The sequence below is a fragment of the Culicoides brevitarsis genome, chromosome 3, assembly GCF_036172545.1.
Source record: "Culicoides brevitarsis isolate CSIRO-B50_1 chromosome 3, AGI_CSIRO_Cbre_v1, whole genome shotgun sequence".
Lineage (NCBI taxonomy): Eukaryota > Metazoa > Arthropoda > Insecta > Diptera > Ceratopogonidae > Culicoides > Culicoides brevitarsis.
Window position 1 is genome coordinate 28,023,832 of NC_087087.1, and position 131,183 is coordinate 28,155,014.

A 131,183-nucleotide genomic window follows, 5' to 3' on the forward strand; every position below is an offset into this window, starting at 1 on the left:
GGAAAAGGGAAGAATAGCTGCACTCTAATAAAAGTCTGATGTCTCTAATGTAAACTCTAGTTTTTTCTTCTTCTAAGAGGATTTATCAATTATTAGTAACTTTTTTTTAAGTATTTCTTTCATTTTATTATTAATATTTATTTATTTATTATTTTTAAAATAGAATTTTATTATTTTCCGAACAAAAAAAAATATCTTAACGACTCTTATTACTTTTTATCATCATATATATATTTTTTATACGCTCAACTAAAAGTAAAATATTGTTTTTTCCAAGAATTAATACATTTATAATATAATATTCAATCATATATTTTTTTCTTTCATGTGTTGTGTCGTGTGTATGTGTGAAAAAGTTTCTCGACTGATTTTTGGCATCATTTGAATTTTTGTGTCAATTTTTTTTTTGTTATTTTGTAGAAATGCTCCTGTGTTAATTGGTTTTAATGATATCCGGATCGAGAGACTGGCCTACATTTGACTCTAGGCGGAAGTGTCCATTGTATTGGCTCTGGTCATAGATTTTCCTTCGATGGCACCCAAATTGTTGGTCCAGATTGGGCCCACACGACATTCTTTACTTTTGTGTAGATTTCCTCGATTGTATCACCTTGAACGACAGCTAAAAAAAATTTTTTTTGAGTAATTTTTTTTTTTTGAGGTGTGAATTTGTGAAAAATTTTACCTGTAAAGTATTCACCGAATTCTTGCTCCATTTTGAGAGCACGTTCATACGTTTTCTTTGCTTGTTCTTCGGTCATGCGGCGATTCATTTCCCTAAAATTAAATTAAATTTTATTTATTTTTTTAATATAAAAAAAATAAAATAAAAAATTTAAGAAAATTAATTAAAAATTTATTTAAATAAAATATTAAAATAAATAATTAATTTTAAATTATAAATTTATTTAAAAAAATTAATTTAAAAATAATTTAATTCAAAATAAAAAAAAAAATATTTAAAAAAAATAATTAAAAATTTATTTAAAAAAAAATTTAAAAAAATTTAATTTAATTATTTAATTTAATTTTTTTAAAATTTATTTAAAAAAAATAATTTAATTTAAATTTTGAAAAATATTTTTAAAAAATTAAAAAATAGTTTAATTTCAAATTAAAAATTTATTTTAAAAAAATTATTTAATTTAAAATTTAATTTTATTAAAATAATAAAATTACTCACATGATAGATTCAACTGATTTTGGCTTAATGAATATTGCGATTGGATACAAAAGAGCTACCTGTAGCCGTTTAATAGCATTGCCCGATACATCAAGTATGCAATGTTTCTTTTGCTAAAAATAAAAAAAAATTAATAACTTTTTTTTAACTTAAAACAAAAAATTTTTACCTTTTCAGCAACTTCACGAACACTCGAAACTGAGGTGCCATACAGATTGTCATTGTACTGCCCTGCCTCAATGAACAAATGATTCTGGATATCTTGTTCCATTTGTTCGCGCGACGCAACAAAATGATAATCGCGACCATCGACTTCGTAATCGCGCTTAGGTCGTGTGGTATCTGTGGAGAAAAAAAATTAAAATTATTAAAAATTTGAATTTTTATCCCAATGCACATTTTGAATTTTTGACCCAATGCACATTTTAAAAATTTTAAATGCGAATTTTAGAGGTAAAAAAAACTTACGTGGCACACATGAGCCAAATTTCTCGGGATATTCCGATATTAAGTCATCATTCACTCGATCCTTCAAGGGACCCAAAATAATTACAGGCCTTGTGTAGTTGATCTGTAATCGCTGAACGGGCTCATAGGAGATTACATTTTCGTCTGATGCTGCAAAAATAATGAAAAAAATTGTAAAAAAAAAATTACGAAACATTATATAAAAAAAGAACAAAAATGAACATTCGACAAGAAATTTTTAACTATAAATCGCTATAGAGAAGAATCAAAATTCTCTTAATGTTAGTAATAATAATAAAAAAGCAGAAATTTTCGCTATTTTTTTAATAATAATATTAAAAAGAGAAATTATCTAAAAAATTGTTAAACATGTTTTATTTTGTGACCAGACCAGTACAAGTGTCAAAAGAACGTTCTACATTATTTCTAAATTTGTATTTTTTTTTTTGTTAAAACTTTAACGCAAATTGATGATAAAACTACCTTTTTGTCAAGAAAAATGTTTTTTTTTATTCAGTCAAAAATTGTAAAAAATTCAATTTTCAGTTTAAAAATTGATTTTTCACAGAAGACCTTTTCAGCCAATTTTTGTACAAAGCATTTTTTCACCACTTTCGAAGATTTTTTTTTTATAAAAATAAATTCGTAAGTAGTGTATAAACTAATCAAGATGCAAAAAAAAAAATAATGAAATTTCATCTAAGATGCGGACAATGATAACATACAATGAGGAAGGAAGGAATCACATTCATCATTCTTTTCGATTAAAATTATTGTTAGAAACATTCACATACAAAAAATATTTAAAAATTAAAAAGAAATGATAAAACAGGAGGAAATTATCGTATTTTGAGTCAGTTTAAATCGATTTTAACGGCGATTTTTTAAAATAATTAAAAATTCGTATGTTTGCTATAGAGTTCTGTACAGAATCTACCGTATGTAGCATACAAAAGTTTCTGTACAGAGCTCTATAGCAAACATACGAGTCAAGAGACCTCAGGGATCCGTATGCTTTCTACAGAGCTCCATACAAAAATTATCATATGCATACAAAAAGCTCTGTACGGAGCTCCATAAAAAACATACGAGCCAAAAGACCTTCAAAAACTCGTATAGTTTGATGAAAATTTCGTATAGAAACTGCCTGAAATGGAGTCCTACTTTTTTCAGGAGGTTTCCATACGAAATTAAGCAATGATACGAGTTTTCAAAGGTCTCTCGGCTCGTATATTTTGTATAAAGCTCCGTACAAAAGCAATCTCATGTATAAAGACACCTCAGTACGGAGCTCTATAGCAAATATACGAGCCGAAGTACCTTAAAAATTCGTATGTTTCCTACAGAGCTTCGTACAAAAAATATCATACACATACAGAATTTTCTGTACGGACCTCTATAGGAAACATACGACAAATTTCACTGTTAAAACAGACCCTAAACTGACAAATGATTCAGGAATTGTTCGTTTTTAGTTGATTTGAATAATTTCAACTCAAAATCTGTATAAAATGTGTATGTATGTTGTGTTTGTATGTCTGTGTCAGTCAGTTCTTTGAGTCTTCGTGTATAGGGAATGGATTTTTTTCGGGATTCTATTCTCTAAAAGGAGCACTAAAGGGTTTCTATATCTAAATATTTATAATTTTAATAAAGTAACGAAACAGTGACGCATTTCAATAATTTTTTTGTGTATAAGACACATTCAGTTTTGTACAAAAAATTATCATAAATGTACAAAAAATGCATTTCCGTGATTTTTATTAAAATAAAACATAAAAAATGCAACTACGATATTCAGAATATCAGAATATTAAATAAATAACATAAAAATAATAAAGAGAACGAGACGATATAATTTTATCGAAATAACATTGACATGAATAATTATACAAAAAAATAATAAATTAAAATAAAATAAATAAATATTTTGAGAGCTATTAATTAAGTATTGCATTGATTGAGAACAATTTTTCATCCTTTTTTTTGTTTGTGTGCGACTTACGATAGTCAGCGTCGTTATTCTCCAGGTAGATAAGAGTAATCTGCTCCATGTCGGGTAACTCCACTCGGTAGATAATCTCACCTAAGTAGCGCGTTTTCAAAGTTTTTATTTTAACCGAGCGGATTTATGTCATTTTTTAAAATTATTTTTAAATTTTTACATATTTTTTGTTTGTTTGTTTGAGAAGAGAAAAAAGAGACAAAGAAATAAATATAATTTAAATTGTTAATTAATTAATCCTTTTTTTAATGTAGAAATTATTGTACAAAAGAAAGTTGATAAATGAGTTTTTTGAATGATGAGAGAATAAGTCGCAACTAAAATGTGTTCAATGTCGTGTATAAATATTATTTTAATAATAATATAATTTATAAAGAAAGAGTGTTTTGTGTTTAAATAAATTTTACATAATTTTTTTCCTTCTCTTTCTAATTATTTTTTTTTTATTTTAATAATTTTTTTTGTTTTTCTAGTCATTTGTATATCTTTTCCAAAGTATATAAAAGTTGTGGATTTTTTTATAATAAAAATAGAAAGAGCAAGGATTTAAACATAATTTTAACAATTAATTAATAATTAAAAAAATATATATATAATTAAGGGGATTATTAATGATTAATGAAAATAAAATAAATATGATAATAATTTTGTCTTAATTTTTTTTTCTATTATTTTTTATCGAATTGGACGAATTTTGACCAAGACTATCATTAGTCGATTAATGATAATGATTTAAAAAAAAAATGTAAAATAAAATAATAAAAGGTTAGGTTAGGATAGAAACAATGAGCATTAACATCGATTATATATAATAATAGATAAATATGTATAATAAATAGAAAGGATAGGAATCTGCCATTTATTTACTAATTGCATATAAATATATATTATATATGTTTATAAGGATATTGCACCTCATGCTATTATTATATATAAATGACAGAACAAAAGAAAACATTTTCACAGGAAAAACAATAATTTTTGTTAAATAATATGGTTTATAAAAGGTACAGCGTTTCCACAAAAAATATTGCACATTACATTACATATTATATTATATGTTATTGTATATTAATTATATATGTATGTATCATAAAATGTTATTTTTTTTACTCTACACATCCATGATTTATTATTTATATGGATTATCACACAAAAAATTGTGACGCGATGAAACATAAAAGAAAATACAACTACATATATTATTTTTTGTAATTATTATTAATTTTTTATATATTATATTGGACAAGTTTAATTTAAAAAAAAATGTTTTATATTTCATCCTTTATGATTTTTAATAAAAAAAAATAATTAAACAAATACTCTTAAAAAATTTAAAAATTTTCTATTTTTTTAATTTTTTATCTAATTAATTTTTATTTTCTATAATTGAAAAATAAATATATATAAATAAAAATATGCAAAAAAATATATATATTAAAAATACATGTTTAAAAAAATTAATTTTGACAAAAAAAAACGTTAAAATAAATTTAATTTATAAAAAATATGCTTACGAAATAATTAATTATTAAATTAAATTTTATTTTATTACGAAATTTTACTAAAAAATAAATTTAGTAATAATAAATTTTTAATATATTTGCTAAGATTGTCAAGAAAAATTAAAATATAAAAAATAGTATTTTAATTAATTTTAAATTATCATATATAAAACAATTTAAATAAAACATTTTTTTAAATTGCCTTTGCCCAATATAATACATTTATAAATAAATAATATTTATATATGATGAGAAGATAAAAGCTTGTTATTTATAGTTTCACAATATTCATTTATTATTATAACAATAATAATTAATAATAATAATGTTGAAAAAGGTAGTTTTTCGAAAAAAAAAGTTTTATTGTGTAAATATTTATTTTCCGAAAAATGTATGTATAATGAAAAAGATATACAAACGTCTAGCGATGTTGTTATTGTTTTTTTGTTCAAGAAGAAGAAGAGGTAGAATTTGTTGACACTTTATAGTTAATATTTTAATATATTAACAATAAAAGCAAAACACAACAAAATATAAATAATTATCACACAAAAATAAAAATTAATATAAATTACAAGTAATGTTCATAATTTTCAACAATTTACAAAATTAAGCTTTTTTTCTGGTCTATTGTATGTATAAATATATTCAATCAAAGTGTAAGAAATAAAAAAATAGTAGAAGTTACGGGTGAAGTAGATTTTTTCTAAATTAGAAGAAGTTGAGGAAGAGTTAGCGTTTCGTTTTTTTTTACTTGAGTATTTTATGATTTTTTTTTTAAATTCAAGGATGAACGAAAACCAAAAATTTCATGAGAAATTGTAGAAAATAAATTTTTTTATGAAATACATACCTTCAGCATTCGCATCGTCTTGAGTATAACAGAGCATGAAAGCTGTAAGAAAAGAAGGGTCGAAAGTTGAAAAGTTTTGGATTTCAGTGGAAAAAAGGTCGATGAAAGCAAAAAACACATAAATGAATGAAAATAAACGAAAAAAAATGCAAAACTTACGTTGTTCTTGTTCAACATGATTTTGATCGAAAATGTGTCCGTTTGTAGCTAATAAATGAAAGAATTTACGAAAACATAAAAATAACGCACAAAATGGGAAATGATAAAAATTGCAACAAAAAAGTGTGACAATAACTCAAAAAATTGAAATAAAACGTGGGACATTTTTTTTTAAATAATTTTTTTTTAGATGACTTACGTTCTTGATCTGAACCATCTTCATTGCGTTCATCTTTGCTCTTCATAAATGGAAAACGTCGTGAAAATGAAAAGTTTTTGTTCTTTTTGCGGTCCAAGGTTGACATCTACGAAAAAAATTTAAAAAATTAATTTTTTATTAATTTTTTTTTTCCAAACTCACTTTTTCCATTGCATTATTTTGAGCATGTCCTTGAAATTTGACGCTGCGATCGCGTGCCCGTTGTTTCCGTTCCCAGCGTCGTTTCGACGGAACAATGCCGATCGAGTCTTCTTCCCCGTCGCCAATTACCCTTCGTGCCTGCCACCATTCGTCATCGGATGCATTTGTGACGTGCAAAATGTCGCCATGTTTGAATGGCAATCCACGCGTTGGCAGTCCATCGTCACGATTGGGATCGTAATCGAAGAGAGCTCTGAAGGAAAAATTTTCCGTGAGATGATTTTCGTTAAAAATCCTCGAAAATTGACTTACCGCACATAAAGCGATCTTTTTTGTGATGTCCTCAGAAGTGTTCCCGTGCCAATGTTGAGACTGCCAGCTTGTTTAATGGCATGAATTCGAGCTTCGAAGTTGTTGTAGTCCTCGGGTCGGTATTGTGTGACAAGAGTGGCGACTTGTCCAGCGTTCTAAAAGATAAAAAATGTGTTTTAATGGAAATTTTGGGATTTTACGAGGGTTTTTCTTACTTTGAGTGCTGCTGCAGCTTCTTCATGTGTTGCTCTCTGAATGGAAACGCCATTGACGCTCAAGAGTTGATCGCCGCGCTTTAATTCGCCGCCTTGATCGGCTGCTCCTCCCGGGAGAATGTAAGATACGAAGATGCCTTGACCGTCTTCGCCGCCGACAATGTTGAATCCGAGTCCGGAACCGCCCTTTTGGATGGTAATTGTTCGTGGTTCTCTGAAAATTTAAAAAAAAATCAAAAATTGTGATTAATTTTAATTTTTTTTTAATTTTCATAAATTTTGTTATTTATTTTAGCTCCAAAAAATATGTAAAAAAAATTAAGAAATTAAAAAAATGAACTTTTAGAGAATTAAATTAAACTTTAGGTAAAAATTAAATTTAAAATTAATTTTAAAGATCTTCAAATATTATTTTTTTTATAAATATTTTTAAATTTTTATTTTTTTCAATTAAAAAAAATTTAATTATTTAAATTTAATTATTTAATTTATTTTATTTAAATTATTAAATTTTTAAATAAAAAATAATTAAAAAAAATAATTAAATTTTTTTAGAAATTAAAAAACAAACGTTTAATTTTTTTTAAATTGAAATAAAAATTTTTAAATTAAAAAAAACCAAGAGCTTAAAAAATTTTAAACTGAAAAATAATTAAAAAAAAAAATTGAAAAATTTAAATTTTTTTATAAAAAAATTTGAAAAATCATTAAAAACCAAATTTTTAATAATGAAAAATTTCTTAAATTTCACAATTTTAATTTTAAAAAATGAAAATTTTGCTTCATTTTTTTTTTAAGTTAGATTTAGATGAATTTTTCTCACCTGGTGATATCTTCATGACTAACGGCGCGTGGCGTGCCTGGCGGAACAGCTGCCAAAACATTCGAAGATGCATAACGCGACGGTGTGCCTTCCGTAGCTGCATGCAAGGGTGATGCTGATCGCTCGATATGGCTGTGATCGACAACAGTTTGCCCGACATTGTTAACGGCAGACAGCGAATTCGCATTGTTCATCGCCGAATGACTCACGACCATGAGTTGCGTCTTTTGCACGACGAGCGTGGCGCGATCCGTAATCGATTTGAGTGTCGCAACGGCCTCCTCGTGCGTTACATTCTCCAAATTTTTGTCGTCGTCGTGATGTCGCACGCCAACGAGCTTATCGCCAACCGCGAGACGTCCATCGGCATGCGCTGCGCCGCCTTCCATCACTTTTGTCACGTAAATTCCGTTGTCGCCTGGGATATGTTGGTTCCCGATGCCGCCGGCAATGGAAAATCCCAAGCCTTTCGTGCCCTTGACTAGTTCGATCTCGATGATTTTTGGCGGAGGCGGACCACGTTTGCGTTTTACGTTCAATTTTACCTTGTCGCCGGCACTTTTGAGCGCTTCGACGGCCGTTGCGTGTGTCACATCGACCACATTGACGTCGTTTACGGCACAAATGATGTCGTTGATCTGCAAACGACCGTCGGCATAGGCAGCGCCGCCCGGAATCACCTTTGTTATGTATATTGAAGTATCTGTGCCGATGTGCGGGTTATCTGTGCCGCCTGCAATCGAGAATCCGAGACCCGTGACGCCACGTACGAGAGCAATTTCCTCATATTGCCACATATCGTCGCCATTGATCTACAAAAAAACCACAAAAATCAACAAAAATCCCTTTTTTACCGGGTAAAAATGTTAAAACTTACGTGTTTAGCATCATTTGACGCCTAAAAGTGTGCATGAAACGAAAAAAAAAGTGAAAAGTGAGATTAGTAAATCCAAAAAAAAATTATTTTTGTTCCCCAACTACACATAAAAGTATTTAGACTACCCTTGAATCGTACGTTCACCACATAAATTAAGCTTATTTGGCTCCGCACTCCATAAAAATGACAAAAATTCAGCACAACAGCCTCATTTGTCGGACTTCATCGAAGAAATCAAACAAAAAATATCAAGCACGTGTCTCGTCTTGTCTTTCAAACGCAACAATTGAGCGATTTTTAAACGATTTACTAATTAAAGTGACTTCGACAGAGATTGTAACACGAGATTAATTGATCATATTGAAGAACAGACCCAATTACTGAACTCACTTCATCTTATGCAATCAACGTTGTTCGCGTAAATTATCACATCGATGCGTAAAAAATGAACGGAAAAAAATTTCATATAATTTTTATGACCTTCTCAACAAAGAATCTTATGACGCAACATCGTGATAGTAGGCCAGTGTTTATCTCGCGAGATGAATTTCGTGATATGATGATAATTAACTTTGTATACAAGTGACATCTTTTATGTCTAGAAGGTGAGATTTTCCATCATCGAGTAAATTGTGTAGTGTATTGGATGTTTGTTTGTGATTGGGATCTTTTGTTTTGATTCACAGGAATTGGCTGAACTGGATTTCTGGGTGAAATGAACGATGTACAAATAAATTTAAGTTGTTTTTTTAGAACAAAATTTTAAAGTTGAGGATTTTCGTCGAAAAATATGAGCAAATATTGATAAAACCGAAGATTTCAGCATTTTTTCAAATAAAAAAAATTTTACATTTAAAATAATCTCCATTTTCTGCTTTTCAAGAAACTTTGATTAAAACTTTGAAATTAAAATTTTAAAGAATCAAAAAAAAAATTCTTTAATTAAATATTTATTTTGAAAGTTTTAAAAAATTTATTTTTTTTAATACTTTTTGTAAAATTTTTAAAACAATTTTTTACTAAAAAATAACAAAAAAAATTAATTTTTATGTTTAATTATCTTAAATTGATAAATTGATAAAAAAATATGAATTTTTTATAATTTTTGTTCAAATAAAATAATTTATTTTTCAGAAATTGTTAAAAAAAATTAAAGTAAAAAAAAATAAATAAATAAATTTTTTTGATTCATTTTTTATATTTTGAGCGAATTAAAAAATTAAAAAAATGATTAATTATTATTTAATAAAAAAAATAATTTTTTTCTCAATTTTTTTTTTAAATAATGTTTAAATATTATTTTCAAAAATTATTTTTTACACTTTATTATTAATTTTTTTCGAGATACATATATTAAAAAAAATATTTTTATAAAATTAGAAATTTCGTTCAAAAATTTCCTTGTGTGAAGAATAATTTTACTAAAAGGACAAATATATAAAAAAAAATTTTTTTTTACAAAAATATGAAGAATTTTTATTTTAAATAAATTTTAAAAGAATTTATATCAAAATTTTTTTATTTTTTTTTTAATAAACTAAAAAAAATTAATTTAATTTAATTTTCAACAATTAAAGCCTTTTTCAAGGAATAAAAATTTAAAAATAATTTTATCTCTCAAAGAATTTTTTTTCTTTTCCCTTAACGTAATTCACAATTCACTAATATGATAAAATTAGAGCGAAAAATGTTTAGTAAGCATGACGAGATGATGCATCGTCGACATAAAAATAAATATTGTCATGTTAGTAAATAATAATAATAAATACAATGTTAGTCACAAGTTTGTTATTAGTACCCGTTACCCATTAAAAATTGCCGATTCTCCATAAAAAAAAAATAAAAAATAAATTTTACCGTGTCTAAATTAAACAACGATGACACCTTTTTCAAGAATCCTCCGCCTTCTTGTTGCTTTTTCTTTTTGCGTGTCGTCATATTTTCGGCTCCTATTTTGCTAGATTTAATCTAATACTTAATTCGTAAGTATTTTATCCTCGGGATATGTTTCTTATTCAATTAGTTTTGATTCAATTATTTTTTTTTTGCTTTCTTGCTTTATCAAGAAATTTCCGACACGATAATTATTTATTTCCTTTCCGGTAATTTTGTTCTTTTTCTTCGATTAATTCAATTTTTGTGTTTTTTTTATTGTTTATTTTTTTTTCTCTTAATTAATTTTTTGTTCGTGGATGAGAAGAGTAAATCATGATTTTTTTTCGGTTAATTTTTAGTTCTAATTTTTTTTTTTGTTAATTTTTTTTAGTAAGGCATTTTTTTTAAGGATAACACTTTTTTTTATGTTGCGTAAGTGACGCGATGTCGCAAGGCACACTTTCGAGGTAAACGCTGAAAATGAAGATTTTGTGTTAAAACAAAAAAAAAAAAAATGAAGGAAATGCGGGATCACATGCGAGAGAATAAATGTAAATTGTCAGATTCAATCCAGAACTCCGAAGTAATTCAACACTTTTATTTATATTTCGTAACTGGAGTGTAAATTATTCGAAATAAAACAGAAGCTCTGTAATTTTGAGTCGTTAAAAACATCAAGTGCCGCTAAATTAACTGTTTACTAAAAGACACTGTGATACATAACAGATGGAAACTATTTTTTTTTCTAGAATTGTGCGGAGAAGAAAGGTCCGAGGTCCTGTGGAAGAGAAGAGAAGAAGAGAAAAAAAGGAAAGGGTTTCAATTTTTGGAAGAATTTTGAAAGGATTTGCCAGGAAAAAGAATTCAGTTGTGAGAATTGTGAAGAGTGAAAGTGAAAAGTGCCAGCAATCGGTGAAGAAGTTGAAAAATTTAATTAATTTAGAGATTTATTTAATTGCGTGAAAAATTTTGTGACGAAAAAAAATTTTTTTAAAGAATAAAATTTAGAAAAATCTTAAAGTTTAAGATTTTTTATAAGAAATTTTAATTTTGAAGTAATAAAATTAAAAAAAAATTGTTAAATTTAATTAATTTTTTTATATTAATTAATTAATTTCAATAAAAAAAAAGAATTTTTTTTGAAATTTAATTTAGAATTTAAAAAAAAAATTGAAAAAAAAATTAAAAATAAAAAATTCATATTTTTTTTTTAAATTAAAATACAATTAAAAAATTTCAAAAAATCTAATATATTTTTTTTTTCAAAATTTAAATAAATTAATTTAATAAAATAATAAATTAAATAATATTTTATAAAAGTTAAAAAACATTTTAAGTTTTTTTTTAGAATTTTTCGAAAATTATTTTCTTTCTGTTTTATTCATATCTTTAAAATTTTTAATTTTTTTTTTGAAAATATTTTTTTTAATTTTTATTAAAAATTTTGACCTCAGCTTGAGACTTCAATTTTTTTTCAATTTAAAAAAAAAATTGTTACAAAATATTCACGCAATTAAAAAAATCCTCATAATAAATTTTTTCAATATATTTACAAGTTTAATTGGTCCGGAAATTAATTGCAAGTGCAAAACTGTGGGGACTTGCAAATGAAATTATTTGTTGTAGCAAACCGCAAATAGACATTAATCCATCACATCAGTCATCATTTAATTATTACGCTTCACTATACGAAATGTTTATTTTGTAGTGAATGAAATGCCATTTAAAGGCGTAGTCACATGTGTTCATTTTAGATTACTATCACTGCTTATTAGGTATTTATGAATGGATGACTAATAAATCCCATTGCGCGTCGTCAATTTTCAAATTTATGAATTCCGATTAAATTGAATAAATTTCTCTTGAGGGAAAATGGAAAATTTGTATTTTTAAAGTAGAAATTTGATCCAATTGTTAACTGGGTTTAATTTTTTAAAGTGTTCACTGGGCTGATAATTACAAAATGTGCAATGGGTCTAAAATTTTAAATGTGCTCTGGGATAAAAATTTAAAATTTACATGAGGAGAGCCTTTTAGAATGTTCAATAGGACAAAAATTTGAAATATGCTCTGGGTCGATAACTCAAAATTTGTATTGGGACAAAAATGGTCAGTATTAAATGCAAACTGGGGCGACGTTTTAAATTATGCATTGGGTAAAAAATTTTAAAACGTAAAGTAAATCAATTTTTTACAGACAGAAAATATTTAAAATGTGAACTGGTATTAAAACTCACAATTTTCATTGGGGTAAAAATTCGAAATATGCACTGGGTCAAAAAAAATTTAAACCTTTTTTACTATTTTACATCAATGAACTGCTTATCGGATTATCTGACCAGGAATGCGGTAAAAACATAGCCGATAAGGAAGGTGTTGTTGACTGATAAGCGCCTCGTCTCGTACACGAAAGTTTTTTTTATTGACGAGAAAATCGCGTCTGATACTGAGCAAAAAAAAACTAATCGCCAATGAAAAATTGTGAGTGATTGTTCATTTAATTCACTCGATTCATTGTCTACTATAGAAAATCACACGCGACACACGAATCAGGTAGCAATCGGTTCTTTAAATAGATTTGCGACAATGATAATGAAATTGTGTCTTCACTTGTTCAAGTACACTTGTTGATATGTTTTTGTGCGTCTCGTATTTTTTTTTTTGTGATTGATGTCGATTTCATCCGCTTAAAAAATTACTGAAATTAAAGTTTAGGTCATGTGCATGTTTTTTCCGCTTTGTGTTCGTGTGCACAATTTACAAATGCAATCAAGTCACGGAAAAATTGTTTTTTTTTTGTTGTTGAAAAATAAAAGTTTAATGTTTGGTTGTTTGAGTCGTCAGTAGCAACTATTTTAGTCTATAATTGACCTTTTTAAATGTTTGAACGGGATTAAGAGGGTCGATATTTGCTGAAACCGCCCACGATGGAAATTGCTTTTGTATTTTTTTTTTACACAAACAACAATTGAGACCAAAACTTTGGCACATATAAATTGAGGAAACGAAACAAAACGTCGTAAAAATTAATAGCGAATCGCGAGTTTTTTTTTTGCTCTTTTGTTTGAAAGAAGGTGAATTTTAACATTTTTTGCACTTTATCTTAAAGCTTTAAAATTAATATTGAAAATTAAAAAAAAATATATTTCAAATTTTTTTCAAAATCTTTTTTTTCTAAAATAAAAAAAAATAAAATAAAAAAATTAAAAAAAAAATATTTTTTTCTAAAATAAAATAAAAAAAATAATAATATTAATAAAAATTAAAATAAGAGAAAAAAAAATAAATAAAAGCTTTTTTAGTTTGTTAAAAAACTAAATTTTGACGTAAAATATATAATTTCTTATAAAAAATTTGTAAATCGCTACTATGCTAATTCAAAAATTTTGAACTTTTGGATAGTTTACTTAAAAAATCTTAAAATTTTAATTTACAATAAATTACAATATAAAATTATAAAATTTATTTTTTTTAAATCTGAAAACTTTAAAATTTTTTGATAAAAATAACTTTTAATAGTAAATTTGAATTTTGCAAAAATTTGAAATTCGCCTTTTCTCTAATTCAATAAATTTATAATTCTTTAGGTATATAACTTTTCTATTTTTTTTTAATTTTTTAATTGAAAATTGGTTAAAAATTAATTAATTTCAGTTCTAAAATTTTTAAAATTCGTAAACGTCAATTCAAAAAATGACAGTTGAAAATTTGTAAATCGCTTCTTGTTAATTCAAAAATATTTCAACTTTAATATTTTACTAAAAATCAAGAAAAAAAAATTTAAAACGATCAAAATTTAATTTTTTTTTAAATTTAAATGAAATTTAATTTTTTTAGAATTTTTTTTTAATTTCATATTTTTTTTAAATATTTCACTTTAAAACACTTAAGCTTTAAATTTACTCCATTTGAATTAAAATTCACCTCCTTTCAAGCCACCCGGCAATTTTGCATAAAAAATTTGCTTCTTCGTCTCAACAGAGAATCGCTAATTGAATTTAATTAATACCTCCGTTCGCAAAAACACTTGAATTTTTCAACGCACAAAATCAACTCCGAAAATAGTTCTTTATTTTCGTCAATAATAAAAGTCAGTCACTGGAGTATGTCGACAAAAATAACCAACTAAATGTCACTCATTAAATATTAACAGCACGCAAGTGCCTCCTAGACAAACTAGCTAAACAGACCATTAAATGCAGTAAGCACCAAAAAAAGCGACAAATTCGCCTTTTTATGAGTCATTCTTTTCGTGAATTATGACGATGGATGATTTTTTTTTATAGACGAGTTTGGTGACAATGAACTTGTTTGTAGGTATTTTTTTTTATCGAAACAAGTTTCTTACATCGATCGCGTTCGAAAGGAGAATTTAATCGTTAATGAGAAAGAAATGTAAATAATTTGCATTCCGCTTACGTAGGTTGGTTCGTCAAAAAAAAAGAACGAATGGAATTTCGATGGGGATCGATAATCGCAAGGAAGTCGCTTATTTTTTTCGCTTAATTGAAGATTTTTTTGCTTTTCTGGGGGAATTTTCACAACAAAACAGACGATGATGAGATCAATTTTTATTTTTAATTCGGCAGCGGCACCTCTTCGTCGAAGTTGCGAAGCAATGGCACTGATCTAGTCGAATATGTTATGCATTAATCTATTAATAGCGAACATTTGTTTGTGTATCGGTGTCTCTCGCACAAGCAAACGCGAAAAATTTTCAGTAATTTATTCGATTTTTGATGATTTTTTCGCTTTTTGGATTAGAATTTCTCGTAAATTGAGGCGTTTTCGTCGGTCGGTGCATAATGAGGCAACTATTTAACATGTAATGTACATGCAAGTTGTATGGGTGTGTGTGTGTTTCAACTAAATAATACAACTAGAGAAACTTGATGTGCTGTCACATATACAAAAAAAAAAAATTCAAACGAGAAGAAGAGTCACTTGGATAATTTTTTTCACTTTTTTTCTCGATTTTTTCACCAAATTTACATTTATTCTCGTGCATTTTCCGCGAATTTCCGTTTCCGTACACTTTTATTCACCATTTCAATTGATCTTTTCCGATTATTTCGCTGTAATTACCCGACTAAAGTTACTTTTTCTACACATCTAGGGACGTTGTCAAGTGTAAACTAGACGTAATCACAACTCGAACTGAGGCGTTGCACGAAGCGAAGTGTCTCTCGGTTCATTTCTCGCAATTCGCGGCACGCGATTTCATGAATGAAAGTGCCCGACTGCCGTTTTTCCGATAATTCAAGTTGCGCGGGTTTCGATGGAAAAGTCGTTTGATGCGGCGTTTCACGATGATTTCAACGGGAAATTTTGAAGAAAAGTCCAAACGAATGACGAGAATGTGAGGAATGGAACGTACGTTTCGAGCTCTGTCGAGTCGGGAGCGGTTTTGTCGGTTTACTTCGTGAATTTCGATACACACACACACACATCTTAAGGTGGAATGAATAATTGTGAGAGGGGACTTGTTGAATGTTTTCTACCTGTGCTGAATAGCGGTAAATGACGACGACGACGAATGAATGCGACTTTTGTTTTGGACATTTGGGTGAATTATTTGACACTCGAACGCCTTTAAAGGAATAAAAATTCATTTTGTTGCAAATTAATTGAATAATTGTTAATTTTTTACTGCGATTTTGTGAGAAAATTGAACAATTTTTTTTTTAACTTCAATTTTTTTGACCAAAGAATTTTATTGATAAAGACAAAAAATTATTTTAATTTTTTTAAAAATAACTTTAAGTTTTAATTTTTCAAAAATTATTCAAATTTTTTTTTTTTTTAATTTCTATTTATTGTAAAATTTTTTTTAAATAAATTTTCCTTAAGTTTTTTTTAATTTTTAATTTTTTTAAATCTTAAAAAGTCAAAAAATTTAAGCTCTTAAATATTTTTTTTTTGGTCTACAAAATTTTCAATTAAGAAAAAGTTTGTTGAGAATTTTGACAAATTTTTAATAAATCGAAGAATATTAAAAAAAAATTTCTAATTTAATATTTTTTTTTTAATTTTTTCATTAAAAATATAAAATGTCACAAGAAAATCAAAAATAAAAAATTGGATAAATTTCTCACAAAATTGCAATTTAATAATTTTGTAATTCTACGATTTTCAGTATTTTTTTTTTTAATCAGAAAATTCTAAAATTTGATTTTTTTTATTATTAAATTGATTATTTAATTATTTTTTTTTATTATATTATTCTTTTAAATTTTTAAATAATTATTTAATCTTGACTAATTTTGGATAGCAATTTTTTTTATAATTTTCAATTAAAAGTTATATTTTTAAGACATGAAACAACATGAAAATTTTAAAATCTTTCATATATCTCATAAATATTATAAAATTTTTATTTAAAAAAACAGATTTTTAATTTTTTTTTTATTATATTTCATCTATAATTTTGAGATTTTAGGTTTTTAAGCTTATGTTTCATTAATGAGAAAAATTTATTAATTTAATGAAATTAAAAATTTTAACGAAAATAAAAGTTAAAAAATTTTTGATCATTAATTTTTGAATAATTTTTTTTATATTTTTTTTTAATTAAAATTAAAAAATTTTTTAAAATTAAAATTATTTTTTTTACGAATAGAAACTTTTGAAAATTTTTAAATTTTTGTTTAAAATTAAAAATTTAATTAATTATTTGTTGATACTACTATAATTTTTTTTAAATTAAAATTTAAAAACTTTTAAAAATTAAAATTAAAAAAATTTTAAAAATTAAAATTATTTTTTTTTTCGATTAGAAACTTTTGAAAATTTTTAAATTTTTGTTGAAAATTAAAAATTTAATTAATTATTTATTGATACTACATCGAACATTGATATAGAACCTCATTAAGAATTTTTAAAAATTTAAAAAATAAAAATTAAATAAAAATGTTTGCTTTTAAAACTCGAACGTTTTCTCTCAAATTCACAAATAAAAAAAAATTTAATTTTTAACTGAAACGTTTTTTTTTTGTTCTACAAATTATTCAAAAATTAGCAAGAAATATTGCATTTAATTCCATTTCAAACATTTTTCCATAATTACAGCATTCGTGACAAACACAATAAACTTTTTTTTTCATTGTTCATAAATTGCCTACCTGTTAAAATTTAAATTTAATCCCTTTTAGAACAATTTTATTTGCATTCAAAAAAAAAAAAAATCAACCTGATATTTTTTTCCAATAATGCAACATTATTCGTCAAAAGGACTCGACAGGTACTAAATTTCACCGTACAGGTAATTAAATGCATAAACTGAAACACGTTCTTATAAATAATCACACTGAACGTGACATTACAATTTTCTCGTCCTACTTAGATAAGGTTCCAAAGTGTAACGGGTAAATTGCGTGACAGGTGTTACGAACCTGGAAATTATGTAATTTTCGTTCTTTCCGAAGAGAAAACAAAAAACGGAAAAATTTCACGCCTGTCTGTCATTTTCGTGCAAAATTTATTTACAAATCGATAAAATTTCGTGGTGTCGATGACTTTTTGCGTGTTTAAGCTTTTTACAACGACCCTTGAAGCCCGTTTTGACTTTTACGTGATGACACTTACCTTTGGCGGTTTCGGGGAAGATGGCTTGCTGACACGAGTTGCCGTTACGGGACCTTCTAGCTTATTGCTTGCTTCGCTCGTGGGACGACTAACATCCGATTTTTCGTCCTCGTGATGGAATCGTTGAGTCTGAAGAAGAAAAAAAAATTTTTATTTTAATTTCGCACAAAAGAAAACTTCTTTTGTCTATTTTTCAAAGGTTTTGATGCTTTTTTTTAAATCTCAAGCAGTAAAAATGGCACAAAAGGAGATACTTTACATGACAATAACAGCACGATAACGCATTAGATTTGTGAGTTTCGCTGTCAGTCGGTGAGTTTGCGGTCGACGAACAATTGTTCTGATGATGATTGTTGTGTTGATGAAATTTGTTGCGGTGCTCTTTGTCGTGCTTTGACGACGAAGGGTTCTTTGGCGGTCTCAGTCGACGCAAATTCGGCGCGTAATTGGAAAATCGTCGTCTCGAATGACGTACGATGGAAACCCAGTCGATCATTAAATTTTATTTTTTTTTTTGTAAATGTAGAAAAATATCAAATTTCTTTTTTTTTTAGGCCTGAAGTTTCATCGATTTTTAAAAATATTTTTTTTTTTCACTAAATGCTTCTACGTAATTTTCTACTTTCTACGGTGGGCTTCAGGACTGTATCAAAAAATTCTACACACTAAAATAGTTTTTTTTCTCAGCTTTGATTTCAAGTGTAAGTCCGCAGCTCGACTTTTGTCATCATCATTTTAAAGTTCCGTCTTTTCTTTTTTCTCCTTCCCTTTGTCAATTCCTTCATTCGTTGCTTCGCGTCGCTAACAAAAACAAGTGTCACTCAAATTTTCTTATCATTTTTCCTTTCAACTGTCACCGACAGGCTTCTTTTGTTGCAAAAAAAAAAAAGAAAATAAATTGACAGACTAAGCTACTTTCGCGCGCGCTTTCAGAATATTAATTGCTTCAATTTGTGAATTGACATTAATTCTTCGGGTTTTCATTTGATTTTCTTTTTTTTTCTGAAGAAAAAAGTTTCATTTCAGGCATGACCGACTTTTCTGAATTAATTTTCATTTCATTTCGTTTCATGACCTCTCCCATTACTTTTTTATTTTATCTCTCTTTTGCTTCCGTAAATAAGCAATCGTCGCACTTTATTTCGTGTTAGCAACCCATAAAAATTACGAGCGAAAATGGCGTTTTATCACGTGATCTTTATGGTTTAATTTAATTAGCACTACAATGTGTCTTTTCCGACTTTTTTAGTTTTTTGTAATTTCTTTAGTTGGGCGACTTGGAAATTAAAAACTTTTTTTCGTTCGTGTCAAATACAGGATTGGATGCGATTAATGATCAAGATTCGTAGAAATTCGTGAAGAAATTGGCTTTTCAAGGGTTTCTTGATACCTACTTGAACTCACTTTTGTTATAGTTCACATGTGAGAAGTTCAACTTGAGCTAATGTTTAAGTGTCATTATGGAAGAAAATCATTGAACAAAAGGTGAAGTATCTACGTGAAAATAGTGTTTGTTGTGAAAAATGTTTATTTTTGTGAGCGTATTTGATTTTTAGGTCGAGCTTTTGAATATGGCAATTTAAATTTAGGCAAATCTTTCAGTTTTTGCTTAGTTCATTAAAAAGTTTTTATTCAGCTCTTGGAAAAGTTTGTCAGTTTTCACTCAGCTCTTGGAAAAGTTTGTCAGTTTTCATTCAGCTCTTGGAAAAGTTTGTCAGTTTTCATTCAGCTCTTGGAAAAGTTTGTCAGTTTTCGTTCAGCTCTTGGAAAAATTTGTCAGTTTTCATTCAGCTCTTGGAAAAGTTTGTCAGTTTTCATTCAGCTCTTGGAAAAATTGGTCAGTTTTCATTCAGCTCTTGGAAAAATTTGTCAGTTTTCATTCAGCTCCTTGAAAAACTTGTCAGTTTTCATTCAGCTCTTGGAAAAGTTTGTCAGTTTTCATTCAGCTCTTGGAAAAGTTTGTCAGTTTTCATTCAGCTCTTGGAAAAGTTTGTCAGTTTTCATTCAGCTCTTGGAAAAGTTTATCAGTTTTCATTCAGCTCTTGGAAAATTTGTCAAATTTTATTCAGCTCTTGAAAAAGTTTGTCAGTTTTCATTCAGCTCTTGGAAAAATTTCTCAGTTTTCATTCAGCTCTTGGAAAAGTTTGTCAGTTTTCATTCAGCTATTGGAAAAGTTAATCAGTTTTCTTTCAGCTCTTGGAAAAATTTGTCAGTTTTCATTCAGCTCTTTAAAAAGTTTGTCAGTTTTCATTCAGCTCTTGGAAAAATTTGTCAGTTTTCATTCAGCTCTTGGAAAAGTTTGTCAGTTTTCATTCAGCTCCTTGAAAATTTTGTCAGTTTTCATTCAGCTCTTGGAAAAGTTTGTCACTTTTCATTCAGTTCTTAGAAAATTTTGTCAGTTTTCATTCAGCTCTTAAAAAAATTTGTTATCTTTCATTCAGCTCTTGGAAAATTTATCAGTTTTCGTTCAGCTCTTGAAAAAATTTTAAGTTTCCGTTTAGCTCTTTGAAAAAATTTTCAGTTTCGAGCTCTGTTAAGAACTTTTGTCAGAGCTTTTCTCGAAAAAGTTTAAAATGAGCCAAGTCATAAAATAATTTTCAGTGAAACGCCATTAAATTACTCCATCATTCATCAAATAATGAACATTTCTTCCGCTGAAAGGATAAGTTGATATCCTCTTACATCACACCACAAGCATTACGAGGAATAGAGAAGCACTTTCATTGACATGATATTCCATCCTCTTTTGATATGAAGCTATTTTGAGTACACATGTCACGTAAAACTTTTCTAATTTACTTTCAATTTTGTCGGCGGCTATGTTTGTTCTTTTTTCCTTTGAAAAACGCGGATAAACACGTTTAAGCTGCCTCGCAAAATTTGTATAGGATTAAAATCCTCGTTATTTTTTAAGTGCTGGTCAAACATTGCTCTGACAGTAACAGAGGCACGCGAGATAACTAGAACAACAATTCATTCATAAACTACTCATCTCGTTGCTCTCTGACATGTAAACAACGTTATCCCAGCAAAAACTGAGGCAAAAAAAAAAAAAACCGAGAGTGACTTTCGTTCTGCTCATGCGCTGGAAGTCTCTTATTAAGTCATCACCCATTCAAAGGCACTCACGGGCGATGTGTGTGGCGAGGCAAGCATATGGACAGACACAACTTGTTGTTCTCTGCGAGAATTTGTATCTTTAAACAACAAATCGTCCCCTTGTTTCGTATTATGTCTGATTTTCAAATGAAAACGAAAATACACTGATGGTACAAAAATACATAACGAGCAACGTACGAAAAAAAAACAATATTGTTTCAAAATATTTTTTTATTTGGGGAAAATTCATGCCAAAAAATTTCGGTTTGTTTTCGGTGCATGAATATTCAAAAGACAAATAAATAAAAATTTGGTAGAAAATTTACAAACGACCGAAAATGTGTGCCATGCCGCACGTTCGTTGATTTGTTTGCAAGATAAATTGCAATTAAATTGTCTCGTTTAAAATTTTTCAGAAGGGACGTAAATCGGTGTCTGTTAATATTTTGTTTACAAAAAAGGGAAAAATGAAGGAAAATTACAGCAAAAAAAAATTTCCTGAATTTTCCGGTTCAATTACACACAAAAAAGCTCCTAGGTGATAAACATCACCTTTTTGTTTGTTTTTCTCCATTTTGTTTGTTTAAAATTATGATTCTTTTTTATCATTCGTTCTCGTCTAATTTTACGTGATAATCTACGTGATTACGGTTTGTCATGAAAAAAAAATTCTTGCATTACCTCAAAAGGGTAGGAACTTTTTTTTCGTTTCGTTCAATCTAAGCTACCTCACTAATGGACCAATTTCGAAAGAATATGAAAATTGTGTATAAAAAGAACAGCTCGTTTTTCTTCTTTTTTTTTATAATGTCGTTGTGATGAATGGCCGGATATAACATTAATGGGTTTCAATTTTGTACCCAACGAACAAAAAAAAAAATTTGTAAAAAGAGCAGACAGAAAAAGAGACAATTCTTTTTAAAAACTTTAAACTTTTATGGAATGAGGTCTTGAAAGTGGTCGTTAAAGAACAAATAGTAACGGATTTTTATTTTGAAAAACGAGACCCAGTGTGAATTTTAAAATTTCTGCAAAGGTAAATTATGAAACTTCAGCCCAGTATACATAAGAAATTGCATTTAAAAGGCATATTTAGAGTTTTTGACCTATTGTACATTTTAATTACTCTTCTATGCACTTTTTCAATTTTTGACCCAGTTTACATTTTAAAATTTTTGTTCAAGTAATATTATTTAATTAAATTCAATACTTTTTTTTTTATCCCAAAACATATTTTGAGTATAAATGCTCTAAACTCTGTTTTTACATCTTTGAGCCCAGTGCACATTATGAACTTTATTTCTATCAAATTTCGTAAAATTTTAACCCAGTATACATTTTTAGTATTACCACAAAGTATATTTTCAGATTTTTTATTGTAATTTTAAATGTTATGAACCTAATGCATATTTTTCATATTTAGACCCAGTGCAAATTTAGAAATTTTTATGCAACAAAAATTGAAAAATTAACTTTAAAAAAAAATAAAAATAAATTTTTAAGTTCTTTAAAAACCCAATTTTGAGTTTACCCGATGCGAAAAATTTTACCCAATGCATATTTTATTTTTTTTAACCCAGTGCACATTTTGTAAATTTTAAAAAGTCCGTTATCAAAATTTTTACTTTGAAATGCCTTTTAAAAATCGTTAATCAAAACTTTGTTTGTAAAGTAACGAATCGTGTCTACTTAAAAGGCAAAGAAAAAAGATAATGTTTTTTGTTTTGAGCAAAATTTCTCCCATAAACGCCTCTCTTGTAAATATTTGTCCGGTACTTTTTTGCCATTAGCGTCTACTTTTGTATCACAGCGATTCACAACACGAGGAATTAAAGCACTTGAAGAGCTTCCTTCACTTTTATATTAGATTTTCCGGCTTCTTCATTCATTCGTTTTATGATGATTTTCAACATGAGACAAAATTGTCAACGAAATTTTCCTTGTTTTTGTCAAGTTGCAACGAAAAAAAAACGATTTATTGCTCAATGTAGTGTGATTTCTCTTTCATTTTCTTCAAGAGTGCAAAAAAAAAATCCTTTGTCAAGAGATATTTATTTACTTTGTTTTCATCACATTTTTTTTCTCGGTATTTTATCATTTCAGATCTTCTTTATTCATTCACAGCACATGTGCTTTCATATTCTCAGAAGTAATTATACTAATTAATTTATTTATTTTTGTATTTTTTTCTCGGTTCAATCGTACGTTTCTTGGCCGAGAAGCACAAAACAGCGTGGAGGTGCCTGGTATATTTTTTATTTTAGCGGAATTTCATACCACTGAATCGAGCAATGTGGCAAACAATTGGAAAGCAATCATTCATGCATGTTCCATAAATTTTACGGTAGAAGAACGGAAACTTGATAAGAATTTGAGAAGACAAAGGAATTGAGACACTAAAAAAATACATTTTTATAAGGGAGGTTGTTTATATCACTTTTTTCGTTTCACTTTCGTTTCCTTTTCTTTTCAAATATTTTTGCCTTATCATTATTTGATCATTTTTCTCCCTCACTTTTACTACCGTTGTTGTCATTAGAAGCAGTAGCAGCTGTAACAGCTGCCGTTATGTTCCTTTTCCGACACATTTAAATTTTTTCTGTCACTTTTTTCTTGAGAAATCTACTTTTTTTTGTTTGATGTCAAAGGAAAAACGCGTAAAAACGGAAGAATTTCGTGTAATTATTAACTTTGTGTGTAAAAACGAGTAAAAAATGTCGCGAAAATGTTACTTGTAGTCCGTATAGACGCGCGATTCATACTGAAGACATATATTTTTGTTCGGTATTGTGCTTGCTCATTTTCCAAGCGCGGCACTCAATGTGAGAATTTTCCATGCGAGAGTTCGCAATTGAGTGACTGACACGAGAGAATTCTAACAAAAATTTTCTTTAAAGCACTTTATTAAAATTTGTTCTGTATTTTCTCAAAGGAATCTAAATAAATGAGGATTTGTATAGTTTATCTTTTCTTCGTTATTTATGATTTTATGGAGATAGACGGAGTTCTCTGTGGCTTTTGGATTAAAATAAAATCACCCGAGACCACAACAAAGACATGAAAAACTCAAATAGAGAAGCAACATGTAGCTACGGAAAATTTTCCATTCAAAAAAAAATAGATTTCAGATTAAGAAATTTTCAGATGGAGACGCCTTGCTTCGAAAAAAAAAAGTTACAAAATCCATTTTTTTGTGTAATCTCATTAGAGACGCCAACCTTGTAAAAAGTATATTTTCGTCTCGACGGAAAATCGACGAAAATACGTACAAAAAGAAGTTGTTTTTCTCCATTATTATTTTTATGTATCCGCATATCGTTAAGCAACAGACAAAAATCACCTCGAGCTATTGATGTTTGTTGCTGAAGCTTGCAATTCCTTGAAAAAAAAAGCAAATCTGCTTTTAGGATAAAAATGAATATTCGGTTTGACTTTTTTTTACTTCTAAGTAGATTATTTCTTATTTTCAATATTGATATAAAAGGATTTTAAGCTGCTTTTAAAATTATTTGATAATGGCGCCATCTATACGATTAAGTAGTTTTTTTCATTAAATTTTAATTTTTATAAAAAAAAAATTTTAAATTCTCTCAATTTTTGTCTTAATACACATTAATTAAATTTTAAGTTAATTAACTCAAAAATGTTTGAAAGAAGAAATTTTTTGAAGCGCCATCTATTGAAAAAAAAATTTTTTAAATATTTCTTTATAATAAAAAATAATATTTTTTATTAACATTTAAAAATATTTAATGAAGGAAATTTTTAAAACGCCATAAAATTAAAAAAAATTTAAGCGCCATCTATTGAATAAAAATTTTAATTAAAATTTATTTAATTAAAGAAAATATTTTGTTAAATATTTTAAAATATTTTGTTAAATATTTTAAAATATTTTTTAAAAATTAGTTTACCTTGAATTTTGTCAGAAAATGTCAAAAAATGATAAAAAAAAATTATAAAGTGCTATCTATGAGTCAAAAAAAGCTCTTAAATATTTTTTTTTAAATTTCTTCAAATTAAATAGAAATTATTTTTTTTTATTTCACAAAAAGGATAAACTTCTCGTAAAACCACTTTTTCCTTTTTAAATTAAATTCACATCGCTCGAAAAAAAAAACATCCGCTATTATGCAGCTATGAAAAATTCACATAAAAATGCAAACCGGGTTCTTGCATAACTAATGGAGTTCTAGAGAGTAAGTTGTAAGTAGTTCACAGTACAAAAACATGTAATTGCCAAGACAGCAAGAAAAAAAGGACTTAATTATGAAAAGTGGACATTTTTGAATAAATTTTCTTCGGCTCTGAAAAATAAAAATAAAAAAATTAAAGGGAAACGAGAAACAAATAAATTTATTTAATCATAATTTATAGATTTGAACAAAAAAAACTTTATTTTAAAGATAAATTAAATTTTGATGATGACTTTCATTGCATTTTTCGACACCTTTTGAAGAAGCCGCGGGAAGAGTGCTTGCGATCACCAAATCTGTGCGACAAAGAAGAAGAAGAAAAAAATGAGATTTTTTTAAGACTTTCAAGGTATGAAAGAAATTTCAAACGACACACAAATTATTATTTATTAGACTGATTATACAAAAAAAAAAAATTAATTAAAACAAACTGAAACTGGGGAAATGCGAGGCAGTCACAAGCACCGTTTTTTTGTACGTACTTCTTCTTCTTCTTCATCGCATCATCTTTCTCTCTACTAAATAATAAAATGATAAAATTTTCCTTTTTTCCTTGTTTTTTTAATAGAAAATAGGTTTCCCGAAGCAATTTTTGCTGTCAATTTTCGATTTATTATTTCCATGTTGGACGTCCCCCTTTTCGAGTCCCCGAACGCCAAACACATTTCGCTTCATAGCTCCGGATTATAATAATCATAAAAAATTCAAGACATGTGTGCGTGTGTGTGTGACAATATATAGGTTAAAAAGTATCAACAATGCAAACGACGACGACGACGAGAGAAAAAGTGGGAAAAATGGGAGAAAATTTACGTGACATACTAATAGGTCGACAGTGAGTTGGTGAGTTAATGTATTTTCAACAAAATAAATACGTTTATGATAATTTTTATAACTTTACGACAGGAAATTTGTCGTTTCTTTAAAAAATTGTGAAAAATAAGAGAGAAAGAGAATTTTGCTGTAAATAGGAACGAAAAATGCCTCAAGGTTGTTTACGTTACGCACGTCACACGAAGAATCTCGAGTCAAGATCTCAAGTAAGAAAATATTTTCTTTACATTTTTTTGAGGAGGGTTTGATTTTGATAACAAATTTTCTAGTGTATCGCATTCCGTTTTTACTCACGTCATAAGTACATCATCGTATTAAAGAACCTTTTTTACGGCATTTGGAAGACAAAATTAACGCCTATCTGGTTTTGAAAGACTTTCATATTGGTCACGTAACTAATATTCATCATTGAAAAGGTAAAATATGCATTGGGGAATTTTTGAAATGTGCACTGGGACAGAAATTAAAAATGTGCATTGGGTTCTTATAACGTTGTTATTAATTTATGTGCTTTAAATTGTTTTAAATCGAATGAAAAATCTTAAAATATCATCAAGAGACATTTTAGAATGTAAACTGGGCTAAAAATTCAAAATTTGTACAGGGATAAAATTTTTGATAACTTCATTGTGCATTGGGACAAAATTCTGTAATGAGCTTTTAATGAGAGCTTTATGAACTAAAAATCAGAAATTTGCATTGCAATCTGGTTAGAGGACATTTTAAAATGTGAACTGGGTCAAAAAATTCAAAATGTGTATAGGGATAAAAATTTACATTTTAAATTTAATTTTGGAAAAAATTTGTTAATGAGTTTGAAATGAAAGCTTAAAATGTTAAATGGGTTAAAAAAAAACTAAAATTTGCATTGGGCAAAAAATTTAAAATTTATAATATGATAAAAAACGTGACTTGTAATCCAAAAGCGATTCCCTTGTCGGTTGTTTTCGTATCGAAAACTTTCCATAAGTATTTTTAAAGTAAAAAAAACGACGATCGTGACGAATGTAAAGTAAAGATGAAACAAATTGAATCAATCATCTCACACTTTTTGTTCTGAATATGTTAAAAAATATGTCGTGAATCATACATTTTTCATCGGGAAACAGATCAATCTTCAAAAGTGCGCCCTCCGTTGCTATTTAACAACACAAATACTTGTAATAAAAAGCAATTTAATGAACTGCGTTATCTACTACGAAATTTTCCATTTGCGGTTTTCTTTACCAGCAGCCTTTACGAGTTTGGTTTGACGAGGATTTTCACGAGAAAATAATCACGCACATGATGCTTAAGAGCTGCGAAATTGTTATTTATCATTTAACAAAAATTCAATTAATTTTCGATTAAATTTTATTTTTTTTTCGATGAAAATGTGTTACACAAGAAGCGATAGAAACGCCCAAAAAAATTTTTCCATCAAATATGGTAATTTATTCATGAAAATCAGGTGAATGGAGTTCGGAACAAATCAAAATACACACCATTTAATATTTCCATTTTCTATGGCAAATAAATAAAATTTCTCCCGTATTGACGACTAGCAAAGTGGGAAAATGTAAAAAGGTAATGTTGTGTGATTTGATTTTGAATTAAAATACAAACAAACAGGCATTGTGATGGAAATTTCGGTGCACGCCAGAGAGAATTTTATGGAAAGCGGTTGTGGTGATGGGTGACCTTGCGTACGTTTAAAAATTCTTTCGTCGTGTAACGCGTTACCAATTGTGTAATAAATTTGATTGTCATCAAGGCAAAAATAAATCACGTGGGCGTCGTTGAACATTTTTAACAAATTTCTTTGAGAAATTATTGAATTTTTTGTGAAAAAGATTTGAAACTAAAATAACTACGTGACATAGCCCAGTACACATTTTCAATTTTTGTCCCAGTAAACATTCTAAAATTTCTTCAATTGGAAATTGTGAGTTTGGAATTGTGCATTAGGTCAGATATTTTAAAAGCTGTACTAAATTGAGCCTAATGCACATTTTAAACTTTCAACCCAATGCGCATTTTGAAAACTTAACCCAGTAAACATTATAAAATTTCTTCAATTGGAAATTGTGAGTTTTTAATTGTGCATTGGGTCAGATATTTGGAAAGGTCAACTAACAATTCTTATTTTAAACTTTTGACCCCATGCATACTTTGAAATTTTGACCCAGTGAACTTTTTAAAATGTCTCCCATTGGATATTATAAGTTTTTAAATGTGCATTGGGTCAGACATTTCAAATGCTCAACTAATTTGAGCCCAATGAACATTTTAAACTTTAGACCTAATACATATTTTGAAATTTTGACCCAGTGCACAATTTAAAATGTCTATTTTCGTTAAATTTTACTACAAAATAGATTTTTCATCCTGATTTACGATTTAATTTCATAATGTAACAAGTCTCATAATTTTTTGCATGAAAAACTTTCGTAATTTCATCAAAAAAATCATCCCTAATTTATTCTCCGTAATTTTTGGAGTGAGTTGTCCTTCATAAACATAAATTGCAACCTACGTCAAAAGATGTCTTCTCCAATTAATTTCAAAAGCGATGCCTCCGGGACGAATATTTGACGTACGAAACTTTCTCATTATGTATTCGACAGAAATTTGCTTATAAACAACATCGTCCAACGCAACAGTTTTCTCAAATATCGAGCTGAAAGATTATCAGGGGGATTAAAAATAATAATCGAATATTGATTTTCTCTAAAATTGATTTTCTTCTGATCAAATCAAAAAATACCAGGCGTCTCCATATCATTATTGCTGCAAAACGTGTTTACCGGAGAGATTACACAAAAGTGACAATGTGCAGAAATTGCATCTCGTTTCACGTTATGTTGCACACATTATTAAGTTCTTCGTTGTCAGGTTTATAATCCCCTGTTTTTCAATAAAAAATGTTATAAAAAAGGGTTTATCTGGTCTTTATTGATTTGTAGCCCCATTATATAAGAGAGGAAAATGCAGCACAATAGCAAACAATATATATTGCAACAAGTTTTCGCAATAATGATAAAATTTAATGGAAAATGTATTTATCATCAACAAAAAGCAGCCAAACAAAACTTTTGTTCATTACTTTTCTTGTCGGGAACACATCTGGAGCCGCAACCGTAAGATTGAAATTTTGTAATTTTCTTGTTACTTTTTTCCCAATGGATTAAATGAATGGAAGACAAGTGCAGACACATGTTTAACATTCTTTTTATGATTGTAATTATCCATTAATTGACTATAAAAACTTGTATTTGCACAGAAAAATGTTGCTTTTGAAGGTCAGATGTGCGCAAATGGTCCAGGGAGAAGCCATATTGACCATGACTTGGTCAAAATGTAACTTTTTTCATTTATTTTCTTTTTTTTTAGGAGGATTAGAATCATTGAAACTTACAAATGAGACAATTTTTTTTGTAAAAATGGATTAAATCCGTTCACTTTGATATTTTGGACTCACTCTTTTTGGATTCAAATTTATTATTTTTTTAATCCAAACCAAGCAAATGAAGTTTTTCACCATAACTACAGAATTTCAAAACATTTTTCATTAAAATTAAGTCAATTTTTTAAAGATACATTCAAAAAATTTTAAAAATTTAAAATAAAAAAAAAGAAAAAAAAAAAACTTAAAATATTTTCAAAATGACAAAATTTTAAAAATTTTTGAAAGTTAATCATTTTTTTTGTTTTTTAATTAAATTTAAATTAATTAATTATTTTTTTAATTAAATAAATTAATTAATTAAATTAAATTAAAAAAATAAATTAAGATTTGGAAATTAAAATTGATTTCAGACCATTTCAAGTCAAAAATAAAAAAAAAACAATTTCATAAAAAAATAATTTTCAAAAAATGTTGAGAAACAACTTCAGTAATTTTAAGAAAATTAATTTTAGAGAAAAAAATCATATAAAAATACGAATTTAAAATTTTTTTTTTTAATTATTAAAAATCGAAAACTTATTAATTTTTTTTTAATATATGAAAATAGAAAAAAAAACAAAATTTTCTTGACATTTTTAATTTTTAAAAATTTATTTTTTTAGATAATAATTTTGAGAAAAATTTAGAAAAAAAAATTAATTTAATTATGAAAAAATTATTAAATTAAAGAATTTAATTTAGAAAAAAAAAAAATTATATGAAATTAAATTTCATAATAAAATTTTAATAAATTTTCAGATTTAAAAAAAAAAATAAATAAATAATTTAAAAATTTAATTTTCAATAATTTATTTTTAAATTTAATTAAAAGAACCTTTAAAATTCTTTTATAGGCTAATTTTTTTAAATTAATTTTTCAATGGAAAACATTCAAAATGGAAAAACATTTTTTCCCACTCCATTAAATTAATTCACAAAAGAGTTGTCGAGCAACGATTCTCGGGAAGAAATCTGTCTGGATTATATCGTTGCCTTAGCAATTGTCTCCTCTTCTCTTTTTTTGTTCCTCGGAAATTGAAATAAAACAAAAGCTGCTCTCAAGACAACGTCACATGAGTATTTTAAAAAACACCTTGGTACAAAATAATAAATTAAGAAAATTAAAATGTTTATAATTGCTTTTGTTTTTATTACATGACTCGCGTATTTATTTCGTGCGAGTGCTTCGCAGGCATTCCCATAGAAACTTTAGACACTGGAAAATCTTCGCTGCCGAAAATTGTACAAAATGGAATTAAAACAAGTCATTAAATTTGTCTACACACAAGACTTGATTGTAAATCAGTTTGAAATTTTTCGTAGGAATTTTTCGCCAGTTTTCTACTTACTTGCTTATACAACAAAAATTAATTGCAAAATTGTAGTGTAAAAATAGAACAATTTTATCTCTCACACAACGTTTTTTTTTTAAACTATTTTCCTCGGCTGCCGTTATTTATCTTTTTATTGTTATTAGAACAACAAAATTCAATTTTGCATTTAATTTAATTAAATTTTGACGAATTTCGTTCGTTATCGTGCTGTTTTTGTCACATTTTTGCGCGCCGGGCGACTTACCTGAGCTTGTTGCACCTCACGAATTAAGGCGTCATGCTGTTGTTGTAGCTGTATTGCTTGTTGTTCTTGCAAATTGTACAATGCTTGGGTCAGTGGTAAGTTACTTGACACTCGGTTATTATCATTAGCCTGAATTTTAATAAAATGGGCAAGGCACACGTGTTAGTCAAAAAAAAATTTTTTGAGGTTAGAAAAAAATGTGCGGAAAATTTGCGCTTTTTTGCGCAGTTTAAATTTTTTTTTAACGGAAAAAATTTTACTTACATCTGTGCACTTGACAGTTTCCTGCTCCCATTTGCTGGCAATCAAAAGTGTCTCTGTTGTCTTCTGCTGAATGGATTTCGAGTCGTCCAAGAGAGTCAATTCATAGAATTCTTGGATGTCTGAAAGAAAAAAATAATATGAAAAATTAATGGGCAAGTTCATTTAAGTGGCGCTCATGAAATTTCGAAAGAATCGTAAAAAATATTAACGTAAATATTATGGGAGATGAAGAGAAAAATAACAACATTTTCATTGGTTTTATCATAAACGAACGTCTGGTTGAGACTCGTGTGGTTTAATGACGCTTCGTAATAATTAGAAAAAAACCCGTAATGACTTTGACTTTGAACTCGTTTCTTTGTTGTTTTTGTTTTTATCGGAACGTTTCACGTAATTTACTGGAAGTTTTCCGAGGAATTTTTTACAAAGAAAAAATTATTTTAAAAAATTAATAAAAAAATTATTTAAAAATTAAATTATATAAAAATTTTTTAGAAAAAAAATAATTAGAATAATTTATTAAAATTTTTAAAACAAATAAAATTAATTTCATTTTAAAATTTAGATAAAAATTTATATTTTTTATTTATATAAATTAATTAATTAAAATTTAAATTAAAAAAATAAAAAAAAAATTTAAATAAAATTTAAATAAATTAATTTTTAATTTAAATTAATATAATGAAAATATTTAAATCAAATAAAATTATTTTTTAATTTAAATTTTTTAATTAAAAATTTTAAATTATATTTAATTAAAAAAATAAATAAAAAAAATCAATTTAAATTTTTAATCCAAATAAAGTTAATTTTATATTTAATTAAAAATTTTAAATTTAAAAATACATTAAATTTAAAATTTTAAAATAAAAAATAAAATAAATAAAATTAAAAATTAAAATAAAATTAAAAAATAAAATTGATTAAAATAAAATTATTTTTTAATTTTAAATAATGAAAAATATTTTTTGAAAATTAAAAAAAATGTATAAAAGTTTAATTTAAATTTTTAAATAAAAAAAACTAATAATTTTTTTTTTAATATATTAAAAAAAATAAAAAATTAATGGAGAAAATTCGAGAAAAATTGTTCATTTTGAAATACTTTTTAGAATTTTTAGTAATTTTTTCATTCGGGCCTTAAAAACAATAATTTTTTCTCAAACGATTTTTTTCCGTAAAGACACAATTTCTCCAAAAATTTTTAACTTTCAAATTTAACAGTGAAAACATGAAAATTTTAATAAAAAACGGGGAATCTTGAATGATATAAACAAAGTTACTCATTTCCCGTTGGTCATCCTCTGCATTTCTCACATTTTACTACAAAAAACAAGAATCACACACGAGAAACCAGTCAGTAGCACTTCATTCATCATCTAAAATGGACACAAACATGCACATCAATCGAACGAATCCGTTCAAAAACTTCAACGCGGAACTCGTGGACATCCAATCGACGTTCATCGCCATTCAAGCCTCCGTTGGAACCATCACGATCGCCATGAGTCTCTTCGTTCTCGCGATTTTTTGTTCAACAAAGCAAAAAACCGAAGGAAACTCCCGAAGATTTTTCATTGCCTTGACATTCGCGGACCTCCAAAGCGGAATTATTTGTACAATTTCCTTCTATCACGTCGATTTGCTCATCACACATCCGTATTGCATGGTTCGCATCGGAATTGTCTACTACACGATGCTCGTGACCTTTTTACTACTCGTTTCGATGACAATTGATCGTTATTTGGCGATTATTCATCCGATTAGCTACAAACGACACTCGACGCCGGCGATGTTTTACACAGCGGTTGCCGTTTCATGGACCACGGGAGCAATTTTTGGCCTTTGCATCTACTTTACGGCTTACGAATCGGCGTTTCCGGGCAATTTGTGCATCGTGAGTGCCGAAAGAACGAGTGAAACGTTACTCAAAGTTTATATTTTCGCGATTTATGTGCCGGGAACGCTCTTTGCCATCTACGCCAACGTCAGAATATTAAAAGTTATCTGGAATTCGGTGAGAAAATTACGATTTTTAAATGAAATTTCACTTAAAAAATCCTTTTTTCATCAGATGTTGACCAAAAAGGACCGTTTTAAGAATCTCCGTCAAGCAATTTTGCAGAGAAATTTCGAGGAAGTCATTTCCGGCATCAATATTCGTGAAGTTCGTGCCTCGCTGATACTATTTTTGTCCATTTCCTTCTTCTTCCTTATCTGGCTGCCATGGGGAATTATTTTTAATCTCATAAGAACGCATCCGGAGAGGGTTTCGTTGAAGGCGTTATTGTCAATTTTCCTGTTGCTGCAGGTAGATTCGATGATTCATCCCTTTTTGTATGTCCGAAGCATCGGAGATGTCCGGGAAATTGTAACGAGATGGATTTCCTGTTGTTCGCAGAGGAAATTATTGAAATCAGCTCCAACTTCTGTCGCTGGATCGCAGTCCCAGACACATTCGACAGCGAAACCATTGACATCCTTCGTCTAAAAAAATATTTTTTTTATTAAAATTCGTTAAAAATACACAAATTACCAGTCGTTTGTTCAGTAAAAATGTTCAAAAAATCCATTTTCAGTCCGTTTCTGACACTTTGACAGCGCGCGCTTGAATTTTTCAAAACAAATCATGAAAATTTTTGCACTGTGAATTTTTTAAATGTTATTTTTTCCTAAATTTTGGCATGAAACATGGAACCCGGCATCATCCGAAAGCTCGACGAGTCAGTTGTGAACAAAATTGCTGCTGGCGAAGTTATAATTCGTCCCTCGAATGCCTTAAAAGAGCTGATTGAGAACTGGTAACTTTCATTTTTGTCATTTTTTCATGCAAAAAATTTAAATTTTCTTTTTTAGCATCGACGCCAAGGCAAGTAGTATCCAGATAACGATTCGCGGCGGCGGCATTCAACTCCTGCAGATACAAGACAACGGCACGGGCATCCGAAAAGACGACTTGCCGATCTTGTGTGAGCGATTTACGACGTCCAAACTGAAAACCTTCGATGATTTGACGTCAATTGCGACTTATGGCTTCCGCGGTGAAGCCTTATCGAGCATCAGTCAGGTCTCGATGTTGACTGTGACGACCAAAACTCGCGATCAGCAAGTCGCGTACAAGGCAACTTATGAATTGGGGCTGCTGAAAGACGAGCCGAAAGCGTGTGCTGGCAATCAAGGGACCACAATAACGATCGAAAATTTGTTTTATAACCTTCCGAGTCGCCTGCGATCGATTACGAAGGACAAAAGTACGGAAGATAAATTGTTGGCGGAAGTCGTGAGCAAGTATGCCGTGCATAATTCGCACATTGGCTTCTCGTTGAAGATCAATAATGCCCAAAATAGCATCAAAACGCAACCGAAAAGTACTCAAGTGGCGGCAATTCGAAATTTATACGGCGTTGAAATTGCCAGAGAGCTTCTGGAAGTCTCCTTAGACGATTCTAACCTCAAATTCACGTGCAAAGGACTCATTTCCAAGCCGAATTTCTCCGTTAAAAAGACCATAATGCTCCTTTTCATCAATAATCGTCTCGTAATGTCAGCCGTTGTGAAGAAAATGATCGACGAATTGTACTCTTCGTACCTCGAACGTGGCGGAAAACCTTTTATCTACCTCTCATTGAACGTGGATCCAGCAAATGTCGATGTGAACATCCATCCTACGAAGAACGAAGTTTGTTTTTTGCACGAAGAAACGATTGTGGCGAAGATTCGGGCGCACTTGCAGCAACTTTTGCAGGGAAAAAGTGAGACAAAAGTCTATTTATCGCAAAGTATTTTGCCGGGAGCGTCAATTCCGGGCGATGAGACCCTCAATTCGAGTCAATTCAACAAAAGTTTGGGCGAAAAAAGTGTAAGTTATCCCAAACAAGTCGTTCGGACCGACACAAATTTGCAAAAACTTGACAAATTTTTCACGCAATCAAGTGTGAGTAATACGCCCGTTAGTCAAGAAATGGAAGAAATTGATGATGAGGAGAATCGGGAGCCGAATTGTACAGCGACAACGATTAAAACAAGAACGAAAGTCGAGTTACGCAGTTTAGAGTTATTGAAAGAAGAAATTTTGGAGAATTCTCTCCCTGAATGGCGGAAAATTTTTGAGGAATTGGTTTTTGTGGGGCATATTGATAGGGGAAAAGTTTTAATTCAGCACAATACGGAGCTCTATCTTTGCAAAACGGAAGCTTTGTGGTAAGTAACCCTTTAAAAAATTCTGAATTTTCTTCAATTTTCTTTTAATTTTGAGAGCAAAATAAAAAAAAAATTTAAATAAAAAAATTCGATGAAAAAAAAAATTATAATTTTTTAAAATTTTCTTTTCAAAATTATTTTTTTTTATTAAGTTCAAATTATCAAAATTTTTAAATGAAAGATCAGAAAAAAAATTTAAAAAATTAAATTAATTTTTTTAATTGAATTTTAATTTATTTAATAATAAATTTAACAATATTTTGATTTAAAAAAATCAAAGAAATTAAAAAAAAAATATTAATTTCAAAGTTTTTTTTTTAATTTTTAATGATCTTCATATCGAAAAAATTTTTTTTCGAAGATAATAATTTATTTTATTTTTTTAAATTTAATATTTTATTTATTTTTTTTTTTGAATAAAAAACAAGAAATAATTTCGCAAAATTTAAAAAATGATAAATTATGACATTTTTTTTAATTTTTTTTATTTTGCTCCACATTTTTGGATTCTTAAAAATATTGGAATATTTGAATTGAAGGCAAATTAAATGAAATTAAAAATAAAAATCAATTGAGGGACAAAAATTTAATTTTGAGGTAATCTAAAAATCTAATTTAAATTAAAAAATTCCCCAAAATATTTTTTTCTTGATCAAAAATTATTTTTTTTTTATTTTTTTAGAAAATTTTTATTTTTTGGGACTGTTTAACCGAAAAATTTATTTTTTTCGTTAAAAAAATTTAAAAAAATTAAAAATTTTAATTAAAATCTGATTTTAAAGCAAAATTTAACTAAAAAAATTTTTAGTTCAGTTAAAGTTGGGTTCAAAACTTAAAAATTCAAGACTTTTTTGCAATTTCATTTTGAAATACTTTTTATTTTTTAATTTTTTATTATCAAATGTTACACAATTAATCACCCCGTCGCTCAATTTCCACTCAACATGGTCAGTTTCTCGTTCAGCTGAAGTTGCGTCTTGATGAGTTGCGATAACGTGACGACCATGAGGAGATCCTTGACATTCGAGTTGAACATTTGGGCGAATTGTTCGGTCGTCATGTTCGGCACGGAATACACGAGGTCCAAAATGGATCGTCCCACGGCGTTATCGGGTTGTTGTTTGCCCGCGAGAACATCTTCGACATACACCAAAATTTGGTCAAGCAACGTCAAGAGTTTCGTGGATGCCTCGCTAACTTGTACAAGATCCTGCATCGGGTGCACTTGTCGCTTGAGACTTGCGGTTTTGTTCAAGCCGATCGTTTTTTGCGCCAAATTGAGACCAACGACTTCGGGATCGTAGCACGTCACTTCGACATTAATTGGCGTGAACATGCAGCCTTGCTTGCCCTCGGGAACGCCCAACGGGACACAAATGTACGCCTTCAAGCCCATTCGACTGCCTTGCAGCGAAGTGTCGAGCGTCAAATGAATCGGATTTTCGCATTCGCGAGCATAGTATTCGTGAATGACGGATGAGTGATTGGTGACTTCGTTGCCTGTGGCCCACCATCCGACGATATTTTCGTTCGCATTGACGCGCCGATTCAGCTCGTACAGGTCCGAAGCGTAACTAAGTTCTGCCTCGACTTGGTCAGCGTGCTCCTTGTGCGGCACACAAAAACAATTTGTCGCCTCGACAACTCCTCTCTCCACGCTGCCGAGCAATGTGCCAATTACGCGATGCGAATCCGCGTTACGGCGCTCATACGCATCCACAATTTGGAATAAAACCACGGGATGTACCTTTAATGTTAAATTTAATGCCATTTTTTTGATGATGATGGCCACTTTTGAACGAGGTTAAGCAGACGTCAAATTGATTTTTTCTCGCATGCAACACAATCTGGCCCAACACAAATTTTAATCTCTGTTCCATTTTCCATTTTTTTTTTCGTTTCAGCGAAGAACTTTTCATCCAACAAGTCATCAACAACATTGAAAATTTCGGAATTCTTCATGTTGATCCAGCTCTAAGTCTCCAAAAACTCTCGTACATCGCCTTGGAAGAACTCGAAGCTTCCGGAACCCAACCACAAACCACATGCCAGAGTTTGCTCGAACAATCTGAAGTCATCGCAAAAACACTTGTCTCAAAATCACAAATTCTCGAAAAATTCTTCAACATTCACATAACGCCATCTGGCGAGTTATTGTCCCTCCCCATAATTTTGGAACAACATACCCCCGTGATGGCTTATTTGCCGAATTTTATCCTGAATTTGGCTTTGTGTGTCGATTGGGATAACGAAAAGCTATGTTTTGACACGTTTTCGAAAGTTACCGCCAAATTTTATGGCAAAATTTGTCACAAAATGGCGTTGAAAGATTGGAATTGGATTGTCGAGCATGTTTTGTATGCAGGATTAAAGCAATATTTGTTGCCAAATCAAGAGTTAATTGATGCTGGAGCTATTATGAAAGTTACAAGCACGCAAGAATTGTACAAAGTTTTTGAAAGATGTTAAATTTAAGTTTTTTTATTGGTCGATTAAAAGTTTAAAAATTAATGACATAATAAAAAAGAGTCTACCAAAAAAGTTTTTTTATTTTTTTTTTTAAGAAAAAATGAGTTTTGATAAAATATTTAAAACTTTTCAAACTTTCAAAATTTTTTTTTCCATAATTTTTAATTTCAAAAATTTTAATCATTAAATATTTAAAATATTTTATTTTACCTTAAAATTGTGGAAAAATTACAAAATAATTTAGTAAAATTTCAAATCATTTTTATAAAAATAAAAACCTTAAAATTTTCAAATTTAAATAAAGATTCATTGAACTTTGGATCAAATTTTTAGAACTTTTTAAAAAAATTTTGAAGATTCAATTTTTTTTTTATTTTTCAATCTTTCAAACATTTTTAACAATATTTTGGCGTTGAAAAAAAAATAAATTTAATTTTTTTTTAAATTTAAAAATTTAATTTCAAAATTTTAAAAATTTTTATTTTTTTTTTTAATTTTAAAAATTTTAATTTTCATTAAAATTTGAAATTTTACTATAATTTTTTGTATTTTTTTTTTTTTTTGTAAATTAATTTTTCCACAATTTTGAGGTAAAATAAAATAACTTACCTAGGTCTAAATATTTAATGATTAAAATTTTTGATAAAAAAATTTAAAAAAAATTTTTTTTTGATGAATAGAAATTTTTAAAATTTTAGAAAAAAATTTCGAAAATCGTTTGTCAAAATGCTTAATAGTTAAAAAATAGTTAAATTTAAAAAAAAATTAAATTATTTTTGTTTTCTACTGTGCATCTTTTAAGAAATTAGAAATTTTTTAATAAAAAACTTTTGAATTTCAAAAAAAAAAAATTTTTTTTTTTTGAAAATAAAATTCAAAAACTGAGACAAAATCGAACTTTGGGCTACCAACTCTTTCATTTCCCATCTGTCAAAACTGTGAAAATGAAATTTCTTCGCCATACGTCTATCGACACTCACACAGGCATGCGCATCGAAATGACGTCAAATCGCTGTTCGCTGTCATCTCTCAAAGTACATCCATTTTTATCGCGTTTGTGTAAAGGAGTGGTCAATAATTTTCGTGGAAAAAGAATAAAAATTGAGCACAAGTAAGTAACATTTTTGCGAAAATCCGCACAAAAGGTCTCCATGGATCGTGGCACGATGAAAACCGGGCGTGATCTGCGGTAAAAAATCCCAAAAACTCGTGAAAAATTTTCAAGAATTTTGCCTCGTCGAAAAAAATGGAGAAATTTTTGTACATACGCTACATACGACGACCGACACAACACTCTAATATCATCAACGACGTCGAAGAAAAAAAAAAGGAAAAGAAAAGATCGGGTGTAGCGGAATTAAATGAACACGTACAGAACGTGTGTGTTGTTGAATTTTCCTCATAACAAAAATTCTAATTTAATTCAGAAAATTTCCAACGCAGAGTGTCGCGTAACTTTGCGAGACCCCAAACAAGTCACCTTGCTTAGAACGATTTAAAATTAGATTTTTCGCGTATTCGTTGAACAATCGCAAAAAAAATAATAAAAAATCGTTGCATTTTAACGTAAGACAATTTAAGCAGTGGGTAGAACATTCGCTCGACGTCGTCGTTCGATGTTGAGACACAAAAAAAAAAGTTGAATGAAGGAACATATGTTGTTATTGTGAGACAAGTAGTCGAATAAATTTCTAAATAACATTTTATCTCGTCGCACACCAAGGTTGATAGATAAAAAAAAATAGCATTTCATTATCAGAGTGTGCGACGAACGAAGAAAGTGTTCGAAAAATAAACGAATTTCTTGCCCATAAAAGCGATTTTCGGGTAAATATTCATGAGTTACGAGTCGTGGGTATGAACTGGCGTGAATGTATGTCACTTGCTTGATAACTCTTTGATATTTCTCTTTATTTATTTTTTATTATTAGTCATTAATTTCTCTCTTTCTGTTTTCTTCCTCATCGTTCCGTGCTGTTCCGTGCCCGTAAAAATCATCCATTTGTGCAACAAAATCAACGGAATTCACGTAGAAAATGGCAGTAAATGTATATTCGACTAATGTTACAACCGATAATTTATCGCGGCATGATATGTTGTCGTGGGTGAACGATTGTCTGCAATCGTCATTTTCCAAGATAGAGGAGTTGTGCACAGGTGAGTACTTGGCTAGATGATGCAACATGAATATTCTATGATGCAGTGATGGGATTTTGCAATGAGAAATGTTTCGAAATACGAGCGAAATGTGAGAAACAATTTTTTTTTGTGGAAACTTGAGATTTTTTTGATGAAAAAAATTGTTGAAATGTAAAAAAAAATTTTTTTTATGGAAAAAAAAATGAAAATCATATTTTTTTGAAGAATTTTATTAATTTTTAAAGATTTTTTTGAAAAATTTACAAATTCAAGTAATTTTTTACTAATTGCGGAAATTATTTTAATTTAATTTGTTTATTTCTGACGTTAATTCGTTAAATTTTATCCAGTATCAAATTTATTATTTTTTTAAGTAATTTTATTATGAAAAATTATTCAATTCCAATTCAAATGTTCGAAAGTTTAAAAAATTCATATATAAAAAATTTAATATTTATAGGAAAACTTAATTATTTTTGAAGAACTTTGAATGTTACTCAAAATTAATTTTTTTCTCAGATTTTTTTTCTGAAATTATTATTATAAATAAATAATTTTTTTCTTTAAATTTAATTTATTTTTCTATAATTTTTATTACTAAGTTATTTTTCTAAAAAAAATTAATTTTTTGGGAAAATTATTCAATTTTTCATAAAAAAATTTTTTTTCATCAAAAATCTTAAATTTTCTGTAAAATTATTTTTTTCTCAAAAAATATTTGTTTTTATTTTTGAGCCATTTGCCTTTCGTTCCTCATACTTTAAAAAAATCTTCTTTTTAATTCAAATATTTTTTCAAATAACTTAAATATTTTTCCTTTCAAATTAATTTTATTTTTTTTTTTAAATTATTTATCACGTTGATGTACATATGAATCAAAATATTATTTTTGATCTAAAATTTTTAATTTTTGTTCAAAAAAAAAATATTTTTTCATTAAAAATTAATTAATTTTTCAATAAAATTAAATTTTTCATCAATTTTCTAATTTTTTAAAAAAATATTTTAACTTTTCGCTCATTTTACGTACTTCAAACCACAAATTCCACACTGCACCATAAAAAATGACTCAACTTTATCAATGTATTTCACATGATTCATTGCATTTTTTTTTGTTTTTTGTTTACGTAGGTGCTGCTTATTGCCAATACATGGATATGCTGTTCCCGGGCTCAGTACCGATGAAACGCGTAAAATTCCGCACCAACTTGGAGCACGAATACATACAGAATTTCAAGATTTTACAGGCAGCTTTCAAGAAAATGAGCGTCGACAAGGTCAGTCAAGTCGTTTCTTTCCAACTTTTGCACAAAAAAAATTTTTTTTTTTTCTGACAAAACCGAGACTCATGGGGAGACTTTTATTTTTGATTACTTGTGTCCTTTAGGTGATTCCCGTTGATAAATTGATAAAGGGCCGCTTTCAGGATAATTTTGAGTTTGTGCAATGGTTTAAGAAATTTTTCGATGCGAATTACGATGGACGTAGTTACAATGCATTAGAGGCGAGATTTAATATCCCACTCGGTTCGGGCGCCATTCAGAATGAGCTTGGCGTCGAACATCATGCCCCGGCGCCCGCTGTGGTGCGCGCCACGCCACAAAAGACTCAAACAAGAAGTTAGTCCAAAAGAAATCTTTTGAATTTTTTTTTTGTACAGTTCAGTTGTAAAAATTTGTTTATTTAAGTTTGCACACAAAAAAACACTCACTCTCGCTTCTTGTAATAATATTTCGCGCACAATTTGTTTCGTTTTTTTGGTTTTCTCGTTTGTTAGTTTTGTATTGTCTTATCATTTTTTTTTGTTCTTCATTGAACACCATTCATGTGTGACGCGGTCTGTGTGTTTGTTTGTGCGTGCTGTGCGCGTTCCTAATTACATATTATTTACTTTTCCATTCATTTACTACCATCAACTACCAAAAGTCATCATCGATCGGTCTAACGAACAATTAATTTCTAATTTTTTTTTTGGTTCTATTGTCCAAAAAAACAACAAAAAAAAATATTGGGAAGGGAAAAGTTTTGTGTTTAATTTTTAATTTTAATTTTTTTTTCTTTTAATATTTGACATTTGCAGATAATTCCAATTGACAAACTAATCAAAGGTCGTTTTCAAGATAATTTTGAATTTTTGCAATGGTTTAAGAAATTCTTCGATGCCAATTACGATGGTCGCGAATACGATGCCATGGCTGCACGTGAAGGTGTCCCAATGGGCTTCGGCTCGGGCGCCGCAAATGTCTCAGCTAAAGGCAATGGATTTTCATCGCATGGCTTGGGTGCACGTAAAGCCCCGTTGGCAACATCATCATCACGCGAAAAAATTCGTCCGAGTAGGTTTCACCAAATTTTTGTTATTTAAATGTTTACCCTATCACAGTGCAACAAATTTCCGGAAATTGATTTGTTGCCCTGGCATAAATTAAAATTACAAAAAAAAAAATTAAACCGTTAGACCAGAAATTCCGTCATTTCCGTCGTGCACCCATTTTTGTCAAAATTGCTCCAAAAAAATAAAAAACTCTCATTACCATTTAATGTTTATTGTTTACCGATGATTTTATAATTTGATACTTCTGTCATATACGAGCGAAATATGACAAAAGCAATCAATATTTATTTTATTACTTTTTGTCTTGCTTCACGATTTTTTTTTGCACCTCAGCACATTTTTTGGTTCAAGTTCATTTTTTTTTATCAAGCACGTAAATTGCTCGCATGTCATCGCCTCATGACGCGAAATTGACTCGCGAATTGAAAACGATCTAAATTTATTATTTATCACCAAACTCATAACAAAACTACTTTTTTAACATTTTTTTTAATATTTTGTTTTTTTTTTGGCTTATTTTTGCTTAAAAAATTTTTTTTGTAAAGAAAAAAAATTAATCGCTTAATTTTTATTGAATTAGCAACAAAAATCGCTCCAGTTCGACCAACACCATCATCCAGACCAGCAGCTTCGAGGCCGGCAAACAATGCAGTTAATCATCAAATTGAGGAATTGACGTCGCAAGTGAGTAAAAATAAAAATTTGTGAAGAAATTTTTTTCTAATCGATTTTTTTTTTTGTAGATGATGGACATGAGATTAAGCTTGGAGGGATTAGAAAAGGAACGTGACTTCTATTTCAGTAAATTACGTGACATTGAGATTCTGTAAGTAGCAAAATTGCGTTTTTAGATGGAAATTTCTTATAAACGTTGATTTTTTGAACAGATGTCAAGAAGTTGAAGAAGGCCCTACTGAATTAGTACCGAAAATTTTAGAAATCTTGTATGCTACTGAGGTAAATTTTACTTGAAATTCATAAAAAATCGATTTACACGCGAAATTTCGTTCATAGGATGGTTTTGCTCCTCCCGATGAAGCAGCACAGGAGGAAGAAGAGTACTAGATGACCCCATGCATTTTGCTGAAGTGTAAAATTAATTAAATATTATTAACTTGTACCAAGAGTGAATGAAAAAAAAACCAACAATGAAGAAGAAAAATCACAAACACTTAAAAAATCATAAAAATGAGAGAGAAATATCATGATCCCATCCAATTGTTAGAGATGGCAACGTACTAGCAATCGTTAACATCCTCTAAGTTTATCGATTTATTATTATTATTATTAATTAATAAACAAAAATTGTAACAATTAACGTTATACGGATTAATTTGAAGAATTTTTTGTCACTAATAACTTTTTTTTCGAAAAAAAATAATAATAATTGCTCATTCCCAGATTTCATTCATGCTCGAATACTCAACCCTCGATGTTGTCCTCAAATAATATTTTTGGAAAATCAATCGCTTTCATGTAGCTTCATATTTACCACTTTTTGATTGAAACAAGAATTATGTTACTATTTTATGATAAAATATTTAAATAAAAAATGAAAAAAAAAATGTAAGTCGCATGCCTTCACTGTTGCATATAAATTGTAATTATTATAAAATTAAAAAAAAAATGATGAAAGTAAATAAAATAAAAATAAAAAAGAATGATGAAGTGATTAAAAAATATTTTTTGTTTTTTTTTTAATTTAAAAATTTTATTTTTTTTATAAATCTTTTGAATATTCTGATATTTTAAAAAAAAATTTAAAAATTGTATTAAAAAAAATTAATTGTTAATTTAAATTTCTTGAAAAATTTGGGAAAAATTGTGAAAAGTATTTTTAAAAAATAATTTTCTATTGTAATATTTTTTTATTTGAATGGATTTCGATGATTAAAAATATTTTATTTAGAAATAAAAATCTAAAAAAAAAATATTTAAAAATCGGAGAAATTCAGGAAAATACGGAAAAAGCCTAAAATTAATAATTTAATCAATTAAAATAAATTCGTTAAAATTAAATTAAAATGAAAAATAGAGAAAGTCACGAAAAATCAATTTAATTAATTAAAAATTAATTTCAAAATTTAATTAATTAAAAATTAATTTCAAAATTAAATTAATTAAAAATTAATTTCAAAATTTAATAATTAAAAATTAATTTCAAAATTTAATAAATTAAATTGTATTAAGTTAATTAAAAATCAATTTTAAAATTTAATTAATTTGAATTTAATTTGAATTTTAATTTAATTTTAAAATTTAATTAATTAAAAATTAATTTTAAAATTTATTTAATTAAAATTTAAAAAAAAAATTCTAAAATTAATTAATTAAAAATTAATTTTAAAATTTAATTAATTAAAAATTAATTTTAAAATTTAATTAATTAAAAATTAATTTCAAAATTTAATTAATTAAAAATTAATTTCAAAATTAAATTAATTAAAAATTATTTTTCAAAATTTAATTAATTAAAAATCAATTTCAAAATTTAATTAATTAATTTTTAGTTAAATTCGTTAAAAACTCTAAAAAACTCATAAAAATTAAAATAAATCGATGACTCAACAATCGAAGACGAAACAAGGAAACGTCACAGATCATCGCACAGTTAAATAAATGCCTCGTTCAAATCTTCCAACTACCTAAGTCATTACATCAGAGATCGATCAATGAACCCAAAAGACATTTATTAACTTGTCTAAGTGAAATATTTCGCAATTGAACGTTTTTTGTCTCGTAGTCGAGGTGTGTTTCGTGGGATTGCCTTTTAATTGAACTTAAAAGCCGGCATCGTCACGTTTATGCAAATTCCTGTCATCATTGATGTGCGATACTAAATACAAAAGCAATCGAAAACAAACACCTCCAGCTGCAACGTTAGCAATTTCGCAGTAAGTCAGTAGGTAGCCAATTGTCTCTCAGCATGAAAGTCAGACTTGTCTATCTTGTTTTTCTCATTTTTTTCACGCTTCTTTACATTTTTCTCATACAACGTGTGATTTTTGTAGATCACAAAGAACCGGAAGTACTTGGATGGGAGCGGAAAAAGTCACGAAACACAAGTTTATACATCAAAAAATCACCAAAAAGTGCCCTTTTGAGACCATGGCAGAAGCAAAACGTGTTTTTAAGGATTTTTGTCGTGAGTGACGTGGAAAATTTCGAAAGACGACGCATCATAAGAGACACTTGGGGCAACAAAAAATTCGGATATCACAATTTTCGAAGGATTCACGGTCAAAAAAAGTATTTGAACGCAAGTTTTTACCCGAAAAACATTGAAAAAATTGGATTTCAAGTGATTTTTGTCCTTGGCAAAGACAAAGATAACGAAAAATATCGCAAAAAATTAAAATATGAAGCAAGGAGACACAAAGACATTTTACAAGAAGACTTTATCGAGCATTATTCCAACTTGACAATCAAAACTTTGTACATCCTGAAGTGGGCAAACATCTTAAAATCCAATTTTAATGTCAAAATCGACGACGACATCTTCCTAAATGTACCGAATTTGATGCATTTCTTACTTGGCGGCACAATTCCCGTCTACAAATCCCTCAAGTACTTCTACAACTCAAAAAATATCGACGTTATCAACCTAAAAAATAAGTTGAACGCGACAAATGGTCTTTTAATAGGGGATTTGTGGCGTTGGACACCTTCATTAAGGAATCCTACATTAAAACAGTGAGCCAAAATTTATGTCTTTGCAAAAAAAATTAATTAAAAAATTATTTTTTAGTTACGCTCCCCGATATTTGTATGAAAAAACGTTCTACCCAGCATTTCTTAGTGGTTACATGTTCGTCATGAGTACCGATGTCGCTGAAAAATTATACTTCCAAGCCCTAAAGACGCCATTTTTTCACCTGGAAGACGTTTTTGTGACAGGAATCGTTGCCCAAAGTGCTGGAATTGCACGAAACAATCATCATTTACTCAGTTTCAGGCCTTTACGTGACAAATGTGGGTTAAAAGGGATCATTGCCGAGAACGGTCGAGACGTCAATGAATTTTATCAAGTCTTGAACTTCATTTTAGATGAAAAAATTGAATGCCCCAGTCTCGAAGGTACCTGGATTCGTCGTTTGTATGACCTGATATTCGCAATTTTCGGACCTGCAATCGAAATTTGGAATAATTACAAGTATTGGCTTCCGCCGAAACATTAAAAATTACAAAAAAAAATATTTATTGAGTGACTTGATTCAATGGCGGGAACGGATTTTGCTTGGAAACGACAAGTTTGTTGTGTTGATGCGAGATGTAGCCTTTTATTCGTCCTTCGTAGATGAGATTTGCGACAATGCAGTGCGTTTCATCCATGGAAATGTCCTCGATGCCCACAAATTTGAGCGCCGTCATGAAATGGTTCATGTCAATTTGATGCGTTTTCACGATGCCATAAACGCGCTTGCATAAATTCCGGTACGCGATAATTTTGAGCTTTTCCACGATCAAGTAAATGCCGGAATCGATGAAAAATCTCTCGTGTTTCTCGATAACTTCGTCCAATTTTCTCACATTGCCTTGTTTCAAGGCCTGGACTAAGTCGAAGAACTGTTGAACGTTATATTCGCGCAAGGCTTCTTCCCGCGGCATGATTCCCAGCAACATTTTCACCGGAATCAGGTAGATCAGGATTTGTCGTTTGTTTTTGCGGGACTTTTTGGGGCAATTTCGAAATGCGAAAGACAAAAATTCGTCGGCTGCCTTGTAATCGGAGTCAAACATCGCTTTACGCCCGACGAAATAATTGTAAGTGACGCGTTCCATCAGCGGAAATCGATCTTTGAACACGGAACTGTCAATTGCTCGGATTAGCGGCTTGCACAAATGTAATTTGTTGATTTTAAAGTAAACTTTGAACAGCTGATTCACTAAATTTAGCATCCCGTGTCTTTTGGTCTCCTCATCGGTGCTTCTGCTGTCGGCGGCACACACACGAAAACACGCCATCAAACATTCGGCGGCTTTTTCGAGAATTTCGCCGGGTTTTCCGCCGCTGCCGCCTTCTTTTTCGCATGCCAGAGCTAAAAGTCGCAGGTCTAAACACACGACATACATTATGGGCAGCGACCAATTTTGATCTTTGCATGCTTGGAGTAATTTTACGACAGACATCACACAAGCCGATTGATTTTTGTAGGCCTCTTGGTAGTTTGGGGGGTCCAGCGAGATGTAATACAGCACTTTGAGGTGAGATGAGACAATTTCTGCGAGCGGATCATCCATTTGACGTTCAACAGCTGCTTCCGGGTGTTCGATGTAGAGATTGCGGTTCTCCGAATGGACATCTTGGAGCGATAACAGACGACCGATGCGTTCCCCGTTGTAATCGTCCCAAACACGGAGCATTTGTTGGAGGTAGTGGTACAGAGACATCCTTGCCGGTGACGTTTTTTGCTTGAAATTACACAAAAATCCTCGTTTTTTGATATTTTTTTGAAGAATTTTCCTTTTAGATGTCAATTAATTTACAAATTTTGATGAAAATCGTCAAAAAATCCCTTTTAAATGGAATTTTTTATTGCAACACGAATTTTTTTTCGCTTCAGTTCGACATTGTTTTGATTTTTCGCTGTTCCGTTTTTCTGTCATCACAAAAAAAAAATGGAAAATGGAACTTTTATTGCACGTGCGTGGAAGTCTGTTGGCTCTCCGTTAGGGTTTCCTGATTTTATTCACTAAAAAAAATCTCAAAAGTTTTTTAAATATTTTTTTCGCTTTAAAAAAAGGTCAATGAACTATCAGGAGTTCAATAAATTCAATTGAAAAAATCGATTTTTCAATTATTCTTTCGCTTTTTATTCTTCAAGCGAACAATTTTCATGCCGAATGCCAGGAAAAAGTCTATTTTTAGCGTGGAATGACGCAAAGCACACATGCAGGAACAATAAAAAACCAACAATATAATCGGCTTTTACCTATCTTTCAATTATATCCCTTACAATTATGCCAATCACGACACGCACAGACCATGCTGACGTCGAAATCACTAAATTATGTAACGAGCCATGTGTTATGCATAATTGTTTAAAAATATATTTCATTGACACCTGACACCGCCGAGTGATGCCTCGAGCCGAAAACTCTGTGGAAAAGCCACAAAATTAATTAAAGTGTCCCAAAATGTATAAATTAGTTGGGAAATTAGGGCAACTTTGCTTCGGCAGATCGTATCTCGTCGTCAAATAATTATTCATCATTAACTTGTGTCTCTTTCGCATCGTTCTTTGTGACTCTGAAGGACGAATGAACGAAGAATGGACAAGGAAATGTGTTTTTTTTTAAATATAAAAGGAAGAAAATGCTTTTTTTTTGCTTGATATTAAAAACAAATAATAGATTCTCGTGTTTCTTGTTGAATTTAATGCCTTTTCTCTCTGCGCAATTGTCGGAAATGCACTTTGGCTTTATGTCGCTTCAACAAGGTATTAAATATTTTGAGTGAAGGGTCCTTCTGGACAGTATTTTTCGAGAAAATTAGACGGATAAAATTATTTTGAATTTTTTTTTCATTTTCTTATATTTTTTAAAAAGAAATTTAGGAGATTTTTGAAAATTAAAAAAAAAACAAAAATAAAAGAAATATTTCTATAATAATTTTTATTTTTTTATAATTTATTTAAATTAAAATTAATTGGTTCATGTTAATATTTAAATTAATTTAATTAAAAAAAATAATTATTATTAAATTAAAATTAATTAATTAAATATTAATTTTAATTATTTACCAAATTTAATTTAAATTTTTTTTTGCTATTTTTTAGTATTTATTATTTTTTTAATTTTTATTTAATGTAATTTAATTTTATTAAAAATTATTAAAAAATAATATTTAAATATTTAAAATAATGCATTTTAAAGGAAACATTTGTGATTAAATGTGAATTTTTAAGTTATTTTTTTTTTTTAAATTAAAATTTAAATTTAAATTAAAATATTTATATATTTTTTTTTTGTTAAATAACATTATTTTGCGAAGACTTCTATTTTCTTATAAAAGTTTTTGAAGTTTTCATTAAAAAATAAATAAATTTATAGAAAAAAAAAATAACTTAAAAATTCACATTTAATTATAAATATTTCCTTCAAAATTAATTTTTTAAATTAATATTTTTGGTATTTTTATTTAATTTTTTAATAAAAAAAAAAATAAGGGAAAAAATTAAATAAAATAAAATTAAATTAAATAAAAATAAAAAAAAAAATACTAAACAAATAGCAAAAAAATGATAAAAAAAAACAAATAATTAAATTGAAAAAAAAATTATGTAAAAAATATCTAAGTTGGATTGGAAATCATTATTTTAATTTAATGTATTTAATTTAACAAAATTTAAAATGAATAAATTAAAAAAAAAATTTAATTTTAAAAATTTGAAAAAAATACAAAAAATTTTTTTGATATAAATATTTTTAATATTAAAAAATTAAATAAATTTTTCGAAAATTTCAAAATTTCTTGTAAAAAATTAATAAAGGTCAAAAAATATATTAGTTTAAATTTTTGTCTTAATTTTTTCGTAAAATGACAAAAAATTTCAAAAAAAGTTGAAACATTTAAAAACCTCTCATCATTAGCATTAATGCATCTTGCGAAATAATAAATGATGATAACCATCAACAAGGACGAAGACGACGTCAACAATGAAGCATGACACAAAAAGGGAACAAAAGAGATTCTTCATCATCGTTTATCTTGTCGTCGACGTCGCTTTCGTGGCTCGAAACAAAAAAAAAAAATATAAAAAGAGACTTACCTAAAAGTGCTTGAAAGAGTCTTGACTTGAAAATCCTAATAACTCGTTCAATGGCTGTACGTAACGCACGATCTTCCGCCGACTCCAAACGATTATGGTAATCTTCGAGCAATTCTAGGGCACGATGTGCTTCTGCAAAAAACGAAAAAAATGCAAAAAATGTTAAAATTTGTGTCAAGAGTGGTTTTTAATTATGAAAAACATTCGTTCATTGCACACATTTTTCGCCACACGACATTTGCGTCACTCAATTCGACAGAAAAAAAATTTTTTTTTTTTGGTTATAATTACTTTCAATTTCCACGGAATCGATTTCGCGCTCGTTGAACGTGTCAAAATTCACGAGAATCACGTTGCAACTGCACTGTGTCTCCAGCGTATTGGCACTCCGGAATGCATAGACACATTTGTAGATGACACTTGGCGCATTTCCATCGAGAACGGATGTCTTGCGATGACTTCGCGAAATGACACGGGACTTTTGTTTGATGTCGTCATACGTTGGCGGCGGTCTGTAGAAGCTTTCCTGCGGCATTGTCCATCGTTTATCCGTTTCCAGGACCAAATCGTCGTTGCAGCCGAGGTTCGTGATGTCAATACTTTTCATCATGGGCTGCGTCGGTGGATTTGGCGTCGAAATTTTGCGGACTCTGTCGCTGGCGGGACTCGAAGGAGGCAGCAACGGACCATAAGGCACTTGTGACGTGCCGTAGAGCGACTCGTAGGATCTCGTTTGACGCTGGCGCGGCGGAAGCGTTAAATCTTCGTGACGTCGAACGCGATCAAAGAGATCGTACCACGTTTTTTGGGCATTAAACTCGGATTTTGGGACACTTCCATCGAGATCTCTTTGAATTTCATCGTCATCTGTGACGTTCAAAGAGCCGGGAGTGTCGGAAATTTCAATTTTTTGCTCCAATTTGGGCGTTAAAGGAGGACTTCCGGTATCGTAGTTCTGAATTTGGATCGTTGGCTGGAAACTGGGCGGCATAAATGGATTACTGACACGCTGGATGCGCCCCTGATAGCCTCCGAGGACGGGAGGCGACGAGATTTTTCGTATGGGACGCGGAGATTTGGGCGGTGCAAGGACTTCGGGCTTCTTTTCGACCACGGGCAAGTCGCCGTCGTTGAAAAGTTCCGTATGGTAAGAGATATCTAAACGATCTTTTTTGAAACTTTCACGACGTTCTGCTTTATTTTTACTTTTTTCACTCAAAATGACCTCGGAATCTGCCGTTTTTCCGGTTTTGTGGAAGAAATCATCGCTTTTGGCGTCTTCTTGATCCGAAATTTGGGCATCGTCGATGCCTTGTGTGAGATGAATTGGCGCAAAAGGCGCCTGAATCCTGCTAACTCGTGGCGAATCACTAATTTGGTCCAAACTTTGAAGATGAATCGGCGCAAATGGTTGTTTATGATCCAGAGCGAATTTTACACGAGGTCCCGACGACGAGGAAGACGCTTCCGAAGCATCGTTACTTGTTTTCAGAGCACTTTTTAACACATTTTTGTCCATTTCTTGAATGTCACTCATTTTAATCACTTTTACGACAGTCTTTTTACCGTCCTCTGGGATACTAACATAAATATTATTCGTTTCATTGTTATTTAAATCGTCATCATGGTTGTTACTTAAAATTACAATACTGGGATTATCGCTGACGTTGTTGGGGATGGCGGCGGTATTGGTGATCCATGTGTACAAATATTGTGCAAACAAATGAAGTGAAATAATCATGGCTGTTGGTACATCGTCAGTTAACATAACGCGACAAACATTGTATTATTTATTTTGCAAACACACAAAAAACAGCTAAATATTTACAAGGTAACGATTATTATTATTTTTGTTGAATTAAGAGTTAATTGGGAGTTCCTTTAGAGCGAAAAATAGAGAAAATTATGGATTAAGGAGTATTATTGGAGTGTTAAATGCCGGAAAAGGTGATGAAATTATTGTGTTCTGTATGTATTTGATGCCAAAAATCGATTAAAAACCAGGCGTTTCCATCGAGGAAAATTTCGTGAAAATTATTTTTTGATCTAATTGACTACCAAAAGTTAAATTATTTTTAAAATCTTTACTCAAAAAGTTTAAATTTTTTTTTTTTTTTGCTAAAAAAATCCGATGTCGGTCAGATTTTTTTCTAAATTTTTATTAAATTATTTTAATTTTATAAAAATTTAATTTTATTTAAAAATTTTGTTTTTGTTGATTTTTTTATTTGGAATATTTTTATTAATGTTTTATTTAATTTTACTCAAAATTTTCTTAAAATTTGAATAGAAAAATTATTTTAAAATTTTTGACAATTTAAAATACTTTTTATTTTATTTTTTGACCCATTTAATTATTAAAAAAAAATAAATAAATAAAATAAAAAATAAATAAAAATAAATAAACAAAAAAAATATTGAAAAATTAATGAAATAATTGATTAAAAAAAATAATGAATCAAGAAAGAAATTTAACAAAAAAAAAATTTTTAATAATTTTTTAAGCAAAACTTTGTTTTTTAAATTTGAAAAAAAAAATATTTATTAAAAAATTAATTAATTTAATTTATATTTTCTTAAAAAAAAATATTTTTCTCGATTTTATAATTTATTTTGTCAATCTTGAGAATTAATTCTTATTATTTCTTATTATTCTTTTCTTTTCTTATTATTTTTTTTTGAGAAATTTTGCATTTTTTAATGGATTTTTTTTTGGGAAAATTGAATCAAGAAAAAAATTTAACAAAAAAAATTTTTTTTTTTATAATTTTTTAAACAAAACCTTATTTTTTTTAAATTTTAAAAAAATTAAAAAATTAATTAATTTAATTTTTATTTTCATATTAAAATATTTTTCTCGTTTTTTTTTTGTCAAACTTGAGACTTTTTCAATTAATTTATTTCTTATTATTATTTTTTTTTTTTGTCAAACTATTTTTTTTTTTTTTTTTTTAAATTTTGCATTTTTAATGAAATTTTTTTTTTTTGAGAAATTTTTCTATTTTTAATAAACGCAAGATCTCAAAATATTTCTTTAAATTAAGAAAAAATAAAAAAATTCATCGAAGACCTCAAAAAAATCAAATTCCCTCATATGATGGAGACGCCTGGTTCCATCCGCAAGTAATTCCATTCACATTCCGCACAAAAAATCGAATTAAAACCCAATTTCGAGCACAATAATTTCATTTTCATGTACCTTTTCCGCTGTCACTATTAAAAAAACATGTCAAATGTTAATTAAAATCACTTCATGTACATTTTTTTTCGTATTTTCAACTTTTTTCCTCTCTCACTGTGGAAATTCAATTCACAACGAAATTTATTTACATTTGAATATTTATGAAAAAATATGCAATAGACACACAAAATAAGAAATTAATGCAATTTTCATTAAATTTTCCATAACTTGATGATGCTTCAATTTATTTAAAATATAAACAAACTTTGGATATCACTCAAAAAAAAAAATTGAAAAAAAAAAATTCTGTCCGATAGTCAACAAATTGAAGGTCACATAGGTATTTATACAGCAATGACGACGACAGAGACGACGACGACGACGGTGGGTGTGTTATGCGCGTTGATAGTTATGATGAAAAAACAGATGGACTTTCGACGAACACGGATTTATCGCTCGGTCAACCGAGACACAATCGAATTATTTTTTTTTTAATTTTTTGTTATTTATTGGTTATGCAATGCCTGATATTTTTGCACTAATTCTCGATTTTCACTTTTTTTTTGTGGATTTGTTTGTTAAATCATGATCCTCACGTATACGCGATTCAATTAAATTTTATTTAAACGGCGCGTTGTTTTGATATTTTTTTATCGGCAACGACGCGAACGAACGAACGATTCAAGTGCAATATGTAACTGCGACGATTCTCGATAAACTCTCCGCTGTGCGAACGTGAATTATTGTTATTATGAAAAATTTTCGTGGATTTTTTGAGAAAGATCCACAAAGAGCGGCGGCAGCAGATAAAAGTGCGCGAGAGACAAAAAGAACACTGCGAAGAAATTTTCATGAAAATTATTCAATGTGTCTGAGCGAGTTCTCTCACGAAAATTATTTTTGCTCGTAAGACGCCATCCAACTGACTAAAATGTATGACGAGCTCAGTGGTTAGTTGTTGTTGTTGTTGATTCAGAGTTCGATACAAAATAAATAAACAACTTTCGTGCACACCAAATGCTATTTAGAGACGCGAGTTTGACCGAATACGAATTATTATTACATTTATCCATTTAATTTGATGATAAAAATAAAAAAGAGGCAGACATGCAATTGAATAAACATAAATAGAATATTGTCGAAACGTGGATTAATGGATTGTTTATCGAAGAGAGAGACGAGTAATTTTTGAGATTGTCTCGTGGCAGGGACCTTTTCAAGGTTCAAGTTTTCTGTTGACACATTGAATAATCGAAAGAAAACGAGAAAGAAAATTAATTTTTGATGGAAAAAGTCATTAAACTTGAAAAAATTGAATTAAAATTATTTTTTTTATGTTTTCAAGAATTTTTTCTTCTCATGAAACAGCTTGAAACTTTCATAAAATTTTCTGATTTAATTTTTTTTTTAATTTTTATAGTTTTTAATTTTCATTATGAGATTTTCGGAGTTTTCATGACTTTTCCTATTTTTTTTTATTTTTTCAAAGATTTTTTTATGAATTTTGCACTTTTTTACTCACTTACTCACTTTTTTTACTTACTTTTTTATAATTTTTTTTTTATTTTTTTTCAAATTTTAAATTATTTTTTTTTAATTTTTTAAAGCTTCTGCCTTTTTATCATCATAAAAATTAAAGTTGAAAAAAATTCTTATGAAATTATTAATTTTTCAAATTTTTTTTTTGTTTTTGAAACTTAGTGGATTTTTTTATAACTTTTCACAAATTTTATAGATTTTTCAAATTGTTATAATAAACCAGATGTATTTCAATATCTTAGCAAATTTATTTATATTTAAAAAAAAAAATTTTTTTTTCTATGATTTTCAAGAATTTCTGAATATTTCTGTTAAATAATAAAATGAATAAATTTAAATAAATAAAAAAAAAATCAAATAAAAAAATGTTCTAATTGCCTAAAAAAAATTAATAATTTAAATAATTTTAAAAATTTTAATTTTTTCAAATAAAATAAAATTTAATTAAAAAATTAAATAAAAATTAGAATTAAAAAATAAAATAAAAGAAATAATAAAAAAATAAAATTAAAAAAAATCTTGATTTAAAAAAATTAAATTCAAAATAATTTAAAATTTTCCTAAATAATTAATTTAAAAAATTAAATAAATTTGAATTAAAAAAACAAAAATTTTAAATAAATAAAATAAAAAAATATGTTTTAAATAAAAAAAAATTAATAATTTCATATTTAATTCAAAAAATAAATAAAATGATTTAATTAAATTTAATTTAAAATTTTCATAAATAAATCTTTTTAATTTTTAAAAGAAAATGAAATTTATTTCAAAAAATAAAAATTTTCATGTTTTAATCAAAATTAAATTTTTTAAGCATAATTTCTCTGATTTATCCAAAATTTTCCTATTTTTGCTCAAATTGACCAAAAAATAATAATACCTAAAAATTAATTAAAAACTACATAATTCCATAATTTAATCTAAAATTGATTCCACGAACGCTCATTTTGCAAATATTAATTAGTGTAATGTATCCTCCCATGACTCACATCGAGTAACGGGACAAAAACAGGATATCCTCATCAAACACCGCATCAATTAATTACAAAATTCCAATAAATAAATACCGAATAAGGCCACAATTTTACACGGCGCACACCGATAATGCATGCACGTGACCTTTGGCCGCTTAATTAATTGCTTTGCACACAAACGCACACCAACGGCTGACATTCAGGTTCAAGCTCAAACATTTTTGTTGTCATTTCTGTCGTTTATTTTTTTTAATTAGTGAAATGGAATTTCTCTCTCGTGTACTTTCAATTTCTAACAATAGCAACACTTTCAATCATTTTCCGACGTTATCGGTGGTTGTCTTGACAATGATTTTTTTTCTCGTCGGCACTCAAAAATAGAATTGTCGCGGTATTTGCCATCACGGTCAAGTATTTCGTCTTCTTTCATCGAGTGTGAGTCGTTGATGATTTGTGGCGAATAAAAATTATCCGCGAGTGACAAGCCTCCGACAACTTTTGCTTGAAAATTCGCAACCACGTGATCCAAGAGATGAATTTCTGTTACGACACTCGACTCACGCAACAACCTCAAAAATAGTACGAACGTCGTTCCGCGTGACCTTTTTATTTTTACACAACGAAGGTGGTTATTTTTTGTTATTTTTGAAAATTTTTCACATGTGGGCCAAATTTTCATTGTGTGTCTGACTCACGTAAAAAATTTTCAAAAATAAATAAAAATTTAAGGTCGACGAATGTGGGACAGATCTGGAGTACATTCCACTCGCGTGGCGTGCAGTCTAAATAAATCAACCAAGATTTTTTTTTTATAAAAAAAATAGCAAAAAAATGCAAAAATACTTAAAAGATTGTGAAAGAACGAAAAAAACTTTCAATAATTGATGAGGCATTGTTGCTTCTTCACAAACTTTCGATCATTAGAGACACAATTACGCAATTTATCTCCTGAATGTCATTCGGTTAATTCAATTTTATCGCCATGCATGCGAAAAAAAAAGCAATTTGGGACCGTTTATGTGTGTCTTCTGCCCCCTTTAAAATCAATATCTTGTCCATCTTTTGTCAAATTTGGTGTCCCTTTTGTTACATCACATCCGATTCAATGGAGGAAAGAACGAGAACGAGAAAAACGGAACATTATGCACCATGATTTTCTAATAAATTACACAATAATACTTTTGGGCTCGTTTTTTCTCGTCGGAGAAATGAATGGCAATGGCATACGGGTGCCATAAATAACAAAAGAGTATTAAAGTTGTTGTTGTTGTAGCGAATACGGTTCACATGACGATGCTCCTAAGACTTTCGATTGTTTTTAAGACGAGATGAAAAAGTGGATTTTGGTTCCATTGTTTCTGTTTTCTCTCTGTTTCTCTCTCTCCGAGCATTTATATAAATAAATCATACAAAGTTGGTTTTGTGTTTTCCGAGATCTGTTGGGAATTATGTAGTTTTTGTTACCTAAAACAAAATTTCATCAACAATGTGAGACTTCTAGGTCAGTTTTTTTCTGATAGGGCTCAAGAAAGGAACTCAACGAATGTTAGGTAAGAAGTTCATTAAACATCCAGGTAAGAAAATAGGGCCCATAAACTTCTACAAGGAGAAATTCCGAAGTTTTTATTTTTTTAAAAAAATCTGTTTTTTCAAAAAAATAAAAATTTCGGAATTTCTCCATGTAAAAGTTTGAGTGCCTTATTTTCTGAGGGCCTTATTTTTTGAGGGCCTTAAAAATAGGTAATTTTGTCCCGTTGGGTAAGAAGATTCATTAAGAGTTCAATTTAATCCCTTTCTGATGAAAATTTAGATTGATTCATCAAAAAGGGATCAAATTGAACTTTTAAGGGTCCTATGGGCGAAAAAGGGGTCATAATATCCAATTTTGAGGTTAAACAAACCCTTCGAGAGATAATTTAACCCCTTAATGAGTTAATCTGACAGCTTAAGAGGTTAATTTAATCCCTTAGCCTTATGGTTTCTTAAGGGATTAAATTCACCACTTAAGGGGTCATATAAACTCCGTAAGGGGTTAAATTATCTCTCGAGGGACAATTGAACCCTTCAAAGGGCTAATTTGACCCATTTTTCGCCCATAGGACACTTAATACTTCAAATTGATCCCTTAAAAGTTCAATTTGATCCCTTTTTGACAAATCAATCTAAATTTTCATCAGAAAGGGATCAAATTTGAACTCTTAACGGATCGAGTACCTCTTAATGGAAGGATGGACAAGTACAGCTTTTCTGTTTAATGATTCCAAAAATTACTGATCTGTAGATCTCGATTTTTACAGATCAGTAATGTTTGGAAACATTAAACAGAAAAGCTGTAAACTTCTAATAAAATTCTGGAAAAAAAAACTTCAGGTTCATAAAGGCTGAAATTCTCGTCAAATCGTTGAAGTTCAAAGATCACAAACCATCCAAAAAAGCACCAATGCAATGAGAATCTTGTACAATCTATAGAACCGAAATCAGCTCTCGACATTCTCGATGGAAAAATAACGTATGAGATTGATCAATTAAGGGATCAGATTACCTTTTAAGTGAATTTTCTAATCTTAAAAAGTCAATCTGATCCCTTAAGTTATCAATCGCACTCGTTTTTTGTCCAAATAACCTATCCACAGGTCACGTCACTCCAATTACGTTTTTCATCAAAAACCGTGCTCCACGGCTAAATTTGGTATCGTTGGACTCGTTAGGGCCTAAGCTTTCAAAAAAACCTAAATTTAAAAATTTTCAGCCAGCTTCTTTAGAGTTATGTTCAAAAATGTCGAATTTTCATACAACTTTTTCACTGAAAACTCCATACAAAATATCATATTTCTTATTTTGACCAAAACTCGAAGTGAGCTTCCACATTTTTATATGAAATTTTCTCAGCTTTTAAACGGTGCATCTTATTTTGACATTTGAACAACATTTCTGGAAGTTCTGAGGGTAAATTCTTAAAATTTGTATGAAAATTCGACATTTTTGACCATAACTCTAAGGAAGCTGGCTGAAAAATTTTAAAATTAGGTTTTTTTGAAAACGTGAGGTAATTTTAACCCACGAACCTATGATTTCTTGGGAGACCGCAAAAAAGGCCATTCTAAGCTCTTCTATTAAAGATTCAATATCCTATATTTTCATATCCAGATGTCAATATCTTTTAAATAAATGGAGAATAACAGACAATGCAAGATGCGAGTGCGGATCAATTCAAACAATAGAACATTTAATTTTTGAATGCTTATTAACACGCTTTAACGGGACAATGCTAGACCTTCACAACCTTTCTGAAGACGCCTTAATATGGTTGGAGAACCCAATAATAAAATTTTAAGTTCCACTTGAAAAATTTTAATAATAAATCATACGATAATAATAATATCCAGATAGTGAGACACAAACCGAAACATGACACAAAAAGAATGTCTAACTCTTTTTTTCCGAATAACTTTTGATTTTCATATGAATATGACATAATAATGAATACATATCACTCGGAAAATCTGAAATGGGGACACAGTTAATTAGATTTTCAGTTGGATTACATTGATTTTTCTTTTCATTTTCTACCGAGCTACACATTTTCATGTCTTGTGTATAGGCTTTTGTAATCATATCAAGGACGTACTCATTCATTGAATTTCACTTAAAGCCATATTTTATAGCTAACTTGAGTGCAGAACAAATACCGGAAGGATCTATTTTATTAAAGTAAATAAAATTTAATGTCTTGATAACTTTATTGTAGGTCAACTTTATTACGTAACCCTTTTTTCGTTTTAAACAAGGAACCACACGAAGCTTGATGAAATATTCACAAAATTAATCGGCTTGAATTTACTTTAAAAGCTTTTATGAACTCAGTTCAAAGTACTTTTCAATGAGCCAGGCAAGGCATTCACACAAAAGTGGCTTAATTATTTATGCTGCAATGAGCATTTCATTTAGGATCGTCACTATTTACAAAATAAATGGTTTCTAAAAAGTAGTCCCATGTAGCAGGGATTTATTAGTAAAATTCTTTGTCATAACACAATATTCAATTTTCTATTGAAAGCTTTTAAAAAGCCTCTTATCGCTCTTGCATCGAAAATTGAATCAATTTTGCTTGTTTTAGTTTTCATTTGAAGCGGCTTTTGCTCTTAAACCCAATTTTGAAATCGTCAGTAAAAAAAATATTTCACGTTTTAGAATTCTTTAATAAAAAATGTTTTTTTTTCAATTTTTTGTAAAATAAAAAAAAATTGAAACAAGACTTTCTCACAACTTGACACTTAAAAGTCGCATTTCATGCAAAAAACAATAAATATCAAGTAATCAAATGACAAATGCCCTCAAATAGTATCCGCGAATATTTCACTCATATTATCAAAAATAAAAAAAAAGTTCAATGTCAAATAATTTCGTTGGTTAGTTGGTGTCACATTTCTATTTGTTTGCAAAAAAATGCATAACCAATTTTTTTCGGTTTTATCGATCGTGGTATTTAAAAACAAACTTTCGCGAATGCTAAAAATAAACGAACAAGAAAAAAAAAGTGTTGTAACTGGAAATGAGTCGATAATAAAATGCACTCGTATCAAGGATTTTGCCTCCCTTTTATCTCTCGTTCTCGTTCATTTTTTGCAATGTTTTTTTTTTTTGTTGCAAATCAATTCGTTACAATTTGAGCATATAACACACAAAAAACTAATGATACAGATTATATAAAGAGACAGCTTCTGGCACACGACACGACGACATGCCGAGCCGTTGCCAGATTCCGAGTGAGGAAAATTGTGTTATTTTCTTACTCGGAAGTTTTTTTCTCACACACGAATTGTAGAGACATATAAACAACGTGCTTACACATTAAACGATAAAATATCCATAAAATGTAGCTCTGTTTAATATCCTTCGGTTTTTCGTTCGTTTTTGGAAGCAGAAAGATTTAGCTGAATTTTTTTCGCTTTTGAAAGGTTCATCTAACGAGTTTCATGACGTTTATTTACCTGGTTAAAATTATTTCTTCCTGTCGTAAAAGTAGGTTGTTACGTAATTTTTTTTTACTCATGTTGTAATAAAAAAATAAGATGTAAGTAACTTCTCATTTCATTAAGAGATAATTTTTAAAAACGACTGAAATTGAGATCATATGAGTTTTGTAACGCTATAACTTAAGTTCTGTTTGACCAATTACATTGAGGTTTGTTGTAAATTGTCCGTGTTAGTTTTCTGAAGGTTTATGTGCAGAAAAATTTAGAAAAATTACGTGAATTTTTGTGGAAAATTGCAAATTTAATATGTGACTTTTATTGCATACTTTTAGGATATAAAAATTAGAAATTAAGAAAAAATTATAATTCACCAAAAATTTGATAATAATTTTGCAAAACTAGATGCAAAACTACCTTACTTAGCTAATATTTTCTGTTTTCGAGATGTGAACTATTAAAATTGCGAGCCATTTTCAAGGAATTACATCCTGAGTTGAGAAGACATATCAAACCGGTATTTTCTATGGTAAGTTTTACATCAAAGTTTTTTAATTTGATTTTTCTTTTTCAGTAAAGCAATCAAAAACATATTCCAATTAGATCCGGTAATTCTGAGAAGACATACATCAAAGTTTTTTAATTTGATTTTTCTTTTTCAGTAAAGAAATACGAAGGAGAATTCAGTAAGTTGGTGACTTTTTACGGTTTCAGAAGCCAATGACAAATGAAGGGCAACCAGACAATTTCTGGGATATGAAGAATTTAACAAATCAACGAATTTTATTACCATTTTGAACCATTTTTACTCAGGAAGCTTAAAGGGTAAGTATAAAAAATCCTCTTCATGAGGTGAATGAAGAAAATGCTGGATAAAGAAACGAAATTACTATTGCGGAAGGTTTTTGAACAACCTCACATCGATTTTGAAACTAAAATAACTGCAAACGACTTGAATCTGTACAAAAACAATTTCTCATTTTTTGTCTGCGAAATTTGGGCTGGAAAAAGAATCAACTACCTTCCTATAAACATCGTTTAAATTTGGTTGATATGCTAACTGTGAGGGACCGTCAAGTATCTAATTGTTGTAAGTTCGTTCATGATGTCCTCAATGATAAAATAAATTCTAGTCATATTTGCAACGCATTTGAATTACGCCCTACAATCTACAACCTAAGATGACCCCCAAAGCTATGAGCGAAAAGATGGAGTTTTTTGGACTTTAGGCTTTTTTCTCCAACTACAATGCTGTAATCTTTAATTAATGAAATAGCGAAGCACTTCAAACGAAGGCATTGAGGTACTCTTCAGAGACAAATGAATGTGAAGACCATGTTGAATGACACAGACTTACTTGATGTGAAACAAAGAGTTTATTTTAATGCACTGAAAATTATTTAAAAGGCTACGATAGGTCAAGCTTCAAAAAAAAAATGATTTTCAACTAAAAAAAAAGTTACAAACAGAATTTTTCTCACTCCAAAAGGTACCTTTGGCGTCACACTGACTTCCAATTGTAAGTATTGTGTGTAAGTGTGAATATGACTGCCATTGTTAACGCACGTCAAAAGCATTCAAAAAGTCCCAAAACGACAAAACAACAACATCATTATCATCATAGTACGTCGTTTTTTGTCTTTTGCTCCATGACTTCATGTTTCTCTTCCTCAGTTATCTCATCAAAAAAGAACAGAGACGAAATGTGTTCGTGCGTTTTGGGTCTACTATAGTTAGTTTCTTTTTTTTTACGATGAAAATGTGAACGACGAGGAAAATTGTTGTATTTTATTGTCGAACGTAGGCAGTGCAGAGAAACCCAAATGTGTGTAAATTTTCATTGTATCTCATGATGATGATGTTGTTGATTATGTAATTTAGATGGTGTGTGTGAGTGTGCGATACACAGAGCTCATGACTAGCCTGCCACTGCAAAATTCATCATCATGACAACGAGAATCAATAGAAGAAGAGATGATCATCATTGTGGCAAATGGAATGGAAACAGATTCAATAATATTTTGTAATAATATGTCTGGGAATCTATTTTACATTTTTTTTTCTTCTTCGTATTATTATTATTATTACTCTGCGGCAATATTTACAGAGCAGACACAAACAACACGCGCAAGAGATGAAAATTTATTTTTCATATTTAGGTCATATTGCTACGATTATTATTATTATTTGCATGAATATCAACTAAGAGTTGGGGCACGAGTGGTCGGGAAATCAAAGTATGACATTTTGCAACACATGCAAATGTACTACAATGATATCAACGTTGATTAAATGCAGTTTTGGATAAATTTTATTGTGAAATTGGAGTAAAATTTGCCTTTGAGTTCTTTGAAATAACGAAATTTGAGAAGGGATTTCCTCGAAACGTGTTGAAAGAGTAAAATTTGAGTTAAATACTCTCAAGAATGCCTTTGATAAACGAGAAAAGCTCATGAAATTTGTAGAAAACTATTTTTTATCGTTAGCTTTGATAAGTCAAATGAACACTATGAGCCAAATTTTCCTAAACAAAGATCTGTTAAATTTATTTAGCCCACCATTGAAGGAAAGAAAAGGAATATTTTTGCATCGTCATAAAAATTCATATTAATCAAGTTTTAGTGTAAGAATTTTTTTTTCAGAGATTTTTGACGTATTGAAGATGAAAAGGTTTAAAAAAATTAAAAATTTAGACGGTTTATTGTAAAATTCGAGCAAAAACAAAAAAAAATTAATAATAATAATCAATTCACATAACATAATTTTTTATTTAAAATTTCATAAATTTTATTTTTTAATTAATTTTCAATTTTAAATTTTTCAATTCAATTTAATAATTTTATTTTTTTTTTATAAAATCCGTTTTAATCGGTAGATTTTAATTAAAATTTTATTAAATATTGAATCTTTAAAAGAAAAATTTTTTGAGAGCTGATTTTTTTAAAGTAGGTATTCAGTAAATTTTTTAGAATTCAATAAAAAAAATAATAAAAAATAAATAAATAAATTAAAAATAAAAAAAAAAATAAATTAATATTATAAATATTTACCTAAAATAAAACAATAATTTTTAATAAATTTTAAATAATTTCCTTATTTTTTTTTAATTTTGTAGAAAAAAAATGAAGTTAAAATTATTTTATAAAAATATTTTAAATGAAACACAAAATTTAATAAAATTTTTTTCACAAAATAAATAATTTAATTTATTTATTTAATTTAATAATTTAATTTAAAAGCTCAAATATTTTTTTTTTAATTTTATTTATTTATTATTTTTTTTTCTTTTGTAAAATTAAATTAAAATCACACTTTCCTCTAAAAAAAAACATCAAACAAACATAAAAAGCGCACTTTTCAGGTTCACACAAATTTTCTCTCTTTTTATTTTCACACACATTTTTCATCTCTCTAAATCCGACGTGCGACACAAAAAAATACGCGAAAATACAAATAAAAAGGGACTCACCTTGTTTTTTAACAGGCATTTTTTTGTGAATTTATTTTTAACTTTGAGTTAATAACAACACTACAATTTATTTAATTTTATTTTAATTTTTTCGCTACTATTAGATATTTTTCTAATAATATAATTCAAAAAATGTAACGAACGTGTATGAATGTGTATGTAATATAATAACAACAATAACAATATTTTTTAGCGAATGTTAGCAAAATAGAATGATTTTTTCCACACAAGTTTCCTATGATTTATTTTTATTTTAATTTAAAATGACTCACAACACTCCACATTTATTTATTTATTAATTTTTCTTTTTAGAATTTATCCACAAAAAATTTTTGTTATAGACAACGAGAGAGAGACAAGAACACGACGCTTGAGGCTGCTTCTGTTGCTATTGCTGCTGCGGCGGTTGATGATGAAGAAGAATTAGAAGAAGATAGTTTCGTGTCTAATAATATTTTTTTTTTAATAATTTTTTTTCGTATTTCGATTTTTTTTCGCGTAATTTTTCTTTGCGTGTAGTTGTCACATCTACCGAAAAATAGGTAATCAAAATTCTTTCTCTTTTAATTTTTTTTTTCACTTTTTTGTCATTTTTTTTTTCTCGTAGAATGGTTTAGTTCACACGAATTTCGGTAGTTTAGCACAGAGAGACAACAACAAATAATGTAAAAAGAAGAAAAATAACAATTTATACACTTTTCATGTTGTTGTTGCTGCTTGATGCTCCTTACGTATTACGCTGAGAGACGCTGTAACAACAAATAATTATAATTAAGTGGTTGCACAATTTAATTATAAATACGTTTTATTTTTACTTGCATCTCGCATGAGTGAATTTTATCAATTTTTTTCAATTTTTTTTTAGGGGAAAAACTTTGATGCGCGGAAAAATTTAATTTTTTTTATTAATTTGAGAGTTTTTATCAATTTTTGTGATTTTTAACACTTTTTAATATTTTTCTTTTTCAGATGATGATGAACCAAGTGGTTGATTCGTAAACACAAAATACGGGAGAGATGTTCGCAGTGCAAATGAGTGAGTATTATTTGAATTTTCCCGTGCATGTACGACGCACACATTTACATTGGAGGAAAATTGGAAGAAAAATGAGTTTGTGTGCGTGTGTAGTGTAAAAAATTTCCAACCCTTAATTTTCCATAGAAGAATTTTTCTTGATTTTAATTTTTTTTTGTTCGTTCATGGAAGATTTTTTCACTTTTGTTGTTGAAAATGACATAAAATGTCGCAAAATCAAAGATTTTCCCACAAAAAAAGTTGATTTTATTTTTTTTCGCTACACACCTCGATCGTTATCCGTGACAATTGTTATCACACACACGAAACTTTTTTTTTTCTTTTCGTTTTATCTTTCAAATTTACACATTTTTTGCATTCTTTTGCACTTTCGTTGCACGTAGCAGCACCAAGTCCCGCACAAAATAATAAAAGAAACACAATTTGGAAAGAATTTGACACTGAAATGATTTTTTTTATGTTATTTTTAAATATATAACACAATTTAGAGACAAACTTTGTGTACGCTCGAAGTTGGTTTAGTTATTACGGCACACGACAGAGCAGTGAGATGCCTTTTTTCGCTTTTTTCGACATGTCGTTCGTGGTAGTGGTGCGTTCTCTCTTCACTTTTCGACATTATTTGGTGGTAGTGGTGCGCGTTGCTGCATGGACAGGAGTCGTACGGCGCACTAATACAAGTTTTCATCGTGACGTCACATGAGATTTCCATGATTTTCGGGAAAATTTTTTGAAAAAATCGACGTTGAGGTAATTTTACGATGAAATTTAACAAGAATTTGCTGAAAAATCATCTTAATTTGCATATTTTGGGAGAAAATGAAGCTGAAACGAGATGAAAATGAAAGAAAAATCAATAATTGAGGAGAATTTCATACAAAAAAGGAAAATGTTGACCTAGGATCGATGGAAATCAATTTCGAAAACAGGACATTGAATAGTTGAAAATGAAAAAATCATGAAATGATTGAAATTTGGGACAAGGTAACTACGATTTTTAATTTTATCTCCCTATTTTTCAATTATTTTCATCATTTTCTTTTAATTTAAAGACTTAAACTGCAAAAATTAGTGAAAATTTGTTAAAAAATTAATTTAAAATTACAAAAAATTAATTTTAAAAAAATTTTTAACGTTTTTTTGCAGAAATTTTGATGAAAATCGACTCAACACATGAAACATCGCGACAACTTAAGACGCCCTTTTGTCAAAGACATCTGATTTTTCGGTGTTGATGGAGAATTACGAGAGCAAGTTCCCAATTTAAACCTTTTTTTAACACAAAGTACGGATTTTAGACACTTTTTCCGGTGTTAAAGTGTCATTTAAAACCATTTTTCATCAAATTTTGCTAATTTTTTTGGAGATCAATCGAGTTTTTGGTGAAAAATACAGGATTTAGTGTCAGCATGGCGTTGATGAAAAGCAGAACTAAAGATGAAATCCCGAAAGGAGCAGTTCAGATGACCAAAGAAGAGGCTTTGGAATATCAATTGAAGACAGTTCAGAAGTGGCCTTCATCGTATGAAGTGTAAGAATTTTTTTTAACTTCCAAATTGGTAAAAATTTAATTTTTTTATTATTTTTTAGATGGCCTTTGAAATATGCGTCTCCAATATGCGGCGTTGCGAGTATGCTTTCAGCTGCTTTTGTCAATACTCACTTTCGACGAAAGCTGAAATTATTTTCGCACCATCGGTTTGCCTCTTATGTGCCGACTGTTTGTCTCCCGGCGATCATGACGACGCTTTTTCACTCGAATGTGAGTTGATTTCGGGTTTTTTTACGAAAAATTCTTTAAAATTTCATTTTTTTCGTTGTAGTTTGTGATGACAGACGTTCTTCTCGGCGAAACTCCCTGCCCGGTGTGCGTTCAAACACGAGCAATGGCGATTCAAGTGGGCTTTGGCGCCTTGTATCCCTGTCTTTTGGCACCTATTTCGTCTTTTATGTTTGCCACACGTAATTTCACCTACAGACTGCCCGACCTTTCGAAGAATCCTTTTGAAATTTTGATGATTGCCAAGAAAATGTTCAAGCCCATTCACGGTCACGTTGCGGGATTTGTCGTTTTGCATGCCCTGTTGGCGGCATTTTTGACGCACAAGGAATACCAAACGACTTTTTGGCTGCGGGAAGAGACTTTGAGGCGAGAAAATGCCGAATTGGAGTAAAATCGCGTTAATTTTAGTTCAAATTAGATGCAATAAAGTTGATTTTTTTTTCAAATCCGACTTGAAACGTTTTGGAAAATGGAATTTTTGACGTAAGCGAAACGTAAACAAACTTTTGGGAGATAAAATTTGAGCCATTTCTCGGTATTTGGAGTCGTTTTTGTTGTTTTCGGTGTCAAAAAAGTTCAAAATTTCCCAAAAATGACCTCTAATCACGAGACACCCGACGAAAATTTCACCTGGACCGGTAAGTTTTTCGACTTATGTGTTAAGTTGTGACTTTAAAATTTATTTTTTCGTCGTAGATGCACGTCTCCGCCAACTGATATCGCTCGTGAAGCTCGATCGTCGTCTTTGGCACAACTCCGTGGAAGGATTTACGGGAAATCCCGTGAAGCGCGTCGAGCTTTTCGTCGAAATCGCAAATCAAATTGGCACAACAGCCTTCGAGGCGAATCGGCGGTTCACAACGTTGCGCGAACGCTACGGCAGAGAAAGCAAAAAGCTTCAAATGGGCAAACAGGACATCCAATGGCCCTATTTCGAGGACATGAATTTCCTGAAAGAGGTCATTCGACGTCGTGACAAACGAAAAAGTGGCGTTCAAACGATCAAAAAGGAAGAAATAGACGCAGAGGAGGAACATTCGCTCGTCGATGATCCCCTTTCGGCGGCAGAATACATGGAAATGGTCGACGAAGAGGACAAAAAAGGGAGTTTTCCGCAGGAAAAACGAACTTTTGTGCCAAAAATGATGAATGAAACGCCAGAACCAACGCAAAATCGAACAGTTTTCTTGATGACACCCGAAGAGGCGCAAAAAGAATTGGATCAAGACGAAGCGGTAGAAGCGGCTTTCAAATATTTCACACTTGAACTGCGAAAAATGGACCAAATGAAACGCGAATACTGCATCGACAAGATGATGATGGCTTTTATCAACGCAAAATCAACATATCCCCACTAAAAATCACTCCTTTCGTGCCTAAAAGTACAAAATTTGGAAAATTATGAATTTTCCGCTCAAATTTTCTCAAAAAACGCGAGTTTCTCTTCTCTCTCTGAAATTCACACATCACTTATTTACTTCAACTACAAGCAAAGACGTTACTTTGTGAAGAAAAAACATGATTCAGAATCAGTTGTTTCTTCACTCTTCACTCAATCACACGCAAATTGTCGGTATTTGTGCTTAAAATAAGAAATTTCGACAACTTTCGGTTGGCTGTCGAACCGATGTAAATGAAAAAATAAAAATTACACAAAAATTGTTTAAAAAATTGTATTTTTTACGCGAATCGTTGTTGATTAGATAAAAATTAATCGAAAAAAAATATGACAAAGCCACATAATATTATCGGCTTTCTCGGCAGTGAAGCAGTTCATCGCGAAGGTACGAGGAACTTAAAAGGAAATAAATAATTAATTAAGTGATGAATTGAAAAAAATGTCATTGTGTGAAGGATTCATCAGATTTGATACGTTTTTTGTTCAACGGTTCAACGGAAGAAAAAAAAATTTTTGACTCTATATAAGATTTTCAAGAAATAAATAAATAAAAATCTCAAAATAGATAAAATCTCAATTTTTAGATCATTTCTTGTGATTTTTATTGTAAAACATTCAGAAATTTAGTTTTTATCAAAAATCGTTGACAGCTGTCATATTTTTCTGTTGAATCTATTCATGTCATATTGACAGATGTCAAACATTTTTTTTAATGAGGGCGACTTATTTTACTTTAAAATTAATAAAAATTGAGATTTCATTGATATCTGTCAAAAAATGATAATTTTTTGTGCCTTTTAATCTAAAAAATCCATATATTGCGAATTTATTTAAAATTTTGACAGCTGTCATACGTCAAATGTCAAAATTTTTTAATGTAATCTTATTTTATGAATATTTTTGACAAGAAAATACTCAAAAATTAAGACTTTATTCAAAAATAATTTTTGACAGCTGTCAAATTTTTAATAACATGTTGACAGTTGTCAATTTTTTTGTTGACATATTACAAGTTTTCAAAATATTTTCAATAAAATCTAATTTGTTGACTTCAAAGGACCTATAAAATTATTGAAAATTAAGATTTCATTGGGAGCCTTATTGACATCTGTCAAATTTGTCTGTCAAAAATGAGAGTTTTTTGGCATTTCCTGAATTTTTTGTGTCAAATTCAACCTAGAATGTCAAACAATTGAGATTTTATCAAAAAATTTTGACATTTATTATATGTCAACTGTCAAAATTATTCTTGATAAATTGACAGCTGTCAAAAATTGTTGATAGTAAAACGGAAAAATGACTCAAAACTTACATTTGACCTAATTTTCAAACCTCTCAGAACCATGTTACAAATTAACATTTTAATTTTTTCAAAAAAAGAATTATTTTAAGAGGTTTCACTTGTTCTGCATAACTTTTTTCTATAGAAATGCGATGTAAAATTAATTACAGGTTATTGATAAGAGCGTTAAATAAGCAAGTAATTGGATGGGAATAAATTGAAATGTACGTAACAATGCCATTAACTTATAAATTGCAATGTTTATGTGATAAATGATCATTTTTTCCTTTCATTTGAAATATTCAACATATGTGTCGAAGTAAATATACAAGTCTAAAAATAAATTTTGAGATTTATGTGACTTGTGATGTGATAAAAAGCGAAAAAATTTGCGCCATTCCGATGTTGATGATAAAAAACATCTGACCTGTTGCCTCTGGCGATGGTGATAATTGATTTTTTTTAACAATTTTGGTCGTTTTTGAATTTTGTGCGAATCAGATTGATGCTAAAAGTACAAAAATTCGTTAAAAGTAAATAAAAATGAGGTAAAAATAGATTTTTTTTGTTTATTTACGCGAAACGTTGCATCAGTGATGGTATTTCCGACAGTCGGCAGTAACAAAGTCATTTCACGCGCTTAATTATTTGTTTATTTTTACACTTTTTTGTAATATTTATCGCTCAAATTGCAGATTGTCACAGGTTACCGTTCGAAAAACTCGAGCCTGCGGTGTCGACATTGACGCACATCCTCTATGGACCGGCATTTTTGGGTCCGAACAATCAGTTGTTGCCGCAGCATCCCGCAGATGTCGATTCGGAGAACAAAGAAGGCACTTATCGCAAAGTAACGGCACTGAAAAAGCTCAATCCGCACCTGAAAGTGTTGCTGAGTGTGGGACGTCGTGACTACGATGAAGCCCGATCGACACAATGTGTGAATTTCTTGGCAGATAAGAAGGCGCGAGAGACTTTCATTCAAGAAGCCCTCAATGTCGTCAAGAAATACGGATTTGATGGCATCGATTTGGCCTGGGAGTTCCCGCGGTACAAGAAAAATCCAATTTTAAGTAAGAAATTTCTTTTTTTTTTAACGAATTTTTCATAAAAATCATTTTTTTAGGTTTCCTTTCGAGCGTTTTGGGTGCCGAAAACGAAGTAAAATCGAATTTCGTCTCTTTTGTACGCGAACTCAAAGTAAAGTTTGGAGATTTGATTGTCACAGTGACAGCTTTGCCAAATCAAAAGTACATTGAGGACTTTTATGATGTGCCAGCCATTCAGCAACTCGTTCAATTCATCATTGTATCAACTTATGACTATTGCACGCCGAAGGATAACCCATTGACAGCTGATTTTGCAGCCCCGCTCTTTACTCCGAAGAATCGGAAGCAAAGTGTCGACGTGAGTGTCGCGAAATGGCGTGCTGCGGGTGTTCAGGACAACAAACTCGTCATTGGAATACCGACTTTTGGACGTTCTTGGGTGCTTGGAGACAACATGATGACTGTCAAATCTATTAGGATGGAGAATCAAGAGCCGCCGTTCAATGTAAGATTTAGAATTTTCATTTGTTCTAATTTTTTTTGACCGAATTTTGAAGAAACATAAAAATTTTTGAATAGCCCAAGGCACATTTTGAAATGTCTACAATGTAAAAAATTTGAATTTTTGTCACAGAATACGTTTAAGATCTCGTCCCAATGCAAATTATGAGTTTTTGATCAAATTTAAATTTAAAAATTTTTACCCAATGTACATTTTCATATTTTTTCGAAGAAAATTTTTATTTTTTACCCAAAGTATATTCAAAAATTTTCAACGCAATCCACATTTTCAAAGTATTTCAATGAAAATTTTGACTTTTTACTCAAATCACATTCGAAAATTTTCAACCCAATGCACATTTCCAAAGTATTTTAATGAAAATTTTAACTTTTTACCCAAAGCATATTCAAAAATTCTCAACCCAATGCACATTTTCTTACCTTTTTAATGAAAATTTTGACTTTTTAACCAAAGCATATTCGAAAATTTTCAACCCAGTGCACATTTTTAAAGTATTTTAATGAAAATTGTGACATTTTACCCAATGCACATTCAAAAATTCTCAACCCAATGCACATTAAAAATATTTTTTTTACAATTTCAGGCAACTGGTCCAACTCCCCCCGGAAAAAGATGCCAAAAAGAAGGACAAATCGCTCTCGTTGGTGTCCGCGAAAGACTTTTAAATCCCGCCAATACCGATAAAACTGATGACGAAGCTCCTTTGCAAGAATTTACAACGTTCGTACTTCAACACGGCGCTTATGCATTAAACACTAGCATCCAAGGAGGTGACTTCATATCGTACGAAACTCCCGAAGAAACGACAAAAAAGGCGGAATATGTCCAACAAAAGGGATTAGCGGGCGTTGCGTTGTTCAATTTGGAATTCGATGACTTTAACGGCGAAAAATACGTCGTCAAGTTTCCTCTACTCAATGCTGTGTCCAAACAATTTCGATTGTGAACTCGTTGTTAAAATTTGTGTTTTTAAATAAATCTGCTGATGTCAGTGTAAGCAGAGAGAAAGTTCATTTATTTGAAAAATATTTGAATTCTCATGAAAATCCGTTCAAAACTCTTGAAAAAAATTGGTCCCATAGAAAAATTGCTTACTGTTCATTTTTCTGCTTACTTCTTTGAGAATGAATCACTCGAAATTCTCTGTTTACGTAAAATTTTCTCTCTCACATTCCTTAAAAATGCTCTTTTGCAGGGCCGTAACTTGAAAAGGTTCAATTTTGAAGAAATTTTTTATCATTAAATAATTTTTTTTTTAAATTTTTTTTTTTGAAAAATTTCATTTTTTAGGTTTTTTTTGAGAAATTTTTCATCGAGTGACGGCACTGGTCTTGATAAAGAGTTTTATGACGGCACACGTGTACATAAGAGCGACCGTCGTACACGAACTACACACGAAACTTTATTATCATTCAAATTTTCTCCATTCATGCGACAACAAGTCAAGTCAAGACATCTCGTCGCGAATAAATTTACAGAAAAAACAGTGAAAAACATCATTTTTAGGAATTTAAATGAGCTTGTGACACTCAAACGCCCCAAAAATAGAGATTCGAAACAATCAAGGCCAAGTTTTTGTGCGAATTGAGAGAAAACGATGCGTGGTTTCATGCGAGTGCTTTGCCAAAACCTCACCAAAAATGTCCAAAGAAGTAGAAGCTTTCACCAAAACCAGGGAGGCGGTCAAAAATCAAAAAGTATCGCGGGCCTGCAGGCGGCAATCGACCTCCAGCACAGCGCCATGAGCGAGCAATGCATCTTGGTTGACGAGCACGACCGGAATTTGGGTCAGATTTCTAAAAGGGAGTGTCATCGCGTCATTGACGGACAAATTCCGTTGCATCGTGCCTTCAGCGTGTTCCTTTTCAATGCGCGCGGCGACATGTTGCTGCAAAAACGCAGCAGCTACAAGATCACGTACCCGAATCACTACACGAACGCCTGTTGCTCGCATCCGTTGTACGAAATCGAGGGCGAACGCGAAGAACGCGATGCCTTGGGGATTCGGCGGGCCGCTCAGCGACGCTTGAATCACGAACTGGGCATTCCGTTGCATCAAATCCGGCCCGAGAACATGCATTATTTGACGCGGATTCATTACAAGGACTTGGGCGATGGCGTTTGGGGCGAACACGAAATCGATTATATCCTGTTTCTGCAGAAAGATGTGGACCTGAATCCGAACAAAAATGAAATTAGTGACATTCGGTTTGTGAGTCGCGAAAATTACAAGAAGGAAATTGACGCGTTGCCGGGCGAATTGACGCCCTGGTTCAAATTAATACTCAAACATCGTCTTCCCGTTTGGTGGAGCGATTTGTCGAAACTCAAACTGCACGAAGATTTGGACACAATTTATAAGTTTTCATAGAACAAAATATTTTTTGTACGAAATTCATAAATTTTCAAAGAAAAAATATTTTTTAAATTTTTTGTAAGAAATTTTTAAAGAAAAATATTAATTTTTGAGAAATTTATGATTTTTTAAAGAAAAAAAAAATTTTTAAAGAAATTTAAAATTTTCAAAGAAAGAAAAATATTTTTTTGTAAAAAATTTAATAATTTTCAAAGATTTTTTTTTGTAAGAATTTTAATATTTTTCAAAGAAAAATATGTTTTTTTTTATTTTTTGAAAAAAAAATTTAAATTTTTAACGAAATAATATCATTTTTTGTATAAAATTTTTTGAGTTTTAAAAGAAAAAAAAAATTTTTTAAAGACATTTTTAAAGAAAATATTTTTTTTTGTAAAAAATTCATAAATTTTCAAAGAAAAATATTTTTTTTTTTTTAATTTTAAAAGAAAAATAATATTTTTTGAGAAATTTATTATTTTTTAAAGAAAAAAAAATTTAAAAGAAATTAAAAATTTTCAAAGAAATTTTGAAAAGAAAAAAAAATTTTTTTGAAGAAATATTATTTAAAATTTTAATAGAAAAATAATATTTTTTAAAAAAATTTTAAATTTTTAAAGAAAAAAAATATTTTTTTCTTGTAAAAAATTTATGAATTTTCGTAGAAAAAAAATTTCATAGACATTTTTTATAAGAAACTATCGATCAAAAAAACTAAAACAAAAAAACGGAGGAGCTTTAAAGAATCAAATACTAACTTATTCTACGGGTTGTGGGACGAAAACTCTTAAAAAGAAACCTAATTTATGTATTTATTGTATGTTTTCTTTTTTTTTATTATTGAATTAAAATAAAATTTACAAATGTTTGGATAAACGTTCTACGGATTTTCATTTTTTTAAACTGAAACTTAACGATCGACTTCACCAAACACAATATCGAGAGTACCGATAATCGCCACGATATCAGCCAACATGTGATTCTTTCCAACAAAGTCGAGTGCCGCCAAATGCGCGAATCCGGGAGCCTTGATCTTGCAACGGTAGGGCTTGCTGCTGCCATCTGACACGAGATACACGCCAAATTCGCCTTTGGGCGCCTCAATTGCCGTATATGTGGATCCAGGAGGTACTTGATACCCTTGCGTGAAGAGCTTGAAATGATGAATGAGGGCCTCCATGGAAGTTTTCATCTCTTCGCGTGACGGCGGCGTAACCTTGGCATCGTCTGTCTTGATCTCACCTGGCGGCATTTTGTTCAAACATTGCTCAATGATGCGCAGAGATTGTCTCATCTCCTCCATACGGATCAAATAACGGTCGTAACAATCGCCTTTGGTGCCAACGGGAACGTCAAACTCGACTTTGTCGTAGGCATCATAAGGTTGGGACTTGCGAAGATCCCATTTGATGCCGCTGCCACGCAACATGACGCCACTAAAGCCGTAATTCAAGGCGTCTTCGGCAGAAACGGTGCCAATGTCGACTGTACGTTGCACCCAAATACGATTTCCCGTGAGCAAATCGTCGATTTCGTCGAGACGTTGTCCGAATTTGCGAGTCCAATCGTAAATGTCATCTAACAAACCGAGCGGTAAGTCGAGAGAAACGCCTCCGGGACGAACGTAGGCAGCGTGCATGCGAGCTCCGGATACGCGTTCGTAGAATTCCATCATTTTTTCGCGTTCCTCGAACAGCCAGAAGAAGGGAGTGAGAGCTCCGACATCCAAAGCGTGTGTTCCGATGGACATGATGTGATTCAAGACACGCGTAAGTTCGCCCATCAAGACACGAATCCACTTGGCACGCTCAGGAACCTCAATTCCGAGCAATTTTTCCACAGCTAAGGAGTAACATTGCTCATTGCACATCATTGAGACGTAATCCAAACTAAAAAAAAATTTTTTTTTCGTTAAAAAAATAATTTAAAATTTTTTTTTGTTGAAATACCGATCGAAATACGGCAACGCTTGCGTATATGTCTTGTACTCGATCAATTTTTCCGTGCCACGATGCAACAAACCGATATGCGGATCGCATCGCACCACCGTTTCGCCATCCAATTCCATCACGAGACGCAAGACACCGTGAGCAGCAGGATGTTGCGGTCCAAAGTTAATTTTGAAATTTTTCACCGTTCTTTCGACAAGATTCAATTTCTTGCCATGGTACGGAGGCACCTTCCATTTTGACGTCACCTCATCGGGATACATGACGGCGCCGCTGAATTGCTGCATAAACTCCGTGTCGACTTGCCATTTGCCAGCGCCGCGTTTTTGTCTGAAAATAAATTGTTATAGTTGCAAAAGTCCCTCAGTTGCGTAACCAAAACATTCGAAAATCGAATTGATGGAAAAACGATACGAACCCAACGTTATGCGTGGCTCCGATGTTTGCCAGCACGTGTTTCGGCAATTTCAGCGAATGGCTTTGGCGTGCGAGACCATTCAACACGGAAAAAGCCATGATTTTCGGATTTTATAAGTAAAAATTTTCTCGTCGCAAATCGATGTTGTGACAGATGTCGGTCTTGCGCCGAATAAAAACCCTTAGGTGACCAGATGATTTTTTCAACTGATACGGGGACATGAAATTTTTCAACTTTTTTTTCTAAAATTTGTTTTTTCTTCGAATTTTAAGTATTTTAAGCCATATTCAAAGATTATTTTTATAACTCAAAACTGCCAAAAAATTGAAACTAAAAATTTTTTTTTCCTTTGACATAGTTTTGTTTTGAAAACTAAATCAAAAACTGTGTCAAAAACTATGTCAAAGCCATTTTTGCCAAATCTTGCTCCAAATGGATAAAAATTTGTCAGAAGGCTCTAATTTATCATTTTTAATCATTATATAACTCAAAACTGCCAAAAAATTGAAACTGAAAAAAAATTTCCTTTGACATAGTTTTGTTTTGAAAACTAAATCAAGAGCAAAACTAAATCAAAAACTGTGTCAAAAACCGTGTCAAAGCCATTTTTGTCAAATCTTGCTCCAAATGGATAAAAATTTATCAGAGGGCTCTAATTTATCATTTTTAATCATTTTATAACTCAAAACTGCCAAAAATTGAAACTGAAAAAAAATTTTTTCCTTTGACATAGTTTTGTTTTGAAAACTAAATCAAGAGCAAAACTGTGTCAAAAACTGTGTCAAAAACTGTGTCAAAGCAATTTTTGTCAAATCTTGCTCCAAATGGATAAAAATTTGTCAGAGGGCTTTAATTTATCATTTTTAATCATTTTATAACTCAAAACTGCCAAAAAATTGAAACTGAAAAAAATTTTTTTCTTTGACATAGTTTTGTTTTAAAAACTAAATCAAGAGCAAAAAAACTGTGTCAAAAACTGTGTCAAAGCTTTTTTTGTCAAATCTTGCTCCAAATGGATAAAAATTTGTCAGAGGGCTCTAATTTATCATTTTTAATCATTTTATAACTCAAAACTGCAAAAAAATTGAAACTGAAAAAAATTTTTTTCTTTGACATAGTTTTGTTTTGAAAACTAAATCAAGAGCAAAAAAACTGTGTCAAAAACTGTGTCAAAGCTTTTTTTTGTCAAATCTTGCTCCAAATGGATAAAAATTTGTCAGAGGGTTCTAATTTATCATTTTTAATCATTTTCTAACTCAAAACTGCAAAAAAATTGAAACTGAAAAAATTTTTTTCCTTTGACATAGTTTTGTTTTGAAAACTAAATCAAGAGCAAAACTAAATCAAAAACTGTGTCAAAAACTATGTCAAAGCCTTTTTTGTCAAATCTTGTTCCAAATGGATAAAAATTTATTAAAGGGCTCTAATTTATCATTTTTAATCATTTTATAACTCAAAACTGCTAAAAATTGAAAATGAAAAAAAAATCCGTTGACATCGTTTTGGTTTGAATGTGTGTGATATTTAGAAAGGGTCATAAGGAGTACGAAAATGTGAATTGAAGAGTACAAAATTGTGAAACTTGTGAAACATATTTTTTAAAAAAATATCAAAATCTCTCAATTTTAAGAATACTCTAAATCTTTGAAATTCTAAAAAATTTTAAAAACCTTATAAAAATTAATTCATATCTGGTCACCGTACTCAAATCCCCTTAAAAAATTCGTCAGATTGTATTCGAGCAAAGACTGTACCTTATTGTGTTTGTTCAAACTCATCACAATTTTTTGTGATTTTAATGAGATTTCACGCATTTATCATTAATTTTTGTGATAAAACCTCGTCGTTGTTGACATCCCGCAATATTTTTCATTGATCTCCGTGACGTGCAAGAGTCAAAATCCACGAAAAAATCGAATCTTCTTGGAATGTTTAGATAAAAAAAAGTCAAAAGATATCCGAAGAAAGATACTCATATCAAGTGCAACGTCGACAAAAATGGATTGTCTACAAATGATCTCATAAAAGGAAGGACGTTCTCGTAGAAGCAGCCGAATTTTAGTTTTTCTTAATCTCATTCACGAAAAGAAGATGAGAATGAATCAAAGTAATTTTTTTTTAATTTTAAATTTTAATAAAAAAGATAAAAATCCGATTTTTCTTCGCAGAAACCAACAACAATCTCAAATTTTTGAGTCTTTTCACGCTCACGGTACAAAATGCCGTGTTGGGACTCAGTATGCGTTATGCCAGAACCCGAAGTGGGCCCATGTTCTTATCTTCAAGTGGTAAGTTTTATTGAATTTTCGTAAAATTTCATTAAAAAAAATTAAAATTTCATTTCAGCCGTTCTCATGTCAGAACTCGTAAAGTTACTGACGTGTCTAATTGTCGTATTTTGGGAGGAAGGCAGGAGTTTTAAGCGTTTCAAGGCTGCCATTAACAACACAATTGTCCGTCAACCGCTCGACACACTGAAAATTTGTGTGCCGTCGTTCGTGTACATCGTTCAGAACAATTTGCTGTATCTTTCGGCGTCGCATTTGGATGCCGCTACTTATCAGGTAACGTTATCACTGATTTCTCGCTAAATGTTTCCGTTTCCTCTTATCAATTTTAATCATTTCCTCGAAATTTTAGGTGACGTACCAACTCAAAATTCTGACTACGGCATTTTTTGCCGTTCTTATACTGCGTCGTCGACTGCTGCCGACCCAATGGGGCGCTTTGGTGTTCCTCATTTGTGGCGTCGTGCTTGTGCAACTCGCAAATGGAGGTGAAACGCCCAAACCGACGTACGGGATGCCCGAACAGAACCGCTTAGTGGGCTTTAGTGCGGCATTGGGAGCTTGTGTGTTGTCCGGTTTTGCTGGAATTTACTTTGAAAAGATGCTCAAGGGTGCCGACATCAGCGTCTGGATGCGAAACGTTCAATTAAGTTTGCTCAGCTTGCCTTTTGGACTGATTACGTGTTACGTGAATGATCACGAAAAAATCGCGGAACACGGATTATTTTACGGTTACGACTATTTTGTCGATTATTTGGTTGTGTTGCAAGCAGGCGGCGGTTTAATTGTCGCCATGGTCGTGAAATATGCCGATAACATCCTAAAAGGCTTCGCGACGTCACTGGCGATCATTATTTCGTGCATCGCGTCAATTTACATCTTTGACTTTGTACTGACGTTCCAATTTGCCGCCGGAGCAGCTTTAGTGATATTTTCCATTTTCATGTACGGATACACGCCGAAGAAGCCGGGCGTTGGAGTGCCAATGAACGAGACGGAAAAACAACTTATGGAAGCAAAAGTCTAGAAAAAAATCGTACTTATAAAAATAATTATTGTAAATAGCAAAAAAAAAATCCTCTCAATTTATTTACCTTAACCAATTTACACTGACTTTGTGTAAAAAAAACACGAAAAATGTCACAATTTTAGGATTAAAAGTTTTTTTTTAAGTTTTAAATTTTATCAAAAGAGATTTCGAATATCTTGGAAATAAACTTACTTATGGTTTACAAATATTTGTTTAGCTGAATTTGACACGACTTCATGTTTAAGCGTTAGAAGGACAGGTGAGTGTTGTCGCGTGGCAATTTTTTATACGCAAAATGAAGTAAAAAAAAATGTGTTTCATGGTTTTGCAGGAATTTTTGTCCCTTTTTGTTTGTAATTTTTTAACGTTTTTGGATGTCAAACATGGATTCATAACATTTATTAATTTTTTTAAAAATAATTTTCAAATTTTAACTCAAATGTGAAGAAATATCGAACACAATTTTTCTCAAATTAATTTTTTTTTTTAATTATTTTGATCACGTGACTTAGCAAAATTTAAGGCAAATATCTTTTGTTTTTTTTTTGTATAATTTTGTTATAAATAATAATTTTTTATGAATTTTCAAACAAAAAAAAAAAGACAATGACAATACACCTAAATAAAATTTTTTCGACAAAAAAATGAAAAAAATTTATTTTTTTTTTTGACCTCACAATTTTTCACGAATATTTAACATTTTTTTTTGAGGTTTCTTAAATTTTTCCCACAATTTTTCGATTTTATTTATCAACTAAAAATTTTGAGTCTTCTTATTTTTTTTTATTTTTTACACATTTTTTCTTGTTCTAATTACTAATAGCTCGACTATTAGAGCTATTACGATTTTTTTTTTAATTAAAATTTTTTAATTTTCTAAGGATTTAAAATTTAAAAAAAAAAAATCTTTTCTAATTTATTTATTTTTTTTTAAATTGAAAATTTAAAAAATTTTTATGAGTCTTGTGAAAAATTAAGAAAATTTCACAACATCAGAAAAAAATTTAGAAAATCGAAAAAAATTAACATTTTTAATTTTATTTTTAAAAATTTAATTTGCAATCATTTTTTTGAAAAATTTAGTAAAATTGGAAAATTTTTAAAAATATAGGAAAATAATAAAAATTTAATTTTTTCTTAGAAATTTCATGAAAAAAAAAGAATCTCTTAAAAGTCTTGTAAAAAAGTCAATTAAAGTTAATTAAAAAATTAAATTAAATTGGAGAATCAAAAATTTTATAGCTTATATCTTTTACAAAATTTTAAAAAAATTAAGAAAATTCGAAAAATTTGATTTGAAAAAAAAAATTATAATTTTTCGCTCCTAATTTTTTTTTATGCTTTTGTCCTATGCCTCATTTCAAAAATTGAAAAATAAAATATAAAAAAAAATAAAAAATAAAATAAAAAAATAAATAAAATAAAAATAAAAAAAAGCAAAATGAAAAAAAGTTGAAAATTTCATCAAAATTGACTATTATTTGGTCTTTTTTCATATTTTTTTAAAGGAGTTTCCCCAAATTAAAAAAAATTCAATATTTAAGAATTTTTGTATTAAAAATCGTAATTTAACATGAATTTTTTTCTTTAAAATATTTTTCAAATTTTTTTGTTAAAATTTTTAACTTGAAATACGAATATAGAAAAATTTATATACATTTTGTATGAAAAATCCAGGAAATTTAAGTAAAAAACGTTAGTTTTAGTTTGTCATATGTATTTATTTTACTCACGCAGTGGTTTGTTACATTAATAATCATTTTTTTTTTTATCACTAACAATATTTACTTATCTAACAAAGATCTGTGCTTAAACAATAACTCTATAAATATTGCATTAATATTCATCTTTTTTTTTAATAATCATCAAGGAGATACATCTAGTTTTATTTTTCCCTAAGTTTTAACATGAATGTCTCTTAAACGCTTCTTCTAAAAAAAATTTACTCTAAAATGTGTTAGAAGAGGTCGAAAATTTACTTCAGTAGGTATAAAATTCTACATCGATTACATTTACGGTGAAGTAGGCTAAGAAATTGTGTAAAAAAGCAGTTTTTTTTTATTGTTCTAGCACTTTTAGGTGTGAGTGATGAGATTTTTCTTCATAAGGTCAATTATTTTCTATTTTAAAGTAGTTTCAAAGAAAAAAGTTAGAGAACCGCGTTAAATGGCACTAAAGCGCGAATTGAGAGTAATGGCAGTTCCCAAGACGACGAGACACTCGGATTCGTCGATGCCGGGCCCGTCAAACGAAACAGGCGAAAATCCATCTTCCGTTTCAAGCAAACATTTCTTTTGCTTCTCCGCGATCTTGCGTTGGATCTGCATGTCGTATTTCGAGCCGAGATTTGCCGTTACGGCATGCAAATATTCCTGCAAGCCGCCCGCTTTGTTCTTTTGCAGGAGATTACGGAAGGCACTGGCATCCAAATTTAGCGTATTGAGCAAATCCAAGTGAATTATCGACGAATTTGGGACATGACGCACCAAATTTTGTTCCGGCGCCGGCATTTGGGGACCTTTAACGGCCCACGGATCCCACGGATTGACATTCGGAAGACGTTGGAAGTTGTTGGCGTTGCGGGTTTTGCCAACCAAAGCTTGCAGTTTCGACTTTAAGCCGGGCGTCGCTTTGCGTTGGTACGGATTGAAGCGATTTTGCTTGTTGTTGTTGTTGCCCGGTTGTATGGGCAACTTCAAACCTTGATGCTCCAGCCCAACGTCGGGCTTTACGCCCTTCGGTAAACCCTTGACCTTGCCTTGCACAATCATCCCGTCGAGCGTGGCGTCACTTTGGTTGGCATTTGCGGCACTGCCGGCATTATCGAGCTCCTTGATGATGTTCGATAACTCGTCTGCCATGTCGCCCGCGGGACTCAAATCCAAAATGTCGCGTGATTCGTCAACCGGTGCCTCCTTTTTCGCGGGATGATTCACCAAATTAATGTCGCCGTACGGCGAAAAGTAAAAATTGGATTGCTCGATATATTGATCTAGAAAAAAATCGGTGAATTCGAAGGTTTTTTTACAAATTTACAACGAAAAATATCATACCGAGGCTCATATTCAAGCCATCTGTCTTTTTAGAGGTCATTTTGTACAGAAAAATCGAGTTTTTCACGCGTTTTAATTAATTTTCCGAAAAAAAAAATGTTTTTTTGATCAATGTTTGGTTTTTTGCTCGCTCACTGGGACTTGATTTTTTTGAAAAAATTACCGTTGATGTGTGAGTGATCGTGAAAATGTGTATAAAATGTTTAAAGCTTTTCTACAATTTTCGGTGGGTAATCGAAAAGTTGTTTTTTTTTGTTATGAAATGCATTGACCTTCTTCTTCTCTCTAACGAACATGAGGATTTTCTTACTAATTCACGACATTCACATATTTTTTGTGATATTTTCTCTTAACAACTACTTTTTTTTTTTTTGAGGCCGATACAATTTTCGAAAATGTTTCCTTTTAATTTTTTTTGTGAGAAATTTTGGAAATTAATTTTTAAAAAATAGAAATTTAAGGATTGTTTTAATTTTTTATAAATTTTTGACATTAAAAAAATTATAAAAAATCAAAATTTTATTTTAAAATTCAATTTTTTTCTCAAGTTTTTTTTTATCAAAAATTTAAAATAATTCTATAACTTTCAATTTTTAACAAAAAAAAAAAAAAAAAAAATCTACAAAAATAAAAATTTTAATATTGGTTTCAAAATTTTTAATTTTATTTTGTGAATTTTTTCAATTATTCTTTTTTTAAATTTTCTTCTATTTTTGATTTTGTTTAAAATTTCTTTAAAAAAATTCAAAATTTTTTAAGTTAAAAATAATTAATGAAAAATATTCAATTTTTTTGAATTTTTTTAAAATTTAAGATTTTCTCTTTTTTTAAATAAAAAACATTCGAAATACATTCAAATCTAAAGAAAATATTCAGAAATGATGTTCAAAATTATATTGGTATAATTTTCAGCCATTTTTAACCAAATTTTAGTAATTTTTTGAAAATTTCTTAAATTTTTTGATATTTTATCTAGAATAATTTTTAGAAATAATTTAAAATGATCAAAAAAGTACTCAAAAAAATCAAAATGGCTAAATGTGATAATTTGTGAGTTTCAAAATGTTTACGGAATGGAAAAAAAATTCTAAATTTGTATCGGCCTAAGGACGATAAATGAGTCGAAAGTGTTTAAAGTCGAAAATTTCGTTACAATTTCAACTAATTTACCGAAAACTATCAAAACGTGACGCTTTTTTCTGACACTACACTTCCATTCCAAAGTCCGACGCAACTTTTCTCTTTTTTTCATACTTCAAAACGGGCTCCTGCGTTCTCGTGTGCCACACCAAGACATCCATACATCGATTCGCCAACGGCTGTAACTTCTTCCGCGTCGTCAGTTGTTCCAAGAACTTTGTTTCCTGCCACCCCGGTTTCGTTTCGTAGCTAAATCCGGCTTCCGGGACATTTAGCAACAAATCTCCCGCAATCGCAAATCCCGCCATGTCAATGGGAAACACTCGTTGCGGTTGATATGCCGCATTAAAGCTCGCGACAACGCCATTTGCATCGACAATCGGCTTCTCGACCATCAAACCACCGACTAATCCAACGGGCCAGACACCCACGCGCCCTTTTTCGATTTTTGCCATTTCGCGAAACAACTCGACGCTGTACGTGTTATCGTCGTCCATGAAAAAAACGATGGCATGTTCACTTTTTTCCGTCATTCGACGTCTTACGAACTGCAAACCGGTGTTTCGTTGATCGACGCCGCGCGCTTTTGACGAATGCGGGTCCTTTGGCTTGAGTTTGTAGTTGTCGGGGGTCTGGCAAAAGAGTTGAACACTTCGTTTGTACAAGCCGCTGCGTTTCCGGAGGTCTCGTACGAGATCAGAAATTTCCGTGGCATCTTCGATGATTACCCAGAAGACGTTGGGTACGAGTTGGAGTGTTTGCGAGAGTCGTGTGAGCTCCGCTTTTTGCACCGGACGATAATATGTGGGAGTGATGGCATAAATTGTTGGCAATTTTTCGACTTCTGTGCTGATTTTTGATGAATTTGCATCACAATTTGGTCGATTAAGCCACAAAAGTGCTGCTAAACCGGAAAAAAGCACGATTAAAAGACGTGCGTTTTGACTCATGCTGCTGCTAGACGATACTAAAATCATCGCGACTCGAGATTTAATGACGCGTTATCACAAAAACAGTGTTTAAACATAAAAAAATCATAAATTTATCGAAATTTGCTTATCACGAGTGCCCAAATTCAGCAAAAAGCGTCACGTTCTCATAAAAAAAATGTATCGACTGTGAAAAATTCTTAATTTTTTTGTGATGTGTTTTTTTCTTTGTGTAAATTCTTCTATTTTTTCGATTAATTTTAACTTTTTTTTTACATCCGCGATCCTTTTTGTTGCAGCACTTTGGCGCGATCGTTCGATTCTTGTTCGCGACCCACGTTCAGACATTCTTTCGACACGACACACAGAAACTCGGCATTTTCTTCGCCGCCGTAGTTGTATTGCGTGCCGATATTTATCAATTGTTCGAATCTCCAACCGTCCGACATTGTTGACACCATCTGATAAGAGAAAAAAAAATATTTTTCATCATTTTTTTTGGTGAGAAAAATTTTCTTACTTGTGTGACTTCGTTCTCCTGACACTGCAGCACACGATAAACGCGTTTTTTCTCGAAAGATGGGTTCTAAAAAAAAGTAAAACGACAAAAATTATGATTTAATGATTTTTTTCACACGGAAAATATGTTGAAAATGTTGTAAATGTCATCCGAGACGAATTTTAAGCAATCCATGCATTTTACGAGGTAGAAACGTACTTGATCTCGTCGACTGATGCGATCCTTCAGCAGAACAATTAACGGTAATATCGAATAAAACTCGGCTTCTTCCAGCACACCTTCCTCCGAGACGCCATCCAGTATCAGCTTTCCGTGTCGCAAGTAGTTCAGCACTGGTTGGAAATATTTTGGGTCTCGGTCGATGAGAAATGCTCCTGTTTCGTCCTAAAAAAAATTTTTTTTTTTAATAATTGTTTTAAAATTTTCGAGGAAAACTCACTTTATCACTAATTAGCTCCGTTTCCGACAGCAAAACGGAAAAGAAAGAATTGGGAACGCGATTCAGAGTCTGATGTGTGGTGAGAAAGAGCTGCAAATAAAAAAATGTTTACAAAAAAAAGACACCCATGAAATAAATAGTGACAGAGAGCAGAAAGGATTTTGCAATTTTACCTGTCCTCCGACATTTAATCGCACCCAAGACTTGCTTTGGGTGGCAGTTCCTGATGTATTTGATGCGGTATCCATTATTTTTGTGGATGATTTTAATGATTAAATGCAAAAAATTGAATGGCTGATGAACATTTTCCAAATTCGGATCGTAACACTGAAGTAGGGTGACCAGATGTATTCGGTTTATGGGGACGATCCGTAATTTTTTTGAAGTCCCCGATTTTTTTATATGAGTTCACGAATTTTCTGAATTTTTTTTGTTCAAAACAACAAAATTTGTTTAAAATTATAAATTTTTAAAAATTTTATAAAATACATATATTTGCCAAAAACTTTTATATTTCAAAAAAAAAAAACTTACACATCTAAAATTTTACTTGGAGAGCAGACTTATAAATAAAAATTGTGCGGCAAAAAATATAAAAATTTGGGCAAAATTCATAAGTGCGGTATGTGTATCTATTTTTTACTAAACTCATATATTTAGTATAAATGTTTTGGTTTAAAAAAAAACTTTAAATCATAAATTTTTTGCCCAAATTTTTATATTTTTTGGCGCACAATTTTTTCCGTTCTCCTCAGGGCCAAAAAGCCAAGAAAATTTGTCAGAGACTGTGGAAATTCAGGGTTTTCGGGAAATAAATTATTAAATTCAATAAAAAATTAAAATTCATACTTAATTAAAATTTTAATTATGAATTTGCAATTTTTATTTATAAATTTGACAATTGGAAATGTATACAAATTAGATTTTATAATATAAATTTGGATTCTATAGATTTAAATTTACATTCTAATTATTTTAATTTTTTGTAACAGAATTTCAAAACAAAAAAAATCAAAGAAAAATTTTAGATTCTATTTCCTTGCTTAAGCAGTCCATGGATAAGGACATCTATTTGTGTTTCTCAAATCATTACAAAACCGTGTGTCTTGATAACAATTTCTTTTTTTGCTGCACACAAAAAGATCTTTGTCAAAATATTGTCCTTGTGGGCAAGTTTTTCTCACTGCTTTTCCTTTATCGCACTTGAAGAAATTAGTGCAGGTACAGGCATCCGGTAAGAGTGTCAATTTATCATCTTTGCAATCATTTACGCAATCCGCTTCGTTAAATGACGGACATGTTGAATATGGGCATGGCATAAATTGTGCATCTATTAAGATCACAATAAAGAAGACGACGAACGAAATAAGAATGATTTTTGTCATTTTTTTAAAACACGTTTTAACGATTCTTTAATAATAACTGATGATATTTAGCTTTGGACAACGACTTTTATACTAAAAAAGGACGTGTGAAGTTTCAAAACAAAACCACGGAAGCACAAAAAAGACAGATAAAGCACATCTTTCGTTACAAGAGGCTTCCGAATTAAAAAAAAATTAAACACAGAAAAACACGTGCGCTGCATATTTCCTCGTTTTTCCTTCACGTTTGCTCACGTTAAAAAAGAATAATTTTTGTAGTTGTTAAGTTATAGTTAGTCAAATTAAAAAAAAAACTGTATAAAAAACGAATAAAAAAATATATTTTTCCGAAAATTGTGGTTCAATTTTTCTTCCATTCATTTTGAAAAAGAAAATTCGTTAAGATTTTTTTTCTTTTTTTTTATGAAAATTTCTGTCAAACTCAAAAGATTTCAAGAACATAAATACAACACTTTCAAGTATAAAACACGTAAATGACTGAAACAAATTGTACACTGGGGCAAAGTCTCAAAATGTGAACTGGGGCCATTTTTTTCCCCTTTTGTTTAAGTTGTAGCAAAATAGGTCAAAAATTTTATGTGATTTGTGGATTTTAATTTTTTAGGCATTTACCAACATCATTAGTGATGACTTACTAAAAAATATATTTAAAATAATAAAAAAAATAGAAAAAAAAAACATTTTAAAATAATTCGTAAATATGACCTGTAATTTTTTTACATATTAATTTTTTATAATTTTAAATTTTGAATATTTTTTTTATAAAAACTTAAGATAAAGCTAATGCAAATTTTATAACTGGTACAAAAACATTAAAAAAAGGCTAAAATTTGCTTATCATTTTCAATTTTTGTTTGAATTTTTTTCGAAATGCAAGAATCATTGTTTCATGTTCAAAATCGAAATTTCACTCAGTTTTTTCGAAGTTTGTATGTTTTATCAAAAATGTTTTATTAAAAAATTTGTTCTTATTTAAATAAATCCTTTAAAAATTTTCTAAAAATTCATCTAAAATTTATCTGGTCACCCTATCAAAATGTTAATAATTTGAGACGACTGAAATTGATAAAAAAAAGCCCAGTGCAAAGAAATTTGTCAAATACGCCATGGGAATTATCCGAATTCGTTAAGGAAATCGCTTCAGAAATCCGTTAAACTCATTTCAGTGCGGGACTTATTCAGCGTCGGTCACAAAAATAAAATAAAGTCCGAAAAAATTGATTTTAAAAGTATTCGACCTCGTAAATTAGTGATTAAGATACCGCTGCAAAAATGGACGGATTAAATTGGAGACACACATTAGTATCTTGGGTAAGAATTAACAAAAAAATATATTTTCAGACCCTCCCATTTTATAATTTTTTTGCATTTTTTCAGATAAACCAAACAAATTTCACCGATGCGCCAATCCAGGACATTGCCAGTTATGATATCAACGAATTTTACAGCAAATTCCAGGAACAAATGTCAGAAAAACGGGAAGTCCCAGAAAATTTGATGGATTTTCTGAAACGTAAGTACCACAATGACGCATTTCTGGCACCAAAATAACCGAATTTTACATTTTTTTCAGGTTATTACGTCGACTTTGAGCCGGATTTGGATGAAAATGGACAAATAGTGGTACAAGATTACATGTTCACGTACTCGTTATTTCTGCATTTTTCGTGTCTGATGTATCCGGAGCCCTTTTTTCACAGTAAATGCATCGCGCTGAAGCCAAAATGTCAGTCGTCGATCAAAGCGTTCCTTGAAATCCTGTCGAAACAGGAGAAATTCGATAAGCATACCTTAAGAACGGCGATTAGGGAAGCAACGCCTGCCAATCCGAGATTGTCCTTTTTGCAAATGGGATTTAGTACGCCACAGAGATCGCCGAAAAACTTTAAAAATTCCCCGCCAACACCAACGTCACAATTGCTGGATGAGAAAGGACGCGAAGTTAAGTTGCTGAAAGCGCAGTTGGACAGCGAAAAGTACGAAAGGGGATTTTTGGAGGTGCAAGTCAAGCAATATGAAGAGCGGTTGAGCAAATTAAGTGAGGTTTTCATGATTTTTTGATATTTTCAGGATTTTTAATGAATTTTTTTTCGTTGCAGTGAAAGACCAGAAGACATATCAGCACGAAATAAACGAATTAAACAACAAAATTTTGTCGCAAGAGACAGAAAACTTCTCCCCGAACCGCAATTTCAAGGAAGAATCGGCGAAAAAACGCTTACGCGAAAGAATTGCTGAGAAAGACGAACAAATTTGCGACTTAAAATTAGACATTGAAGCTGTTCGCCACGATTTGACGCACATGAAGGACAAATACACGTACATGGAAAAGGAAATGCGCAAACAAATGAGTCGCGTGCAAGAACTCGACAGCCTTGTGCTCGATCTAGAGACAGAATTACAAGGAAAAATCGAGATAATCGAAAACCTTCAGCTGCAAATCCAAGATTTAGAGACGCATATCAGCAACAATCGAGCTGCTGTGCCACGCGAAGTACTCGACAGCTCAGGGGACTTGCTCGATTTCAGCTTCAACCATGGAAAAGTCAATTGTTTCACCGACGAAACGGAATCCGAGAACATGGGAGTGATAATTGACATGAAATTAAAGGAGGTTGAGCACGAAAACAACGAATTGCGGCACGAAATCGCCCGTCACAACGTCGAGTTTACGGCACAAATCAAGGATTTGCTGCTAAAAATCGATCCGGAAGACAAAGTTGGCGATGCGGTGACCTTAGAGGAGCACATCGAAGCAATTGTCGTCGCTCACAAATGTCTCGATGCGAAACATTCCGACTTGGATGCCCGTTTGAAAGACGTTCAAGCTGAATTGGAGTCAAAAATGCAGGAATTGAACGATGTTACCAACGATCGCAACACGTTAACTGTCGATTTGGAGCAAACAAAGGCCGAAGTTCAGGCGTTAAGTGACTTCAAAATGGAAACTCTCGCAAAATTGGAGGAAATGCGCACAAAAGCCACTGAAATGGATACAAAACTCGAATTGTCGAACAAAAAAATCATCGAAATCCAATCGAAAAATGACGAATTAAGCAAGGAATTGACCGCAACTCACACAAAATCCGACAAATTCGAGGCGGAGCTGAAAGAAAAACTTTTAGAAATTGAAAAATTGGAAAGGGACATTGCTCAAACGGTGGAACGTGAAGCCGATTTGAATAAAATGCACAAAATATTGGAAGAGGATTACGCGAAAATGAGTGAGTCGTGCGAAAAATTCAAAGCAAAGTGTGCAGCGATGAGCAAAGAAGGCCACAAACTGAACGAAAAATTCAAAGAGACCGAAAAACGTCTAAAAGAGTCGCAGCAGGTTCAGTTACAACTGAAAACTGATCTAGAAACCTATCAGAAAAGTCTGGAAAGTAAAGAGGAACAGTGCAAAATTCTCGAAAGTGACCTTAAAGCATCCGATGACAAGAATAAAGTCTCCACGAACGTCATAAATCAACTAAAAGAGGATGTCCAAACGAAAGAAAGTCAAATTTCTGACTTGAATTCCAAGTTTGAAGCTGCTTTACGTGAAAAAGAAGACGTTACGGTAACGATGTCAGCTGAAATTGCCGCCAAAAAGTCAGAAATTGATCAATTATCCTCAAAATTGAGTGAAATTAGTCAAAAATTAAATACAACGATCGAAAATTATGAAAAGGAAAAACAAAGTTTGAGTGATTTAAATGTCGAAGCTCAACAAAAACTTGAAACTCTGACCCAAGAACACTCAAAAGCCATTTCTGAATTGAATTCCGTCCTAAATGAAGAACGTTCGAGCCATTCGGAGAAAATTTCTGCCTTGGAAAAGCTCATTAGCGATACAAAAGATGAAAAAATATCTCTCGAAAAGATGCTTGAGGAGTCAAAAACAGCACAGGAAAACCTCGGTAAGGATCTTGAAAGGGTCAAAGCCGATTTAGAAAAGGAACGCTGTGCAACGATCAACAGTCAAGAGCTTTTAAATAAAACTATCGAGTCACTTCATGCGAAAATTCAAGAGAAAACAGCAGAAATCGATCAGATTCGGTTAAATTCGGAACTTACGGGCGACGAAATGACACAACAAATCAACGAATTGCAAGTTGCGGCAATGAAAGCAGCCGAGGAAAAGCGTGTCTTCGAGGAAAAATCAAAAACTGAGATGGAAACGTTAAAAGAAAGTATCTTACGTGAAAAATCCGCTTTAATGGAAAACATCACACGAGGCCTGGAACATTTGGTTCTCGCTTTATCGCAAGTACAACCACGAATCAAGATGCTCCAAGACATGATCGGGAATCTCGAGTTGCAGATAAAAGATCACAAAGATCAAAATCAAATTTTGTCCTTGAAAAATATTGAGCTCGAAGGAGATCTTTCAGCAGCTAAAGACGAAATTTCCGTGTTAGAACAAAAAATTCAAGATCACTCATCGCACGTGGAAAACCTAACCTCAAATCTCAAGGAAGCCGAAACAAAAGCACATAACCTCGAAAAATCCCTTTCCGAGACAAAAGACGCCCATTCGAAGCTTTTCGAGGAAAATAAAGACCTCAAATGCCAAAACGAGAGTTTATCGAATGTCGCCACGCGTTACAGTCAAGCCATCGACACCGGAAATCGTCAAATCGAGGAACTAACGAACGACTTGAGCAACACGTCGCAAGAACTGGAACACGTGCGCTCCGAAAAAATCAGCCTTGAAACGGAAATTCGTTCGCATTTGCAGCACATCAGTCAGCTGGAGACGGATTTGAACGCCGCCGAGACCGAGATTCGTCAAATGAACGAAAAATTGCAAGAAAGATGTGCGGAAATTGAGAAATTCCAAGGTCTTTGCTCCACAGAGACGAAATTAGTAGAAAGTTTGAACAACGAATTGGACTTGAATAAAGCGGAAAAATGTGCCTTAACTGAAAGTGTGAAGCAACTCGAGTCAGAATGCGCTGTAATGGCGGAAAAATTGGATGAATTCAAGCAAATGCACGAAAAAATTACCGCGGAAAAGGTTTCCTTGGAAGAACAAGTCGCTTCATTGCTCGACGAAAAATCCGTTTTGATCCAATCGCTCGATAAGCTCTCCAGCGAACATCAAACCGTGATGGAGGAAAATGATGCCATCAACGAGAGCAACAAAAAAGTCATCGCCAAGCTCGAACTAATTGCCATCCAGAAACAACAAACGTCCAAAAACATCGCTGCGTTGAAGGAATCCGTTCAGATGCTCAAAAAGGAGAATCAACAGTTGCGGGACGAAGTCAAAACAGCAGTTGAGGAAAATTTCAAACTTGTAGCGGAAAAAATGAAGGATTTGACAGTTTTTGAGACAGTTGGCACGCAAGTCGATACTCTCAAGAGCGACGTTGAAGCTCACAAAACCGCGAATCAAGAGTTGATCGAGAAAAATAAAGAGTTTGGGAAGCAAATTCAATCGTTGCAGCAAGAAATTGACTCACTCCGATCGACTGAAGACGCTTTACAAGCAAAACTGGAAGCAATTACGGCTGAAAAAGATGAAATCCACAAAAAATTCGAAGGTTTAAGTGAAAAACATCGACTTTCGCAACAAGAAATGGAAGAAAAAGACATCGAAATTCGCGAATTGAACCAAAAATTGGACGAAAATCAAGCGGAACTTGTCAAAAAGGAGGGCGAACGGAATTTATTCGAAGCTGAAGTTAAAAATAAAGAACAGGAAATCGAAAAATTACGAATTCAAATCGCGGATCAAGAGAAATTGGCACAAGAAAAGGAAGGAGACTTACAAGAAGTTACCGAAAAATTGGCGAAACTCAATGAAAAGGAAATTTCCATACTTGGAGACATCCAAAAGCTTCAGGAAACGAACCAAAATCTCATTTCCCAAGTCGAAGAAAGTCAAAGTCAGTTGGAAATTTTGCGAAAATCGCTTGAAAGTCGAGAATCTGAAGTCGCGGAGCTGCGAAAAGAAGTTTCAGGACTCGAACAGGAGAAATCCTTGTTGGAACGGGAACAAAAACGCATCGAAGAAGACCGAAAATCGATTGAAGAGGAGTCATCTCGCGTCAAACAGGAGCTAAACGATCATCAAGCAACGTTACAAGCGGAAATTGCCGCCTTAAATCTCGAAACGTCGCAATTAAAGGAGGAAAATCACAAATTACAACAAACAATTTTCAGTTGCGAACAAAAATTACGCGAATCTGAGTCAACACTCGATAATTTACGCATCAAATCCCAAACGGAAGTCACGGAATTGCGAATCGCCCATGATAACATTCACTCTGAACTGACAAAAGCCAAGGAACAACTCGAGGATATTCAGAACAACGTGAATTCTTTGACGCAACAAAATCTAGATTTGACAGCAACTAATGAAAAAATGCGACTTGATAATGAAACACTCATCAAATCCAACGAAGAATTGCACGTGAAATATGTGGCGATGTGCGAGGCGTCGAGCAGTAAAGCCGATATCGAGCGTCTTGAGAGGCAATTTAAGGAAAGTGATGCCGAAAAGGCCAAACAAAATGAGAAAATAATGGAAATGTTCAAAAAGAGTCAGCAACTGAGTCACGAAATTATGGAATACAAAGCGAAGGAGGCGAAAATGATACAAGATATCAACATCTTGAACGCCAAATTGCATAAACATCGTGATTACTCGAGTGTGAAGGAGAAGGAGTACGAGGAAAAAATTGCGGAACTGCAAGGAAAGCTCGAAATGCGTTGTAAAGTCGCAGAAACGCAAGCTGTGGAGATACGAGCGGATCTGGAAGGTCGTTTGCAGAAAATGAAAGAAAAAATGGTGAGTAGATGAAGTTTTTATTTTTTTTTTTGATGGGGGTTTTATTTATTTGGATCGATAAAATAATCAAAAATTTTTATGATTTTTTTTTAAATTTTTTTAAAGGGAATTTTAAGGATTTTAAGAATTTAAAATTTTTAAATTACAAAAAAGTATTTTTTTTAATCGTTTTTATTTTATAATTTTAAATTTTGATTTTAATTTTTAAAATTTAAAATAAAATTTAATTTTTTTTTAATTTTATTTTATTTTTTTTTATTTTCAAAAAAATATTTTAAAATATTATGAAAAGTTTTGAAAACTTTTTGAAATTATTTAAAATAATTTTTTTTCATTATTTTATTTTTGTAATTCATTTTTTTTTTGTTTTTTAATTAATTAATTTATTTATTTTATTTTTTTTATTAATTTCAAAATTCTAAAAATGATTTAAAATAAAAAAAAAATAAAAAATTATAAAAAATAAAACAAAATAAATTAATTATTCATAAATAGTGTGAAAAATTATTAAAAAATTTCTTATCTATAAAAAAAATAAAATTAATTAAAATTAAAATTTAACTTAAAAAATAAAATAAATTAAATAATTTTTAATTAATTTATTTATTTTAATTTTTTTTATTAATTTCAAAATTCTAAAAATGATTTAAATAAAAAACAAATTTAAAAAATTATAAAAAAAACTTTTTTAAAACATAAGATTGAATTAAAAAAAAAATAAAAAAAAAATACAAAAAAATAAAAATAAAGAAGATAATTCTAAAACCCTTAAAAATCCATAAAAATGTATGAAGTTGTTCAATTGAAGTTGTATGAAAAATTATTTTTGATTATTTTATCGCCCGAAAAAAATGCATGAAACGAAAGAAGTTCTTTTGCTCATACAACAAACTTGTCTCTCACTTCTCTTCTTTTTCCCCCTAAAATTCGCGTGATTTTTTTGAAAAAAATATCTAAATTCGCGTTTTTTGTTCTCTCTCGTTCTAGTTCATACAAATTAACGTAATAAATCCGACAAGTACCGATTGTGTGGCCAAAAGTTCTTCTTCTCCGTCGATTGCGAGTGGTGTCACGAAGTCCGTTGAAGTTGCATGTCAAACAGAGACACCGCGCGAATCACCACTAAAAGTGCTTCAAAAATCGGGCAGGACCTGGATGCGTCGCTTGCTTTCTTATTCACTTCCTATTTTGTTATTTAATTCAATTTTCCTCATTTTCCTAAAATATTTCTTGGACTCTAATCAGTTAGAGTTGTGGATTCATGACAAACTTGGAAATTATTACTAAAAAAATTGTACAAAGTTAATTTTGTAAATAAAAGTTTTTTTTTTCAAAAAATTGTTAAAAAAATTATTTTTTCTTTCAAAAGACAATGATGCACAACGAGGATATCGCTCGTGTCAAGGGAGTTCACAAGCAAGAGTTGTTGGAATTGCGTCACGAACACGCCGAAGTGCTTGCAAAATACGAAAAATTACGCGCCACATCGGAAAAACTCTCGAAACAGCTTCACGTGAAAAACGACGAAAATCTCGATTTGCTTAAGCAAAACAAATTCATGGAAAATAAAATTCGTCTCATGGAAAATCCAAGCGAGAGTGGATCAACGCGAAGTTTTGCGGTGAAAAAAACAATGCCGCCCCCTGCTTTTGGCAATATGAAGATGGAAGACGAGCCGGGTGAGGAATTTGACAACACTTACTTGGCAGACCTCAAAATGGGTCGCATGCCGGATGATTTTGGCCGAAGCAGTATTGCGTTGTCCGAAATTCAGCGTCGAAACTCGCAATGGCAACCACACATGAGAAGTGCCTATGCTGGAGTGTTCAATGATGAAGTTGGCGAAGATGAAATTCGGGTGAGTTTTTTAAGGAAAATTATTTATGATTAAAAAAAATTATTTTTTTTCACTTTTTATTAGTTGGATCTTCGATTTTGATGAAAAAAAAAAAATAATTAGGAAAAAATGAATTTTTTGATTTTTTTTTGTTAATATTTATAAAAATTATACAAAAAAATTACAATTTTTTTTTAACTTAAATATTATTGAAATAAAAATGACAAAAAAAACAAAAAAATATTTTAAAAAATTTAAACTAACTTTTCTTCAACTTTAAGTTTAAATTAGAAAAAGACGTAAAGCAAAATCAATTTAAATTTAAAAAAATATTTTTTAAAAATAATCATTAATTATTTTGTATTAAAATTAATATAAAAAGTTTAAATTAATTTTATTTTTTATTTTCATTAATTTTTAATTCTCTATTTTTTTTTTAAATTGAAGAAAATTCTTAAAAATTGTCAAAATAAAACTTTTTTAAATTTAAAAAAAAAAATAATTTTTAAAATTTAATTAATTTTAATTTTCTTATTTTGTTTAAAAATTGAAAAAAAAATTTTTTTTAAAATATTTTTTTTTTAAATTTCAAGTTTAAAATGATTAAAAATCAAAATTTTGATGAAAAGAATTTTAAACTTGAAATTTAAAAAATTTGTTTCAATTTAAAAAATTTACATTTTAAATAAATTTAACTTCCTAAATTTTTCAACAAAAATTTTAATTTAATTAAATAAAAAGTCGTCTAAATAAATTTTCTCAAAAAAAATTTTTTTTTTAGGATGGAATTCCTTTGGGAGCAAATGACAGTCACATGAGTCTCTTGAGCAACGGACAACCAAAAGGCAAGAAAATTGGCGGCAAAACGGCATATCATCGTCCAGGACCTCCAACTCCCAGCAAAAATGCAGGACGATTGTCATTCGAGCCAGGTGAGGGCCCTCGTCTCTCGTTGCCGCCAACAAAAGAGGAAAAACCCGGCTTTAGGATGTTCCGATCGACCAAAATTAAAGACGAGGTAATTATGCCTGTTTTGAATACTTTTTTCCAATTCCTCTAAGTAATTTCCGGAACTGTCTAACAAACTTTAGTAGCAATTTCTTACTAAAAACCAACAAACTTCATTGTACTACGAAGAAGAAAAAAATGTGAATTGACGAGAATTATAGAATTAATTAAACGGAATGTCAGTTTTTTCATTATTTTCACGTCCTGTGGTTCAGTTTTGCTTTTCCAAGAACAAAATACTGAAGTTGTCTTGTCAAAATCGTGTGCCGTCGTAGCAAAACTGCATCACAGGAAAATCGTTCGTTAAATTTTTCATATAAAAAAAATGTTTGTCTTGGTAGTCTTCGTCGCCGGAAATGGATTTGGCTACCATACTTCGTCGTCCCGTCGTTGCCACAAAGAAGCCTGACGTCATTCCCGTCATCGCCGCCGAGCATCATGTAACCAAAAGACGTCAAAAGGACTTCAACGGAAACCATCCGGACTTTAAAGAGCTATTGACTGTCGACGATTACACGCAATATCGCGACAAATCCCCGTTTTCCGAGAACGAAGAAGACTCTGCGACGGAAGAAGACTTTGAATTGCTCCCGAATTTCGAGGAATTCCCGGTTCACGGAATGCCCGACGAGAGTTTTGATGCTGCGGCGCTCAACGAAACCGATGCGACAGCTTGTTGCCCACTTTTGGTGCGACGTCGCAGCTTTGGGCGCAAAGAAAATGCCCGAATTTCACGCGAAGACTTCAAACGAAAGTCGCAGGAAAAGCGAATTGTCAACTTTAACAATGCACGTGCCAAAGCCACGTCGCTCCGTGATACCTCGAGTAGCACCGTGTCGTCCGTGGGCTCGGATGTGATGCCAAATGAACGCGAAATTAACTGTAATGCACATAAAATTAAGTTAAATGAACGCGATTCGGACACAATTAACACCACGTGTGACTTTGAAACACTAATGCATGCTAAAATTTCAGAAATCGACTTCAACGAGGCCATTGACGCTGCGCCAGAGGATGACAGTACGACAAATGACCAGTTTAATGGGTCTCGGGACTTTACAATAAACACGCACACGGACTTTTTCAGCGAAAAACGCGTCGATGTGGCGCCCTTTTACATCAGTAGTCGATTACCGCAACTCAGCAGACCCTCGGAAGTGTTCCTTATCCCGCGAAATGTAACATTTACCGTAAAAAATCAACCAACCGTCTCCACCAAAGATACAAATACGAGAAATTTGCATCTTTTATCGGCTCTCGTGATAGTTTTAATGCTAGTTTATATCTTATTATTGTGATAAAACTGTTTTTTTTTGTAACTTAGTCTGTAACTTTTAATATATTGTCAAAAATCACCAAAAAACGAATTTGCATGACTCCTCTATCTCTTCTCTTTGTACTCTGTGCCATTTTCTGCGTGATTGTCCAATTTTTTTTTTAATTATTTATTTTATTAAATTGAATGTATTTTCAGACAACCGCATCACCAGCCCGAAGACGGTTAAGTAACTTGTTTTCACGTGCTCGCAAGTAATTTTTTGTGTTGGTTTTGGTGATGAGGAAATGGGATCGACCGCATGTACATGTTCTCTTTTGATGTATTTCGTAGTCAACTAAGTGTAATTAAAATTTATTTTTTAAGAGCAACCATGACCTGAAAAATGACAGAAAATTAGTTTTAAGTTCTGATAAAAAAAAAAATATTGAATTTTTTGAAAATCACAAACTTATGTAAATATTTTGTAATTTTATACAAAAAAATGAGGGAAAAGGATATTCATTACAATAATTGGTACAAAATAATTAGAATTGTAAGATATTGTTAATATTAAATGGAATTACTCAAGTCCTTATGTACAATAAAGAAATTATTATGCTTTTATTAATTTTTTTATTTTTTTTTTACTATTTGATTTATTTAATAATTTTCGTAAAATAATTTTTTTTTGCAAAATTTCTTCTTTTATTTTTTTTCTAATTTTTCTAATTAGGCTGCTTCAATTTTTTTTCTATGTTTTTGGCTCATGCCCTATTTCAAAAGTCGAAAATTTAACAAAATAAAAAAAAAATAATAAAAATATAATAAAAAATGTGCGTTTTTGAATGTTTTCTCTCACTTTTTTATAATTTAGTAAATAAATCGTTTTTAGGATAATTTTTGCAAATAAATTAGTATTTTATAAAAATTTTCAGCTCCAAAATTTATTTTTTAAATTTTTTTTTTTAAATGGTTTGATTTTTTTTTACCAAAGAAAATATAAGAAACATAAAAAAATTGTATATGGTCAAAAAATTTCCATTTTATATGAAAAAGTATTTCAAAACTTTTTTCTTAATTTTTTGTAAAAAACCTCATGGAAAAAATCATCATTATTTTTTTTTATTTAATTTTTAAATTTTTATTTATTTATAAGCAAGAGAAAAAAAAATCAATATATGTACTTTTTAAAATTTTCAAATAATTTTTTAATTTATTTTTTTATGTGTCAATTTTAAAATTCATAATTTAAAAAAATATTTTAATACAATTTTGCCAGATAGTAGTTTTTATTTGTTGATTTGATTTTTATCAAAAAATTCTTAAAAAGTTGTTTAAATTTTTTTTTTCAATTTTTTTTTTTTCAATTTTTTGATCAAAAAAAAAAAACTCGTAAATTAAATTTCAGTAAGAAGACATATTTTACAGATTCGAAAACGATTTTTCAAAATTAAAAGTAACTTTGCTGCTTGGTTCAATCTGTTATTTGGCCTTCCCCATAGAAACACTCAATTAATTGATCATTCTTGAAAAACTTGTGAAAAACCTTATAACTTCCACTGTAAATTGGCGGAAAAGACATTGGAACCTCTGATATTTTAAACATATTAAACGTCTCAATGTGCTAAAATATAACAAATTTTTAATTTTTTTTGCAAAAAAAAAAAAAAAAATAATAATAATTTACGCCAGCCTTATAAGGACATTTCTTTTGTTTTAATCCTCTTTGAACGATCCGATAAAAAACTGGTTGTTTAAATGGACTTTGAACAGCCTCACAAAAATCATCCATAGTTGATTTAAATTCAGCCCGCTCCCATCGTCCATTCTCAAATTTTTCGCTCGTCACAATTAGCTTCATTTTTCCTCCGAAATCGCTCAAAAATGTAGCAGATCCAATGTAGTAGATATTTTGTGTCTTTCCATCTGAAATAACAGTCAAATTTGACCAATCTATTAGGTGATATTTACCGTCGGGCATGCAAGGCATAAAATAATCCGGATCAACGAACGTTGAAAAGCTCAATCCCAGAATTAAATTAATTTTTAATGAAAATATTAAAATTTTCGTAAATGTCATTTTTTTCAATTTTATTTTTTTTTTCTTTTTTTTTAATTGAAAATCTGAGAGAAACTAATGAAGTTGAGCAAAAATCACACATTTATATGAGGAAAAATTACTCTCGTAAACCCATTAAGATTTTGGATAAGCTGCGCGTTAAAGCAATAAAACTTTTTTTTTATTTGTCGATGACAATTTAATCTTTTAATCAAACACAAAAAAAATATATGAAAAAATTATTCCAATTATTTTGTAATTCATGCAAATTAATTTTTTTAACAAAAACAAAAATATTCTTAATTTAAATTATAATTTATTTTAGTCGAATTATTTTTAAATAATTGTTTTTTTATTAATTAGAATTAATTAAATTTTTCACAAAAAAAAATTAATTTTTATTTCTCTTTTAAAAAAAAATAAAAATCTGCTAAAAAATTGACTTGGTAAAAAAAACTCGATTTTATGTCAGCATGAGGAAGAATCGTGCTAAATTTTATTTGTTCGAAAATTGACAAAATATGAATAAAATCATCTTCAAAATTTTTTATTCAATTTCAAGCCCAAAACTGGTAAAAAATTGACTTGGTACAAAAAACTCGATTTTATGTCAGCATGAGGAAGAATCGAGTTAAATTTTATTTGTTCGAAAATTGACAAAATATGAATGAAAATCATCTTCAAAATGACTTTTTATTTAATTTCAAGCCCAAAACTGCTCAAAAATTGACTTGGTAAAAAAAACTCGATTTTATGTCAGCATGAGGAAGAATCGAGTTAAATTTTATTTGTTCGAAAATTGACAAAATATGAATGAAAATCATCTTCAAAATGACTTTTTATTTAATTTCAAGCCCAAAACTGCTCAAAAATTGACTTGGTAAAAAAAACTCGATTTTATGTCAGCATGAGAAATCTCGATATTTATTTTTATTCAATTTTAAGGGTTAAAACTGGTCAAAAATTGACTTGGTATCGATTTTATGAGCATGAAGAATCGAGCTAAATTTTATTTGTTCGAAAATTGCCAAAATATGAATGAAAATCATCTTCAGAATGACTTTTTATTCAATTTCAAGCCCAAAACTGGTCAAAAATTGACTTGGTACAAAAAACTCGATTTTATGTCAGCATGAGGAAGAATCGAGCTAAATTTTATTTGTTCGAAAATTGACAAAATATGAATGAAAATCATCTTCAAAACGACTTTTTATTCAATTTCAAGCTCAAAATTGGTCAAAAATTGACTTGGTACAAAAAACTCGATTTTATGTCAGCATGAGGAAGAATCGAGCTAAATTTTATTTGTTCGAAAATTGACAAAATATGAATGAAAATCATCTTCAAAACGACTTTTTATTAATTTCAAGCCCAAAACTGCTCAAAAATTGACTTGGTAAAAAAAACTCGATTTTATGTCAGCATGAGGAAGAATCGAGTTAAATTTTATTTGTTCGAAAATTGAGAAAATATGAATAGAAATCATCTTCAGAATGACTTTATATTCAATTTTAGGCTTAAAACTGGTAAAAAATTGACTTGGTACAAAAAACTCGATTTTATGTCAGCATGAGGAAGAATCGAGTTAAATTTTATTTGTTCGAAAATTGAGAAAATATGAATGGATATCATCTTCAGAACGACTTTTTATTCAATTTTAGGCTTAAAACTGGTAAAAAATTGACTTGGTACAAAAAACTCGATTTTATGTCAGCATGAGGAAGAATCGAGATAAATTTTATTTGTTCGAAAATTGACAAAATATGAATGAAAATCATCTTCAAAACGACTTTTTATTCAATTTTAGGCTTAAAACTGGTAAAAAATTGACTTGGTACAAAAAACTCGATTTTATGTCAGCATGAGGAAGAATCGAGTTAAATTTTATTTGTTCGAAAATTGAGAAAATATGAATGGAAATCATCTTCAGAATGACTTTTTATTCAATTTTAGGCTTAAAACTGGTCAAAAATTGACTTGGTACAAAAAACTCGATTTTATGTCAGCATGAGGAAGAATCGAGATAAATTTTATTTGTTCGAAAATTGAGAAAATATGAATAGAAATCATCTTCAGAATGACTTTTTATTCAATTTTAGGCTTAAAACTGGTCAAAAATTGACTTGGTACAAAAAACTCGATTTTATGTCAGCATGAGGAAGAATCGAGATAAATTTTATTTGTTCAAAAATTGACAAAATATGAATGAAAATCATCTTCAAAATGACTTTTTATTCAATTTTAGGCTTAAAACTGGTCAAAAATTGACTTGGTACAAAAAACTCGATTTTATGTCAGCATGAGGAAGAATCGAGTTAAATTTTATTTGTTCGAAAATTGACAAAATATGAATGAAAATCATCTTCAGAATGACTTTTTATTCAATTTTAGGCTTAAAACTGGTCAAAAATTGACTTGGTACAAAAAACTCGATTTTATGTCAGCTTGAGGAAGAATCGAGATAAATTTTATTTGTTCGAGTAAATTTTATTTGTTCAAAATTGAGAAAATATGAATGGAAATCATCTTCAGAATGACTTTTTATTCAATTTTAGGCTTAAAACTGGTCAAAAATTGACTTGGTACAAAAAACTCGATTTTATGTCAGCATGAGGAAGAATCGAGATAAATTTTATTTGTTCGAAAATTGAGAAAATATGAATGGAAATCATCTTCAGAATGACTTTTTATTCAATTTTAGGCTTAAAACTGGTCAAAAATTGACTTGGTACAAAAAACTCGATTTTATGTCAGCATGAGGAAGAATCGAGATAAATTTAATTTGTTCGAAAATTGAGAAAATATGAATGAAAATCATCTTCAGAATGACTTTTTATTCAATTTTAGGCTTAAAACTGGTCAAAAATTGACTTGGTACAAAAAACTCGATTTTATGTCAGCATGAGGAAGAATCGAGTTAAATTTTATTTGTTCGAAAATTGAGAAAATATGAATGGAAATCATCTTCAGAATGACTTTTTATTCAATTTCAAGCCCAAAATTGGTCAAAAATTGACTTGGTACAAAAAACTCGATTTTATGTCAGCATGAGGAAGAATCGAGAAAACTCGATTTTATGTCAGCAAAAGAATTATGAATGGAAATCATCTTCAGAATGACTTTTTATTCAATTTTAGGCTTAAAATTGCTCAAAAATTGACTTGGTACAAAAAACTCGATTTTATGTCAGCATGAGGAAGAACCGTGAAAAATTTTATTTGTTCGAAAATTGAGAAAATATGAATGAAAATCATCTTCAGAATGACTTTTTATTCAATTTCAAGCCCAAAATTGGTCAAAAATTGACTTGGTACAAAAAACTCGATTTTATGTCAGCATGAGGAAGAATCGTGAAAAATTTTATTTGTTCGAAAATTGCCAAAATATGAATGAAAATCATCTTCAAAACGACTTTTTATTCAATTTCAAGCCCAAAATTGGTTAAAAATTGACTTGGTACAAAAAACTCGATTTTATGTCAGCATGAGGAAGAATCGAGATAAATTTTATTTGTTCGAAAATTGAGAAAATATGAATGGAAATCATCTTCAGAACGACTTTTTATTCAATTTTAAGCTTAAAACTGGTCAAAATTGACTTGGTACAAAAAACTCGATTTTATGTCAGCATGAGGAAGAATCGTGAAAAATTTTATTTGTTCGAAAATTGAGAAAATATGAATAGAAATCATCTTCAGAATGACTTTTTATTCCATTTTAGGCTTAAAACTGGTCAAAAATTGACTTGGTACAAAAAACTCGATTTTATGTCAGCATGAGGAAGAATCGAGATAAATTTTATTTGTTCGAAAATTGAGAAAATGTGAATGGAAATCATCTTCAGAATGACTTTTTATTCAATTTCAAGCCCAAAATTGGTCAAAAATTGACTTGGTACAAAAAACTCGATTTTATGTCAGCATGAGGAAGAATCGAGATAAATTTTATTTGTTCGAAAATTGAGAAAATATGAATACAAATCATCTTTAGAATGACTTTTTATTCAATTTTAGACTTAAAACTGATAAAAAATTGACTTGGTACAAAAAACTCGATTTTATGTCAGCATGAGGAAGAATCGAGTTAAATTTTATTTGTTCGAAAATTGACAAAATATGAATGGAAATCATCTTCAGAATGACTTTTTATTCAATTTCAGGCTTAAAATTGGTCAAAAATTGACTTGGTACAAAAAACTCGATTTTATGTCAGCATGAGGAAGAATCGAGATAAAATTTATTTGTTCAAAAATTGACAAAATATGAATGGAAATCATCTTCAGAATGACTTTTTATTCAGTTTCAAGCTTAAAATTGCTCAAAAATTGACTTGGTACAAAAAACTCGATTTTATGTCAGCATGAGGAAGAATCGTGAAAAATTTTATTTGTTCAAAAATTGACAAAATATGAATGGAAATCATCTTCAGAATGACTTTTTATTCAGTTTCAAGCTTAAAATTGCTCAAAAATTGACTTGGTACAAAAAACTCGATTTTTTGTCAGCATGAGGAAGAATCGTGAAAAATTTTATTTGTTCAAAAATTGACAAAATATGAATGGAAATCATCTTCAGAATGACTTTATTCAATTTCAAGCCCAAAATTGGTTAAAAATTGACTTGGTACAAAAAACTCGATTTTATGTCAGCATGAGGAAGAATCGAGATAAATTTTATTTGTTCGAAAATTGAGAAAATATGAATAAAAATCATCTTCAGAATCACTTTTTATTCAATTTTAGGCTTAAAACTGGTCAAAAATTGACTTGGTACAAAAAACTCGATTTTATATCAGCATGAGGAAGAATCGAGATAAATTTTATTTGTTCGAAAATTGAGAAAATATGAATGGAAATCATCTTCAGAATGACTTTTTATTCAATTTCAAGCCCAAAATTGGTTAAAAATTGACTTGGTACAAAAAACTCGATTTTATGTCAGCATGAGGAAGAATCGAGCTAAATTTTATTTGTTCGAAAATTGACAAAATATGAATGGAAATCATCTTCAAAACGACTTTTTATTCAATTTCAAGCCCAAAATTGGTTAAAAATTGACTTGGTACAAAAAACTCGATTTTATGTCAGCATGAGGAAGAATCGAGTTAAATTTTATTTGTTCGAAAATTGAGAAAATATGAATGGAAATCATCTTCAGAAAAAAAATATCTATTTTTATTTAGAATTTATTAAATTTTTTAGCATTTTCAGCCTTTTTCGTGAGTCTTTTCAATGCTGCCACACATTCCTTCAATTTGACACATTGGCCCGTCTTTGGATGACGCTTGTATCCGTCTTTACAAAAGCATCCTTTGTGGCACATTTTGTCGCAAATTTTATCAACTAGACAACTATCCATGCAATGATTTCCACATTCACGCCAAACTTCGTTTTTCTTGTGACATCCATGCTTGTCGGTTGATTTACTCATTACTTGATCGCAAAAGATAACAAACATCGTTATTAAAATAATTGAATGAAGTTTCATTCTGAACTTGACTTTGGAAAGATAAAAATGATACTAAATGAGTTTTTAGTTGGGAACTTGTTTAAATAAAGCCAAATTTGTGAAAGGAAGTTACGAGATTTGTCACGTTGTGACTTTTTGAACGTGCTGCAATGCTTTTAACTGAAAAACAAAAAAGTTTATTAGTCAAAATTACATAATATTTTTTAGAGGAATGAGAAAAATTTCACACGCGATAATTTTCAAAAGAGCAAAATTCAGAATTTAATAAACAAAATTTAAGAAATTTTCTTGAAAATTAAAAATTTTTATTAAATTATTTTTTTTTGTTCAGCATTTATTTTTATTCATAAAAATTTTAAAGAAGAAAATCTATGCTAAAATACGATGTTTATTAAAAAAATTATTAAAAAAAAAAGATTTTTCTGAAATTAGACCATAAAAAGAGTAATTTTTAAGGACATTTTCAATTTTTCCTTTTTTGAACTATAATATGCAGTAAGAAAATTAACCGAAAAAAAAATAAAAAAAAACATTTTAAAATTTTTTATTTTCAATTCCTAAAAAAATTTTGCCATTTTTGACAATTTTTATTAAAAACATGAAAAATTTTTAAATTGATTTTTTTAGTATTATTTATTTTTATATAAAAAAATTATTTATTCAATTATTTTAATTCTTTAAAAATTATTTTAATTATTTTTTAAAATATTTTAATTTATTTTTTAAATAATTTAATTTATTATTTAATTATTTTTTTTAATTATTATAATTTATTATTCCATTATTTTAATTATTTTTTTTTATTTATTTTAATTATTTAGTCAAATATTTTTTAAAAATTATCTTTTAATTTTTGAATTTATTTTTAAAAAGTTACGATTGAAAAATTTTCAGGCTTAATTTTGAATAAATATTTTAATGCAATTTTTCGGTGCCTATTTCTTAAAAAAAATTAAAAATTCTTCAGAATCTTTTAAATTTTTCACAATTTAATCAAAAATTCAACGGAATTTCAATTTAAAACGCGCAAGCAATCGAAATATTTCGTTGGGATATTTCATCGTCATACGTTCTTTGTTTGTAAATAAACCGGCTTTATTTTTTTTCTCTCAATTTTTTATGCGAATTCACTTTTGTTGAATAATTTAATTTATATCGCACACAGTTTATCGCTTATCTCCGTATTTCTCGTACATGAATAATTTTTTCAGACGATTTCTCACGCCACTCGGTAAGCTGTACACAAATTTCTTATCTTTCTTGCTGACTTTTTGTCATTCAAATTAAAATTTCAGTCTGTTTTTGTTAATTTTAGCTGCAACATCCCGCAAAATGTCTTCCATCGGTAAAGCCAGATACGACAACTACGCCCTTTATCGCGTGCACATCAAAACCGAAGCCCAAGTCAAGACGCTGCAAGAGCTCGAAGAGAAAAGCGACAGTTATGTGTTCATCGGGCACGCTCTTCGGCCCGACCAAAAGCTCGTAATCATGGTTTCAGCGCACAAATTGGCCGAAATTGAGGAAATTATCGCTCGTTATGGCTTCGGCAAGGAAATTTTGCATCCGAATATTCAGGAATTGATTGACCAGGAAGCTGTTCGTGTCAAACCGGTTGATACCAAGCCCGAAAACGTCGATTGGAACAATTATTGGCAACTTGATACGATTAACAAGTGGCTGGATTGGCTTGCGGCGAAACATTCGTTCATCACGACAGTCGATTTGGGCGAAAGTTACGAGGGACAGACCGTAAAAGGTGTTAAATTCGCGAAAAATGACACCAATCCAACGATTTTTATCGAAGCTGGCATTCATGCGAGAGAATGGATTAGTCCCGCGACAACTACTTTCATCATTAATCAACTTGTCGAGTCGTCACGTAAGCAAATTTCGCTTTTTTAATTAAATTTCTTTCAATTTTTCATCTTTTTTTAGGTCCCGAAGTGCAGGAATTGGCAAACAACTTCAATTGGTTCTTCTTTCCTGTTGTCAATCCCGACGGATATCGTTATACCTTCGAAAAAGATCGACTTTGGCGCAAAAATCGCAAACCCTACGGACTTTACTTGGGCGTCGATCTCAATCGAAACTTTGATGCCAACTGGAACGGCACCGGTTCGAGCTCCGATCCTTCGAGATACGATTTTTGCGGTGCGGGACCCTTTAGTGAGCCCGAAACTGCCAATATTGACAACTTTTTCAAGGCGCACGGCAAAAAAGAACGCATAAATACCTACATTGCCCTGCACTCGTTCTCGCAATTGATGATGTTTCCGTACGGGCACAAAACGGAAAAGCCGCCAAATTACGACGACCTCAAGGCAATTGGCGAAAAAGCGGTGGCAGCAATCAAGGAAAAGCATGGAAAGACGTACATTTGTGGCAGCAGCATCGAAACAATTTATCCCAGCTCCGGCGGCAGCAACGATTGGGTTTATGAGAAAGGTTTCGCGGACATTTCGTACATAATTGAGTTGCGGGGACCAGCTGACAGCACGAATATGTTCATTTTGCCGGCTGATGAGATCACGCCCGTGGGCGAGGAGATTCTTGAAGCGTTTATTGCGCTACTTAAAGAGGGAAAGGCTCGTGGTTACTATAACTGAGTGTCGGTTATGACCGAGTTTTATCATTTTTTTGTGGTTTTGAGGAAATTTTATCAATAAATTTACGAAAAAAGGCATTTGATCAACAAAAAACCGCAAAATACTTGAAATTAGCTTAAAAATTGATAAAAAATCGTTTTTTTGTCAACAAAAATTTATAAAAATAGATCAAATTTGATGATTTTTTAAAAAATTTGATTAAAAAATTCCCAAAATATGTGAAATTAGCTCAAAAATTGATAAAAAATCATCTTTTTGTCAACAAAAATTTATAAAAATGAATCAAATTTGATAAATTTCTAAATAATTTTATTTAAAAAAAATACGAAATACGTGAAATCTGCTTTAAAATTGTTAAAAAATTATTTTTCTTACAACAAAAAAAATTTAAAAATGGATTAAATTTGTAAATTTTCATCTAAAAATAATGATTTCATTTCTAAGTTTATTTTAAAAAATGCACTCAAGTATCAAATTTTAAACGATAAGGTCGAGTTTTGGTAATTTTTAATCGTTTAAAGACGAGAGAAAGTCAGTATCAGCTGTTTTTGCATTGTCATTGGAAGTGTTTTGTTGATATTTGCTGAAAAATTTTCATTTTTTATTAAAATTTATTAAAAATTGATAAAATATTTTACTTTAAAAGTGTTCAAAAATTATTTTTTCATAAAAAAATTATTAATTTTTAAATTTTCTTAAGAAATTTTATCAAAAATTGTTAAAAATTAAGAAGAAAAAAATTATTTGTTTACACTTCTGATTCAGCATTAAATCAAAAATTACTCTCAAAGCCGGTTTTCTCTCAATTTTCTCACTTTTAAGTAAAAAGCCAGGCGTTAACTGATTATTTAAATTTTTTGAACGTTAAAAATTTTCATTTCAATGGGTAAGTAAGTTAAAATTTCTTGAATTTTTATTAATTTCACGTTTTTTTAGCAAGTCCCAAGGCTCGTTATGATCATTATCGTCTCTACAGAGTTCATTTAGCAACCGATGAGCAACTGAAGACGTTCCAGGAACTCGAAGCTCGTAGTGACAGCTATGTTTTTTACGGGCATGCACGAGTTGTGGGTCAAAAAGTCACTTTGATGGTCGCTGCACATAAAATTGCGGAATTTGCTGTTGATATTTTGGATAAATATGGCGTTCAATACGAATTATTGGTAAGATTTTGCAGGTTTTTGAGCCAATTTATACAAAAAAATTTTTTTAGGAGTGTAATATGCAACGAAAAATGGATGTCGAAGCAACAAATGTTCTTCCGAAGGACACAAAAGCCGAAAATTTCGACTGGGAGCATTACTTTCACCTGGAAACGATCAATAACTGGCTTGAAAAATGCGTTTCGGAGTATTCATTCGTGTCGTCTCTCAGTCTTGGTGACAGCTTCGAAGGATTGCCGATCAAAGGTGTGAAAATCGCATTTGGAGGCGATGAAAAACCCGCAATTTTCGTCGAAGGAGGCATTCATGCGCGAGAATGGATTAGTCCAGCGACAGCTACGTACATTTTGAACGAAATTTTAACGTCGAAGGATGAAAAAATTGTGGATTTGCGTGAAAATTACACTTGGTACTTCTTTCCCGTTGTCAATCCCGATGGTTACAAGTTCACGTTCGAGCATGATCGGTTATGGCGCAAGAATCGTCAACCACATTCGTTGGTTTACAAAGGTGTTGATTTAAATCGAAACTTTGACAGTGCATGGAATGGCAACGGATCGAGTGCAGATCCCGCGAATTACGATTATGCCGGAAGTAAAGCGTTTTCGGAGCCAGAAAGTGCAGCAATTGCCAAATTTATCCTCGAGAATGGCAAGAAAATTAAAAGTTACATTGCGCTTCACTCGTATTCGCAGCTTGTTATGTTTCCCTTTGGTCATACAGCGGAGCCCATTAGGTGAGAAACTGAAAATAATTTTTAAAAATTATAAATTAATTAATTAAAAATTAATTTTAAACAGAAAAATTTTCAATTATTTTAAAAAATTTAAAAATTATATTTTTTTAGTAATTTTATTTTATTTTAAAAATTATTTTTAAATAAATAAATTAAATATTATTTAAAAATTAAAATGTTCATTAATTTTAAATTTTTAATAAAATTATTTGATATTCATAATTAATAAAAAAAAATATTTAAAATAATTACTGAAAAAAACAATTAAATAATTATTAATAATTTATGATTTTTTATCAAAATTATTAAAAAAATAATTTTTAATTCAAAATTTTTATTAAATTAAATTATTTTTTAAATTTTATTAAAATTTAAATAATAATTTTATTTTTTGTTTGGTATATTTAAATTACTATTTTATTATTACATTTTTTTTTATTTTTTAAAATAATTTTTAATTCAAAATTTTTACTTGTTTAATTTTAATATTTTTTTTTATTTTCAAATAAAATGTCATTTTATTTATTTTTTAAATTTTATTTTAAAAAAAATAAATAAATTATTTTTTTATAATTTTTATTTTTTTTTATAGAAAATTAATTTAAAAAAATAATTTTTTATATTTTTTTTTTTGTAGAAACTACGAGGATCACAAACGCATCGTAGAAAAAGCAAAAATCGCCATTCACGAAACGCACGGAAAAGTTTACAACGTTGGAAGTAAACACGAAACAATTTACCCGTCGAGCGGCGGAAGCATTGATTGGGCTTACGACACTGGAAAAATCCCCATTTCTGTAACTTTTGAGCTGCGAGGTCCTCCCGACAGTGCCGACATGTTTATTCTGCCAGCCGAAGAAATTATTCCAACGGCCCAAGAAGCACTCGCAGCTTTTATTGCGATCGTCAATGAAGCAAAACTACTCGGCTACTATAAAAATGTCTAAAAAAAATTTGCAAATTATCAAATAAAATTCACTTAATTACTACAAACTGTCACTTTTTGACACGATACCTGACAAATTGTCTTGTCTATTGTCTTCTAACAAATTTTTTTTTTTTGAGATCTTCACGAGATGAGACGCACGACTATGCGAAACACAAAAAATGATTATGATCTCATTATATTTTTATAAACAAAACGAAATGCTGCCGAAACACGCCGAACTGCTGTTTTCATTGTTTTCGTTACACAAAAAAACAGCCGGATTTTCACCGCAAGTCAATAAATATTTTTAAGAATAAAACAACGAATCAACGCAACGAAATTCTTTGATGAATTCCAGAGTGTGTTCGCATGATTTACAAATACAATTCGAGCGATCTTTGTTTGTTTGTAGTGCGAGAGAATGACGACGGGGGGATTGAATGTACGAGAAAATGGGTAACGGATGTTCGATTGTGTAACGAAGAGGTGATGAATGATTACAGGAAATGAACGGTTTGTGAAAACTTGTTTAAAAAAATTTAAATGTTTAAAAAAATTTTAGGAAAATTCGAAGAAATTTTTGAGAGAATGTAAAAAATTTGATTTTCTTAAAATTTGTTAACACAAAATATAAAGTTTCTAAATAAAATCATGAAACTTTATGAAAACCAAAAATTTTTGATAAACATTTAAAAATTTTTAAAAAAATTCGAAAAATATTTAAAAAATTTAAGTAAGAAATTTTTTTGATAAAAAGTTAAATTCGAAATAGTTGATTGAAATTTTTTTAAAACTTTAAAATTATAAAAATTAAAGAAAAACATTTTTGAAAATTAAAAAAAAGAAAACTTTAAGGAAAATACTTAGTTTTTGGAAATTTTTTAAACAAAATTAGAATTTCTTTCAAAATATCTTTAAAATTTGTGGAAAATTCGTAAAAACAACTTAAAAATTAATAATTCTTTTAATTGTTGAAGACTTAAAGTTGAAAAAATTTTTTTTTAAATTATATGTTAAAAAAAATTAAAAAATAAAAATTTTAAAAAATTAATTTAAAAAAAATTTTAATAAAAAAAAATTAAAAATTAATTTTATTAAAAAATTAATTAATTAATTAAAATTAAAAATTTTTATTAAAAAATTTTTGAAAAATATGAAAATTTAATAAAAGGTTAAAAACTATTTAGAAAAAAATTTTAAGACGTAAAAAAAAATTAAAAAAATTTTTTAGAAGATTTAAGAAAACATTTAGTTTAGGGGATTTTTCTACATAAAATAATATTTTTTTAATATTTTTTTCAAAAAAAAAAAAAAGAAAAAAATTTGTCGAAAATTCGAAAAAAAAAATAAAAATTTTGAGAAAACTCAAAAAGTTTAAAGGAAAGCTTTAAAAAATTCTGTAAAAATTTTTTTTTTTACTTTTTTAACTTAAAATCGAAAAAAATTAAAATTTTTGTAAAATATGAAATATTAATGAAAATTTAAAAAAATGTGTGCTTTGCTTTTCAAATTTTTAAAAAAAAAAAAAAAAAAAAATCATAAAAAAAAATTCAACCGGTTCGTCGAGATCGTAATTTCGTTATCATCAACAGTCCACATATGTAGCATGAAATTAAATTTCCGTTTGAAAGTTACATGTTCAATCAATTACTTGCATTTGTATAAGAGAGATTCGAACTCGCCACAGCACACAAAATAAAGATCTACCACAGTGACGAATACATTTTCCTTTCATTGAATCACTCAACTTGTTTTTTTTTTTACCAATATTCGTGCATGCATCAACGTAAGAAATTTTCTTGACCGTGTTCTTGATTGTGTGAGTTTTTTTTTCTTTATTTTATGATCTCGGATTGTTTTCATCTTCGCCGACGCGCAATCAGAAATAACGTAGACTCGAACGACGACAGAGGTTCTCTTGTGCAATTTTAATTAGTGGCAGAAAGTTATTCAGTGCAGGAATTTTCAATTAAAGAATACTTTCGATTGTTTCTCGAAACAAAAAAAATATTTTTATTGTGACAATGAGCGAAACCGAAATAACCGGGAATATTTGTGCCGTTTGCGGTATCACGGCAGTGCAACGATGTACGGGCTGTCTTGCGGTCACGTATTGCGGCAAAGAGCATCAAGTACAGGACTGGAAAAGGGGCCACAAGAACGTTTGCAAGGCGTATGAGGTAAGCAACTTAAATTTAGACCGCATGCGGATTGCAAAATTCCGTGCCGGCATTGACGTGTCTTAATTCGACACTTTTTGCGAACCGGAACAAGAGCTCGTTATAATGACGACGCAAAATCACACCTGCGAAAATAATTGTCGTGGTCACCGCAAGTGTCAGGAAAATTACGTACACCCAAATTCCGATAAAGGAACCTCTTTGACCTTCGGTTAAGCTTTCAAAGGAGGTTTTTTGATCAAAAATTTCTTTTTTCACTTCAACATTAGTTAACGTAATATTTTTCTGTAGCTCCAAAATCTCATTTTCGACATATTTGGTCAAATTTTCCAACTTTTCTTCGAAAATTTCTTCATTTGAACCATTTTTGACGTTTTTTATATCTTCTAGTTTCCCAATGACGTCATTTACAGAAATTTGCATCTGGGAAATTTCCGTTTTAATTGCATCAATATCGCCCTCCAGTGTTTGTATTTTATCGATTTTGCGTTCATTTTGCTCAATTTTCTCATTTAAATGTTCTTTATCGTTGCTGCTGGCCTTTTCGATTCGTTTAACGTCATTTTGAGTCGCATTCTGAAGATTTTTTAGCTCTCCGATGGTTTCCGCCATATGACGTTCCATTCTCAAGTGTTCCCATTGCGGTTTATCGACGCATTCGACTCCTTCGATTTTTCGTACGCCATAAGACCGGATCCGGATAGTGTCAGTTGTGGTAGAAACCTTTAAATTTTTCGCCTTTATTTCGGCGGCAATTTGTCTCCATCTGTCACATTCAAAGTCATTATCGCGCAAATTGAGGGTCACCAGTTTCGGACAATTTTCGAGCATTTCTCGCGCTTCCAGATCCAAAATTCGATTGTTGCAAAGCGATAAGGAAGTTAATTTTTTCATGTCTCTCGTGATGGCGGCGGGAAAATATGAGATATTATTGCTGGATAAGTCGATGGTTGTTAGACTCGATAAATTTGCGAAAATATCATTTTCGAGACTTTGCAAGCGATTCAGCCATAATTGAAGATTTTCGAGCGTTGGATTCCGATTGAAGGTATTCGCCTTGAAGGAGGTTATGAAATTTTTCTCCAAATCGATTTCTTTGATATTTTTGCAATTCACAAAAGTATCTTCGTCGACAAGTTCCAACGATATCTCGCGAGCAACAATTTTCGTTAAAGCCGGAAATGCGGTGCAAATTCCCGAAGTCAAGCGAGGAATTGTGGATGAAGAAATTTTGAGAGTTGTCACGCCCCCGGGATTATTAGACTTAGGCACAAAATCCGAATCGGGAAGCAGAGTTTTACCGGTGATTTCACAAACGGAGCTATACAAGTTGTTACAATTGAAGGAATATGTCGCACAGAGACTTGCAACGATGAATGACGATAAAAATATTAAAATCTTCATGTTTCTTCTTGGTTGTTTGAAAGATCGCAGAGAACTGAGCTTGGTTTGGATAGAATAATAACAATCTTCTAGCAGTTTTTTTGATAAGAAAAACCGCAGAAACAAAGAAATTAGTCATTTTTGATATCGACTCTTGACAAAAAAAATAGACTTTGACGTAATATTATTTGTTTTGAAACGCATTTTGATGAAAAATTAAAATGTGCATTGGGATGATTTTTAAAATTTTCATTGGGGCAAAAATTTTGACTGAAAAATGAATAAATTTGAGCTTTTAAAAGTCTCACCCCAATGAAAATTTTAAAATTCCGATCCTAATGAATATTTTGTAATTTTTTGACTTTAAAAAATGTGCATTGGGATGAAATTTTTTTAAAATTTTCATTGGGGCAAACATTTTGAACATTAGTTGGGAAACATTTTGACCAAAAAATGAATAAATTTGAGCTTTTAAAAGTCTCACCCCAATGAAAATTTTAAAATTTTGACCCTAATGTATATTTTGTAATTTTTTAACATTTTAAAATGTGCATTGGGATAAAATTTCTTCAAAATTTTTATTGGGGCAAAAATTTTGACTGAAAAACGAATAAATTTGAGCTTTTAAAAGTGTCACCCAAATGAAAATTTTAAAATTTTAAACCCAATGCATATTTTGTAATTTTTTAACATTTTAAAATGTGCATTGGGATAAAATTTCTTCAAAATTTTTATTGGGGCAAAAATTTTGACTGAAAAATGAATAAATTTGAGCTTTTAAAAGTCTCACCCCGAAAATTTTAAAATTCAACCCCGATGCACATTTCATAATATTTCAACTAATGATAACTTACGATAATTTTCTTTTTTTTCAAGGTTGTTGTCAATGACGATCTCGGACGTTACTGCATCGCCACAAAAAACATCAAAAAAGGCGATGTACTTTTGCGTGAGAAGCCTTCCATCATCGGCCCAAAAACCGTTACGCCCGCCATTTGTCTCACGTGTCACAAATTTATGATGCCAGCTCCGGGCGAAAGTAATTTCACGCTTTGTTCGTTGTGTCGATGGCCGATGTGCAGCTACATTTGCGAAAGTAGTCCCCTGCACAAGGACGAGTGCGAGTTGTTTGTCCGCAAAAAATTCGATCCGAACATAAAATTCAGCAAATTGGGCAAAGTTGAGTCAAATTACTGCAGCATTATGGCTTTGCGGATGCTGATGCTGAAGGAAAAGGACCCAAAATTGTACAAAAAACTCATGACGCTCGAAAGTCATTTGGATCAACGGAGGAATACGTCGTTGTATCAGTTGCTGGGCATGAATTTGCCAATGTGTTTGAAAATGTTGCTCGGGCGGGAGAAAGTTGATCGCGAAACGGCGCTGAATTTGTGCGGAATTTTCGATACAAATTGTTTTGATGTTAAAGTACCGGGTGCCAAAGTCAATGCACGGGGGATTTACTTTGAGGCTGCCATGTTTTCGCACAGTTGTCGCCCGAATGCACGTCACTTGTTCAAACCAAACTACGATATCGTCATTTTTGCCACAAGTAAGTGCCTTTTGAAGCCTAAAAATCAAAATTTAAATTTATTCTGCACTTTTAGCTGACATCAAAAAGGGCGATATTATTAGTTTATCGTACACCCAACCACTGAAATGCACGCTCGAACGTCGTTTACATCTGAAGGAGGCAAAATGTTTTGATTGCTTTTGCGAAAGGTGTAAGGATCCCACAGAATTCGGCTTGTACATGAACTCCATCCTTTGTACGAGCTGCCAAACGGGAAAGGTACGTCCTTATCAATATTTCAAATTTGCCTTTCGGCAAAGCATATCATAATTTTTAAATGTTTACCTCTTTCTTTCATTTGTTGATTAAAGTAAATATTTTTCTTCCACTTCTTTCTTCTTCTATTTTTCCGCAGCTGGTACAAATTGCGCCCGAAACGGATATCGAGAGCGACTTTAAATGCGACACGTGCGAGGCAACTTTCGACATTGAGGATGTCAAGGAGACGAAAAAAACTATTCAAGATGCCATCAAGGGTGCCGATAAGTCGTCGCCAGATGATTTTGAGGCGATTCTCGAAATGTACAAAAACACGTTCCCGCCAAATGCCTCCGCTTTCCTCGAAATTAAATATGCATTGCTACAGTTGTACGGAAATCCAAACGGTAAGTGGGGTATTTTTTGGCATAATTAAGGTAAATAAGACACCTGTGACTATTTCGTGTTAGTAAAGTCGAATTAGGGAAATTTGTTCATTTTAACACTGACGGAAAAGTGGTTGGAGTCTTTGGAGAAACAAATTTGTTCATAAAAAATAATGGAAATTTTTTAGGAAAACTTGGAAAGTTGGTAAAATTTAAGGTTTTTGGTGTTCACGGAAGTATTTTGAGGAATTATCTTGAACTTTTCTATTAAATACGAAAAAAAAAATTTAAAAATATTGGAAAGTTTATCAACATATGAGCATTTCTCGAGGTAGAAAATTATAGTCAAAATTTTATTTGAAACTCTTGATAAAATTATCGAATTTTAAAAAAAATTTATTTAAAATAATTTATCAAAATTTTATTTAAAAAAATTTATAAATATTTTATAAAAAATTTAAAAGTATTAATTTCACATGTTTTAAATTTAATTTATTAAATTGAATTTTTTAATTAATTAATTTTAATTTTTATTAATTTAATTAAAATTGAATAAACGAATAAAAAAAATGAGGAATTAAAAAAAAAAAGTTTTCGCACTCGAAATAAAAGAATTTTCTGTAATTAATTTAACTTAAAAATTATAATTTAATTAAATGTCTTCAATAATTTATTTTTTTTAAAGAAAATTTAAATTTTAAAAAATTGTGGAAAATCTCGAAAAATTTGAAAAATTTTAACATTTAATATGATTAAATAACAAAACAAAAAAACAAAAAATTAAAAGAAAATGATAAAAAATTATAAAAAAAAATTCAGAAGAATTTAGAAAAAATTAGAACAATTTCAGAAAAATAAATAAATATTAATTATGAAAAATAATAAATTTCAGAAAAATAAAGAAAATTTCGAAAATATTAGAAAAAAATTATAATTTAATATTTAAAAAAAAATCTCAGAAAATGCATGTGAAAAAATTTTTTTTATCATTAACTTTGATGCTTTCATTTGAACTTAAAAATATTCGTAAAATTCATGAAAAATCTTAAAAATTTGGAAAAATTCAGAAAATTTATTTTAAAAAAATATTTTGAAACAAAAAAATTATGAAAAATCTAAAAAAAATATTTTTTTTTAATTTTAATTTCCACAGATCTAAGCCCCGAAAAACTCCAAAGAAAAATCGACTTGTGTGTCGAACTCCTTGAAATCAGCAAAATTTTGGATCCCGACTACGGTGCATTACGAACGACGTTACTGAAGGAGTTGCAAGCATGTCTCATTGTCTTTTTCAAGACAGCGGTAATTTAAAATCTTCATTTAATTTAATATTCGTTAAATTTAATGTCATTTCATCCGTAGGAGGAAACAAAGGAATACAAGGAATTGTACGAAGAAGCTGTCAACATCAAGCAATTCGAGGAAAAATTAATCAAATAATTTTCTTTGTGATGCAATTTTACTAATTTATTTATTTATTAAATGTTGTTAAATGTAATTTTTGCTTTTTAGATGAAATTTGGTTGAAAAATTGGAAGAGGAGAAGAAAATTCATTGGAAATGAGTTTTTCGTGGAAAATCGGAGAAAATACAAGAGTGGGGAAATTACCGGCAAAAACAAAGAGAGAAACCAAAAATAAACAGAGAGGATTTTCACATTTCTCTCTGGCGATGATTTTCCATTCAACTGATTTTTTTCCTTGTTTTTAGATTTATTCTCCCATCATTTCCTCTTTTTGCTCGCCTTTCAACAATGCCAACCAGCAACCAACGTGTTTATCACTGTCAAATCTAGTTTTTCTCTTATTTAATGCGAAAAATGCGCTCGACACAAACCAACTATAAATTATCCGGCAAATTTATTCCCATCCTTCGTGCGACTTTCAATTTATTTTAAACACCTTTTTATCGAATTCTTGTGCTAGGGCAGTTATTTCTCTCTCGGCATTGAGAAAATCGACAATTGTGATAGCAACAAAAGAGGTGATTTATTTCACATTTTCTTCTTCTTCTTGTGAGTCGGTTTGTACGAAGAAAACAATGCTCGACTCTCGAATTCGACTCAATTATTGAAATTAATGAATGGCATTTGTTATTATTTTCGAGTTGATGTCAAAAGAATGGGAAAACCATATTGTTTCGAGGTTTCCCAATAAACATTCGACAGATGTTCAAATTTGTATTTCACAAATTTCTACTTTTTGCAAGTTGGTTTTTATGCCGAAAAAGCAATAAATTACAATGCGGATGTTTTTTCCGCGAATTCTATTTTTGATGGTAAATTTTAAAAAAATTAAATTTTGTTTTTGCGCAAGAAATTTAGTATAATCAGACAAACAAAATGTGGTTTTGTTTTCAAAGTCTCCTTTCTCGGCTTGTTTTTGCTTTAAAATAAAATATTTTGGGTTTTTTTATGCAACTTTTCGATGCTTTGATAAGCGTTTTATGTAAAGGAGCTTTTGAAAAACTTTTCATGTGAGTTTTTAATTAACATTTGTGATGAATGAAAACCATTTTTTTTTAATTTTGTCTGAAGTCTAGACTAAATATGTGAAAAATTCAGTAGAAGCGCTCATCAAATGAATTCCTGGTAGTTTTTGTCAAAAGTTTATAAACAAAATACTTGAAATTGCTGTAGTGAACGGAAAATAGCTCAAAATAATTTATTTTTTGGTAAGTATAGATAAATTTTAAAATTAATATTTTAGGGAATTGTATGTGTTTAATTCTGGGAAAAAAGCTTCAGGTGATCGAAGAAAAATATTTATGTTTGATTTATTCAAACAGAATATTAGATACCCAAAGTATTGCATGAAATTGAAGGAATATTCATTTAATTAGTTCTTGTAGATCTTAATTTTTCAGAACATATTTTGTATAAAAGATAAAATAATTTTAATGGAAACCATTTGAACGATATTTATGGCTTGAGGATTTAAAATTTTAAAATAAAGCCTTTTTAATTTTCATTGAAAGTTTTCCTTAATTTTTTAAAGCTTTTCTTGTTTAATATGCACTTCCATTTTGAACTATAAAAAAATACTGTAATATAGATAATTTTAGTAAATAGAAAAAAAATCTGTTCTTTTAAAGAAAATAGAAGTGAAAAATCGCTTTTTAACATTTTTTGTTTCAAATTCTTATTTTTTTTTTTAATTTTTGACTGAAAATTTTTAAATTTTAACTAATTTATTATTTTTATGTATTTGTTATTTTAAAATCATCACTATAGTATCAAAAACCTTAAAATTTTTAACTAAAATTCGTTAAAAAAATAATTATTTTTTTTTATGATAGAATGACTTTTAAGGAACATCTGAATCGATCATGCAATAGCAGCAAAACTGTGCTAGGATTCAATAAAGGAAGAGCTAACGATTTTGACGACCCGTATATAACAAAGATACTGTACTGTTCTCTTGTCCGCTCGATTATCGAAACGAGACGCACAAAATATCGAATCAGTTCAAAAGCAATTTCTGCTATTCGTTCTTCGGGGACTAGGATGGTCTTCATACTGCTTGCCCAACTACTATGCAAGGTTGACTCTTATAAACTTGCCTTCTTTGGGAGATCGTAGGACACTTGCAGAAGTAATGTTCGCTTTTAACTTGTTACGCAAGAACATCAAGTATCCTGAGCTCCGAGACAAAATGATACGCCATCAACCGACAAGAAACTTGAGACACGAGCGCTTCTTTGAGCTGAGGCATTGCGAAATTGAGTTGGCCAGATCACAGATTTTTTATTGATGTGCTTTGTCCTTTAACCGTTTTTTATTTATTTATTGATTTTTTTCCATTTTTGAGTTCAAACGAAAAATCGATACAAATTTTGAAATTCCATCAAGCACATTCTGATTCGCAATTTTTTTCGTGTTTTTTTTTGAAGTGTATTAGAAGTAGAAGAAGAAAAGGTTTTGTAGCAGAAAAATTAGGACATTTAATAGAAAAATTCGTGAAAATTTAAGAAAAACTTTATTATTGAGTGACCATCGGTATATAATTGAGTGACTTTGAGTTCTTATTTCAAATTTTAATAATATTTTCAAAAGTCAAATTAATTGCATAGTTTCGAGAGTGTTTTTTTTTTCGACGGGCTTGTAGAACGAAGTTCGCAGGGTAACGCTTAAAACTATTTGAATGCTAAGATTCAACGTTTTACGTCGAAAAACGTTTAAAAAACTAACTCAACTGATTTTTTTTTTGAATACAAGTTACTTGATATTTGAAATGTATACACTTGAAAGAAGAAGAGTGCAAAGTTGAGAAATGAATAAACATGTAAAGCAAGTTTGAAAGCAAATCGGATGAAATGGAGACACAATGAGAATCATCATCAATATCAGATCCGGATGCTCTTCAGCAAAAATTGTTACTTTACTTCTACTTGTTACTTCGGTAGAAACATTAGATTAAATTACATATGACTAGATTTCCATCGTGAGACTCAATTTAATTTCCGTACAAAAGAAGGCTTCTTGTGAAATGAGCTCCAAGAATACTGTCATTATCAGGAAACTTCCTTTTGACTTCATTTAATTTAATTGATGTCAGCCTTCAGGAAATGTCCTTTGATACTTTTGTTATTTTACAACAACTCTTTTACTGAAACTTGTTATTTTTTTATTTGCTCTTTGTAACAATGCAATGAAATTGAGCCTTTTCTGTTTGATAACATTTTATTCGTAGAAATGCTGTTGAAAGACTGTTTTGAGTAACTAGAGAAATTTCTTATAATATCTTCTTGTACTTGTTCCGATCATAATAAGGTCTTACCTTTAACTTTTTTCACTGCTTTTAAATTAGTTGAACTTTCAAAAAAGTTTGAATGAAATTTTAATTTTTCATATCGACTGTTCTCTTCACCGAAGCTCCATAAAGACGACTTAACAACTTAATTATTTAAAAAAAATATGAATAATTAAGAGCGTTAGAAATAACGAACCACGTCTTCGAGAAGAAATTCTGCGAAGAACGAAAAAAATTTCCCAGACACCAATTTCCTCATAAATCTTTCTGCTTCTCTGCGTTCCATTGTGAGTATATGCAATAAACGTCGAGCATCGTAATCCTTATGCCATGCAATATTTTCATATCAAATCGCTTCGTTTTCGTTGGCGTTATGTAGTCACTCCAGCAACTGACGACGACGTGTCGGGCTACATTGAACAAAATAAAAAAAAAAATCTTCGGGCGCTTCAAGCGATTAGCATGTAAAGTAAGCAAACACATGTCCCATTATACCCGAACAAAAAGACCTCAGGAGAACACGTGAAAATTTATTGCTGTAATATTGTTCAACGCACATCATCATCATCATCCTCATGTATCACACACATACACACACGTAAATCAGAAGCGAAATTCGTTTTACATATTTTTCATTATTTTACTTCTTTTTACACATTTTTTTATGTATGTGAAATTCTATTTTTTTTACCGCATTTCGAAGAAAAAAATTGGTAATGCGTGAGGAGTACCAAATTGTGAACAAATGTACAAGGTTGGTTATGAAAAAAGAATTTTTTGAAAGATAAAAGTTTTTTTTGCCAAAATAAACTTTAAACTGCATAAAAAATAAAACAAAAAGAAATTTCTAATTCAAACTGAAAGAAAAGTAGCGAATGTTAAAAATAGCTCTATGGGCGAAAAAGGGATGAGATTAATTCTTTAGGAGATAAATTGACCCATTAAAAAGTTAGTTTAACCCATTAAGTGGTCAATTTTTCTCCTAAGGGGTTAATTTGACCTCTTTCGTAGGTAATTTTGACCCCTTAAGAGGTTAATTTGATCCATTTATGAGATACCAAATTAACTTCCCAATGGGACGAAATGAACTTTTTTAAGGCCCTAAGGTCTTAAAAATAAGACCCTCAAACTTTTACTTATCCAAATAATTTTCGAAATTTTAAATTTTTTGAAAAAAGTAAAAATATAAATATTGAGGGCCTTATTTTCAAGACCTCAGGGCCTTAAACAAATTATTTCGTCCCACTGGGTCTCTAAGAGGTCAATATAACCTCTTTAAGAGGTCAATTTATCTCCTAAGGGGTTAAATTGACCTCTTCAAGAGCAGTGGCGGATCCAGGAGCAAATTTACGGGGGGGCGATTTCATACAAAATCCAAAATTTTCATAATTTTTTTCTCATATTTTTGACATTTGTATGGGAGCTTAGGCTATTACGGGGGGGCGAATGCCTCGCCGCCCCCCCCCTGGATCCGCCCTTGTTCAAGAGGTTATTCTGACCCCTTAGGAAGTTAATTGGACCCGTTTTGGAGGCATCAAATTAACTTCTTATTACCATTTAGGAGATAAATTGTAAACTTAAGGACTTAATCTCACCCCATTTTCACCAATGGGAAGTTTGAATCAATGTTGATTTTGAAACAAAATTGAAAGTTTAATGTAATTCAAATAACTAACTTAGAATAAAGTTGAATTCCCAAACAGACTCGTGACTTGACATAAGAAAGAAAATCATAAAGTTAAATCAAAAACTTATGCCAAAAGAAAATGAGTGACTTGAGGAGTAACAAAATGTGAAATTTTTAAAAAAATTTTAAATTCTATATAAAAATGCGGTATTGTGGAAAATTCAGTTAACGACGAACACTTTTCATCATCGCATTTTATGTAGCGAAAAAGAAGCCTATAAAATGAGAAAGTAAATATAAAGATATTTATCTCTGCTTCCGTTTGGTTTCGTAAAAAAACAACACTTTATTGAAGAAGACACGCACTCGACTCATGATGTGATGTGTACGTGTTCTACGTGATTTTGAAGAAAATCATCATTTTTTTTGTGACCATCAATTTAACACTCAAATAGACAAATAAATAAAAATATAAATTTATGATGGATTTAATTTGATTGACAAAAATTTATTTTTTTTTTGATTTATTTATTTTTTTTTTAATTTTGCAAATTGATCTTCTTTTCGAGGAAAAAATTTATCAGCATCAGTAAGCTGACAGTTCAAAGCTTATGAATTACCGAGAAAAATGTCCAAATATTAACGCATATTATTTATTACAAAAATCCCACATGTGAGCTTTCAAGTATGTCAGTCTGACACAGATATTATTAGCTTTTCATTTCGACGTTATGTAAGTCAATAAAAATGTTTGCTTTTAAACTTTTTTATTTTTACTCCAAACACAAGAGAGAAATCATTTTAAATTTTTCAAAACCACAATGAATAATAGATAAGTGAATTATCTGCCTTCAACACATCGTTCTGAAGATGTATGTTCATAGGGAATGAAATGATGTGGCTTACAAATGTAAGAGTCTGGTAGCTTGGTTCTACATTTTAAAGTGCATTTTATTTTAAATGCCATAGATTGTGAATTTTTTTTATGGAATTGCTTTAGTTGAGTTTTGATCATTTGAAATGTTTGAAAGACAACTATCTACTATGATAAAATTTTATTTATTTATTCATTTAATGCCAACTGCTGGGCTTTCAATTAAGTTTCTTATTATTTACAGAGATATAAAAAAAATTCCTTCCATCTTTAAAAAATAAATAAAATTTAAAAGCGTAAGAATCTAAGGGGGATTTAATTGTACATACAGAATATACGTGACCTATAGATACAGAAGAGGAGGGGGTAAATGTTTATCATTATACCCCTCAGTTCACCCAGTGGGACAAAATAACCTTTTTTAAGGCCTTGGGGTCCTGATTGGGGTCCTGAATTTTAAAATTTTCATTTTTTTAGAAAAAAATTTTATTTTCATTTTTTTTATTTCTTAAAAAAAATATAGGTCACGTATGTTGTACGTACCTACTGAGCAATTAAATTTTAGCGTATTTTGCTGATGTTCGTAAAATTTTCAGTTCGAGACCCAACATCATGGAAAATGTTCTTGATCGTTCAATTCGATTCAAGGATAAACCTTATTGTAGAAAAATTATTTCATTCAAAATTAAATGCATGAAAAGTACAAAATTATTTACAATTCTATTTATAAAGCAATAGGATATTGGAAATGATGAAATTCAATTTGTTCATCTCATAAATTTAATGTCATATTTGCTACAAAATATTCTCCTTCACTCACATATCAAAAGTTTAAAACTCTTGTATTTATTTAACGAAGTGACTCAATTGATGCTTAAATAGCTTGAAAAAGCATAAATATGCGATATATCTTTCTCGTGTGCAATAAACATTCACAAGGGTTTCTTTTTTTTTTCTTCATAAAAATATAAGCAGTAATAACGGTCTTTGAGATCCTTATCATCATCGTCATCATCATCATCATCATCTGTTTGCAATAATAATAATATTATTTGAAAACGGTTATACTTTCTGAAACGGCTCGAGGACATTATAATCATAAATAATTCTGCGATATACCTTTCGGTCTATTTATTTTTTTTTCCTCAAATATTAAACAGGAATTTTATTGTTATTGTTAAAAATGCTCGATTTGTCACAGGATCTAAAAAAAGGCAAAAATTTTCCATAAATCTATTAATTTTCAATCCACAGTAATTTTCATAATTTTTCCTTCTTCCCCCTTTTTTGTTATATATATTTTTTTATATAAATTCAGGTCGACATGAAAAAAGATGAATTAATGGATTTTTATGGGTTAGAAGATTGTCATAAAAAGCACGCCGTCGCTTTCAAAGTCAAGGTAAAAATCCGAGAATTTGCGATTATTTATGATGCTCTGAGTTTTATGACACGTACTTGGCCTAAATTTTCTTCATTATTTCATTATACATTGTACCTGTGAAAGGGAGATTATCCCGGTTTTAGTATCGCAACGAAACGAAGGGAAAAAAAGGTTTATTTACAAGTTTATGACAATCCACGTCATTGTCGATGAAGAAGGTCTTCACAAACTTGACATTGTTCGTAAATTGAAAGCGACAATAACCCGATTGTTGCAGTCGTTACCATGGATGAGAAAACCATTTTAATCAATGGACCCTTTTTAATTGAAATCCTCTTACGATAATCACCAAAGCATGTTGAAGCAATAATTGAATAAGTTGATCTTTTGTTTAATTATCGAAGAAGGAAGCAGTGTCGGAGATTTGGTAAGATTTTTTTTTCTATTTGAAACCAATTCTGAATTATTTAGAATTGTCGAAATAAAAAAATGCAATTTTTCACATTTTCATACTCCTCAATTTTTTTTTTGAAAGCTCGAAATAATTTTTTTAATTAATAAAATTTATTAATTTTAAAATTTTCGTACTATGAATTTTATACCAAAATTTTAAAATGCTCAAATAATTATTTTTTATTAAAAAAAATAGTTTTGGATTTTGAGCTTTCGAAAAAAAAAATTGAGGAGTATAAAAATGTAAAATATTTAGAGTAGAAAAAAACTCAACCTGAAAACCAGTTAAAAAAAATTCTCACATTTTCATACACCTCAAAAATATTTTTTCCATAGTATATTTATATTTATATTTATATTTATATTTATATTTATATTTATATTTATATTTATATTTATATTTATATTTATATTTATATTTATATTTATATTTATATTTATATTTATATTTATATTTATATTTATATTTATATTTATATTTATATTTATATTTATATTTATATTTATATTTATATTTATATTTATATTTATATTTATATTTATATTTATATTTATATTTATATTTATATTTATATTTATATTTATATTTATATTTATATTTATATTTATATTTATATTTATATTTATATTTATATTTATATTTATATTTATATTTATATTTATATTTATATTTATATTTATATTTATATTTATATTTATATTTATATTTATATTTATATTTATATTTATATTATATTTATATTTATATTTATATTTATATTTATATTTATATTTATATTTATAAAATAATTTTAAGAATATAATAGCCTGAATTTAAAATTTAAAAATTTTAAGTATAATTTGTATGAAATTTTATTTTTAAAAATTTTCATTTCAGTTTTTTTAAAATAATTTATTTTAAAAATTTTAAATGATTTTTAAAAAAAATATTTAAGTGATGCAAATTACGTTTTTCACATTTTTGTACTCCTCAAAAATTAAATTTATTTTTTTTTACTTGAAACTTTAATTTTTTAGTTACATCTCTGAAATAAATCACCAACTTTTAAAGAATTAACTCAAGATTTTTATCGAAAAACTTTCTCTACACGTGTTTTGATGAACATTTTATCTAGAGAATTTTCTATAAACTAGAAATTGTGGTTAAATAAAAGTTTTATGTCACTTACGAAAGAAACGTAAAACTGTCAACATGTCTGACAGAACAGACTTTATCAAGAAACAAGTTAAACATTCATAAAAGAAAATAAATAAATTTTCAAGTAAAAATCCTGAAAAAAGCAATTAAATCTACATGAGACTTGCATTGTTTGTGTTTACCAAAGCAAGAAGTCAAAATTACAAAAATTTTATCTTAAAGCAAAAAAATAAACAAATATTTTTGTTTTGTGCAATTTTTCAAAGTAACTCGTTGCCAGTGTCAACAAAAAGCGTAATTTTATCAAAATAAATAACAATTTTCGCAAAAACACGAGAAATTACGTAAATAATTCTGATGATTGATGGCGTGGCAACAAATATTGCCGAGACTCTAGACTTTAATTATTTATCGCATAAGAAGAAGTAGAAGGAGAAGAGTGAATTGAAAGAGAGACATAATTAGTGAAATGGTGCATGTGAACAATGAAATAAATAAAATGATTGATATCTGTCGCTTTGTGTTAGTTCACAAGATTTAATCTGGTTGTTCGTCACAAAATGGGAGTGACTCACGAGAAAATATTTAATTAATTAAATATATCATTCATGAGGATTATCTATGCATATTTGCCTTTAACCTATTTCATTATGAAGGGGTTTTGCATCATTCACTTGAAAAAAATTAATTTTTTTAAACCTCGGTCTGGCTCTTTTACAGGAATGGATAAAAAATTTCCTGTTATGAAATTATGATTGTTAAGTAAAGTTTACCTAGCTACATGATAGAATTTGTTCAAGTACATAGTAGTTTTTTTCATTTATATTTATATTTATATTTATATTTATATTTATATTTATATTTATATTTATATTTATATTTATATTTATATTTATATTTATATTTATATTTATATTTATATTTATATTTATATTTATATTTATATTTATATTTATATTTATATTTAAGGGCAAAATTTAATACATTTAACTTTTCATACGTTTTTTTCATTTATATTTATATTTATATTTATATTTATATTTATATTTATATTTATATTTATATTTATATTTATATTTATATTTATATTTATATTTATATTTATATTTATATTTATATTTATATTTATATTTATATTTATATTTATATTTATATTTATATTTATATTTATATTTATATTTATATTTATATTTATATTTATATTTATATTTATATTTATATTTATATTTATATTTATATTTATATTTATATTTATATTTATATTTATATTTATATTTATATTTATATTTATATTTATATTTATATTTATATTTATAATAATGTGGTCTCGAAGCATTGCAGTTGTTACCAAGTCGCGCTTTGGAAAAGCGGGAAAGTCGCGCTGCGGTTTGAAAAACCAAAGCAGCGCCGTTATATGGTTTATTTAATTGTATTTATATTTATATTTATATTTATATTTATATTTATATTTATATTTATATTTATATTTATATTTATATTTATATTTATATTTATATTTATATTTATATTTATATTTATATTTATATTTATATTTATATTTATATTTATATTTATATTTATATTTATATTTATATTTATATTTATATTTATATTTATATTTATATTTATATTTATATTTATATTTATATTTATATTTATATTTATATTTATATTTATATTTATATTTATATTTATATTTATATTTATATTTATATTTATATTTATATTTATATTTATATTTATATTTATATTTATATTTATATTTATATTTATATTTATATTTATATTTATATTTATATTTATATTTATATTTATATTTATATTTATATTTATATTTATATTTATATTTATATTTATATTTATATTTATATTTATATTTATATTTATATTTATATTTATATTTATATTTATATTTATATATTATATTTAATTTATATTTATATTTATATTTATATTTATATATTTTTCAATTTTATTTATTTTATGTATTTTAAAAAATTTTTTAAAAAATTTCCAACGGTATTTAAATTTCAATTTGACTCGGAGTGAAAAAGTGAATGAACAACAATAAATTTAATAAAAAACTTTTCATAAAGTTGTAAATAATTTTGATTAGAGAGCTGTTAATAAATGTGGAAAAAACTGCTATAAAGCAAATGTTTAAAGTGCACTCAGATACATAATATTTAAACAAAATAACAAAAATAAAAACTGTGAGCTGATAAAAATATAGTTTTGATTAAATTCACTGTAATGTTTTGAATTAAAAATTGTGTGAATTGAAAAAAAACTAAGCATTTGACCTTTTTTTTCTAAAGAAATATACTGAGAATTAATTAGAGAATCATAAGGATGTATTATCACTGAATATAAAACTATTTTTTTCCTGGTTTATTTAATGATGTCTTTTCAATCCTTCATTTTTCATTTTATTTTCTATTTCATTAGAAAAAAATGTTTTCTCGCATTTCTAATTATATTCAAAAAAATATTTTTCTTTTTTTTTTAATGATATTTCTCGTTATAAAAGTATTATCGTTATGAAATAAGAAAAAGTAAAGAAAAATGTAATTAAACTGAATGAAACACAAATATGAGCAAACTTACTTTTCAATTATGATCATTATTATTATGATTATTCTTTCTGCTTGTTTTTTAATGACATAAAAAAAAAACATTTTAATTCTTTAAAATCAAATAATTTTAATAAATTAGAAAAAAATTAGAACATAAAATAAATTAATAAATATTTAAATAAAATATAATAAAAAGAATAAAAAAAATAGAAAATTATTTGAATTCAATAAAAATAAACAAATTATTATTTTTGTTTTACTTATTATTTAATTCGATTATTTTTTTTTAAATTATTAAAAATATTACATAAATTTTTTAATTAAAATAATTAAGTAAAAAATTAGAAAATTATTAAAAAATTTTCAAAAAAAAATGTATATTTTAATAAATTAAATTAATTAATTTTAAATTTATTTTTTTTATAATTAATTAAAATAAAAATGTTAAAAAAAATGTTTGGCCTATTTTTAAAAATCTTACTCGTAATCATTTTATTTTTAATAACCCTTTTTACAATTAAAAACACTTTTCTCAGTGTCATTTTCTCACCTTTTTCATACTTTTTACATCGTTATCTCATACGATAAGTGCCGACACCTTACAACATTATTTCCCATTAACTCTTAACGTGATACTATAATCTTACAATAATGAGAAAAAAAATCATTCCGAGTAATTATCCTCAAGTGTTTTAAAGAAAAAAATTTAAAAACAAACAAAAGATTTTTTCTGCTTTTTCATCAATTTTCCTTTATTATCATTTATATTATTATTTTTCGTTTAATATAATTATTAATTTTATAAGATTTTTATTTTTTTTTGGGAAAAATCTATTCTATGCTAATTAAAGGTTCCTCGTTGTTTTTTATTTAATTTTTGTGTTAAATTAAATTAATAAAGGGAATAAGGACTGTTTTTCGACTAGAAATATAGAAAAATGTTGCCCGCATTATTATTTTTTTCTTCGTTTTGATGGTTAATAATTTCTAGTTTTAAGTTAGAAAAGCCGCTTTTTTTCGTGATCGTCATCAGTAGTTAACTTTGAATGAAGTTACAGTCCAGATCCGGTCATTAATTTTCGACAATTGGGATCCTTTGTGCCTTAATTGTAGATTTATTGCCCGCCATTCTCGTTGATTTTGATGATTTTCCCATGTTGTTTGTGCCCAGATTTGATTTTGTTCTCCACTTTTGTTGCTTTTTTTTCGATGTTGTTGTTGGAAAATATTTTTTTTTTAATTTTTTTTTTTGTTTATCTTAATATCTTTTATACAATTTTCTTGATTCGTTAGTAAGTCCCGCTCTTTCAGTGCTATAAGATACATATGATTTATGTGATATTTACAAGAGAGTACAAATTCATTAATTAATTAAAATTAAATAATAAAATGATTATTATTGCTTTTTTGTGCCCAGCCTCTGTACAGATGTTCTTTCTTTACAAGTATTTTTTTTTGTAATTTTTTTTTAGTTATATACAAAATTAAACACAGATAAGTTTGTGCTTGATATAGAGAGTGATGTTGTTGTTAGTACTTTTTTTATGTAATAATATTTATTTTTTTTTG

General features: G+C 29.5%; 18 protein-coding genes across 28 annotated transcripts; 11 read left to right on the forward strand and 7 right to left on the reverse strand.

The window, feature by feature from the left end:
• Positions 1-350: 350 nt before the first annotated feature.
• On the reverse strand, positions 351-66,186 carry LOC134835995 (disks large 1 tumor suppressor protein). 6 transcript variants are annotated; one of them, XM_063851090.1, is made up of 20 exons: positions 65,973-66,186; positions 64,670-65,418; positions 50,534-50,665; positions 31,619-31,737; positions 31,355-31,483; positions 18,221-18,349; positions 8,762-8,782; positions 7,885-8,696; positions 7,062-7,275; positions 6,847-7,001; positions 6,535-6,787; positions 6,373-6,478; positions 6,174-6,221; positions 6,015-6,056; positions 3,657-3,737; positions 1,652-1,801; positions 1,353-1,525; positions 1,184-1,296; positions 686-777; positions 351-622 (listed from the first exon to the last, which is right to left on the reverse strand). In XM_063851090.1, exons 2-20 carry the CDS (start codon positions 64,686-64,688, stop codon positions 516-518), a joined length of 2,895 nt encoding a protein of 964 aa, XP_063707160.1. In that variant the 5' UTR covers positions 64,689-65,418; positions 65,973-66,186; the 3' UTR covers positions 351-515. The 6 variants fall into 6 exon arrangements, with proteins under 6 accessions (XP_063707160.1, XP_063707155.1, XP_063707156.1 ...); XM_063851085.1 differs by lacking the exons at positions 64,670-65,418; positions 65,973-66,186 and adding an exon at positions 50,825-52,147; XM_063851086.1 differs by lacking the exons at positions 6,174-6,221; positions 64,670-65,418; positions 65,973-66,186 and adding an exon at positions 50,825-52,147.
• LOC134835998 (DNA mismatch repair protein Mlh1) lies at positions 34,253-38,340 on the forward strand. The gene is made up of 3 exons (XM_063851095.1): positions 34,253-34,419; positions 34,475-35,818; positions 37,723-38,340. Exons 1-3 carry the CDS (start codon positions 34,310-34,312, stop codon positions 38,285-38,287), a joined length of 2,019 nt encoding a protein of 672 aa, XP_063707165.1. The 5' UTR covers positions 34,253-34,309; the 3' UTR covers positions 38,288-38,340.
• On the reverse strand, positions 36,676-37,646 carry LOC134836001 (eukaryotic translation initiation factor 3 subunit F). The gene has a single exon (XM_063851098.1). It carries the CDS (start codon positions 37,587-37,589, stop codon positions 36,747-36,749), a length of 843 nt encoding a protein of 280 aa, XP_063707168.1. The 5' UTR covers positions 37,590-37,646; the 3' UTR covers positions 36,676-36,746.
• LOC134836002 (microtubule-associated protein RP/EB family member 1) lies at positions 39,295-44,094 on the forward strand. Of its 2 annotated transcripts, none has more exons than XM_063851101.1 (8): positions 39,295-39,398; positions 40,321-40,444; positions 41,558-41,703; positions 41,814-42,045; positions 43,342-43,445; positions 43,505-43,587; positions 43,649-43,718; positions 43,776-44,094. In XM_063851101.1, exons 2-8 carry the CDS (start codon positions 40,324-40,326, stop codon positions 43,824-43,826), a joined length of 807 nt encoding a protein of 268 aa, XP_063707171.1. In that variant the 5' UTR covers positions 39,295-39,398; positions 40,321-40,323; the 3' UTR covers positions 43,827-44,094. The 2 variants fall into 2 exon arrangements, with proteins under 2 accessions (XP_063707171.1, XP_063707170.1); XM_063851100.1 differs by lacking the exon at positions 41,814-42,045 and adding an exon at positions 42,507-42,762.
• LOC134836000 (PCI domain-containing protein 2 homolog) lies at positions 46,943-48,332 on the reverse strand. The gene has a single exon (XM_063851097.1). It carries the CDS (start codon positions 48,150-48,152, stop codon positions 46,959-46,961), a length of 1,194 nt encoding a protein of 397 aa, XP_063707167.1. The 5' UTR covers positions 48,153-48,332; the 3' UTR covers positions 46,943-46,958.
• A 720-nt stretch (positions 66,187-66,906) lies between the features above and the next one.
• Positions 66,907-67,955, forward strand: LOC134834883 (uncharacterized). Its single transcript, XM_063849686.1, has 3 exons — positions 66,907-67,236; positions 67,296-67,467; positions 67,529-67,955. The coding sequence occupies exons 1-3, from the start codon at positions 67,115-67,117 to the stop codon at positions 67,877-67,879; spliced, it is 645 nt and encodes a 214-aa protein (XP_063705756.1). The 5' UTR covers positions 66,907-67,114; the 3' UTR covers positions 67,880-67,955.
• Positions 67,956-67,978: 23 nt separating this feature from the next.
• On the forward strand, positions 67,979-68,852 carry LOC134834882 (uncharacterized). Its single transcript, XM_063849685.1, has 2 exons — positions 67,979-68,126; positions 68,185-68,852. Exons 1-2 carry the CDS (start codon positions 68,081-68,083, stop codon positions 68,844-68,846), a joined length of 708 nt encoding a protein of 235 aa, XP_063705755.1. The 5' UTR covers positions 67,979-68,080; the 3' UTR covers positions 68,847-68,852.
• Positions 68,853-69,136: 284 nt separating this feature from the next.
• On the forward strand, positions 69,137-72,728 carry LOC134834881 (chitinase-like protein Idgf4). Its single transcript, XM_063849683.1, has 4 exons — positions 69,137-69,272; positions 70,865-71,242; positions 71,296-71,723; positions 72,325-72,728. Exons 1-4 carry the CDS (start codon positions 69,215-69,217, stop codon positions 72,685-72,687), a joined length of 1,227 nt encoding a protein of 408 aa, XP_063705753.1. The 5' UTR covers positions 69,137-69,214; the 3' UTR covers positions 72,688-72,728.
• A 454-nt stretch (positions 72,729-73,182) lies between these two features.
• Positions 73,183-74,903, forward strand: LOC134836173 (isopentenyl-diphosphate Delta-isomerase 1). Of its 4 annotated transcripts, none has more exons than XR_010162258.1 (2): positions 73,183-74,175; positions 74,760-74,873. XR_010162258.1 is itself a non-coding variant. In XM_063851426.1 (2 exons), exon 1 carries the CDS (start codon positions 73,339-73,341, stop codon positions 74,110-74,112), a length of 774 nt encoding a protein of 257 aa, XP_063707496.1. In that variant the 5' UTR covers positions 73,183-73,338; the 3' UTR covers positions 74,113-74,127; positions 74,760-74,903. The 4 variants fall into 4 exon arrangements, 3 of the variants coding, with proteins under 3 accessions (XP_063707496.1, XP_063707497.1, XP_063707498.1); XM_063851426.1 differs by having other exon boundaries at positions 73,183-74,127; positions 74,760-74,903; XM_063851427.1 differs by having other exon boundaries at positions 73,183-74,127; positions 74,790-74,894.
• Positions 74,738-76,638, reverse strand: LOC134836172 (NADH-ubiquinone oxidoreductase 49 kDa subunit). Its single transcript, XM_063851425.1, has 3 exons — positions 76,462-76,638; positions 76,044-76,373; positions 74,738-75,983 (listed from the first exon to the last, which is right to left on the reverse strand). Exons 1-3 carry the CDS (start codon positions 76,557-76,559, stop codon positions 75,005-75,007), a joined length of 1,407 nt encoding a protein of 468 aa, XP_063707495.1. The 5' UTR covers positions 76,560-76,638; the 3' UTR covers positions 74,738-75,004.
• A 1,572-nt stretch (positions 76,639-78,210) lies between these two features.
• Positions 78,211-79,976, forward strand: LOC134833957 (UDP-N-acetylglucosamine transporter). Its single transcript, XM_063848467.1, has 4 exons — positions 78,211-78,568; positions 78,630-78,749; positions 78,808-79,025; positions 79,102-79,976. Exons 1-4 carry the CDS (start codon positions 78,553-78,555, stop codon positions 79,774-79,776), a joined length of 1,029 nt encoding a protein of 342 aa, XP_063704537.1. The 5' UTR covers positions 78,211-78,552; the 3' UTR covers positions 79,777-79,976.
• A 1,545-nt stretch (positions 79,977-81,521) lies between these two features.
• Positions 81,522-82,963, reverse strand: LOC134834368 (uncharacterized). The gene is made up of 2 exons (XM_063849006.1): positions 82,833-82,963; positions 81,522-82,771 (listed from the first exon to the last, which is right to left on the reverse strand). Exons 1-2 carry the CDS (start codon positions 82,870-82,872, stop codon positions 81,942-81,944), a joined length of 870 nt encoding a protein of 289 aa, XP_063705076.1. The 5' UTR covers positions 82,873-82,963; the 3' UTR covers positions 81,522-81,941.
• A 167-nt stretch (positions 82,964-83,130) lies between these two features.
• LOC134834191 (galactosylgalactosylxylosylprotein 3-beta-glucuronosyltransferase I-like) lies at positions 83,131-84,949 on the reverse strand. Its single transcript, XM_063848768.1, has 2 exons — positions 84,003-84,949; positions 83,131-83,188 (listed from the first exon to the last, which is right to left on the reverse strand). Exon 1 carries the CDS (start codon positions 84,947-84,949, stop codon positions 84,038-84,040), a length of 912 nt encoding a protein of 303 aa, XP_063704838.1. The 3' UTR covers positions 83,131-83,188; positions 84,003-84,037.
• Positions 84,950-85,173: 224 nt separating this feature from the next.
• LOC134834192 (BTB/POZ domain-containing protein KCTD5) lies at positions 85,174-86,220 on the reverse strand. The gene is made up of 5 exons (XM_063848769.1): positions 86,034-86,220; positions 85,861-85,950; positions 85,620-85,805; positions 85,422-85,487; positions 85,174-85,362 (listed from the first exon to the last, which is right to left on the reverse strand). The coding sequence occupies exons 1-5, from the start codon at positions 86,106-86,108 to the stop codon at positions 85,174-85,176; spliced, it is 606 nt and encodes a 201-aa protein (XP_063704839.1). The 5' UTR covers positions 86,109-86,220.
• A 2,195-nt stretch (positions 86,221-88,415) lies between these two features.
• LOC134835459 (GRIP and coiled-coil domain-containing protein 2-like) lies at positions 88,416-98,234 on the forward strand. The gene is made up of 7 exons (XM_063850337.1): positions 88,416-88,556; positions 88,623-88,758; positions 88,819-89,283; positions 89,345-94,026; positions 95,396-95,884; positions 96,645-96,881; positions 97,213-98,234. Exons 1-7 carry the CDS (start codon positions 88,518-88,520, stop codon positions 98,167-98,169), a joined length of 7,005 nt encoding a protein of 2,334 aa, XP_063706407.1. The 5' UTR covers positions 88,416-88,517; the 3' UTR covers positions 98,170-98,234.
• An 8,509-nt stretch (positions 98,235-106,743) lies between these two features.
• Positions 106,744-108,603, forward strand: LOC134834008 (zinc carboxypeptidase-like). 2 transcript variants are annotated; one of them, XM_063848519.1, is made up of 3 exons: positions 106,744-106,886; positions 106,971-107,537; positions 107,594-108,603. In XM_063848519.1, the coding sequence occupies exons 1-3, from the start codon at positions 106,850-106,852 to the stop codon at positions 108,262-108,264; spliced, it is 1,275 nt and encodes a 424-aa protein (XP_063704589.1). In that variant the 5' UTR covers positions 106,744-106,849; the 3' UTR covers positions 108,265-108,603. The 2 variants fall into 2 exon arrangements, with proteins under 2 accessions (XP_063704589.1, XP_063704590.1); XM_063848520.1 differs by having other exon boundaries at positions 106,786-106,886; positions 106,951-107,537.
• Positions 108,604-108,825: 222 nt separating this feature from the next.
• On the forward strand, positions 108,826-111,402 carry LOC134834233 (zinc carboxypeptidase-like). The gene is made up of 4 exons (XM_063848818.1): positions 108,826-109,150; positions 109,201-109,427; positions 109,478-110,163; positions 110,801-111,402. Exons 1-4 carry the CDS (start codon positions 109,147-109,149, stop codon positions 111,108-111,110), a joined length of 1,227 nt encoding a protein of 408 aa, XP_063704888.1. The 5' UTR covers positions 108,826-109,146; the 3' UTR covers positions 111,111-111,402.
• Positions 111,403-112,992: 1,590 nt separating this feature from the next.
• LOC134833997 (SET domain-containing protein SmydA-8-like) lies at positions 112,993-118,309 on the forward strand. Its single transcript, XM_063848507.1, has 6 exons — positions 112,993-113,271; positions 115,531-116,206; positions 116,262-116,446; positions 116,583-116,832; positions 117,965-118,113; positions 118,174-118,309. The coding sequence occupies exons 1-6, from the start codon at positions 113,116-113,118 to the stop codon at positions 118,249-118,251; spliced, it is 1,494 nt and encodes a 497-aa protein (XP_063704577.1). The 5' UTR covers positions 112,993-113,115; the 3' UTR covers positions 118,252-118,309.
• Positions 118,310-131,183: the final 12,874 nt, after the last annotated feature.

What these genes read in the sequence shown, in the direction of transcription:
- LOC134834881 (XM_063849683.1), top strand. Translation starts at nt 69,215, where the DNA reads ATGACAAAGCCACATAATATTATCGGCTTTCTCGGCAGTGAAGCAGTT. An exon ending in TGAAGCAGTTCATCGCGAAG is followed by an intron (nt 69,273 to 70,864) that starts GTACGAGGAACT and finishes CTCAAATTGCAG; the next exon opens with ATTGTCACAGGTTACCGTTC. An exon ending in CAAGAAAAATCCAATTTTAA is followed by an intron (nt 71,243 to 71,295) that starts GTAAGAAATTTC and finishes TCATTTTTTTAG; the next exon opens with GTTTCCTTTCGAGCGTTTTG.
- LOC134834008 (XM_063848519.1), top strand. Translation starts at nt 106,850, where the DNA reads ATGAATAATTTTTTCAGACGATTTCTCACGCCACTCG. An exon ending in ACGATTTCTCACGCCACTCG is followed by an intron (nt 106,887 to 106,970) that starts GTAAGCTGTACA and finishes TGTTAATTTTAG; the next exon opens with CTGCAACATCCCGCAAAATG. An exon ending in TCAACTTGTCGAGTCGTCAC is followed by an intron (nt 107,538 to 107,593) that starts GTAAGCAAATTT and finishes ATCTTTTTTTAG; the next exon opens with GTCCCGAAGTGCAGGAATTG.
- LOC134834191 (XM_063848768.1), bottom strand. Translation starts at nt 84,949, where the DNA reads ATGATTTTAGTATCGTCTAGCAGCAGCATGAGTCAAAACGCACGTCTT.
- LOC134836172 (XM_063851425.1), bottom strand. Translation starts at nt 76,559, where the DNA reads ATGGCTTTTTCCGTGTTGAATGGTCTCGCACGCCAAAGCCATTCGCTG. An exon ending in GGAGCCACGCATAACGTTGG is followed by an intron (nt 76,374 to 76,461) that starts GTTCGTATCGTT and finishes ATTTATTTTCAG; the next exon opens with ACAAAAACGCGGCGCTGGCA. An exon ending in GCGTTGCCGTATTTCGATCG is followed by an intron (nt 75,984 to 76,043) that starts GTATTTCAACAA and finishes ATTTTTTTTTAG; the next exon opens with TTTGGATTACGTCTCAATGA.
- LOC134833957 (XM_063848467.1), top strand. An exon ending in CATGTTCTTATCTTCAAGTG is followed by an intron (nt 78,750 to 78,807) that starts GTAAGTTTTATT and finishes ATTTCATTTCAG; the next exon opens with CCGTTCTCATGTCAGAACTC. An exon ending in TGGATGCCGCTACTTATCAG is followed by an intron (nt 79,026 to 79,101) that starts GTAACGTTATCA and finishes TCGAAATTTTAG; the next exon opens with GTGACGTACCAACTCAAAAT.
- LOC134835995 (XM_063851085.1), bottom strand. Translation starts at nt 52,070, where the DNA reads ATGAGTGACATTCAAGAAATGGACAAAAATGTGTTAAAAAGTGCTCTG. An exon ending in CGATTCCGTGGAAATTGAAA is followed by an intron (nt 50,666 to 50,824) that starts GTAATTATAACC and finishes CGTTTTTTGCAG; the next exon opens with AAGCACATCGTGCCCTAGAA. An exon ending in ACTCTTTCAAGCACTTTTAG is followed by an intron (nt 31,738 to 50,533) that starts GTAAGTCTCTTT and finishes TTTTTCTTTCAG; the next exon opens with ACATCCAAGAATTCTATGAA.
- LOC134834883 (XM_063849686.1), top strand. Translation starts at nt 67,115, where the DNA reads ATGGCGTTGATGAAAAGCAGAACTAAAGATGAAATCCCGAAAGGAGCA. An exon ending in TGGCCTTCATCGTATGAAGT is followed by an intron (nt 67,237 to 67,295) that starts GTAAGAATTTTT and finishes ATTATTTTTTAG; the next exon opens with ATGGCCTTTGAAATATGCGT. An exon ending in CGACGCTTTTTCACTCGAAT is followed by an intron (nt 67,468 to 67,528) that starts GTGAGTTGATTT and finishes TTTTCGTTGTAG; the next exon opens with TTTGTGATGACAGACGTTCT.
- LOC134835998 (XM_063851095.1), top strand. Translation starts at nt 34,310, where the DNA reads ATGGAACCCGGCATCATCCGAAAGCTCGACGAGTCAGTTGTGAACAAA. An exon ending in AAAGAGCTGATTGAGAACTG is followed by an intron (nt 34,420 to 34,474) that starts GTAACTTTCATT and finishes TTTCTTTTTTAG; the next exon opens with CATCGACGCCAAGGCAAGTA. An exon ending in TGCAAAACGGAAGCTTTGTG is followed by an intron (nt 35,819 to 37,722) that starts GTAAGTAACCCT and finishes TTTTCGTTTCAG; the next exon opens with CGAAGAACTTTTCATCCAAC.
- LOC134834882 (XM_063849685.1), top strand. Translation starts at nt 68,081, where the DNA reads ATGACCTCTAATCACGAGACACCCGACGAAAATTTCACCTGGACCG. An exon ending in CGAAAATTTCACCTGGACCG is followed by an intron (nt 68,127 to 68,184) that starts GTAAGTTTTTCG and finishes TTTTCGTCGTAG; the next exon opens with ATGCACGTCTCCGCCAACTG.
- LOC134836173 (XM_063851426.1), top strand. Translation starts at nt 73,339, where the DNA reads ATGCGTGGTTTCATGCGAGTGCTTTGCCAAAACCTCACCAAAAATGTC.
- LOC134834368 (XM_063849006.1), bottom strand. Translation starts at nt 82,872, where the DNA reads ATGACCTCTAAAAAGACAGATGGCTTGAATATGAGCCTCG. An exon ending in TGGCTTGAATATGAGCCTCG is followed by an intron (nt 82,772 to 82,832) that starts GTATGATATTTT and finishes ATTTTTTTCTAG; the next exon opens with ATCAATATATCGAGCAATCC.
- LOC134833997 (XM_063848507.1), top strand. Translation starts at nt 113,116, where the DNA reads ATGAGCGAAACCGAAATAACCGGGAATATTTGTGCCGTTTGCGGTATC. An exon ending in ACGTTTGCAAGGCGTATGAG is followed by an intron (nt 113,272 to 115,530) that starts GTAAGCAACTTA and finishes TTTTTTTTCAAG; the next exon opens with GTTGTTGTCAATGACGATCT. An exon ending in TATCGTCATTTTTGCCACAA is followed by an intron (nt 116,207 to 116,261) that starts GTAAGTGCCTTT and finishes CTGCACTTTTAG; the next exon opens with CTGACATCAAAAAGGGCGAT.
- LOC134836000 (XM_063851097.1), bottom strand. Translation starts at nt 48,152, where the DNA reads ATGTCTCTGTACCACTACCTCCAACAAATGCTCCGTGTTTGGGACGAT.
- LOC134836001 (XM_063851098.1), bottom strand. Translation starts at nt 37,589, where the DNA reads ATGGCATTAAATTTAACATTAAAGGTACATCCCGTGGTTTTATTCCAA.
- LOC134834233 (XM_063848818.1), top strand. An exon ending in GCGTTCAATACGAATTATTG is followed by an intron (nt 109,428 to 109,477) that starts GTAAGATTTTGC and finishes AAATTTTTTTAG; the next exon opens with GAGTGTAATATGCAACGAAA. An exon ending in CATACAGCGGAGCCCATTAG is followed by an intron (nt 110,164 to 110,800) that starts GTGAGAAACTGA and finishes TTTTTTTTGTAG; the next exon opens with AAACTACGAGGATCACAAAC.
- LOC134835459 (XM_063850337.1), top strand. Translation starts at nt 88,518, where the DNA reads ATGGACGGATTAAATTGGAGACACACATTAGTATCTTGG. An exon ending in TTGGCGAAGATGAAATTCGG is followed by an intron (nt 95,885 to 96,644) that starts GTGAGTTTTTTA and finishes TTTTTTTTTTAG; the next exon opens with GATGGAATTCCTTTGGGAGC. An exon ending in CGACCAAAATTAAAGACGAG is followed by an intron (nt 96,882 to 97,212) that starts GTAATTATGCCT and finishes TTGTCTTGGTAG; the next exon opens with TCTTCGTCGCCGGAAATGGA.
- LOC134836002 (XM_063851100.1), top strand. Translation starts at nt 40,324, where the DNA reads ATGGCAGTAAATGTATATTCGACTAATGTTACAACCGATAATTTATCG. An exon ending in ACGCGAAAAAATTCGTCCGA is followed by an intron (nt 42,763 to 43,341) that starts GTAGGTTTCACC and finishes TTATTGAATTAG; the next exon opens with CAACAAAAATCGCTCCAGTT. An exon ending in TTACGTGACATTGAGATTCT is followed by an intron (nt 43,588 to 43,648) that starts GTAAGTAGCAAA and finishes TTTTTTGAACAG; the next exon opens with ATGTCAAGAAGTTGAAGAAG.
- LOC134834192 (XM_063848769.1), bottom strand. Translation starts at nt 86,108, where the DNA reads ATGGATACCGCATCAAATACATCAGGAACTGCCACCCAAAGCAAGTCT. An exon ending in CGGAGCTAATTAGTGATAAA is followed by an intron (nt 85,806 to 85,860) that starts GTGAGTTTTCCT and finishes AATTTTTTTTAG; the next exon opens with GACGAAACAGGAGCATTTCT. An exon ending in GCATCAGTCGACGAGATCAA is followed by an intron (nt 85,488 to 85,619) that starts GTACGTTTCTAC and finishes ACTTTTTTTTAG; the next exon opens with AACCCATCTTTCGAGAAAAA.